This window comes from Lutjanus erythropterus, chromosome 20 (genome assembly GCF_056507025.1).
Source record: "Lutjanus erythropterus isolate fLutEry1 chromosome 20, fLutEry1.hap2, whole genome shotgun sequence".
Taxonomy (NCBI): domain Eukaryota; kingdom Metazoa; phylum Chordata; class Actinopteri; order Lutjaniformes; family Lutjanidae; genus Lutjanus; species Lutjanus erythropterus.
The window spans coordinates 15,585,338-15,706,059 of NC_139336.1; the positions used below are offsets into that span (position 1 = coordinate 15,585,338).

The following is a 120,722-nucleotide window of genomic DNA, read 5'->3' on the forward strand; positions in this document are numbered from 1 at the left end:
ATTCCAGTTTTGTGTGCGGGGAAGTTCTCAAGATCCTCAACGTTCCTCTTTGCATGAAGAACTCGTTTCCAACTTCCATGATAGCTTTGTCACGTAGAGAATCTTTAAAAACACTGGGTTTGAATGGTCTTAGCTGTACATCAGTGTACAAAAACATTCATGCATGCGTTTCAGCTGTATGTAGGCTTTGCGATTTGTATTTATAGATTCTAATGTATATTACTCAAATGACATATTGAGATGGTTTTAAGATGGATATATCGCAGATATTAGGAAATCACTTTTTATTGTAATGGTTTGGGTTATTTGCACAATACTAGACGTGGAGAAATGAGTCGTGCTGAACTTGACTGTGCTCTACTTGAGTTTTTAACTTTATTTTTTTTCCCCTTTAGGCCGATCACTGATCTATTTACTCTCTGATGAATTAGTCCTTTTGCAATGAGGACAACAGACTTGACACTTTGATTCATTGGTAATCCTGCAATACAACAGTGTTCTTCTGTTTTATTATTATTCTCATGTATACTTATCAACTGCTGTAAAACTGTGATCTAATGTGAGAGGGCCCATGCAGTCCCCTCCGAGACACCTGGTCGAAGAACAATATTAACCATATGTAAAAAGACGATCATTATTGATGACTAATGATGATTGTACATGCATTACTGAGGTTGTGGTTTCAGGTAAATAAAACAATATAGTATTTGAATTGTGTCCTTTTTTCACATTCCAGTGAAGTGAGTGATACAGTCTTAAAACAAATGGCATCAGGTTAAATACATATTTTTCTTGTAGCTGTCGTGCTGTTTATGCATGTGATTCGTTTTAGTGTGAGTTGGCGTGTTTGGGAGATATCAGCCAAATAGATGCCTGTCTTCTTTCAACTATAATGCAACTAGAAGGCACTCAGCTTGTTTTGCTTTGATTGCCAAGAAAATGCTTTTGGGAAAAAAAAACAAAACAGAAAAACATTGCTTTCCAGAAATCATGACCAGGTTACTAAAGATAATCCATAGACCTTGTTGCGAGCAGTTTCATGTAGGAACTATTTTATTTCTACCATGCACCAACCATTTCATGGCCCAGAATGAACCGTGCATCTGTTCACAGAAGAGAGGCTTGTGGTTGTGACAGTGCAGGATGTAATCATTAATGTCATCCTCCCTGGCTGAGCTGCAGCCTGTCCTCCAGGAGTAGATGCACGCTTCGAGTGTCCAGTACTATTATATTTAAAAGAAGGCAGACATCTACTCAGCTGATAGGGCTGGGTATCACTTCTCAATACTTTTAAGATATCGATTGAAATAAACCAGTACCAAGTAGAATCTAAATGAATGATACCTGCATTCAATCTTTTTGGTACCCAGATTAAGAAAGAGAACTATATTGTTGTTTGTAGCCACATTACCACAAGTGTTCTTCATAAAGAACTTTCAAAAAAGGTATGGAGTGAAAAACCCAGTTGTACTGGTATTGTAAGTTTTAAAACAATATCCAGCCCTAACGGCTGATATCTGCAAAACTCAGCAACTCACACCAAAACAGTCTAGACAGATAAATGGACCTACAGGTAAGAAAAAAAACATGTAGGCTGTTTTTAATTTTGGAGGTGAACTGTCCATTTAATAGTTAAGAACTCCACAGTGACATCTTTAAATATATTTTGGTCTGTAAAGTAGAAATAAAATCACATACATACGATATTAGTCCATCAGGTGGCAGTGTTGGGTTAAAGATACCAACAGCATTCCCCCTGCATGTTCTCCAGTACCTGCTCGACAGGTACAACCACTAGGTTTTCGAGGAACAATAAAGAAGTAATGTGCTGAAAATATCTTTATGAATAACTGGTGTCTTAGTGGAAATATTGGGAGGAGCGGTAGCTTTATATCTCTGGAGACATAATATGACGACCCTCATGATCATGAGTTAGTCTTTATGAATGTTATGAGTGTTGTCATTATGTTATTTTGTCAACTGTGTAATTTCTAATGCAACATTAACATTGTTTGAGATGTATTTGTTATTACAACTTGACATTAACCAAGACAACATAATTAGCCATCCTAATTATCAAACTTAAAGATCTGTTTAGCTTTATGTCTCACATTTAGGTGTCACATGTGGTTGGTTTTGACCTTGACTGTCATGAGACCATTATAACTGTGTCATGATTACAGTTATCGTAAGGATGTCAATAGGTGTTATTACACTGTCAAATTAATTTAAGGTGTTGTGAAGGTAAATAGTTTAGTTAATAGTCTTTAAGTGTATGTTTATGTCGTAACCTGTCATAAACATGCCACAGCAGGCCCATTTTTATCAACTTTAAAGAACCTATTTAGCTTGATGACACAGGTATAAAAGCATTTGACAGTGTAATAACATTTCATGACTGTCTTATGACAACTGTATTCACAACACAAACAGGACAATGTCAAAAGCAGCCATATGTGACCCTTTAATGTAACACACAAAGCTAAAAAGTTTACTTATGTTTGCTAATTAAGCTTGCCATGGAATATGTCAAGCTGTGATAACAAAGACATCTCCAACAATCAACTTTGCATCAAAATGACATAACTGACCAAATGACACTTAATGACAACATTCAGAAAGACTCATTCATGTTCATGCACATATCTTCAATGAATCTTAACACGCTATTAATCTAAAGAGCCAGGCCCATTAATGAAGGGTCATGCAGCTGTATTAATGTGTTGCATTATCAAATCATATAGTGTAAGACATCCTTCCAAATACTACCACTACTCCTAACATTTACACATACATCCCATTATTAACAATAAAGACTACTTCGTTTTGATTACAAAAGTGTCTACAAGATAATATATGAGCCTGGGCTTCTTGTGCAAAAGTTTCTTTTAAATGTCAATGTATGAAAATAAGTGTGAACAGTTAAATTGCACATAGCCAGAAAATAAACCAGACTAGTAATGAGGTGAGGGGTGACTGTCTGCATCCCTGCTCTGTCTCTTTAACCAGCAGGCTCGCTGTCACTCTGGTCCCTCCCACTCCTGCAGCCCTCCAGTGCTGCTGGCCTGAGATGGGAGCGCACACAGCAGCACCATCATCACGGCTGAAGAAGACACGGGATAAAGCTGGAAAAGAGCAGAAAAAACAACACCGCACAGGTGATGTGGGAAAAAACATGGGATAACGTAACGATTCATTGACTTTTCTTCCGGATCCCAAGCAGCTTGATCGCGTCCTGTGGAAAAGAAACTCAGATGTTGTCGTCGCTCGTGTTTTGCGCTTTTTATCCATTCTCCTTGAGCGCCGCTGGTACAAAGGCGCCCAGTCCGGAGCAGCAGCAGCAGCACCTGGGATTACTGCCGTATGAATGGGCAAGAGTGAACGGACCTACTAAACCTGGGATGGTATAGAGACAGACAGTGAGTAAAGCCAAACGGGATTAAAACACTTTCCTATTTTCTGTCTGTCGCTGGGAGCCAGAGTGACAGATGCTGTCATTGTGTCGAGATTTTAAGAGCAATTCTTCCTCTAAAAGTGGCCTTTTCTGGAATAATGCATGAGCAAGATCGCAGCTTTTTATTCCTTTTCATGCCTCACGCATTTCCAGCTCTTCCTCTGACTGAACAGTCGGTTCCTCTTGTTCAGAATGGGATGTATTGTTGCATCTGCGCAGCCCACGACAAGTGTCAGCAATTAGACAGTGTGTTTCTGAACGGGTTACCTCAAGGCCTGGTCTAAACACCGCTTTCTAACTGGAGGTCGCCATTGTTGTTGAGAAGTGGACTGAAAAAAAAATAAAGAACTACAAGTGCATCTTTGGCTTCATTCAGTGTGAACCAGGGTCGGTCACAGACATAATTTGGGTACAACATGGTGGAGCCGGTGGGTTTCATCGAAGCGTGGAAGGCACAGTTCCCGGAGTCTGAACCCCCCAAGATGGAGCTGCGCTCTGTCGGAGGCATTGAGCAGGAGCTGGAGAAGTGCAAAGCGTCCATCAGGCGCCTGGAGCAGGAGGTTAACAAGGAGCGCTTTCGCATGATCTACCTGCAGACCCTCCTAGCCAAGGAGAGAAAGAGCTATGACAAGCAGCGATGGGGTTTCAGGAAGACCCCCCTGAATGAGGGGGTGGACTCTGCAGCCACACAGGGAGCCGAGTGCCAGTCCCAGCAGCCACATGTGCAGGAGACAGGTGGAGTTGGAGTAGTAGTAGGAGGTGGAGGTGGTGGTGGAATGTATGGTGGTGGCGTTGGGGATAGGAGCCGTTACCAGCCTCTTGGTGATGGAGCCGGACGGTCCAAACCCAGGCCTCCACCTGCCAGGAAGTCCGCCTCACATGGAGATGGCCTAGAGTCTGCCTTCGAGGTGCCTCAGCAGGCTGAGTCAACGTCCTGTGACAACCTAGATGGCCTCTCACCGTCCAAGCAGAGAGGCGGCATCTCTGTTTCCCCCCGCAGGCCCAACCTCCCACCCCCAGACAAGGAGCTGCCCTCTGACCCCAAGGACAAGCTAGGGATGGGACTCGGCGTGGCAGCTCTTAGGTCCAACTTTGAGAGGATCAAACGGGCCAACTCTCATTCTGCGGGTGATGTAGCCAAGGGACAGGAGAAGCAGCTGCCGCCACCTCCGCCGCCGTTCTACTCTAACATGGAATTCCACCATGAGAGGGGTCTGGTCAGGGTCAACGACCGCGACGTCTCCGACAAGATCAGCACCCTGGGCAGCCAGGCCATGCAGATGGAGCGAAAGAGGTCCCTTCACTCCCTCCCAGGTAACCTGGCAACAGTGGCAGGGGAACTCCGTGCCAGGCCGGTGTACAGAGGGCGGTCCACTGAGAGCACCTGTGGCTATGATGCAGAGTATGAAGATGGGGAGCCCAACCAGCGACATTCAGGAAGGGCCAACGGTGGAAAACCTCCACCTCCTCCATGGCAGCCCTCCGAGTTCCAGGCCTACTCCAGCGTCTATGTCGGTGGAGTGATGATGGGTGAAGGTGGCGGTGGAGATGGGAGAGGTGGTGGTGGAGGTGGTAGTGGTGTCACAATGAGAGACCTTGGGGGCGGTGATGACCACCTCCTCACCTGGCCACGCCGTTCCTACTCCCCAGGCAGCTTTGAGGATGTTGGTGGAGGAGGTGGCTACACACCGGACTGCAGCTCCAACGAGAACCTGACGTCCAGTGAGGAGGACTTCTCCTCTGGCCAGTCCAGCCATGTCTCACCCAGTCCCACCACGGCGTTCCGCCGGCCCTTTAGAGAGAAGAGCCGCTCACCGTCCCAAAACTCCCAGAATTCCCAGCACTCCTTTGACAGCAGCAGCCCCCCAACGCCGCAGTCCCAGAAGCGTCACCACCGGCAGCAGGGAGGCCACGTGGTCATGTCTGAAGCCACTATTGTGAGCGTTCGCAAGACTGGTCAAATCTGGCCACCTGCTGCCCATCATGACCTTGTGCCCCATGGTAGAACATCCCACGACAACAGTTTCCATGGAGACCACTTAGGTGAGTGGTGGCTGCTGTTTCTAATCTTTGTTGTGGTGGAGAGCAGGTGGGCTGGAGTGCAAAGGACATTTCAGAGCTCACACTGAGAGTATGCTTGGCTGTGTGTGGAGGAAGGAGAGATGAATGAAAGCCTGAGTGAATGAGTGTAATTTAGTCATGCTGAAATTATTTTGGCATCCATTCTTTTACATTTATAGCCTCCCTTTCCTCTTAAAACCGCAAAGCAGCCAAATGTTGACGTGATTGATAGTGTGTGTGCGTGATGGTGTGTATGTACACGCAACCACGCAGGACTGCATGTCCTTTGGATGGCCTTGTGTGGGAGACAGATGAAAGATCCACCTCTGCTTATTCCTGGAATGTCAGTCGGGTGGGTGAACAATAAATGCGGTCAGTCTGGGTTGAAACTGCAGGTCTACCCTTTTTCAGACGACTCCTGCGGCTCTGAGTATGGAATTCCAATCACAGGTGTCTGTCTGCCTGCCTGAAACGTGACCGAGTAGAAGACAATTCCCTGAAACTCTTCACCAGCTTTTAGTGTAGACCAGGACAAAAGAAATCTCCTCCAATCTCCAAACAATTATCCGCAGTATCCCTATCCACTAAATTGCAGCCTTGGAGCCATGGCACCTGTAATAGAACAGCAGCAAGCAGATAGATGTGCAGCCTGGAGCTAAAGACATGGGCTCAGGCTAACTTGGCTGCCACACTCAAGCCAACAGCAGTTGAGTGTGTTGCTCAAAGAGGCGCATTAGGGGGGTTTAGTTTGCTGTAATTCCTCAGTAAAGTTTCCATTGTAGAGGCTGTGCCAGCTCTGAAGAAGTAAAACCAAACACTGCCCGGGTAGTTCAAATATTTGACATCATTTTTAGACATTAAGTGTTGTTTACCAAGGCGTGGTTAGCTGCAGTTGTACACATTTTGTGTGTTGTAGTGAGGAGTGTTTTAGTGCATACTGTACTGTAACAGATTTGGGACTGGTGCCCTGCCGGACCAGACAAGCTGCAGGGTGCAGCCATCACAGACTCTCTCCAGTGCCAGGATGAACTGGAAGGAGAGGATGAGGAAGTCAAATAGATCGTGAAAGAAAGAGAGTTGGAGTATTAGATGGAGGAATGAAATCCCTGAAAGAAAAAGAGAAGGGAGTAGTAGTTTTTCTGTGTAAGCTAGAGCTGCAATGACTAATCGATTATTTGTCAGCTGTTAAATTAATTGCCAAACTAATCTGACAATCAATTCAACCGTTTAAGTTAAAAAAAATCTAAATTCTCTGATTCCACCTTCTTAAATTGGACTTTACTCATCTATTTTTTATTTGTTAGGATCTCCATTAGCAATGCCTAAAGCAAAGCTGGTCTTCCTGGGGTCCACATTTAAAAATTTACATACATTTAAAAGAAAAATATATATTAAACCTTTTATTAAACCAAATCAACACATTTAAAACAGTTATTATTACAGTAGGACTGCAAAATTAGTCACAAATTCATTAAAATTGCAATATGGTCAAGTGCAATATCCAAATCCCACAACCAGAACCAAATCACAATTTTTTGAAAAGGTAAATATGAAGGAAAACAGTATTATAATTAAGTACTGTGGTTCTGCAGAGATGCTCAGGGCTACAAATATTGTCTTGTCATATCATCACTTTTTTTTTTATTATTTCAAGACAGAAATAGGAGGACTGTGTTTTGGCAAGAGCCATAAGCAAGGTGATATATTGCTATTTTGAAATCTAATTTTAGGAAAACTGTCATAGTTTAAAGAACACACCGCACTATGCATAAAATGTGAGATAAAAAGTTTTATTTTTTATGCAGTCACAGCAGTGAAGATAGATAACATAGCAATATTCAAGTGTATTGATATTTTCTTACACTCCTAATGAAGTTCTAGCTAATTTAAGGAATGTGGAGTCTTAATACCATCAATGTTTTGCTGCTGTGATGTGTGATTGAGTCCTGAAGACATTACTGTCATCATTCTGGGTAGCGTTACTGTCTGAAACCTGATCTTGCTCATTGCCTAAATATCCTGAACAGAGAACAGGTCTCTGTGCATCTATAATTCATTTATTTCAATAGAGCCACTGACACAGTGGCCCTGGTGGAGTCAACTAAAATGTTTTTCCAGACAGGATGCGCTCATCAAAGTACAGGATCGCATCCTGTCCGGAAAACCATCCAAGACATATTTGAAGTGAAAGTGAAAGACGTCTTCCCTTTTAATTACCATTCCCTCACCACCAACAAACAATGAAGCACAATGCTACCATTCTTAGCTCCAGCAGCAATTAAGATTGTGCACAGTTAGCATCAAACCGAGATAGCGAGTCCCTAGCAAATGGCTAGCTAATTCCCCAGCTGCTATGTTTAGGATTATCGCTGCACTGTCTGCTCTCTTTGTTTTAACATCTTTTCCACAACAGTGAGCCCTGTGGGGAGTTAGGCGAGCCGGAAGAGCAGGGACGGAGATGGAGGATAGAGGAGAGGGGGGGATGTGTTGCAGACAACGATGCATTTAGTGGGATAATCTGGAATTTGAGCATACGAAGTGAAATGTTGGTTAGACACCCTGCAGAGTGGTCTTGTTTTCTGGTTGGGGTTTAAGCTGAGGGCAGACAGGCATGATGTTAACGGTGAAGGTGATGATGAGGATGAATATTGCATCATTTTGGGTCCCCGGTGGCGTAGACGTTCAGCCAACCAGAGCACAGAGAGAGATGATAGTAAGGGGAGAAGAGTTTGAGAGTGTGTTTTTGGTGGGCGGCGGATGATAATAATGAAGAGTGGGACGGTTGTTGTGAGGAAGACTGAGGGAGGCAGAGTGCAAGGCAGAGCTGTCGTTTCTCGCTTCATTGGTCAGGGATGCGGGGGCTGCAGAGAGGCACAGATGGGAAGAACTCTCCCGTTGCGTAACAGAAACACATAGACTCCAGCTCACACACAAAGACACACAAGCTTGATGTTTACTCTCAAACCTTGAGGCTGCTTTGCCTTAAGCGATAGGTGTGCACGAATCTGTTGCCGCGTCGGAGCTTGAGATATGGTCGGACTGGGTCGTAGAGGGAGGATGCTTCCTGCCAGTGGTTGAACCGAGTCTGGAGGGGTCACACCATTTGCCAGAGCTCTTCTGATCTACAGTCTTCTCTTCTTTTCTCTTCAGTTAGTTCTTTTTCTCCTCTCTTTAAGGTCGGGTGCCAAAAGGGTACCGACTGAATTTCGTCTGTGCTACTGAGTTCAGATTCACATCAATTCATTGTGCCAGAAAAACTGGCGAGGGCAACACATCTAACCAAAACAAAATCTATCTAATAGCTGAAGAGTGTACTGTGTGCCACAGCTAATGTTAGCATGCCTTCAGCTAGTGCCTAAAAAGTTTAACTTAACCCTATGGACAACAAAACTTTAAGTAAAGCTTTCAGTAAAGCGTCAACAACTTCATCAACATCTTAAGTGATTAAATAGCTTATTGGATTAATTGTAATTGAAGATAACTGGGCTGTTTATTTTGTCTGATGTTACTTTAGCATTCCTACTAATGTTACCAAATATTCAACCACTGGCTATTTTGTAGAGTCATTGTTTTTTTACAGCTGAAATAACATTTCTCTTCTCTTCTCTTCTCTTCTCTTCTCTTCTCTTCTCTTCTCTTCTCTTCTCTTCTCTTCTCTTCATCTAATGTTAATTGTAGGGGGGTTTCTAGAGATGAGCAGGTCTTTGTGACAACGACAAAAACAGAATGACAAAATGACTGAAAGATTCAAATAGAGACATTTCCCTTGAGTGTCGTTTAGTGGGAAAGCAGAGACGCCTGGCAAGCGAAAAGTAGTCTCGTTAAAAAATAACAAAACATGTTTGGAAGCACATGCTTCAGCTGCCAACTTTTCAGTTTTTTTTTTCAGAACCGTGCTGAACAAACGTGAGCAATGTTACGTCAAACGTTTGATCATTCGTGCCAAGTTAGATGGCTGACGAGTCTCTTTCACATCGCCACGAGTCAGTTTTTCATCTTTTCCTGCAAGCAAAATTCTGCAAAAGTGAGGAAAATTCTCATTAAATGTAGAACATTGAAATGAAAATGCATTTAGAAATGGGCCAAAGTTCATAGTCAGGTCTATGATGGAATAAAATGAAATCAACAGAGCAATCAAAGGGTTTCTCAGGCGGGAGAGGTGTCAGGATTTGTGGAAAGGTGAATTAACCTCACACATATTGAAAGTTTGAGTGAGGTCTGCTTATTGAAGAAAGGGAGCTTTCACTACCTCCTCTAATGAAATGGGTGTTAACTGAAAATATTTCTCCATTCGCCTTTTCCGTTGATTCTTTTGGAGGGAAATCTGCCTGTAAACCAGGGAATACCTGTGGGTTTGTGTTTGTGAGGGCGGGGATGCCAAAGCAGGACAGGCCTGAGAAACCTTGAATGGTTGTATTGTCTACAACCTCCACCTCCCTCAGCTGGGTCCTGTCAGCGGCTATATTTTTAGGCAGGTACAAACTCTTGCTTTTTTTTCTTCAACCTCTTTCAAGCCGGTTCTTTAAATGTTGTGAACACCAATGAAATCCCAACCTGGACAACTCCCTAGCTCTATATAGCACCTAAAGGGTTATTAGGTGATATTAAGGGTAATACTGTGGGTGAACTCACCCTTTGGAAAGCCTGGGAGGAGAGAGGCTGTAACATTTTTGTGAGGGGAAAAGTTTATTTTTTAATTTGTAATAGCACTTCTTATTTTTAGGTGATTATACACCAGTGAAAACATACTTATAAATATTATATTCCATTTCTGACAAATTCTGCCAAGATCCCTGTAAATCTTACGCATTGAACCTTTAAAAGTCTAAAAAAAAAACTGTCACTTGTCAACCACATTCAACTTAGTGTTAACTGATGTGTCTTTCCACCTGCAAATCATCCAATCAAACCTTACTGGGGTGTCTGTGTGCTATTGTATGTGTTAGTATGTGAGTGTGTGTCACTGACAGAGCAAAGGGTTTGGTGTCCCTGAGGGACCTTTGCAGATTAAATTGGATGATGCCATCAGTGCCGCTGTGTGTCTTTCTGAGTATTTTGCTAAATATATTTGTTGCTTAACGTCATGATGTCAAACATACGCTCATGCTTACTTCCCAGGAAATCAGCTGAGTGTGATGCTTGTGTGAGTGACTGTTTGTCTCAGGGGATTTTGTGAACATAAATCCTGTAACAAACGGGCGATCAGTGGAGATGACGGTCTGTAGAGCCGAGGATCTGAGGCTGTGTATATTTCTTCCTCTCTGAGCCTTTGTGTGTGTGTGTGTTCAGTGGTTGGTTGCACCATGTGATTCAGCACATATTACCATGTGTGCAGAAGATGAAAAGGAATGATGGGTAGAGACGCTCACGAGACACAGAGAGATTTTGTCAGCGGTACCTCCGGCCAACCCTGCATGCTTTACAGTAGTCCGGCGTGGCACAATGACCCCCTTTTCACACAGAGGAAGGGGGGGGAGGGAGACTGTAGTTTTTAAAAAGACTTGCTCAGTCTGTGCTGTCAAGTGAGCTTGGCAGCGAAAGCCTCAGTTACCTCAGCCAGCACACAGAACAGGAGCTGCAGGCTCACAGTCAGGTCCTGAGTGGAGGAGAGGAGAGGAGAGGAGAGGAGAGGAGAAGAAGAAGAGGTGGAGCTGGGGGCTGAGCGGATCTGTCTTTCTTGCCAGCTGGGTGCTCAGCTCAGCCTTTCATTGGCCTGGTGCAACCTGCTCAAACCAATTATACAAGCACAAAACGGCCCCTTTGTTCTCTTTGCTGGGATCAGTTTTGGAGGAAGAAAACTTCCTTTCTGAGGAAAGAAAAAAAAAGTGAAAAGCCTGTTTATTCAAGATTTGAATAGCTGTTACTTGTCTGTAATGTTGTTGGTGAACTTTATGTTTTTACAAAAATATATTTAACTGCATTCAACTGTAATGGCAACAAATAGAAAACAATTAGAAACATGATATCCGAATGATTCGGTCAAATGCTCTCTATCTGTTTGCATAAACCACCTTAAGTTTCAAACTTAATTTTGTAGCAAAAGCGTATATCTAAGCTGATTGTTATTGTCACTTCTGCATTGCATTGTGGGATGTTTATGCTGTCATTGTGTGACTGCTGCATACTGTAATGTTTCCCCTGAAGTATTATGCACCTCGTGCACTATTAATTTCATACTAGGGTTTAGGATAAACTAAAAAACCTGTCATACTGTTTTAGCTCACTAAAAAGCACGCTGGTATGGAATTTCAGAGGCAGCTGTAGTCAGCCTGTGTTAGCCAGCGTCTCCAAAATGATAAACAAGGGGAAAACAAAAAGAAACAGAAAGCCAAATGAACAGAGGATGAGAATGCTGTTTTCCCTCAAAGAATATGGGAAGAGCAAGCAGATAATCTTAAGTAAATTTAACCCAGACATAACAAATTTGCACAAGCAGAGGATGTGGCAAGAACAAAACCAATGTGAGAAATGCTGTTGTGATACAAACCCTGGATGAAGTGATGAAGAAATATGAAAATATTACTGTGACAGCAGGAAATGAGACAAACATCAACACGAGTGGACAAAAACTGGTGTTTCAAAAAAGCAATATAGGGTCAGCTAACATAAATATACAAAACAGTTTAACTAGGTAGTCCTAATGTCAAATCTATGCACTAAGAAGGTGCTAGCTTCAGTGTCCAGTGGAGTTTCCTTGTCTTGGTATCTCCTCCTTCTCTTCAATCACCATAAATTCCATAAATTCAGTCTTTGTCTTTTCTTGTACAACTTATTTCACTTTTAAGAGACTGTTATCGGTCTCTTAAATTTTTCTGAGGCGTAACAGAATTTGCATTAAAAAAAAAAAATCACAGCTGAATGCTTCAAATGTAAAAACTCGTAAATGTAATGTGGATAGACGAAGGGTTTGCTTGCGAGTGTGTATTTCAAAAGCATGGCGTTCAGTCTGTCTGATGCTGCACCCCGTGTGTCTGTAGTAAGAAATCCAGTCTGAGCCTGGCACTGAGGCTGGCGTGGCGTTTCTCGGTTGGCAGTGAGCAGGAGGGTGGAGCAGCTCCAGCAGCTACCCAGAGAGAGTCAAACTGCCTGGCTCGGTTTGTGGGCTGCCAGTTTCTGCCCAGCACTCAGACGCGGACCTCTGCGCGTGTGTTTGATGTGTGTGGAAAGAACAGTCACAGGGATGGTGTGTGTGTGTGTGTGTCCTCTAGTCGTTAGTTTGAGGCTTGGGTAGAGTTTTTCGGACATTCAAGCTAACCTCTGGGTGAAGGGAAGCAGATTGGATGATCATGACCGGACCCTGCAGACAGACATGCAAATACAAACACACATAAACACAAACTCAGTGCCCTCCAAAGGGTAATTACTCTCCCCTGCTTCTGTTTATTTCTTCTCCTTTGTGTGTATGTGCTTGTGTACTTCTTTTGCCAAACATCCAGCCACAATCTTTCCTTTCGTGAAGGATAACTCTTGAAAAAAAAAAAAAAAAAACTTGGAAAATCCCTTGCATAAATTCTGATGACTTGTTTCTCCCCATGTGTAACTGCCTGCCCTTTTGAACAGCGGCCATCTTGGCTCTCCGTACATTGTCGCAGTCACTGAGCTTGTCCTCTGGAGTGGCCACAGTGCATGCAGGGAAACTGTGCTAGTTAGCGTCCACCGCTAACTGCTCACCGCAGGCCTTTGGCCATGTAGTGTAAGTGCTTGCCGGTGTGTGTTTTCTGGTTTTTCTGCGTATCCTAGCTTAGCTGCATGGGTCGTTAATCACCAGCGGCTCTCTGAGGGACTGCGTTAATGTTGGGGGGTGGGATGGAAAGAAAGACCTGGTTTATGGTCACAGTGGTTGAGACCACAAGGCAACGTGGCGTCTATGAAGATTAATATCAGAATGACCCATAAGGACCTCAGAGAGAATTCATCCAGATTTAGTGGTTCTCCAGTCTGGACATTAAAGGAGCATTCCGCCTATTATATATGTCAAATTTGCTCACAGTTAGTGCAGCACTGTGAAAATGCCTCTGAAAACTGATGTATAATGTCCTCTGTGGCTCTGGAGGAGCTCTGTCAGGTCCAATCCATAATGAAAATTATTTGAAGTTGCAGCCCTGTTTGAAAGACTTGGATATAAAAACATCAACCATTGCATCATGGGAAGTGTAGGATCCAGTGTTTTGCGTTCTTCATCCATATATGCAAGTGATTTCAGGATTTGACTGCTTGTCTTTGCTTAATCACTCTCTTGTGAGTCCCTCAACTTGTGCAACAGCAGTGTAATGATAAAGTGCTGTCCTGCCCTTTTTTAGTATGTTCAACAAAACAAGTCTTGCAAGTCTTTCAAAAGCCGCCATAATGTGAGTCCAGACATGTACTGTAGAAATGCATCAAAAGACACTTAACATATCTTTTGATGCATTATATTATATATAAATTTGAAATTGAGAATAAGGTTAGCATATAGTCTTGTGGCACACATGTACAGTTGAAAATCTGGTGATAGTCTTTCCTGGATTAGAGGGCAGCACAAACCTGTCTAGTCATGCAAACATGTAAACCCTAATCTGTACTCTTTAGTCTGGGAATTAGAAACTGGCTAACAATCAGATTACCACTTCCCTACATATAACACAGCTACGCTCATTACAGCACTAATGTATGATGTCCTATATATTACAGCTGGGATTATCATCACTCAGAACCTTCACTGGCATGTGTAAATAACAGGTTATAGAGAAATGATTGCTGCCTAACACAGTAAAAGGGATAAAGTACTAGTGATGTTTCCTCACTTTTAAAAAATTTAATAAGTCATTTCCCTCCACATTTCTTCCCCTAAAGTTCATCTCTCTTATCTTTCACTTTAGTAATCCTCTTTTCTCCATCCTGTCCTACCTTTTCCCATTTCCTTTCCTTTCTTTATCTCTTTCTCTCCATCTTTTCTCCATTCAAACAGCTGCTTCTAGTTTCCTTTTTTGCTTGGAGCCAATTAGAGGTGCATCACCTTTCCGCCTTTCTTTTCCACGGGTTTTCCACCAAGCAAGGGGAAAAGCAGGGAGAGATCAAAGTCACGACCCTCCCTGCAGGAGTGAGCAGGCTCTCTCTGTAATTGTCCAATAGGGGTTTAACTGACGAATGCCTATAAAACAACACAATCAATGCCAAATGTCAGCAGCCGGCCTGCTTGTTACAGAACGGTATGGACTGCCGAGTCTATTCCCCTGCGCCTGAACGGCTGATTCCCTCAGTCTTTTTGTCTTCTCTTCTTTTCCTCCAGCTATTTTATGTCTGCATGTCTGTGTTTCTCTCGTCTGTTTGTCCATCATGCACTTGCTCACATATGATCAATGTGTGTAGTTTAAGTTTGTGTGTGTTCGTGTGTGTGGACAGACAGTTAAAGGCCTGTGATTCTTGGGAAAATGGGTTTAGTTTACTTTAGGGGAGTTAACCTCATCTTACTGTGGAACTCAGTGTCCTTGAAATCCTAGATATCGAGAGCATCAGGGATGCATAATCATAAAACACAGAAGTGAGTTAACATATTAGCCCTTGTTCTTCTGTCATCTCAAAGATGAGTGGGTTTTCCATTATTTGCCTGATATAAGGTCTGCTGGTTAATACAAGCATAAAGTGTTTTTACGTTTTGTTTGTTAACCAACAAATGTTTAAATAAGACAACACTGTTTGTCGTGGACACTTAACATCATCATGCCAAACACTAATCACTTAGGGCTGGTGGTGACGGAAAGTCTCTTTATAGTCTAACATTAGCTTACCTCTTGTGATTACATTAAAATGCATAAAATATGCATTAAAGCAGTGTTCATTTATTAAGATTATTTTGCTGTATAAAGTGCAAGTACAAAGTTTTGTTCACCATGGAGGTCATTTTCTGGGCTAATCCATGTGTGTGCAACATCTTTTAGCCATTTTAAAAATTTTGTTTTCTTTTCAACATAGCTTAGCAAATAGCATATTCAAGTACAAGAAACTGGAAAGGAGATTGACTGACTGACTGAGGTTCAGCAAAAAGGGGCAGAACTTAAGAGGGGCAAATTGTTAGTGAAACTTGACATGTGTATCATCTTTGAATGTATCCTGGCTTCTAGAAGAGAGGCAGCAAAGGTTGGTTGTATTCACATCCAACCCCTTGCCGGGTTCAGATGATGAAGGAAGAAAACCCTTGATGGTCAAAACACTGCCTCATTAAATACTTAAAATCCAGCGCGGGGACTCCCACAAGAATAGAAGCACGGGAGTCATCAGCGCGGTCCTGTGAGGACACAAGAACACCTGAAGTTGTTTCCACAGCAGAGCTGAAAGGCTGCAGGAGAGGGAGGGAGCACTTCAGACCTTATTAGCTTTTTTGTAGTTGTACATGATGAAGAGCTACAGGATGAGACACCTTGTCCTCTTCTCCTCTGCCAGACAGAACACATGCACACACATAACTCTCCATCAGACTCTCTGTGTCTCTAACTCAATCCCACAAGCATGGATGCAGACATACTGTATTTATCTCTCTGCAGACATTATGCTTTGGCAACGTTTTGGGTTCAAGGGCATTTAATCGAATTCACTTTGGTTTCAACATTTGTTAGCAACTTAAGTTCAAAAATAACTAAAAGTCAAAGATTTAATTTAGACTTGTTGTTGCTGAATAGACACAAATAGAAGTGTTTTCATCATTGATTACTCTGTCGATCATTTTCTCAATTAATTGATTAGTTGTTTGGTCCATAAAATGTCGAAAAATGTGAATCACTGTTTTCCAGATTCCAAGGTAGCATCCTGAATTTTTTTTGTTCTGTCCACAACCCAAAGACAGTTTATTTTAGAGGCTGAAATCAAAAGCTGGTGATTAATTAATAGCTGACAACTAATTGATTAATTTACTAATCATTGCAGCTCTATACAGAAAATAACAACATAATCAGCTTTATAAACTCACAACATGTAGCTGTGACCTGACTTAAGCTCACCTTATTTTTCACCAGCTACTTCTCGAAAGTAATGGAGCTGTCAAGCTAATAAGTTAATTATTGCTAAGATGTGGATGAAACGTTAACTTGGTGATTCACAACACTTAAATTCACAGGACACAATCAGCCAAAGGTTTTAGTTTGGCCTTTTGGCAAGTTACATTTAGTGTTAATGTTAATTGGCTATAGCTGATAAATCATTTTAAGTGTCAAAAGCGACAGTCAGCACTGACTAAAACTGAGAACTGCCTCAAGACTTTGTTTATTCTCTTTTGCAGAAGATTCAATAAGAGATTCATCCGTCTTTAAACTGAAATCCAGGTGTTTTTACTGACCTGGAACCAAAATGGAACCAGCTCTCTGAACCTCCAAAGCTTCCACAGACACATTCATGCAACAAAACAAAAAAAGTCATTACTGCCAGCCAGTTCTTCATCTACCTTTACTGCTACACTCTGAACCTTCTGCCTCCTTTTGGCCCATCAACTCTCTCTTTCTTCTTTTTGTGAGTGTGTGGGTCTCTCTTTCTTCCCTCAGGCTCTTTGTTATTGGACTGTGTTTGCACTGGGCAGCTGGATGAGTTTGGTCAATAAATGCCACTTGTTTCAGGCTGCCAGGGCTATTAGAGGTGGAGGTATGTATGTGTGTGTTGTAAGTTTAAAGAGAGAGAGAGAGGCTGCAGAATAGGGCAGCTCCCCTATAAAAATAACACATTATCAGAGTAAAGTGACTGGCTGTGGATTAGCGTTGCAGATGGCTTCTTCTGTCTGGTGAGGGCTGTGGACCAGAGCCAGACTAAACGGCTGGAGTTGAGAAGAAGAACCACATTGTAAAAATGATTTAAACCTAATTTCTCAGTTCATCCATTTGTTTCGGACGGGATAAGGCATCTTTTGTCACTCCTCAGCACTTTTCCACACTTTCTGTTGGGTTGAAAGATGCACACAAGACGCCTTGTCCTGCACATAGAAGCACAGATGTGTTGAAAACTTACATTTGATCAGAGTGTGAATGAAGGCGTGAAAGTGATTGGGGTGGATCTTTGTGTTTCACAGAATATGTTACTTGCAGATGAGTAAGTAAGATAATATTAACTAGTTAATAGTAGTGTTAGCTAACAGTAGCTAATGATAGCATTAGCTAACTTTATAAACCCATATGGTTGTTTTTTTTTTTTATTGCTATCTGGTATCTTAGCCTACTCTGTTTCTTTTATCTTGCAAGTTAGCACTCATGTAAAATTCCCCAAAAGAAGATCATTGGTTTTCTCTTTCACACCAACACCTATATCTCATTTCTCTTGAAGTTAATTGTCCATAATTGTTTTTTTTTTTTTTTTTTTCAGTGGATGTTTCAGTGTTTCAGTGATTAAAAAACAACAGTTACAAAGTTGTTTAGCTTGGCAGTGTGAGAAAAGTAGCATCTTTGCTTCGTAACAGACATAAAAGTTTAGTATTGGTGTTGGATTGAGTATTTAGGATTTCCAGAGATAAGATATGCTCTTAAAAATGTACTGGATTAATGAATTTTGTGTTCTTGCACCTCAATGTCATAATAAGAACAAGAAAGTAGTAAATGTGATTCATGTCACAGTCCTGAAAATGACGGTAGGGGTTCATCAGTCATTCATGAGCATGGTAAAAATGACTCCATATGAAGGCACCAACAGATGCATATGGATTCAGGAGAGACACTGTAGATGCTGTTTGGAGGATGGGTGCACAGATGGAGGGAGGAGACAGGAGTGAGAGAGAAAGGAACCGACTGTGCTGTGGTCCGATCGATTTTGAGGAAGAGCAGAGTCTGTCTTGTCTGAACGGACATTTGTTAAATGTCAAAAAACATGAAGACAAAAAAAAAAAAAACATTTTACCAGATGTAAAGAGAAGTTTGATTTCCATTAAGGTTTTTTTTTCCGTCTCTGGCTCCTTTTATTGTCTGTTGTTTGTTGAGCCGCTTCAGTTGCAGAGGGACTGGATAACTGTAGGCTCCTGGGGAAGATCAGATTTCATGTTGCGATCTGCCTCCCTCCCCTTCCTCCATCTCCTCTCTGAATGCCCTTCGGTAACATCCCTCCTTCTGTGATATCTCTTTTATGTCACTTAATATCCCTTTCTCTATCCCCCTGACCATTTCTCTCCCTGCCTGCCTCTTTCACTCTGTGCTATTCAGCCTGGAGCACACTACACAACATAAAGGCTGATTTTAAGCCCAATTTGGCCATGACAACTGATTTTCAAGTTCGTGGAGAGGCTGCACTTGTCTGCAGAAACATGGCACACATCACCATGGACAGTCCACAAACGTTGTCTTTAGGATTGTAGTTCTGTGTCTCTGAGGTCAGAAGCAGTCGTGGTTATATCAAATCAAATATCAGAACTGAGTTTTAGATCAGTTTGAATGCGATCCTGAGCAGGTTGGCAGAAACGTGAATGGAAATTTCACTTATCTGCAAGAATCTGTCATTAAATGTGTGATGCCGAGTCTTTTCACAGCCAGTCAGAATTTTAAAACCCCCCTTTTCTCTGCAGCTGTATTGTCCCTGTCCCTGTCTTTCTGTTTCAGTCCATTGTTAGACCTCTTTTCTTCTGACAGGCGGCAGAATCCAAGCCAGTAGCTCTCTCGGCCCGATTCTCCCCCTACTACCTTACCTCAGAGCAAAATGCAGACAAGAAATCCAACTCTCTGACTTTTCCAGCTCCACCTGTGCCCCCAGTGAAGCACTTAAATCACATATTTTCAAGTTAATGATAATTTACATAACTTTAAAATGATGCAGAGACTCAAAATCACCTTAAAGGAATAGTTCGGAATATTTTAAGTGGGGTTGTATGAGGTACTTACCCACTGTCACCCACTGTCAGTTTATTACTAACCGTTGATGGCGGTTGACACGCCACAGTTTGGAGTAGCAGCAGGAGTACCTGTGTCAGAAAGAAAGCAATGTACTGCTGTGAAAATGTGGCTTAATTAACCGATCATGTGGAAGCAGCGATAGGCGAGCAAATCTCATGTTCAGACAGCCTTTTCCGATCGTAAACTGCTGTTATAAAAGCCAAATATCATTCTGTCCAAAGCAACCAGACTCCATTAGCAAAAAGTCATTTTACATCACAGGAATTGCTGGTCTACTGCTGCTTTGATCAGTTAGTTTGTGTTGTTGTGTGACTTTAGTCTTGTAAAGGGTCAGTTTGGATTCACCAAAGTCATAAAATAACACAAACTAAAGCTGCATTTCCACAGCAGGAACTTTGCCTAGGGACTAGGAACCTTTGAAGGAAGTCAGTAGATTGCCAAACCAGTAGCCAGGGTGTAAATTAAGTTTTGGGGACATTATTTTATGCCCCAAAAGTCCCTGCTAGAGGGTTGATAATTTCCAAAATACGGGTACTTTGGGGATAGAGCTTGCAACACTGATCATTTCAGATTTTATTTCAGACGCCATTTTAAAAATCTACATCTGCAAACCAGTTTCTGTTCACTGTGCTTCAATACATCAACATGGAGTTAGAGAAGAAAGCGTACAACAGATTGGACTGACAAGTACGTGGTGCTGAGGCTGAAATCCAGCGGGATTCTGCACACAAATAAGTCCTGTTGATTGCTTTATATGATACATTGTTGTAGTATACTTGCAAACAGATATGATGTCTAAAAACAGCCGTCGCTTTTTCAAACGTAAGTCTTTGTCTTAAGACCATGATGGAAGCACAGATAATGGGCTGAAGGAACCTTTTAGTTCCTTGAAAAGTAGTTCCTGGGACTAAAAGTTGCAGGTACTTTGGGTGGAAATGTAGCTAACTAATCAATCAAGTTTGTGTTCTGTGAGGTAGAATTAATGCTTTTACTTGACTACACTTATATTGATGTTGATTTTTGGGGGGTTTGCCTTTTTTATGTGGCTAAAATAGGTCTATTTTATGTGATATTCTGGTTAGACCAGCAATCTCTGAGTCCTTGTGCAGATATTCCCAACTGCAAGATAACAGAGTCAGACTCAAGGCGTGTGACGTTTGCTCTGGGCTGACACTTTGTCTGAGACGGCAATGAGCCAAATAGCCAATTTGACTCAAACATAAGCACTTGCTCATGTTACTATCCCATCACAAATCAGATCAGGAGCCCTGAGAAAAAGAAAAAAAAAAACATTTGACACTTCTGTGTAAAATGTCAAAATAAACTCACCAGCTGACTGGGAAACCTTTGACTTCACTGAAGATATTCTTCTGTTTAAAGCACTAATTTGAGTGACAGAGCTGTTTGTGAATGTAGGAGGAAGAGAATATGAAGCGATTCCGCATGTGCTGCTTTGTTGTGGGATGTGGAGCTTCCTCTGTAGCGTCCACATGGTGTCCACATGATCAAAACGGTCTCGTTTAACTAAGCTTTCTGCTCTTTCCTCCTCGTTCTTTGTCAGCTCTTTGGTCTCTCTGTTTTCTTTGCTCCAGTTTTACATATCTTCCTGTGTCATTGTCACTGCAGCTCTCTGTCGTTTGGCCCACTTTGTGGACCTATAAATGGCAGAGCCCACTCAGGGCAAAGCGGTTGTGATTGGCTTAGAGTGACAACTCAAGAAGTATTTTCCCTGTCACATCAGTAAGGAGAACATACAGTAGCGTGCGTGTCTTCTGTCCAGTAGCCTGAGGATGTTTCTGACACCAAAAGGATAGTTCAGATTATTTGAAGTGGGGTTGTATGAGGTACTTATCAATTGTCAGTGTATTTCCTACAGCTGATTGAGGTTGACACGCCCCCACTTTGGAGAAGCAGAAAGGAGTATCAGCACAGAAGTTAAGCAATTAACAGGGACAGAAACAAAAGGTAGTTTAACCACTTAAAAGATGATCTGACATAAAAAATCAATATCAGTTTAAGTTTATGCTGTGTTCAATATATTTTCATTTTACTTTGCTGCCAGAGTGCTTTTTCTGATGGGAAACTGACATTACATTACCCTTGTATTGCTCTCTCCAAACCAACCAAAGTCCATAGGTGAAATCAGTCATTTTGCCTCTCAGAGGATGGGAGTTGCTGGTATATCGCTGCCCTGATCTGTGGGTTTGCTTGTGTTATTATGTGACTTTGGTGTTATAAAAGACAAGTTCAGATTCACTGAGGTAATACAATAACACAAACAAACTAACAGATTGAGGCAGCGGTAGACCAGAAACTTATGTGTTCTGTGATTGACGATGACTGATTTTGCCCATGGAGTTTGGTTGGTTTTGGGAGAAAAATAAAAATCTGAAAAAAAAAATTAAAATTAAACCAATAAAATATGTTTTGCTGCTGACCCTGTCCACAGCAGATTATTAACTTAACGTGTATGCTGGTACTCATCTCTGCTTCTCCAAACTGGGGCCATGCAAACCATGTACTGTAGCTAAATATCCTGACTATAGATGACGACCTCATACGTACCCACCTCAAGTAATCCAGACTGTCCCTCTAAACTTCAAGCAGTCAGCCTCCCTGCCTATGCACATTAAAATATGTCGACATTTCCCCAAAGTAAACATTTCTAATTACCTCTGTGTGCTGTACATCTCTGTTGTACATCACTTCTCCTCCTTTGCTGCCCCACATGAATACACAAAAATGCAAATAAAGATATTTAGAAACAAGCTTGCTGAATACACATCCATTAATTGACTGCTGAATTTTGATAAAAGGACGTGTTAGCACACATGCATGCGCCACTCTGCCTAATCCCTTTCTCTGTCATCCATTATTGATGCCGGAGCCCACTTGTTGCAAAACTAGAAACTGACTGATGTGACGCAGGGTGTCGTGTTCCCTGCTCCCCACCCATTAGTCAGCCTACTATGTCCACATGCACTCCCTCATTCACACAAAGGACATGCACGCGCTCACGTCTACACTAATCTGATGGGTAAACCAATATCTACAGTATAATAGAAATGTAGGTCGTGATCTGTGAAATGCTGACTCTGCATGGTCTGATCCTATGGCAGGGCTTCAGCTTATGAGCATCGCTACTGATTCATCATTTGCCCAAAAAAGTGAACAAATAAACCAATACTGATTGCAGTTTTATTGGCTGCTCCCAATTTTCTTTCTTTCCAAAAACTTTAATTTTGACAGCATAGACAAACATTTTTGTAATTTCTATTTAAGAGAATATTCATTTGTATATTCATAATTAAGAAACTGACTATTAAATAACTCTGACATTTTCTTCAAAACTGCTCCAGGCCTTGTCCTCTTTTCCTCCTTTTCTCTCTCCCTCTCCACCTTTCCCTTTTTCCAGCCTTTCTTCTCACCTCGTCTCTCCCTCTGTCTTCTCTCACGTTTCCTTGCCCTCTCTGCTGTCCTCTCCTCTATTTTGCTATTTCTCCCTCTCCTCTTTCTCATTTGGCACACTTATTAACAGATTAGAGCAGCCACACAGACTGTGTGAGTAGTGCAACTGCAGCAACGTTGATCATGGCCAGTCAAGCTTATTGCATCTTTTTTTAAAAAGTGGCCTCCCCATTTTTTTAGTCTTAAATGTCTTAAATTTTTTTTGTTTTTTTTTCCTGGCCATCAGTAATTTACTTTCACATATTATGAAGAAAAGCAACAAATCCTCACACTTGAGAGGTAGAAACAGGAGAATATTTGGCATTTTTGCTTGTCCAAGATATTGTCAGATTAATTTTCTGTCATGTCAGCCACAAATGATGTTGTGTTGAGACTCTACATATGTTTTCCCAAAACAGTAGAGTAAGGCTTTATAAGTTATAAGCCAGAGATAAACTTGCTTTTAACTTCACATTTGCACATGCAAACACATGATACAGGAAGAATATCTCCAGCTTGTTGTCATCTCATTGGCAAAAAAAACATCTGCTCCCAGATCTAGAGATGATGAATTTATGATGTTCATCTTATTCCAAGGATTTTTCAGATTCAGTATGCGTTAATGACTCTTTCCTAACATTACAAAGCAGTGTTCCCCACTAGTTTAGCACAAGTTGTGTCTGAGTTTGGGTAAAAAGCTCTTTTATTGGACACTTGAGCCCAGAAACAGACCCCTTCCCAAGTAAACTTAAGATAAAAAGTAGTTTTGCCAGTTGCCCAGTGGTGCACCACCTCTGTTTCCACTGAATCTGCATTTTCAGCAACAGATTTTGAAAGGAAGAAATAATATAATAAATGCAAAAATGCAAAAGTAGATTAAGACAATTTTGTTGAAATACATACATACTATATATGCATCAGTTAAAGCCAGAGAGAAAGATGTGCCGCACATATGGAGTACATACGGACAAAGTGTCTATATGTTTAAATGTTATTCTGTCAGTGTTTGTACCACCACCATGTATGTTGTTAAGAGGTTATAATGGGATGTTTATCCATGCAATCAGGAGATCCTGTTCTTCCAGTGTTGTCCTGAAAACATGACATTTACAATGGAAGAACAAGACAAACACTGCAGAAGACGAGTCCTGCTGCAACTTGAGTCACATAAGCACTAATACCTGCAGCTAAGCAATTATTGTGCAACACGATGACTTTCCCACCACTGTGTAACTTCTTTGTGTTTGGGAAGCTTTGTTCTACCTTTGTGTTGACCACTGTTAGGTTTGATGTTGGATTTAGCGAGGGGAGCTCTGTTTTTTCATCTGTAAATACTCGCGTAGTTTACAACTCAACCTAAACAGTCAATTACAAGCAGTGTGTGGTAGCAGCAGATGATGAGCAGTATACACAGCAGTGTAAACAACACTACAGTAGGCCTGGATATATGCTCAGTCATGTGGCTCCATCTGCCAGGACAAATTTAGGTTAGTCACATATTATGTGAAATAGAGGCGGATGTAATTGACTATACACTGGATAATGCAGATTGTGCTGGAAAATGAATCGAAATCAATACAATAGTGCGCTGCTTTTGTCATTTTTTATTGTGCGCTCTGTAGTTTTATTGTCTTATTTGATTTGAGTGACAGAGGATTTTTTTTGGGGATACGTGCGAACATTAAATACTTTTTTTTCCTGGATTGAAAGGGAGTTTCTGATTCAGTTTATTATTGGACACCCACAGTGAGAGACTAATTTCTGACAGGACGTCCACAGAAGCATCACAGTCACCGAGAGCAGCCGCAGTGCTGTGACAAATGATTGACATGGCGATGTCCCCACCCCCCTCTCTGCAGTGGATTGGATGGTGGCCAGAGGACAAGGTATCTCAAGGAATCCCTGTGTCACCAGAGAAGCTTTGGCGTAGAGCACACAAACACACACACACACACACACACACTGCAGAAAACCTCTCACACCCAGCAGTGTTTACTCTAGACACACTTCCTCCTGCTCTAAGCCTCGTCATGGGATCTTGACTTGCGTTTCCTGGTAGTTGGAACAAGCTTCAGACAGGGTTTCACCTGCAAAGATAAATTTATTCAAAGTTTAGTTCTAAAAGAATAAAACTAGGTTTAAAACACAGAAATCCAGATTTAAAATAAAGGGGAGCTCTGTTGCACAACTTAAAACTAATCAGTTTAGTAAATTCATGTGTATTAATGTAAACAGAAATTATATAGAGTTGAATCAATGTATTAACTCTTGCTTACCTGAATTAAAATAAATAAAAAATACATTTGAGTGCTGTGGATCTAGTAAGTATAAAAGAGGGGAAACCATTAACTTTTTTAATTTTAAATTGGAGTTGAATGTTTTGGTGCAACAAAAATAAATTTGATCTAGGTTTAGAATAAAGCTACGTTTCAGTTTAAATTGAGTTTTTCTTTGTTTCAAATGCAGCATAAATTAAAGTTCAATCATGATTTGATCAGGTTTAAGAATTAATCCTCGTTGGTGCGGCCCAGTCTTAACAAAAACAACACAGCGGTCCCTCAGTGAACTGCTGTTCTTGTTTCTTGGAAAGCTTCTTCTCTCATGTGCACTGTCTTATTGGCCACAGAGGGGATGCCACTCCCTGCTGTTGATGTCTGTCTGTTAATGTGTGGGAGCAAATGTGTTCTTGTTTTTATTGTGTGTGCTTTTGCCTGTTCGCCTTGAGAGTGACCTTGCGTCGAAAACAGAGCAGTTGATCTATATGAGGACCTGTGGCGTCTGCTCTCTGGGCCAGAGGAAAGTGGAATAATTTTATTACTGCTGTGCCACGCCAAGAGATATTCATAACTCTATTGATTACTTAAGTGAATCCATGGTGAGGGCGCCCATCAGAAGACCTCTATAAATCTTTGCAGAACAGTTGTGTGTGAGATGAGCGTACTCTGGATGTGTGGCAGGCTGGTGGTGACTGAAACTACCCTTTACTCAGACAAGCTTTCACCTTGCTGAAGTCAAACTTCAAGCTACAATTTTCTGCAGCTGAACAAAACAAGTTTCATCAGCATCAGCAGTGCTGCAGCTGCAACCCATTCATTGTCAAGATTATGGAAATCAGCACTAAAATCTATGTTATTACAAAAAGCTTTCTTTCTAAAGACAGTTTTGTTTTGTTTTGGTCGATGAAAACTGAAGAAAAAGATCTACTCATTTCCTCCCAGGCTTGGTGCAATAATAACTTGCACGTGCGTTCAGTCTGGAGTTTGATCTTAATGCTGGTTGTCTAACATAAAAAAAAACATCCAGCTACCTGCCATCGTCGCTCTCTTTCCTGAAGAGAGAAGGCTTCCAGAAAACCAAACAGATGGCTCGACCGTGTGAAGAGACGCAGCACTCCACACGGTGGAAACTTCCAGTGTTTTACACCGACACAATTAGCTGTAATGAATTGAATTAGCCTGCCAGGGTAGAGATGTCTTCAGTGAAAAACACAACATGGAGAGAATCGGATTCTCCTCTGGCAAACTCATTGCGGCATCTTGCCTCACGGCCTTCGATCTTTCACAGGGAGAAACAGATGTGTTAGTTTTATGGAAGTGTGTGCGTTTGGGTGAGAGCTCAAGTGTGGTTTTTGGATTATGAGTGTGTGAGCATGTTTCAAAGAAGCTGGACGCACTGCTGATTCCACAGGGGTGTCCCCCTGTCTGTCCTACTCAGTGGAAACAGGAGCCTTGTCGCTGATAATTGTATAATTTGTCATGTATAAGTACTTATTTATAAGACTGTGGTGTGGAAATGATCTTATCAAGAACCAAAGTTTAGACTTGACGTAAGTGATTTTTCTGCTGGTAATGTCAGGGTTTTGCAGTTTTATTATTTATAGTTTTGATTTATATAGATTTTATTCACCAAACAAAGAGAAAAGGTTTTAACATAAATGAAAGGTGTTTTTTTTTATTGTGGAGACATGTATGCGCATCTCAGCCAAGCGCGAGACACACACACCCACACACTTTAAACTTCAATATTTACACTTTATGCTGAGAGAAAATATGCTCAGAAGACACTTTACTAATCCACACTCCTGCGTGGGGAGAAGACTGAACATAAATGCAGCTCTTAGGCAGAAATGTTTTTTTTTTTAATTCTGGGTTCCTTTTTTATCATTATAAAGCTCTGAATGTAAACATAATGACATTTATTGATCAGTAATTATAATCCCCTTATGATCAGGTTGTCCTCGAACAACAAAACCCAGTAAATAAAGTGTAGACGTGTTATAGGGGAGGCTGGTCAGCCACTGGAACAAGTAAAAGCACGTGAGGAGAAAAGAAAGGCTCTTGTTAGCTTTGATTAGCATGTACTGCCCTCCAGTCGATGCAGTTTGGCCTGCTGTCATTGGCCTGTCAGTCAGTCTGGTAATAGGCCAGTCACAGAAGAGCAACGCCGGTGCATTAGCTGTCAGTCACGTGAAAACAAGAACCGGAGAGGGTTAAAGAGACAAAATGCTTGTGTGTGCGCGGTTCTCCAATGTCATTAAGGTCACTGACACATTTACTGCACATAATATACACACATAAGCTGGAAACGATTGTGATGCACGTGAAGAAGAGGAAGTGCCAAACAGCCTGGCTCTGTCTGGACTCGAGATTAAAACTAAAGTGGCATGTTTCCAGAAATACTGCAGGAGAGTTACATCCCTTCCTCTGTCAGCGGAGTGTTGATCATAGTTACTAAATCTCCACCGCCTGCGAGCGTGTCTGTGTGTGTTAAAGAGTGCGAGATGATTTGTGGAAGAAGAAATCTTCACAGGGCGTCTGATGAATCCACTGCGATATAAAAAATGGCCCGAAGCTCAGAGTATATATGAGAATAATTGCAGTGTCGTTTTATGTGTGTAAGCTTGATGTCGTGTTAATATACTCTACTTCTTCTGGCTGAAACACAAAGGATAATTTAGAGCACGCAGACTTGTAATAGCCTATGAAACATGACATTCTTGTGACATTTTTCATGACATTTTTGTGTTGTTTCTCTGCCTCCTGCCTAGATGCTCCTCTCTGTTTATTCTTCGTATTTCTCTCCGTCACTGAACTTTCAAATTCACGTCTCAGCTGAGGCTCTTATGTAAGTGAATTAGCTGGCAGTGTGTTTCACTGTGTTTCATTTTTCATGTGCTGTGATGGCGATCAGAGACTAGCTGGCTTATGTCATCCCCCTCTGACTGAGGAGGAAGATTTAAACATGAATGCAGCTAAGTCTGTGATACATCTGAAAATCTTTCTTACTTTTATTACATCGATCTTCTCTTGTCCTACATGCATCATTATGCTTTATTTCTGAGTAGGTCTGGACTTTAAATTGAATTTATCAAATTACCCAAACCCTAAAGCATAGATACTATAATTGAACCAGATACAGGACATGAAAGGACACATTATACTCTTAGAAATAAGGGTTCCAAAAGTTTTCTTCCTGTAGGGCTGAGGTTCGACAAAGAACCATTTTGATTTTGATTCGTTTTTGGAAGAAAGAGTTCTTCAAAGACTGTTGAAATCCTTGAAGAACTCTTTTGTCATGGCTTTGTCAAGGCCTCTTTGTACCATAACATAAAAGGGTTCTCAGTAGACCCCCCCTGCATAGATGGGTTCTTGTTAGCACCCTTAGAGTAGGCTTGGGCTGATGGATGATGCTGTTGTCCATCACGATGCCTGACAGTCATCAACCACTGAGCCCTCTGCCATCATAACATCATGATTGTAAAGTACTTTTCTCTGAAAGGAAACAAAAAGGGTTCTCCTATAGGGACAAGCCAAAGAACGCTTTTTGGTTCTAGTTAGCACCTGTATTTCTGCAAATGTAAAGGTATTGCAGAGTCTGAAGGACAAAACCCCTGCAGTGGCTCTTGAGAATGTCTTACAGTAACAGCCGGTATATTTTAGAGCACCAGGTCCAGGTTAAATGGTGTTATCCTATTGAGGTGGATGGATTGGTATTGAGTGTGGGCCATTTCCTGTTGCTGTTTTAGTCTCAAGGCCAGACCTCTCGAGAAAAAGAGCTATCTGCCAGTAAAAAGCCATTATCTCCTTTTCCCTCCGCAAAACAAAAAGTGCCATCTCACTTATTTTTAACTCACTTTAAAGTGGAAGCAGGGCTGGGAGGGAAGATGATGAGCAGAAAGTGTGAAATGAGTCCTTAGCGAGAAAAGATTTTTAGTAAAATATGAGAGGAAACAAACTGTCTAACTTAGGGTGTTTTCACACCTGAAAGTCAAAACCAAGGATGGCATTTTTGCTGCATTGTATACATTGGAACAGGTTAGCTTTGGTTTCATGTTGTCATCACAGTTACCTGCGTCTCCAGTTGATTGGGTTTGATGTTGGTGTGTTGTCAGTTCAGTTCACTTCCTGTCCCTTTCTTCCTCTTGGAAAGTAATTGAGTTATGTGAGTTTTTGTTTTGTGGGAAACTGACTTTTTGTAACTCCACTGGACCAAATGTCAGCTAAACATTTATTCTCTCCCCATGTGCCACCACAGTTCATTTAGTTTTATTGTGTTATTGTTCCCTGTTCTGGTTCTGACAATGGCTTGCTAGAACTTCCTGTAAGTAGTCTGAAAGTCCAAACTATGCAACAAATGTTTGAACCATGGTTCAGTTTGAGCGGGCCGAGACCTCCTCTTTCGGACTAACTAAGGTTCGACCGTTTGGTCCGGACTGTGGTCTGAGGGAGGTTTCACACTTACAATAACCTTTAATTTTGGTTCAGATGAAACTGAAAAGATTGCAAGTCCAGACCAGACGAGGTAGGCATTAAAAGGACCCTTGGAAAAAAAAAGCACACTACATTTGCAGGCTACATGTTTCGTGTGCCATTTAGTCATTTTAAAGCTGCTGAAACAAGCTGTGAACACAACATTATCACCATCATCATCACCTTTTAAGTTGATTAGTTAGCAGACAGTTGCCTATTTACAGATCCAACAGATTTAGCAGTTAGCATTGCTTCATTTCATTCATTTTGAGTTATGTTTCTGTTCACCAGGTGAATGCCAATCCAGTATTTACTCATTTTAGCTCCATTTTGAGCTCCTTTAACTCCTGAATCTTTTCACAGCTATCTCAGTTAGCAAGTAGACACTAATGCAGCTAGCTACAGCAGCAAGCGCAGTGGGTTTCCTTTTGCGTTTATTTCAGTTTGTTTGAACTGAGAGTTTTATATTATTTATGCAACATTTAAGTTTATTTGGAGAGCTTTTGGCGGATGATGCTTCTTGTGCTGATAAATATTGTTTTGCTGGAGTTGTATGTCCTGAACCTCTAAAACCTATAAAACCCAGTCTGAAGAATATTAGAATTTCTCCTTTACAATATGGCTACTCTGCTAATGCATTTGGTAATTTTTATCATAAGACTTTGGGTAGTTTGTGGACCATGGATGTAAATGTTAATGTTTTAAAAAAGAAAAGCGGGATTGGTGCAGCAAACTCAAAATATGAGCATGACATCATTCTGAGGATTTAATAACTTCCATGGAGGTAATACCTTCTGTCTGGCCAATGTTCACTTTGTGCGTTAATGTGGATATTTTTACACGTGTTTATTTGTGGTCATGGCTGAACAACAGCAGAAATGCTCCTGTTAATGCTTTTAAGTCAGATGTAGGCAGCGCTGCTATATTTTGAGACTGATGTCAGAGTCACTCATCCCGTCTGTGCGAGGCTGATTCATGGATCTCAGGCGGAACATCTGACCGAGGGGACGACAGGGGTGGGCCATCACATATGAGTGTGTGCACATATGTGTGTGTACATGCATGTCTTCATCTGTGTTCGCTTGAATGAGAATCAGTCTATTTTCAATCTGGTAGGGTCATTTTAAGGCGTGGAACATCAACTAACAGACGAAAAAGAGGACAAAACGGATTTTTAAATAAACTCATTGGATGAGTAATGAAGAAAGGGACATAAAAGGCTTAAGAGCAACCGCCACAGGAACAAGTGCTGTGAAGTATTTTCAGACTGAGAGTTAATTTTGCTCTGGAGGCAAAGCCTGTTAAAACATATTTAAGACATGTGCCATTTGGTGACTCAAATGAAACAAGCCTGGGTCCCATATGGTTGTTAAAGAAACAATCTGGATACTGCAGGTACTAATTTGGATCTCAGTCACATCTGTTAGAGTGCAGTAGTGGACCTTTTCATGGTCCTCTTGAGTTAAATCTGGACTTGTCCTTTTAAAATGCTTTTGGGTGCACGTCTCTCATAGTAGTTCAGGATCAAGAGAGTTTTGTTTCATCATCTCAGACAGCAAAATAATGTAAAAAATATCAAATACAGTGGAAACCTCTTCAGTGATCATGTCTGTCCAGGGCAAATCACTATAATGTCATGATTTTTTATTTTCTGTCTTAGTATATTTATTATGTGAGTATAAAGTAATGAAGAAGACAGCTTCACTGAATTTTATTAACTTACAGAATACAATGCAGCTATTTCAAACACTTGAAAAATGACATTATTTTGTATAATTCAAATGAGTATGACGCAGTATAGTGCTGTCTATAAATTGTAATTGCTTACTGTAGTTTCCCTGCTGGTCCTCGATGGCTCTTTTTTTGGCAATATGTCATAATCCTCAAGGAGACGTCATTTTCCGTCATGATTTCAGTGTGCGTGCAGCACCAGTTTAAGGTAGTCAGCCGGGAGCAGACTGATTACACCACTGTGAGGCAAAGTACATAGGAATACATTTAAAAATTAAGAATTATTTAGACAGCATTTGATCCATATTGGCAGCTGATCACTGCAATGTGATTGCTATACCACTCAAATATTTAGCTTATGAGCTGTTAAACAGAGATAATACATACTCCAGGCTAAATGTATCATATCTTATAGAAATTTAAGGGCCAAATACAGCTGATAAAAGCTATCTCAGATGACAAAAAGGTTATCAAAGAGTTGACAAAGTTGTACATTTTTCAGGCCTCAGGCCGAGTGTGTGTGTGTGATAAGAGAGAATTTGTGGACCACAGATAGGTTGTCAGCCCCCTGCCCCCCTCATTTCACTGTGAGACCCGTGTGCTGCGTTATTGATGGCTTCAATTAGAGACTGAATTACCCCATGAAGACTCTCACACCCTGCTGTACCTGTTCTCCACACCGTCTTTTTCTCATGGGTAATATTTAAAGCTCTCAGGGTGCAATACAAAATGTTGCTGAAGGGGCAAAAAAAACCAACCAGTCTGGATTTGGCTGAAAGGCTGGTGTGGAAAAAAAAAGTACAGTACGTTTATGTGTTGGCTCTGAATTTTAGTTTTGACTGTTTGCTATTTTTACTTGATTGTTTCTGCTGCATTGTCTGTGCTGTATTATTATAAACTGAATATATTTGTCCTTTTTTATAAATTTTATAGATGTAACAATGAAATGATTAATCAAACAATATACAGCAGGTTACCACATAAAGAAAATAAACATTTGCAGCTGCAGATCATTCAGGACTGATGTTGTAATGATCAGAGAGATATAAACGTGGGAGAGAGGGCACAGCTGACAGAGATCCAGAGCGAGGTGAAGATGAACCGAGGCACATGCTGCTTTCCCACGCCCCTCCCTGTCTCTGCCGACACACGTCTTTCTCTCCTCTTTCTCACATACGCACACACCTACAGCCTCACACAGTTCTGCGTGACTAGCTGATCGTTTCGGGAGTATCAGTGGTCCACTAACGGTGAAAAAGTGGGTCACTCAAGGGTCTTGTCCCATTTCTTTTTTTTTTTTTGCAGGGGAGCTATTATTTGTTGTCAGTCGAGTGTGGCGAGGCCCCCGCCGTTCTTTGTCTCACTTCTCAATGGATAATGGTTTCCCTCCCTCTCAACCTCTCTGCCCCTGTCTCTCCCTGTCCGTCCGTCCTTGACCACTGGTTGACTCAGTATTGCCTCAGGCTCATTGCCAAGGGCTCACGACTCTGTGCTAAAAGGTTACTTACTTTGGCAAGCGCAACTGAAGAGGGTGTGAGATCGCTCAAATGTTTTTCTGAGTGCACTGACAGCAGTGTGTCAATTTGTGAATGTCTGTAGACTTACATGTGTTTATTTTCCTATTTTACTGCCAAGCAGCCATTGTGAGACAGGTGGAGGTTTCCTAATAAAGATGAATACCTTTATTTAATTAATTTACTCAGTATTTGTAAATGGGTAGTTCTGAGGTACATGTACTTGAGTAATTCCAACTTTTTAGTTCTACTCCACTCAGTTCATATGACAACATAGGGCTACTATATATTTAACTAAATGTATTTAACAAGTGTTTCTCAAATGGGTACTAGAACCCCTAGAGGTACTAGGAGCACTGCAGGGAGTACATGAGATTTTTTAAAATATCGGTCATACATAATTCCTAAAATAATTATACTATAATACGTTTAATAAAAAATGTAAACCACATTTTATATTCAGTATTCCAATTTTCGCTGCAGTCGTTAACAGCAAAAACTTTTCACTGCCGCAAAACTTCACAGAAGAAGAAAGCAACAAATGCAATCATGTTCGCTGTGAGCAGGGAGCCAGTTGACAGTATGGTGGATGGAAATCAAGAAAGAAAGAAAGAAAGTGCTCTGTTGTACCTCTGAAAATGTTTATCAGTGTATGCAGGTCCATCATGACTTGCTGCATCACAGAGTTGCCTACAATCTAATGTATTAGTAACCATATATAATATATAGTAATATGTAAAGTAAAATCATGGCAAACTTTCTCAAAGTTGTCATTGAATAATGACAAAGCTTCTTATTATTTTGAGATAAAGTCATTATTTTAAGGAAAGCTTTGTCATTATAATGACTTACAGGATCTTTTTTCATCACATTGGAGGTAATAGGCTTCCATAGAGCGAGACAGCACATCCGGCAGCACAGCGAAGAGGACAAGAGTGTAAATAACATCACTGCTGACAGAGACTCCAGTCTGCAGTGTAAACCACAGAACTGTAGAGCAACATTCAGGCTTCATGATCAAAGAAAGTTTATATCACATCAACATTTCTGTTGGTATCCATCTGCTCCATTTCCCATACTGGTCCGCATGAGCACTTTTCCACAGCAGCTACAGCCTTCATGGCTGCTGTGGATTTCCTGCCCTGCTAGGACTCGGTGTTAGTTGAAATGTTGTGTTACGTGCATAAATGTGACATAAGTAAAACTTCTTTACTCTCTGTCAGAAGTTGGACTAATCATTGTTTTGCATGTCACGTCTTTGCACTTGAGACTTGCAATTTCAAGTCAAGACTCACAAACAAATAAGATATATAACATACTTTTTAATCTTTGAGCTTGGTGTAAGGTATTGAGTATTTTCAAGTCAGAAGGCTCAAGTCTCATTGAGGTCACAAGTGTTAAAATCCAAGTCAAGTTATGAAATCAGATTTTGTCAAGTCTAAAGTTGTCAATTTGTGACTTGAGTCACATGACTCTGCTTCCTGTCACATGCCAGTAGCGAGTGTACAGTACTAACTGTGCTGTGCTGTGTGTGTTGTCATCCGGCAAAGTGTGTCAGACTGAGACACTGGGAGACAAGTTGTTGATATAACTCTGCACCAGTGTCCACAATGTAAATTAAGTCCATACTCAGATCAGCCTTGCTCTAATAGCAACTGTTTCTCAGATAAACTGTTTCGTTAATAGAAACAAAACAAAATTGATGCCTGGCGAGGTAGCTGGTCTAATGGAAGATATCATGGCTGTGCTGGTGATTTGTTACACTTTTAACCATCTTTTCCTGCTGTGTTGTAGTAGAGGTGTAGTGCAGACTGTTGTGCTCTTTGTAGTGCTCTGAGACAGGAGTGTTACTCAACAAAGCCACAAGTATAAATACTGCATGTCCTTACACTTCTGTGGCTAATTTGGGTTAATTGTTTCCATGCACACAGTTGAACTGGTGTGTGTATCTTTACACAGCCTGTCTGACAAGTCTAATCACACACACACTCAGACACACACCTCGTCTTCTACCCTTGCAGAGCAGGATTTGGGTCAGACACCTCCTCCCTCTCACACTGACTTGTGCATGTGAGTTTAGGGGCCCTGTCCTTTGTGTCCCACTGATATCCCAACAGTAGCTCTCTGCTATCTGTTTCTGCTTATTGTCAGTGAGACAGCTCTCCTGTAGTGTTATATGAAGGCTGCTTTTGTAGGCAGATAGGGGGTAATAGGGGCACAAACACAGATGACATGCTGAGGAATCAGTCATGTGGTTTTGGGTTTAAAAAAGGTCTTGGTGGATGAATACTCACCTGCAAACTGAACACAGAATTGTTTTTTTGGCTTTCCATCTTGAAATATTCATGTAGAGCAGAGACAGAGACTCTGTGTACGTCCTCCTCAGTCAGTCTGATTTAGTGATTCTGTGTCTGCTGATTAAGGTGTGTGTGTGTGTGTGTGTGTGTGTGTGTGTGTGTGTGTGTGTGTGTGTGTGTGTGTGTTTGTCTGTGTGTAGAACACACTTTATGCCTTCATTTTTCTACATTGTCATTTGATCATTTAGTCAGTTTAGAGATTTCAGTCAAACAGGTGCATTGTGGGATTACAGATCATTCACAGATTCATTTGTGACATTCATATGTACGCTCTCAGAAATAAGGGTTCTTCCAGAAGCGCTGAGGTTCTACTCACAACCATTAGCTTGTGAAGAACCCTTGAAGAAAGGGTTCATCAAGAGTTCTTTGTAAGAAGAAGGGTTCCATTAAGAACTCTTTTCACCCAAAATATCCTTTTTGGATGAAAGAATTCTTTAAAGATTTTCATCAAGGGTTTATTAAATGTTCTTTGTTACCATAATATAAAGGGGTTCTCAGTAGAGCCTCCTGGATGGGTTTTAGATGAAACCCTTGAAATATAAACATGGTTCTTGATAGAACCTCCTTGGGTGGGTTCTAGATAAAACCCCTGAAATATAACCATCTGTGGGTTCTTGTGAGCACACTTAATGTAGAAAGAGAAAGGTCCTGGATAGAACCCCCAGAGAGGGTTCTGGGTGAAACCATGACACCATAGAAGGATTTGCTGTAGAACCGTTCATAGTGAGTTCTGGATGAAATCTTTCACAGATGTTTCTAGGTCAGAGGTTGGGTCTCTGAAAGGGTTCAAAGTTGAACCTTTATAAAAAGCTCTGCCACGGACCAAAAAGGGTTCTCCAATGGGAACAAGATGAAGAACCCAAAATAAAGTTCCTTCTAGTTAGGACTTTTACAGCAATGACAGGACAAATAGAGACTCAGTTCCAGCCTTGATCCTAAAACCTCCAGGCAATGAGAGATTTTTAACCAGACCTTCATGAAACAAAGCAGATGATGTCAGATCTGTTTCTGTGGCTGTAGTTGTGGTTCTTGTTTGCCTGTATTTGTGTGTGTGTGTGTGTGTGTGTGTGTGTGTGTGTGTAGGAGTAATATTAACTCAGAGACTGTACATCTTATGACTCATTGTATCTGTCTGCTGAGGGTTTATCTTACTCACTTCAGCAGAGGTTAACAACGTGGTATACTCAGCTGCAGATGGAGGCTGTTGTTTATAATTTGGATATTTTTAAAGTTTTTTTTGTACTGTGTTCATATGTCTTGTCTGGTTGATTGATTTGATATGAGTGGCGTTCTCTCCCAAAAAACAACTATTTTTTTAGGAGTGGACCATGATGCTCTATAGTTAGCCTCATGTTTACTGTAAATTATCCAATCTCATTTTTTTGTTGTTGTTCTTGTGGTATCTACTACACAGTTGCTATGATTGTTATTGATTTTGTTTATGATCACAAACATCTAACTATAAAGGAAAGCCATGTTTATTACAGAAACTCATATCCCCTGAACACTTTGTGCCACTGCAACCACATTCAATCATTATGTGTAGATATGATGTCTGAGTGACCATGACCTGGTGCCATTTGGCCAATAATTAGCGCTGTAGCAGCATCGTCTAACTATATGTATGTATGTGTCTATGACTGTCCATTGCATATTAGACCCCACAGTGCTGCACACATGGTATAAACCAGCTGTTGTGACATATAAAGTAGGATGTTGTATTCATATTGCATTTTCGCTCCAGACTGTTTTGTTTTGTGTTTGCATGTTCCTTGACAGAGTAATGTGATTCATGACATAATAGATTCAGCACTATACCGTCTAAAGACACTCTGCTGCCCCACTCACCACACAGTGAGCCTCATCTGTGGGTGCGTGCGTGTGTGTCTGTGTGTGTGTGTGTGCTGACAGTGAGTTTTCCAGCAGCATGCTGATGTGAACGCTCATTTGAACACAGCAAAAGGTTGACAATATGACTGTTTAACACAGAGGACAGATATCCGTATTAACAAATACACACGCACATGAATAATCTCAACAGACATACAGTCGAACACAGAGGTATGGCTACACATGTATGTTGCAACAAAATAGAGACGTTATCTACCTTCTTTGTCTCCTTCCTTGTCCATCAGGTCAGACACTCTGGCCTGGCAGGCAGATTAGTGAACCGCACAACACCCACAGGGGAATATCTGTGTTTGTGGCTCTGCAGAGTGGAGCTGAGCACCTTTTGGGAGATGCACGCCAACTATTTGTGTTTATTTTGACTGAATAAACTCTCTGCATTCTGCTCCATGGTTTATAGATAGAACTTATTTTTTGAAGCAGACAGCTGCAAAACAGTGAAACGAAAATTCAACTTAGAAATATATCAAGATGGATGCCATCTTTTTTGTGTTTTTCAGTTTAAAATACACCCGCTATGTCAGCATCCATCAGAAAGGCCAAAATGTCAAAGTTGAGCAAATGTACACACAAAGGACTAAATGCAGTAGCACTGAACGTAATCTTGCTCTGTTGCAGTAAAAATATATTTAATATTTAAACTTTATGGTTACAGGCAAAATAAAATTGTGAAAAATTGTGTGCTACTTGTAGCCTCATGCAGAAGAGAAGCTAAAAATACACTTATGGTGTTGTGTCCTCTTCTCTCCCTCACTCTGCGCTGTTCCCCCGTGTGTTTGTGTATCTTGTTTGTTTACTTTTGTGCATCAGCCCATATTGATGTGTGGCTGTTATTTGTTTGCCTCTGTGTGTGCGTGTGTACTCAAAGCTTGGATGTGTTCCTGTGTGTCTGGATCTCATCATAGCTTATTAATGCACTGAGTATATTAACAACAGGAGTCGGTTGCTTGTAATTATAGAGTATGGTAATTATATTGACTGGAGCTACAATGATTGGTCTATCAATCGATGAGTTAATCAGAAAAAAAAATTTATAATCAGTTGTTTTAGTTCTTTTTCAAGTAAAAATGTCAAACATTTGCTGATTCCAGCCTCTCAAATTAAAGGATTTGCTTCTTTTCTTGAGTTGAATGAGAGAGTAAATTAATATTATTTGGGTTTTGGACTGTTTGTTGGACAAACTGGCAATTTGAAGACGTCACTTTGAGCTCTTAGAAATCATGATGAGTATTTTTTTTTTTTCATTTTATAGACTAAACCAGGGGTTAAAGACCTTCCAATAGATGTTCAGGGACCCCCAACTTAATTCTTCTTTTTTAAATTTTAAGATGATAAATACTTATTCCATGAATGATCAAACTATAAGTTTTAATCAGTTGACTCACATGCAGAGCTGCAAAGGGAGGCAAAAGGCATTATTGATTATGACGAAGATAGATGGAATTTAAAATGGCAAGAAGTTGGAGCATTTCATTTAATAGAATAGTAATTACTCATGAGGGTGAAGAAAATCAGACTTACTTTTTTTGTGTCATGCTCAAGTTTGGTGACCTTTGACACAGATATCTGTGTTTGACCAACAGTTAACCGTCCTGACAGTGCTGACCTTTGGAGGAACAGGGAGCTGAAGGAAGCTTTCGTAACTTATTAGCTCACCATGTACTTGGTGAAGAAGGCAGATGAATTTCGCTGCTTCACCTTGTGGTCAGACAGCCATTATATGGGTCAAATATGGCTCTTTCTAAATCAACCAAACTCCACAGGCGAAATCAGTAATTTTACCTGACTGAACATGGGAGTTACTCATCAACCACAACCACTGCCTCGATCTGTTAGTTTGATTGTGTTATTGTGTGACTTTGGTGTTTTAAAAGGGCAGTTCGGGTTCAACAAAGTCACACAATAACACAAACTAACAGATCGAGGCAGAGGTAGATCAGCTGATCCTGCGTTCTGCATGATAAAATTACTGATTTTACCTGTTGAGTTTGTTTGTTCTGAGAGAGAGCAATGTTTTGACAGGAAAAAATGGGCACGCCCTTTTAACCCCCCCACCAGTTAACCTCGCTTTTACTCCTAAACTGTACACAAGACGTCCAGCAGTTCATGCGTCTGTCCATCCATCCGTTCCTCATATGTAAACTAGTAATTTGCCCCTCTGTGTCCTCTCGCTCCAGTGCTGCTGAAAACAACATGAGGCTGAGCTGAGTCCAGCTTCTCTTTAATTAACAGCTGGCTGGTCTAATCATAGTGATGTGATGATGCTGTGCTTTGGTTGCATAATGACTTTTCCATCATCGTCATCCTCATCCTCATCATCATTCACTCTTATTTGTGCATTCACGCGCAAACACACACAGAGGAGACATGCAGGCCTGTCAGAAAACCCTGTACTTGGAAGATGTCTGGATTAATACTTAAGGAGTTTTCTCTCTCCTATTTAGTCCTAGTCACTCACTCTACCTCTCTACCTCTTTGTTTTCCTGCTTCTCTCGCTGTGTTACCCTGATTCTGTCACTTTGTTACGCTGTGCTCTCTGATGTACACGGGAACAGATGGTTCAGTGCTGATCAAGAGTTTCAGCTGAAAATTAAGTGTTTACCTGCTCTTGGGAACAGTTTGTTCAGGTGAGATTAAACATTCCAAACTACTTGAAAAAAACATTTTAATATCTTAAAATGTGATTGCATTTCAAGACAAAGGAAAAAACAGAGCTGGGCAATAGCTGAAATGTTTGATTTCAGTTGATGTTGATAATTATTGGTAATTTTTAACATTATATTTTAAATAAAGACTGTATAAAAAGTGCAAAGAAGAATTAAACTATTAAACCACCAATAATTGCTTAATTACAAAGTATTTTTTAATGTAAAAAATTGCAGAAAATGCTGTTTTCAGACTCAAATATGGAGATTTCCCACTTTTCTCAGTTTATTATCATATTAAACTGGTTATCTTTGGGTTTTAGACTGACAAAACAACTTGTACTTCAAAAAACAAAATTTCACTAAAACAATTTCACTATTTTCTGACATTTTACAGATGTTGCAGTCCTATATGAAACACAACAATTAGTCTTTGTTGTTATTTGATAACAGCGAACAAAATTAGCCAATTTGTACAGGGGGAAATAAAAAAAAATAGTTTAATTAAAACAATTTAATTGAAACGTTTTAGTTTGTGTCTATTGCAAGTAGATATGACTATTGCTTTATTGCCCAGGCCCAGGAGAAACCCAGGATAGGGCAAGGTGTCGTTTCACAGGCGCCCATTGCAGTGGAATGTGATCAGATCTGCCAGACCACCTCCAGAGCTGGTCTGGGTCACATTATGAACAGGATCTCAGTCTGATTCAGCCAGAAATAAATACAAACCATGTGTGTGTGTGTGTGTGTGTGTGTGTGTGTGTGTGTGTGTGTGTGTGTCACACCTCTGCCTGCTAAGATCAAGCACAAATACACTTAGTTGTCAGTCTTTAATCAAGTAGAAGTTACTTGTGTGAAAAAAAGAGAAGAATAGTAGAAGAGTAGAGATACTGATTCAACTTCTTTACTCAAGCAGTCATCTCTTTTACATTCTGTTAACTTTGAAAGGTACATAGAGGTTTTGGGCAACATATGCCGCCATTCAGACGTATTTTGCAGAGACATCCTTGCTTACGTCAGCAAGACACTGCTGAGACACATTCTGAATGTGTTACAACAGTGTGGCTTTGTATTAGAAGAGTTTGGCTACTAGACTGACCTGCCTGCAGTCCAGACCTGCCTGCCATTGAAAATGTGTGGTGCGTTATGAAGCGCAAAATACCCCAGACTCTTGAGCACCTGAGGTCGTATATCAAGCAACGATGGGTCTTTAAAATAAAAGGTGATGTGTCACTGTGGTAAACATGCTCCCGTCCCAACTTTTTTGGAAGGTATCATAGGCTTAATATTCGGAATGACTGTATATTTACAAAAAAAACAACAAAATGAATCAGTTGGAACATTAAGTATCTTGTTTTGTGCTGTAGTCAATTGAATATAGGTTTTGCTTTGTTTTTATTTCTATTTTACACAATGTTCCAACTATTTTTTTAAATTGGGATTATAAATATACAAATAAAGTACAGACACAAGTACAGTAACGAGGTATTTGTACTCTGTTACTTCCCACCTATGCAGTTAATTATAGGTACACCTAAAACTAATGCAGTCTAATGCAAAAGCCCTGCAGTAATGTCACTTTGAATCTGACTCACAGTCACAGTGTATTTTGTAGCTTCTCTGCAGTTTGGGGTATTAAAGCCACATCAAGGGTTTTCAGACAGGAAGTGTTTGGATTCAAGGGCAGCAGGACGTTGGAGCTTTAGTTGAAGAAGCAACATTTTCAGTTTTCTTCTACTGCATTGCTGCACAGTACAACGTGAGGGAACTTATACACCACATATCACACTTGTCGAATGGTGAGACACTCCTGATTCACTGTCACACAGTCACACACACACACACACACACACACACACACACACACACACACACACACACGCTTCCCAAGGGTGATGACAAAAATGACTCCTTTGTTCTTCTGCTGTAGTTCCACACAGTCTTTCTGTCTGCTGCCTTTTTTGGGTCATATGGAGTTTAATGTTCCTGCATGTCTGCGTGTTGATGAGGAAGTTGCCATTTGAAATTGTCATCGAGCTGCTACATAACATCTGGCCTGAGTGTGTATGTGTGTGTGTGTGTGTGTGTGTGTGTGTGTGTGTGTGTGTGTGTGTGTGTGTGTGTGTGTGTGAGGAGTACAATTGCACGTAAATACGCCTCAGTGTTGATAGATGGCATTCATGTGTCCTTGTGGTGCATTCTGCTCCATATGAGGTCATGTTTGCGCAGGCGTGTGTGTGCGTGCGTGCGTGTGTGTGTGTGTGTGTGTGCAGCTCCCCTGCCTTGTCCTTGGTATGTAATAAGCATGTGGGACTGCGGCTCTTTGCACATCTGTCTGGTGGTCGAGAGACTGTGCAGTGCTGCTGCTGCTGTGCACCATTTCCACCAGCAGCTGCCCCACCCCCCACCTGCTCTGCCCTCCCAGTCACTTTGCACACACACACACACACACACACACACACCAGAGGAGGTCGTTTCCAGAGAGTTTGAGGACGCCCACACTCCATGGGGAAATTTGCCTCTGTCTGGATGTATACAAGGACCTGCTGTGCTTTCATCATGTTTCTCCTCACTGTGTCATACTCTCCTGATGTATGTATTATGAGTTTAGCTCAGTTAATTTTTTTTTTCTTGCCTGTCGGCCCCTCACTGCGCAAAAACAGCAGTCTGATACAAAGGAGAGGGTCTTTTACATTTTTCAGACAGCAAAACTGGTACTTTACCTCCCTTGGTCAGCAGCAGATTTTCACTCAGGGTCCTGGTCTGTAAAAAGACATGTCAACATATTAACACATATCATGGCTTATGATGATATGTGTAGAAAGCTGAAGTCCTGATGCCAATTCTGGACTAGCCTTTATTCCACTTACCTCTGTTGGAATAAAACACTTCAAACTTAAATTATCATTAAAAACATATTTGATTACTCTGGCAGTAAATACTGTCCAGCATCAACCAAAGTTTACAACAGTCTTGTGTAATTTTGTGTCAGTGACAACATGGCAGAAGGCAGCACTGTCAGTAACTTGGTGAAATTATTTCACTGTCTGTGTCAGTACTTTTTCAGCAACAATACAAAGATAATAGTCATAACGCAATCATTTTAGTCACTATAATCATGATATGATGTTTTAATACTGTTTCAGCTCTACTTCTTTCACTCAATGATCATTTATTTCATCAGTCTTAAAAGAAGTATATTCATATAGTTTACAATCCATATTCTTGCATAAGTATAAAGTATCTACTTCATCACTCATTTGTTAGCAGTGAAAAAAATTTATCAGTTTTATTTTCAGCTTTTCCAACATTTTAATCTAGTAATCTAGTAAACAACTAAAAACTACATGTACCTGTCGACTCCCATTATTCACTTGTGTCTAAACTCTGTGATAGTTTCACAGAATCCAGTAGGTTGCAGCTTATCACAGAGTGCATGCTTGTTTTTGAATTGAGTCGAATCGTTTGGTACAATCGAGCAAAACCAATATTAGCTTTCTGATTGCCTGTAGGAACTGAAGCTTCAAAAGTGCTTATATGCTCTGCTGCTCTCTCATAATGCACCATAGTTAAATGACACCCGTGGGCGTACACCCATGCATATATATGAGCAGCTCTACAACCCGCGGTGCCACGCTCTCCTCTGCTTGTAGTGTCTTGTTACATAAGCGGGCTAATGTTACCCTAGCAGGCCGTGTAAGTGGCACCTCAATATCAGTCATCACCCCAGAGAGAAACGGGGGTGAGATGAAAGGGGAGCAGAGGCAGGGGAGAGCAATGAAATGATTAATAGAAAGTTTGAGAGAAGGAGGTCTGAGAAACAGAGAGGTGTGATTGAAAAGGTAGCAGGGACAAAGACGCGAGTGAAGATGAAGAAAATGGGAATGAGATGAAGCCAAGGAGGGAACATGGTCTCCTTCCTCCTCAGCAGAAGTGCACAGATTCACTGATACTCAAATAGAAGTACTGATACTTGTGTAAAAAAAAAATGACTCAAGTAAAACTAGAAGTACTGATTCAATTTGTTTATTCAAGTAAAAATGAAAAACCACAGGGTCTGAAATGTCCTCAAATGTTTCTCCGTCTGTTATGTCCTATTACATTTTTTACATCACTTTCATCTTGTTACCTCTTTTGTTATTTTTTTCTTGTTACGTATTTTTTCATTTTCATTTTCATGTTAAGTCTTGTATGAAATTTTCATCATCCTGTTTTGCAAAGGAAGGAGTAGAAAGTACAGATATTTGTGTTAAAATGTAGGAAGTAAAAGTAAAAAGTTGTAGTGCGGATACCTGAAAGCTCTACTAAAGTACCGTAAGAAAGTATTTGTACGTTACTTTCCACCTCTGCTCCTGAGTATGATGTTTTTTAGCAGAATTCTTTGCAGTTTTGAGTGACAGTCAGCTGCCCTCATGGCCATGTTTGTAGTTTTCAGTGACAGCTTGTAGCCTTGATCTGGCTCAGTGAAAGCTCCACTCCTGAATCTCTCAATTACCATCCAGCAGAGAAACACAGAAAAGGCATTAATCCTCCAATCCATGTCTTGCATGCACTCCGGGCCTGTCGCAGTGTTTCCTTTCTAAACGCATTCTTTTAACCCAAATTGAATATATCATTCCTCCCTCGAGGCGCCAGAGAAGAAAGACTCTAATTCACACTGCCTCCCTCACCGTCTCTCTCTGAGTAGTTAATGCTTCTGAGAGGCTCCTATCTCGTCTCATCTCTCCTCTCTCGGTTTTTCTCTCACTAACTTTCTGTCAACCCCCGTTCGTTTCTTGCCTGTCGCTTTTTCTGTCTCAAGTTGTGTTCACAATTTAACACAAGACAGATATAACTTTACAGATCTGCTAATGATTTCCACACAGACAGTGGATTTGTTGTGCCAGCAAAGCAAAACGCAACACTCTCTGGTGGAAAAAAAGTTCAAATAAATTCAACTTTGAACTCCCCTTCTCCAGTTTCTAACCTTTTAACACACTGACAGTACCTCTCCCGCTGTCTTTGTGAGTCTCATCACAGTTTTCAAAGAGGAGGAAAAGCTCAAACTGCATGTTTTAAATTTTTCAAAGAGGTGCAGCCGCTGTGTATATCAGAAAAGGCCACAAAAGAGCCACTCTATGCATGATTAAATGTCAGCCCTCTCATGTCTGCTCTCACTCACTGACTGCTATTTCAGACTGAGCAGGTAATTGCACAAAAGCTATATATACTCTTAGCAGAAGCAGATTCTTTAGGCTTGTACTGTTTTTTTCCTCACCATGCATTTACATATATGTCCTGCATATAAATCTAACAAACAGCAAATTACAACATTGGTTATAACAATGGTGCTATGAGAAAAAAAAATTGAAAGGGTATGTACTATAAAGGACAATGCCTTGCCTTATCTTTGATTGATGTTAGAATGATGTTAGAAATTTAATAGTAAAATAAAAATATAGATATTACCACATATGAATTATTGTTTTATAACCCCAAAAATTGTGTATTGTCTGCAGGTCTTTCTCTCAAGCTGCATTCAGCCCCAACAACCTCTGGCAGAAAATAATATGGTTGCCTGAAAGGCAAACCCCAGGGCAAAAAAAGTCCACAAAAACTTGATGATGCTAGCTAAGCTTACTGCTTGAGCCCAATGTGATAATTGAAGGACACTAAGGAACATATGAACATTTATATCAACATTTCTCCTCTCTCATCCGAAAGAGGGATGTTCCTAGTGGGTAATTTCCCTGTCATTTAAATTGAAATTTTAATTTAGACTAGTCCACTAGTCTGAAAGTAAGAAAACAGTCGAAACTCAGCACATTTATTAACTCAACATTTAAAACATTCTCCAAAAATATTGTGTGTATTTAAGAGCTAACTGAACCTGTTCTTCAGTAACCAAGTGGTATTTTAAATGCTGTGTCATTTTTTGATGCTCCAGTCCTGATCATTTCGTTCCCTGCACCATGTATTCTGGCACAATAATTTCCACTGACTTTCAGAAGCCTTTGCCTTCAACGGAGTTCAGTGGAGGAATATCTTTTGAAGTCATTGCCATGATGAGCTATGTTATCTTTTCAGGTTGAGCAGGATCACAGCGTCTGTAGGTAAACAATGTCATATTTGTTTGCCAAGTGTTGCTAATGTTAGCAGTGCTAACACCAGCAGCCTGATCACTTTGCAGGTTAACGTCCACATGCCAGTGGTGAAAGTGGTTACACATTTCTCAAGCAGCTCTTCTGACAGCCTGCATCCAACCTTACTTTCATTTTCCAGATCAAATACTGGTTTTACAAGATGCCATTTGTCGCACCTTCCACTTTGCTAGTTTACAACATCTGGGTCATCTGGACATTAGCACAGGGAGAGGGTGCTTACAGTTAACTGGTCCTGGACGAGCCCTCATCTTGTCACGACCTGGCTCAAAGGAAGGACAAAATATGGAGACCTCACATGACTCTTTAAAGTGAAATAAGTCTATTTAAGAAAACTAAATTAAGTATAAGTGTTTTAGTTTTTCTGGTGACAGCTGGTGAGGGTAGAGACATTCAAAAAATTATTTAATTGACTAATCACACACATTCTTAATCTGGAATATAGTGGCTGGACAGTCTAAAGACAGATTTTTATGAGGTTTCAGTAAGATAATTGGCCCAAAACTACAAAAATGAGGCAAACAAAAGTGGGACTTTGAAAAGTTAAGGGGACATGTCCACCTTATCCCAAATGGAAGTAACTCTTTTGTATATTTTACACTTCTTGTTTCACTGTCTGTATAGCTCAGTGTTCTCTGGAGTATAATAATGTTAATAATGACATGGATGGATGTTGGGAAAGCACTTACGCTTGCTTTTGTTTTCCTATTTTGAACATATATCCTAAGTTAGCCTGTGTTGACATGTAGGTATTAACTGTCAGTGTGACATTGGGTTATTATGAGTCGTGTCACTGCAGCAGAGCCGTGGAGGACAGTGTGCCTGCATACGTTTCCAGAGGGAAGCAGATGAAGAGCACACACACACACACAAACATATACAGGTCTACTCATAGCTTCCTGTGTCTCCCTGCTTGGTCCTGTTGCCAAGGAGACTGGGCCTGGGCTGTACGCATCCAGTAAATACCTGGGAGGATTTAGGAGTGGGAGTGAGGGGTGGAGAGAAGGTTGCTTCATTCAAACATCCCTGTTTATCATATCACAGTGCAGCCGTAAAGAGACCAGACATGCCATGCAATTGGCTCGGCTGCCAGCCATTGTTGGTCTTAACATCACAAGTATACCGTGGAATCTGTCAAAAAAAAATCCTTCATCCTAACCCAAGGATATGGAAGTCCCTTCCTGCCAATGTGATGAAAAAAAGGAAAGGTTCTGTAAGTCATTATAATGAGAAACCTTCTCAAAATAATGAATTAATATTTTAAAATATTGATTTTAGGACTATTCACACCAAGAACTATGATTATAACTTTAATTATTACTATACTGACTATAAATATATCCTTTTAAAAATCGCTGTAACTCAGGTGGATGGTCAGGGCCACGACTTTATAATTAGTCCTTTAGATAGTCCTTGGTGTGGATGGGATTGTTTTGAAAAAACTTCTCTGTATTTTGAGATAATAAGTCATTATTTTGAGAAGGTTTCTCGTTATTTTGAGTGAAATGCTAATTAATTATTTTGAGATACTACATCATTATTTTGAGAAAGTTTTTAATTATTTTAAAGTACTACATCATTAATTTGAGATACTACATCATTAATTTGGGAAAGTTTTTCATTTAGAGATAGTACATCATTATTTTGAGATATTATGTCAGTATTTTGAGATAAATAATTATTTTGAGATGCTCTGTCATTTTTTTGGGATACTATGTCATTATTTTTAGATATTAAGTCATTATTTGAGATAAGTACATCTTTATTCTAGAAAGTGTCTCATTATTTTGAGATACTAAGTAATTATTTTGAGAAGTGTTCTCATTATAATGAGTTACAGTATCTTGTTTTTCATCACACTACATTCATCCCTGTCAGCCAAGTATTTCTACTTTTTTTATACAGTGTGAATTGTTTTACCTGGTCCAGACAGCTGCCACTTATAGTGAGAAAGATGGGATGGGAACACAGCGGTTCTCTGGCACAGTGATGAGAGATCCAGCATGGGGATCCTGCGTGGACAGGAATCAAATAGCAAGCTGGCTCCTCATGACTAAGTCCCAGAGGAGACTGTGGTGAGCTGAGCCCATAACCTTCAAGAGACAGCAGCCAGACAGCCAGAGGAATAGAGATAATTGAAATGACTGTCTGTGTAGGCACCGACTCTTTTTTTCATCTGGCTAATTATTCAGTGTCCTCATTTTGTGAAAGTGTGCATGTGAGTACACATGAATAGAGAAAGGCTGAGGGGGTTTTTTGTAAGTGTGGATACGTTCTAGTATCTCATGAATGTGTATTTGATCAGCCACTGTGTGGGGGCGAGGCATGTATGTTGTACATGTATGTGTGTAGGTTTTAGAGCCATAATGGGAATATGTGAGTGCTGGGTTCAGGTAATTGATGCTGGGACGCTTGAAACTGGCAGACAGTCGGACTGGCCCAGTGCCAGTATAAAGAGGGGGGAGGAGAGAAAGGGGGAGGAGGAGAAGATTAGAGAAGAAGAGATAGAGGCCGCAGAAATTCCATGGCAACCATCGGATTGGGTGAGAAATGCATAAAAATGATGTTGAAATGACAGCTTACTTTATGGAGGAATGCAACTTTAAATTTTTTTCCCTGTTTTTTATTTCAAAGGTAGCACATTGGCGTGATGAGAGCTGCTTAGGTCTAGATGTCAAGAAACAAATGATAAGGCAGGTTAGATCTATGTGTGAATAAGCAGTGTCCATGAGCCAAATGTCAGTCTTTCAGGGTCGTTCACTGCTTGCTAATTTGAAATAAAAATAGCCTTCATTAGAGATTAACCTGGGATACTTCATCCCTTCTGGTTATTTTTCCTAAGTAGCATGAATAAAAGCCTCTTCTGTATCCTGACAGGTTACCTAATCAGAAATGAAATGCTCTTCCTGTTGGCTCTGGTAACCCAGGCAACAGTTCCCCTGGAGATGGGCTTTGGCAAATCTCTACGGTCCGTTTAGCAAAGTCCTAACGCGTGTCCCCTGAACAGCTCCGGCATAAAGCAGCAGTTTATTGCCCTGAGCAGCGATGATGCTGTGGCTTGTGTTTGACCAGAGATTAGGCAGATTGAGGCCTTTTGTGCTCGTTCTGCTGTTTGCCGATGATAAGCGCCGCTGCAGGCCGTGATGTCTGAGCCAGGAGCCGTGGGACAGGGGACAGGGTTAAGGTGAACTGAGTGGAGTCTTTTCACTTTTTCTGGTAGGGTTGGGCATATAATGATTTTCTTAATGCCTAAAAGTGTTACAGCGTTGCATTTCTAAAGTAGGGGCTGCTGCATATTCAGTTGCTTGTACAGGGAAATCAGGTGTTACTTTTTCAGATTGTTAGCTGTTTTTGCGTGTCACACACCTAATAAAAACAGAATGCAAAAAAGTACAAATTTCTTACATTTTTGTGTTTCTTCCCCATGACTCTAACAATAAGTGGTATAGGGGGTCAAAGTACATGACAGCTATGTCACGCTAACACTATTAGGTTAAGGTCAGCAATTCCACATCCTGCCCGCAGCCCACAAAAGCCAAAAGAAAGAATCTGCCCCTCTTCGCCAATTTAAGGACAGAGCCAGTTAGAACAGATTGTGTGGATGACTGGCGCTTTGTGTAACCAATGAAATCCTGAAAATGACAATATGATTGTGATTTGTACACAAAATTCCAGTAGCACTTACAATGATTCTGACTGTTAGGTTAAATAACGTCTTTCAAAAGATACATGTAACTGATATGCAGTTGGTTAACACCTCTGAATGGTCCCACTCCATAAATATTTTGTTCAAAATATGAATGAATCCTGATTTTTAATAATATCCTGCTGTGTTTCAAATAAGCTAATTAAATCATTAGCTTGTATGAAATGATGCATACATACATGCCACAATAATGATTGCATGTCATATTTGAATATTAAAATGGCTTTCAGTGACTGTAAGACAGTTGTATTGGCTATAGGAAGCTAACTGCAAAAGTTCAGTTGTTTGGCAGAAAAGGATAGCAGGGGTTCTGAGGGTTTGATCTGGTTTCTTAGAGACGACGTCAGGAGCAACAGCAGCACGAGTGCAGCATTACCTGCTTTACAGGACTCTGGAGATTGTAATGGGGATGATGTGATGTGCCCTAGAGATGAAATAAAGGCAGGAACACACACTCATTGAATATCAGCCTGCTGTATGAAGTACATAAAACGATTGGATGCCGTTTCAAGCAGCATGGTTGAAAGAACATATGAGCCATTTGCACTTGACTTCATGGCCGAGGATTTTATAGCTACTGGAAAGAAAGCCCTAGCACTTTGTGCTCAGGTGGGCGCACAGTAGGGCTTTACACCACTGGGAAACTTCTCAAAGCTTCTCACATTATGTGGATGAAGCCACAGCCTCCAGCTGACGGATGCTAGTCTGACGTCTGATGTGCTGCCAGAATTTATTTCCATTATGCAGTACTCTGGCAGCTCTGCACCACCTAAACAGTACATATACCATAATCCTATAACCATAAAACTCACAACCACTGCACTTTGTAGAAAGTGTGACTCATGAGCACAAAAACCAGCACAGCTCTTGAAGAATCACTTCTCCTGGGAAACTAACAAAGCTTTTTTAATGACTTGGTTTCCGCTTGTTGTTTCATGGTGAAACCAACCGCTAGTGGTAGAAGTACTAAAAGTAAGTGATTCTTGAGAGAGAGAGAGAGTTGACTGTTGAGTCTCATTCAGGTCATCAAATACTTACATTTTACCAAGGAGACTCAACAATCAACAATCTTACCAACCTGTGACCGACCTGCTCAAAGTTCCCCATCACAGGCTAAATTGTCTAAAGCCTGAAAACAGAGCCAAGAGGAGGAGCAAAAGTCTAGTTTTCTCTCAAAGCACATGCATTACATTATCTTTAAAGGTTATTATGGAACTTTTACCCCATGAAACCTAAAAATAAACTGCTGACCACAACATTTAGTAAACGTAGCAGTACCACAGTGAAATAAAGGTCTTTCACTCCATATTTTTATTTTAAGTACAGAAGTGTTAGCATCACAATGCACTGAAGAAACCAAAGGTAAAAGTCCAGAATAATATTAATGATATTGCTGGATTATCATTATCTTTGCATTAAACAATGCAACAGCTATAGACAGCAGTTACTGCTGCTGGATAGCTTCATCTATAATCCCTCCATCCATACATCAGTCCATCCATCCAAAGATACATCTATCCATCACCATCCAGGGTCGTGGGGGGCTGCAGCCCATTCCAGCTGACATTGGCCGAGAGGTGAGGCACAAGAGGGACAGGTCGCTGTCAATCACACGGCTTCTCATAGAGACAGATAATTCATTCCTGCTCAAATTCACACCTACAGGCAATTTATAGTCACCAAAATAACTATGGATGGGTATCATTTTGGATTTTATTGCATGAGTAAATATGCTTCATTTCCACCGCTCATCCCCATAAATGGTGCAGTCATTGAATTGTTTTATCATACATTACATTGTATTAGTTGTTGGGTGCTTGTGTAGTATCACATCAGGCCTGTTTTCTAAGAAACCAAACAGAAATACAATAGTATGCTCGGTAATTGTTGTAACATTAGGCGTAATAGTAGCAATACATTTGTCTGTTTATCTGAAAACAATGTGGTACAAATAGAACTACACGATAATCATTTTTTGAAGAAAATTTGGTCAATATTAATTAGACCCCTGTTGAAGATCAGCATGTCAGACAAATAATCTACCTTTATTTGCAAAATATTGTGGCCTGTCATAGATTATTGCTCAATCATTCTGTCAGTGTAATGTCTCAGATCAGATCCAAATGGCAAGTTGTGGCAGTGCACTCACCAATGATAACTTTAAAGTGTCAAATTCCCTTTCAAACATCAGACGTTTACATGAAACAATCACTGCTTCCATTTACTTCTGTTTTCACATCATGGGCCTCTGTCAAACTGGATAAAATGAAACAGAAGCAAAACCTTCTTGTGTTTCTTTTCTGCAAAAGGCTAAAACAAAGCCAGATGAAATGTGGATAGCTATCCTGATGTTGTGAGCCATATTTCCTCCACAGCAACATGACAACCACATTTGATTACACTATCTGACTGATACAGACAGGCGGTTTTATATTTTTGTGTACATACTCACCTATATCAGTTTGTAAGTGATCGGGGGGTCAGTCAGATGTTTTAATCCACTTTGGTCCAGTTGAGACCAGAGGTTTGTGTTGCCAGTAGCTGGTAAGGGCCAGTGTGCATTTCATAGCTAGTGATTTTATTGATTGAAGTAGTAATACCGTTTGTTAATTGGATTTCAGCTCCCCTGCTCGAGGCACACATGGATACACACACACACACACACACACGACACAGAGTAACACAAAACCCATGTGACCTTTGTCCCCACTCCTCCAATGCGTTAACCTCTAACCTCCAACCTTTGCTCTGCTCGGGGCTGTGAGTGCCTCCACCCTCCAGCAACAGACACATGAAAACACTTAACACCTGTGATTGTGTGCAAACATTTTGTTACACCGTATGTTCATTTGTTGTCTTTTTATTAGCCTTTTCCTCTAGCGCCACTGTGAGGTTGATATTTGCTATTTTAGGTGAAATGTCTCTGGATTGTCATGAATTGGAACAGATGGTCTCCATATCCCCCTCAGGATGAGTTTTCAAGACTTTAATGATACCTTAACTTTTCATAATTTTTTTAAATTATCACCTAAGTTCTTGAGTAAAAATTTGCAAAACAACTGATGTTTCCATCAGCCTCCGTTGTACTTTGTATTAGTGCTAATTGACAAAGCTTAGCATGCTGACACAGTAAAGCCATAATATGCAACATTTCCACATAAAATGTATAAAAACAGTAGACATATACATTTTGTTAAGTTAAATACTTACATTACCCCAAATTTTTCAACGCAAATGCAGGGAAATCCATGATTTATTCATGGTAACAGCGCGTGTCCTGCTAGCCGTTGCTAGCTAGTCACTACTTGCTATAATCTCCAGGACAACAGACAGTTAAACAACATTGTCATTACCTTTCAGGGTTCTGGCTTGTCCAATAAGAAAACTTTGAGAAAAATTTGCTGAAACCCAAGTGAAGAGATATGTGTCCTTGATGCAGAGCATCCTAACTCCTGCCCCTTTTTGTTCTGTGCTCCAAGAACAGTTAAGCAAGCCTGATACCCAGCAGTAATGTTAGTAAAATGCTAGATAAATAGCAAGCTAATCTGCATCAACTGTTAGCTCTTAGATAGATATTAGCTAATTACTGATGTAGATTAGTTAGCTAATTATCTAGCCTTTTGCTAACACTTAACATATGACTATATGTGTCGCTTTCACAGGTCCCCTGTCAGCATCTTTTAGCATCCTCAAAATGTAGTTTTCTTTTCAACATAGATGAGCCAAGCACATAGCACATCTAAGAACAGGAAACAGGAAAAGGGAAAGTCGCCTGAGGTTCTGCTGGATACCAAGCTTGCTCAACTATTCTTTGAGCAGACCGAAAAGGGACAACATGGGGAACTTTTTACCACCCTGTTTTATACATCGTGATGAGCCCAACAACATCTGCAGTTTGTTTAGTTAAACATTTCTTGCTTCTTCTACAAAGTTGAACCAGACTTCACCACATGTATAAGGAGTTGTTCATTGTCATTGTGATCTTTTGTTGTGGTTTTCGCAGGAGGATTTTCATTCTGCATACAGTGGCCTTATGACATTGAATTCAGTCTGAATAAACTGTTTGTAAGCACCTTTAAACCAAATTTAACTATTGTTGCATCTCTCTCAGTCCCATTCATTCTATTTTTATGGAGCACATTAGGGCATTTAAAGCCCACACGTTACTTTTGATGGGCCACAGAGTGTTTTGCAGATAGCCATGGAGATTTAAGTGCCAGCTTCAGTGTAGATAAATTAATGAGGCTGCTCTCCGCCCACGCCAAAACACACGCAATCGCTGCGGTGCTCATGATGCATTAAAGAGAGTGTCAGAGGGCTGAGGTCTGCCCTCAAGATTTACCGCCGTGGTGAGATCGCAGACTGGCTCCTCCAGAGGCCGACATGGAGAGGAGACACAACACAAGAGAAACAACAAAGAAAGTTAGAGACAGAAAGAAAGACAGAAAGCTCTCCTGTTGTGTGATATGATTTGGAAGTAATGAGTGCAGTGGAAATAAAAAGTTTAGTTTTTGTTTCAGTTTAGTTTATTTACATATCCAAAGCATTCATACCAACCTGGAGACCTCAAAATTAGGTCTTCAAGATTCAAAACTAAAAGACTGTACATTCAGAGACTCTTTTTCTTGCATTTTGATGACTTTTAACAAATAAAAAATAAATAAGTACACTGCAACAGCATTTTTATGCTTGATACTTTTTATTCTTGGGAAGAGTACAGAAAAAGTTGCCCCTCTGTTGTGAACTTGGCATAAACTAGTCATCAGTTTTCTTTCATTCATTTATTTTTTTCATGTTAATTTTTCAGCTACTTTGACTCGTAGAAATTTAATGTGGGGAAACTGAATTATTCTAAAATTTTTAATGCATATATTTTATGCATATATTGCCTTTTTCTTTTGTATACTTTTAATTTTTCTTAAACTGTATGCTAAAGTTTGCATGTGAAGCAATAAGATGTGTCATCAGCAGATAAAAAGAGGCTGTGCATTATTGCCGACCCTCAGTAGATCATTCATGTATATCAAAAACATGAGAGGTCCAAAGATGGAGCCCTGAGGAGCTCCATAAAATAGCTTTGCTCTATTTGAATTTTGCCATTTATAGACACATGCTCTTCTCCGTCCCTTGAATTATCAAGCAACCATTTTAGAGCAACATCATGAAAACCATACTTTTGCAATTTTGCAATAAGGATAATGTGTTTACCTTCATCAGATGCAGAGAGCAGGACAGTGCACGTACTGTAAATACGACTAAAGACCCATCATTGCCTCTCCAAGCTAAAATTCCCATAGTCTACCATTTGCTGACTTAACAATCTAAAAGCAAAGCATCCTCTATTTTTCATCACATATTACCATCTTTGCCTGTAGAAACCGCAGTCTAATGAGCGCCGTCCATGTTCCAGAGTGGAGCTGGTAATTTAGCATGCTGTATTATTAATCAGAGTCTCTGTGTGATTTTGCAGCAATTTGAACGCTTATTTCCCCCATAATGCTTCGGGGGTCGGGGTAATGAGTCTCTTTCCTAATGACTTTAGCAGTTGACAGAGAAGACACGACAGGCGCTTGTGGAATCAAAGGTTCGTCTGGCAGGATGATGGTGGAGTGGTGTGTGTGTGTTTTGAGCGCGTGTCCACTGAGACAGGAGACAGCGCTCTCCTTGAAAGTCTGGTGTGATCAAAGGAAGCAGCGGCAGGATGGAGAAAGCCAGAATACAAAAGATGTAGACTAAAACGGAGAGAGAGAAAAACGGATGTAAAACACACAGCACCAAGGGAAACTGACAAAACACACATGATACAACATATGGCTGTTTGTCATTCACAGACTGCGTGGCTGTCTCTATGATTGGTTGTGTCCATGTCTTTATTTCTACTGTAACTATGTCTATTTTTGTGTTTGGACCATTTTCTTCTACCTGCCTGGCCGTCTGTCAACTTCTGTCCTCCTCTCACTGTCTCTTTTCATCTGTCTTCTCCCCATGAGTCTACCTTTACATATTTTATTCACGTGTGACAGAGATGCAGTTTCCCCCTGGTAGCAAACTCTGTAAGGATGTGGCTGATGAAAAACAGAATTCAAATGTCTTAACTGCTGAAACAGTCAATTAATGGATTAGTCAAACCACTGACTCAAAATTGATGCCAATACCTCTAATTAGTGGTCGACTTATGTGGGTTTTTCAATGGCTGATGCCATATTTAAAGAGCAGGGTGGCTCTTTAATACCAAAATCTAAATAAAGAAAAGTCATGTGTAATAACAGTAACAGTCTACATGGTTATCTAAGCCAGTAACATGTAGTCTTAGATGGAACTATTATTATTTAATGAAAAAGAAAAATTAACTGGGTTATGCTAGTGTTTAAGGGGGGAGAGCGGGGTACAGTATGTCAGTAGTAACATCATTCAACTGCATTTTTCTACACATTATAACATGGTATATATATTCAACACTAGACAGTAATGGTTTTAGATTAGATTCACTGTCATTTAGGATGGTAAAAAAATGTTAACATTTATGACAATGCAGCAAATTCAGAAATGCTCTTTTTTATTCCACACATTCTTCTTTCCTCGTCAGAACCTGCAGCCTACATTACCCACAGTGCACTGGTAAGCTGTCTAACTCCACGCCCACAGATTTTTTTCATTTTCAAACCTGTATTCTTCAGCCCCAAGTGACGCTGACTCATGTAACATCACTTCAGGCAACGAATCAGATGTCATGCAGCTCCCTTTGGAGGAACAAAAGTCTTTATACAACTTTTTTTTTAAATAGGCAAGACCTGTAAACACACTCTGATGTGTAAAATCATTGGAGTTCCCTTTTAGGTTTCTTTCATTGATCATATAGCCTAATATTTCTCTGGCTTTATCCGTGTGCCACCTGCAGACAACCCTAAGCAGACCCATTGTTAAAGATGTTATTCAAAGAGCTGAAACTTGTCAGTATCAAAGGAAAATCCAACTGCAGCAGGTTGTGATACTTAAGAACTTGTTCAGTGGCGGCATGTTAAGCAGCTACAGGCGACGCTGCAGGTGGAACTAAGTCATCAGTGCCAGCAGTCTGGATGCCATATCTGACATTGTTTCTTCCTCTGTGCCTGAGGTGTGTGTGACAGGGAGAAACCGTTTCCATCTGTCGCCATGAGTAGTTCAGGAAAACACACAAACCCACACAAACATTTAAACATATAAAAAAAAAACTCAGCTCACTAACTGTAGCATTGTGAAGCCACACGATAAACACACACCGCCGCACACACATACGAATATCCTCTTTCTTCCTCCAGTAGTGTGATTCCAGGCCATGCCCTTTCCTATGTTGATTGTTCTGCCTCTCATCTCTCCATCCCGAGACAAAGGGACAACTACACCACTATAGAGGGCGCTGTTTGTTTTTAAAGGGGCAGCGTCTCTGACTTGGCGATCATCCCAGCTGTATAACTGAAACCGGCTGCTGCTGCTGCTGCTGGGTTATTTCCACAGAGATTATCAACGCTGAGGCAAAGAGATTACCTCCAGGAAACAAATTGGTTTATTATGATTTCTCAACTCAAGTAACAGTAATAATGCCAGGAAGTGGGAAGAAGGAGTTCACCTGCAGATTTCACTATGATTCGTGAAATGATATTCATGATCATTTGACTACAATTGAAGGACAGGATGAGCAGATTCCTTGCCTTTATATAGGGGATCATCTCAAAGGAGCAGTAGAGATACAAAAATAAATTCATACAATAAAGCAAGCTTCCAGGGACACTGGAGAGACGGTGATTTGTGCAGCCAAACACGCACTTCGCTTGTTACATGCAATCCAGGGCAGTCATATCTTTTACAGCAATTCAGTGAAGAATGCCTTTAGGATTCATCTTTATCTTGTGAGAGTCATTTTGCTTCCAAATCTTGTTACACTGAATGGTTGCTATGAGGGATCCAAAGTGCCCCCTGTGACCTCAAGAGAAGGCAAAGAATTCCTATCTAAAGTGTCTCCATCATCTTCTGAGGAGAAACAGAGGCCGTTCTGCATCACAAAAGGCTGTTTGATGGCAAGGTAAAGCAGTGAAAATGTTCTAAATATAGCATACACTTAAACCGAAAGTGATTTTCAAGGTGGAACTTTTTTAGAGGTCTGTGCTTGTACATCTCGCTTGCTTCTGTAACTGTAGGTGCTATACTACTTATATACCCACTTTAAATAATCCGAAGTATCCCTTTAAGAATATACCTGCCAGTCTGTGTGCCCTCAAATGACAAGACAGCGACGTCTATCAAATTAACTGCTGTCAAGTGCCTGTGCTGTCGCAGGAGGATTATGGGAGTAACGCTGTGTTCAAGTTCATTTGATGGCACGTCTGTCCCCCCCAGCGATGTTGTAGCTGAGGCTTCACTTTAATTTCCACAGCTTCCCTCTTCCACTCATCTACCAGCCCCCTTCTCTCTGTGTTAAATTGTCTCTAAATTGGATATTTAGAGGATGGAGGAACTCAGGGGAAGGGGTGCCCTCTCTCCTTGCGGCGACTCCCACCCCACTTTCCTTTCCATCATAGTTACTGTACTGTTCTTGAGTCTTTTCTTTTCGTGCCACTTTCTACTTCTACTCCACGATATCTCGGTAGGAAATAAAGCTCTACATTTATCTGACAGCTTTAATTTCTAGTTTCTTTAAACCAACAGTTGTTCTCAATGAGACAAACAATCAAGTTGGTCTCGCTTTCCATTTCTTAGTTGATGGCGCTGTTGTTGAACTTTGAGGTGGCCCATCTGAATACATAGTCTCCATTTCCTGTCCTGTCTTCTGCTGGAATACTTTTTATGAGAAGCCATTGCTCCATCTTAGTCATTCCATGTAATCACTACCAAAAGTGTCTGAATTCACTTGGTAGAGCACAATAATGAGACACAAAAATGTTTTTGTCTGTGTGTGTGTGTGTGTGTGTGTGTGTGTGTGTGTGTGTGTGTGTGTGTGTGTGTGTGTTTGTGTGCGTGTGTGTGTGTGTGTGTGTGTGTGGCTGCAGCTCAAAATATAAAGTTATAGACCGGTATTCATTGCACTATAGGTGGTTTCTAAAATTCAAATCTTCAAGTTTATCTAAGGAAGAAAAGTACATTATCTCAACAAAACATTATTGACTGGTAATTTATTTTGGGTTTTAGTCAGGGACAAAACTCAAATAACTATTGAAGTAAACTGCCTCGAAATATTGAGTATTTTCAACTGTTTTGTTTGTGTCCAAATCAGAACTCATGTGCATGCATACTCTGACTCTCACAAACGCACAAAATAATATCTATTATAAGGCAAATTATATTGCTGGTACAGGCGATGCACTGTAGAAACCATTCCCCAGTCTTAAATACAGAACTCATTTCCCTCCATGCCTACTTTACTGGACTGTTTTATTTTAAAGATGTCTTTTGTTTTGTGCTGGTTTATAGTTTTAACCATCAGTGAGGCGGCTCTTACATTGCTTGACACCAGCTGTATTTGCATGTATTTGAGTACTTATGCCTAATGTTGAATATTATGAAGGGCTTGATGTCCCTAAGAGCTGCATTCTGGCTCTTATTCTATGCTGCTTGCCACAATTTTACTACCCCGGCCCCCAGGTTGAGAGCCACTGCTTTACAGTACAGTGCTGCATATTTGACGCCATTTTTCAGGGGAAGTAATGAAAATTGCAGAGACCGGGGTGCATCTTATTTATCTCCAGTATCCAGACTTGCCCTCTTCAATAAGCTTAGCCCTCCCAAATCCACTGTGCCCTCCTTGCACCCTGTATATGAATCAGATTTACGAGTTTGAGGCAGGGGGGCTGGAGGAAGCCATTAAAACACGCCATTCGATCTCTGATTACATTCAAATCAAATAGCCTGATTTAGAAAGAGGAGCTCTGAGTGTTGTAGCGTAACATTAGCATCCTGCGGGACTGGGTGGGGCTTTAAGGTAAGAGTGTGTGAATGTATTTGTCGGGGTTATATTGGCAGTGTTGGGATGACAGGCCTTTTCCTCCCAGAGGCCAATAAAGGCGTCGGCAGCCGGGGCAGATTTATGACGACCACGCTGAGTGGAAAGGGCGATGGGGGGATGGAGAGGCAGCTCTCACTATCGAGGATATCTTATGCCTCCACTGAGAGTCGCTCCCTCTCTCCGTCTCTCCAATTTCATGGCTCTCAGTCAGTTGCATTGTCTCCGTCTTGTCTCTCTTTATTGTCATTTATCATTTTCTTTGTTATTATTATAGTTTCCATAATTATTTCTGTCAAAACAGCGGTTTGTTTCCTTGTTTTTTTTACTTTCTCCCCTCCTGCCCTGCAGCACCACACAGAGCTTTGAAGGGCTTTCGGCAACAATTGTTTCCTTTGTCTGCTGGCCAAAGCTCTCTTTATTGTAATTAAACTCAGAGAGGCCTTTTAAAAGGCTGTGTTTGTGAGAATGAGTGAGGCAAATAGAGGGTTAGCTCATTCATCTTTTGAAGCTATTGCACTTTTAGCACTGCAAAAGAATGCATGGATGTTGTGTCCATTATGACTGAGAGTCACAGTCAAAGAGAAGAGGTATGAGAATACAGAGACGATAAACGAAGGATAGCATGAGACAAAGAAGGCACGGCGTGTTGTCTCCAAAATATGTCTCATTACAGTAAGGCACCTACTGTATGATCATGCTCAAAACATGTTGTGCACTTAAAACAGCTAACAAGTAAACAAGATTCTGAACCTAATCAGATTTTCAGTGGCAACTTTTGGTAGCTGACGGGTTTCAGTACTCAGTACTATCGATACCAAGCCCTGGTCTGCTCAGGTTCTTTGAGAGTTGTTCATGAAACACACAATGAGATGCATAATCCATTCGGAGTCTATCAGGCCCCTGATTGTGTACCATACAGCACACAGACATGTCAATGATTTAACAGCCTCCATGTACGGTATCTGAAGCCCAAGTCTTCTGTTCTATGGGACATCCCATCAACAGATCAGCGTCACATGACACCCTGATACCCTGATACCCCTGCCCTGTCTGTGATATTGTTTTGGAAAGACCCATGTGTTACCATGGCAGCGGGGCTGCAGCTATTCCCTGTGTGATCGTAGTTTTCCACCTGCAGCAGGAAAAAGACCTGTTCCCCTCCCAAACACTGTTTCCATGTAAACATTTTACAGGAATGTGTGTGCGTATGAGCTTGTGTGTGTTTTTATTTCTGCGGTTTGAAGCAGAGTTCGGTTGTTTTATTTTGCCAGTAGCTCTAGGAAGAAATCAATATGTGGTTATGTTGTTTTGCTGTTTTTTTGGAGAATGATGTATAAATGTTTATGTGTGTGTATTTGCACCTGCTCTGAAGGCACATGTGTTAGCATCTCTGTCATATTTGCAGTTTATTCTTTTCCTGAGGGGGGGGATCGTTTGGGAAACAAGAGAGCAGGAAGAGGAAGATGGTGATCTGTGAGAAGCATGAGGATGAAGAGGCCAGCTGTGGAGGCCGCAAATCAGCAGAAACATGAGCGATGTGTACACAAGGCAGAGAGAAAAAAAGACAGCAAAGGAGGCAGTTAGATATATACAGAGATGCAGGGGTATATAAACAAAGAGCGTGAGAGGACAGACGGAGAGAAACTGACTCAAGGCGTCGTTAGGAGCAGTGTCTGGGCCAAGATGAGGTCAGACGTGGACAGACTGAAGCCCAGTGTTCGACGACCACAGGCTATAGTGACCTATTAACCAACTTGTAAAGCTCAGTCCATCCCCCCATTGGAAACTGCTGGTCATGCACGCACACATGTTCTGCTGTGATCCATTACAGGTAACATGCTAAGCTGGTTTGAGCTGGTTTTCCAAGCCTACTGGCAGATATAAAGCTTGCTTGGAAAATATAAGTTAAAAAAGAGAACACAACACCCTCAACCCAGCAGCACAATGTGTTTCTTTCTCCACCTAAGAGGTGAAATCGTGACCTCATCATAAAAGTAACTCTAACACACAATACAGACACATGGAGAAATGACATTTGTAGTTTTTCAGTTCCTCCTGGGAGGGTATGAAGAACCATTTGTGAATATTTGGTTTCTATGGTAAATTTACATCCAAATACATTAAATTAAACTATTTTAGCATCAACAGTGGTGTGCATTTTACATGTAAGTAAATTTCCAAACCCACTTTACTTGAATCTGATTAATTGAACATCTTGTAGATGTATAATTTCTTCTAAAGGTGTTTGATAACAGCATTCCTCTGTAAAACCTTTAATGAAAACCTCTGTAAAATTATTGTTTTGACTTTTATTTGAATTGATATATTTTATTTAATTTGACAGTTTTTGTTTGGCAGTCTTTGCTGCCAGGCATTTGTTTTTACGTTTGTTTGTGTTTTTTACAGTGCAGTAGTGGTCTAAACAGTTTTGATGAATTGGTAATTCTTTTATGAATCCTTAATTTGTTTGTAAAATAAAACTTCTGTTTCGTCTTGTTTAGTTTGTAAGAAGCAGATAAACTGGAGCTGTTTGCCTTGTAGCACTTGTGTGCTTTTGTACCTTGGAGACATACATTCCCCAGAAGACAATCTGTTTAGTCAGAGCTGCGTGGTTCATTTGGAATTTCACGTATCCTCTTCTTCTTCTTTTTTTTTTTAAATACCATTTAACATTATTATTCATGATTGTGGTTTTATGTCTGTGGCTGTGCCCTCCTTTAGCCACGAGGTGGTTACGGCCTAAAAATGGTTGTTTGGATGCCTAATATTTCTGGCCTCGGGGCTGTGTGGGCACTAAAGACATTCCACACACACATATGCATACACACACCCTCAGAGTGTTTCTAGCGACAGTATTTTTCCAAAGCAAGGTGGTGGGAAGATTAAAACATTTCAGCTTCTTAACATGAACACACAGAGGTGGGGTTGGGAAACAAAAACATGCCAGGATGCCACTCACTCATTTCCCTCTCTGTGTTTTTCACATCCACACCCTGTATTTTTACACAAGCAGTGAATCACTTCTAAAACTGTGCATTTGTTTTTGTTAGTATGTTAAGTATTTAGTTGTTAACAAGCTCTTTAGTTACATCTAGTCATGCTAATGGCGGAGATATACGTTTTCAATCATGCATTTGTGTTTGTGCATGCGCAGTGCTAATTTGTGAGAGGTAGCCATGTTGCATTTGGATGCATATGTGAACAAGTAGTTAAAAGCAAGTACATCTCCAGCCTAACAGGGATGAATACAGATCGCTCCACCCTGCTATAGGCTGAATGTGTCTGTGCTTTGTAAACACATAAAATCTAACCTACAGTGACATTTGGGTACACCTTACATCACTTACAAAAAATAGCCACTTCAACACAATCAATTTGACCCAGAACGAAGCAGAGTTCAAGGAGTTTACTAATACTAACCCTCCTTCTGTGGTTGCACTATCTTTATCAGCATTGTCCTCAACATCATATATAACTACATCTTCATCAAAACAGCATGACAGTACAGTACACCCAACCTCACTCTGTAGGGCTCACAACTCATACCTGTCCCTCCTAAACAATGGCAGGAAAGTGCTGTAAATTGGTGGTATTGCAAAAGAAAAGAACTATATCGAAACATCTCTAACTGCAAGTTAGTGAAGAATACAACAAAGAAAAAACTGAAGGAGAAGATGAAGGAAGGTGTTAATGAACACAAAAACATATTAAGCAGGAGTCTGTGGAAAGTATGAAATATATTAATAACAGCATATGTGCAGGAGTTTCAAAATAACAGCAGTGGCACAAACTAAAATGAATGGAGAATGTGTAGTACACTACTCAGTTTGGTTTGCTGCGAGGTTTGGCATTGTGGGAAGAGACTGTTTGCACACACACACAAACACACGTAGATATACACACACACACACACACAGAGCCTCTATGTTGGTCTTTGCCTGGCAGGACGCCGTTGGTCGAAGCAGGCACGGTGGGCAGCACCCACCCACAGGCAAGCAGCGAGTACGCAGAGCGAGCGGAGCGGTGGGTGGGCTGAAGGTCAGACGGGCCCTGGACACACTGGCATTGTTCTCTCTGTCATTTCTCTCTTTTTTTCTTTGGGAGCATATGTCTTCTAAGTAGATTTGTTGTAAAGCTACAGAATGCATGTAACCGGTGTGATCTGGAGTGCGTTGTGTGTGTTTGTGTTTGACTCTGGAAAGTGCCATGGCATGTTATTAGTGTGAGTCAGCACAGAGGAGCCCCGGCCAGCTCTCTCTGAGAAGCGCGGCTCTGTTGAATGTAGGAGTGGGAGGAGATGAGCAAAAGGTCTTCAGTGACATTCAGAGAAGCATGATGTTGTCTTCCCCTCAGCTGTTACACACCAGATTCCCCGAACCGCTGACTGTACACTCCCCCCCGGACGCTGAACAATTTCAACCCATGTTTAGTGGAAGCCACAACTTGCACGTCAATGAAATGCATCACCTCGCTGAGTGTGATGTTGCAAAGCAAGTCATTTGTAGTCAAATATTACTTTCTGACCTTTGTTTCCCGTTCTGTCCATCTCGTCCCACCTCTCCTTGTAAAGGGCAGCGCTCATAAACGTAGGCAAAACCACTTTGTGCCGGCAGAGCTGTTATTTTCCCTCCGAGAAAGTGATAGAGCCCACCACAGAAGCAGGTCAGAGGGAGGTTGCTGAAAATTTCCCTGGAGATGCCGCACTGTGTGTTCAAATTATTTGAACCTTGACCCAGTTTGTAGTCAGCTTCTTCAAGTGCCTCCTCTCTGAGCTTTGTGTTTTTCTGTGAATGCATGAACAAAGATGCAGGGGGGGGGGGTTTGGGGCTCATTTTGTGTGCCCCAGTTTTTAGACCTGCATTAATTAGTGTTGGAAATTAACTCTGCAATACACACGACAACCTCGTGTGAGCATGAGGCCAACCAGCAAAACAACACATGAATCTACCCATTGTGTGTAAAGGCACGGGCAACGTGAGTGGATTTTGGTTGGATTGAAGCTCACTAAAATTGTACTCTATAAAAGATGTGAAATGATGGTTATGAGACTTTGGCATTGCCAAATTCCAGTTCTGTATCTCCCCACCTGTGTTCCTCTTAAAACTGCGTGCAGTGCAGAAAGCTTCACAGTAAGCATGAATCATGTGTGGATTGTGAGACAGTGGGCCCCTGGGGAGAAACATGTAAAAGGCCCCCCAAAGAGAGACACCTCTTTGTGATAGTTTCATGTCTCCTCATAGTGTTTTTGTCTCCTTGTGGTAGTTTTGTGTCTCTTTGTAGTCATGTGATTGACTTTGGCAAATAAATGTTAACAGTCACTTCAAGCAGACACTCTGGGGCCAAGGGGCCCTTGGCCCTGTGCCTAGTGGGCCATTCAGAAATACATCCATGGCATGAATTTGTTGATTTGCAGGTCATCAAACATCTGCATTAAAAGTGGTTAAATTTAGTTAAAAAGTGATTTTTTTTTAAATATCACATTGTACATGTACATTGTGTCAACAGCATTTACATATCTTTTTCTATATAGCACATCCTAACTATGTGTATGAAATATAGTAATCAAGATGTTGAAACAGTGACTGTAATTAACCTCGACTTTGAGTTTTCAACCAGGTTTAGCTCAGTTTTAAATTAGACATCCAGAGATCTTTTGACCTGCAAATTAGAGCAAGACTGATAAATCGTCAGGCCAGCATATCGGCCAATATTTGCTTACTGCAGATATATTATAAAATATGTATATTTAATGGATGATAAGTAAAAAATGCAGGAGAGAAGCGCAAAACTTGTGCATGCAGCCATCACAGCTCTAATGTGACACACACTCTTTATCTCTGAACTGCACACTTTTAGGTTAAAAACATCTGGGGCTGGGCCACCAGGCTTGCAGCTCCCCAAGTGCTTCTCATAACGCAGAAACATCAATAAAGTTGAAAAACTGTTGAAGATACTAATTCTTTTTTTTTTTTTTTTTTGCTTCTCTCCCATCACAGATGGTCATTTCACAGGGACCCCTCCCACGTATGGTTACGATGCAGACCGCGCAGAGGAGCAGCGGCGGCACCATGACATCCTGCCGTACATCGATGACTCTCCGTCGTCTTCACCGCACCTCAGCTCCAAGAGCCGCAGCAGTCGGGACACACTCTCCTCTGGATCATTAGAGTCCTCCAAGTCGGTCAGTGTGCCATCCAGTCCATTCAACCATCTCCTACTGCATCAGCCAATTTTCAGTTTGTTCAGCTGCAGAAATTAACTCAAAACAAACCAAAGCTACTTAATATTACATATTTTTCTTTTGCTATCAGTACAAACCATTAATACCATATGAATATATGATTCTACAAACACAGGTGCCAATACTTCCATCCTTTGACCTCAATTCAGAGCAGTAAGTGGGGTAATCTATTCTTAGAGCAATCCCGCTCCGTCAAAAATCTGTCAATTGATGAGAAATCAAATCCGCCATTTGAGAGGATTGATAAAGGACAATATCACCGTGCCTCATAACCCCAGAAGCAGTCATCCAGCGCAGAAACTCATCCCCCTTAAGAGTCAGGCTTTTTCTCATCCAGGGTATTAGGCAGAATTACCTATCACCTCCATCACCCCATCACTGCCTTCATCCTCTTACCCTCCCTCCTCTGTTTTTTCTTGTCTGCGGAGAGAAAACCAGTGATCTATGACGTCTGGTGCTCTTCAAAGGTTACCATGGAGAGGACAGACACACACACACACACACACACACACAAAACCCCACCATCAGCAAAGCTGAAAATGAATGTGGATATATTTTTGTAGTATTTATATTTTTTCTTTTTGTTATTTACAAGACATTAATAATAAACTTGTTAGCAATTTATAGACTGCTTAATAATGTTAATAAAAGCCTTTTGAGGTTTCTACAAGTATTTATGTCATTGTTAAACCTTAACTAAGGTTTAACTAATTAGAAGCAATCATGGGTAACTGTTAACAAATGCATAATAAAGGATTAATTAACCTTATTAAACCTGTTCATACTTTAGATCCGCAACCCTAAATCATTGTTAACTGTAAATAAGTGCATAATAAAGGATTAATTAATTTTAATAAGTATTGTTCACACTTTAAAGCCAATGGCCCCAAAAATGCATTGTCAACTGTTAATATGTCAATAGTTAACTGCTAATAAATGCATAATGACATATGTAGAAGTCTTAAAAAAGCACAACTAAGGCTTAATTAAAGTTTAACAATCAAACAATACGTAAGTTAGTTGACCTAAATAAATGTGTTTGTAAGTTTATAGTGTAAGATTGCTTATAAATGTCTTAAAATACAACTATCAAAATGTTTATTATGCTATTATTATCATTTATGTGTCTTATTAACACATATTGATGTTAATAAGCAGGGTATTATTACACTTAAACCAAGGCTTAATAAAAAATATTACCAGCCATTTTTTGCATGAAGTATTTGCAGGTACATAGCAGATGAACACACTAGAGCCATTTGATTGATCAGGATAGTGAGGTATTGTGGTAGTGTGTCATACTAAGCTAATACTGCCTTTCTCCACTGTGCCCTTGGAGGAAGTAATCGCATCAGTGGTCATGAAGCGGGATCGGTTACTCCGCCCCCGCAATCTTTGCTCACTGTCTGAGCTGGTGAGGCAGCGAGTGCCTGTCAATCTGATTGATGGCCTGAATCTGCCAATAAATGATGAGTCCCCTGACTGTGTGCAACCTTTGACCTGTGAGCTTGGAACTCTTGCTGATTTTAATTTATACACACATCATGTCATCTCTGCTTGAGGCTGCACAAGCCAGTGCGCCTTGTTTTCTTTTTTTCCCCCCTTGTTTTAAGGACACACTCTAGCAGCAGAACAATAAATTTATTGCAGAGGATATTGAAGACAATTTGTTCAGCAAACTCTTGTTTCTTGCAGACAGAATCCATGAACAAACCCATCATTGTGGGGGAGTGTTTAAAGGGATAGTTTGGATTATTTGTTGGAGAGGTTTCCTGTCGGAAGAGACAAGGTAAAGTAGCAATAATATTCTAAATATAATTTACACTTAAACTGATACTGATTTTTTTCATATGGACCTGTCAAGTGGATAAATTACCTTTTGTTACTGACCGTGTCCACAGGAGAACTTTGCTTAGCTTGCATACTGGTGCCCCACTCTGCTTCTACATACTGGGGGTGTGTTGTCCAGTATCTAGTGTGGGTTTTATTGATAAGTGCCTCAAACAACCCTACATTAAATAATGTGAACTATCCTTTTACGGTTGGTAAAAGCAGTGTCTGATGTTCAGGTGAATATATTAAACAGCCAAACAACCCCAGACCTGCTTTTACTAACTGCCATGATAAAGGAGGTACCATAGTCCTTGATTCACCCTTGGACAGCCCCTTTTCAAACATCAGTCTGCTTCACTAATTGATGAGTCAGAGCCCAGGCATGCTCTGATTGGCTCAGCGGAAGCTGATGGTTTTGTGATGTCACTGTGATGAGTCATCACCATCAGCTATATTGCTGATTTAATTTTCCACAGTGGCTCTTGTTCCCTCATAATCTGACTCTGCACTGAAGAGGGAAGAGAGAGCAGGGGGGGGTCACTGATTGAAAGTCTGCTGAAGTGTGATGACTGTGCTTTAATATTTTTTAACAATTCTGCAAAAACACTGATCATTCTTATATCTTATAATCCTATAGGTTTATAGGATGGCACATACTCATGACTCAGTCAAGGACAGCCAGAGCCCACTTTATTATTTTATTCTCACCAAGTTAAAAATCTTGTTGAATATCTTTTATTGGATTATTTATTTTATTGTATCATTTATTGTAGTAAATGAGTCTTTGGGTTTTGGACTGTTGGTTGGACAAAAGAGACATGACTTTGGGCTCTGGGAAACTGTGATGAGCATTTTTAAGATTTTTTGACATTTTATAGACTAAATGATGAATTGATTAATTGTGAATAGAATCAGCAGATTAATTAAAAATAAACATTAGTTGCAGTCCAAGTTAATAGAACAAATGATGACAAGCAATGAGGGAGGGAGGGATGAGAAATGACATACAGTAATGCTCCTTGGCCGGACTCAATCCTGGGATTGTTGCATTTTATGATTGATGATGCCACTACCAGAATTTTACTTTTACGTTGCAAGCTGGTCCTCATTTTCTTTGCTCCTTCATCCTGTCTGACATCACACCTCGAGGCCACGACCTGATGATGGGGGTCATTTCTTTTCCTACTTATCCAGTGTTAAATCTCTACATGACCAACTTCAGTGGATTAGGATGCTAGGAAAGATTGAAATTTCCTTTACTATGATCTGTCCCATCTGTAACAAACCTTCACTAATTGCTGATTGTTACTCTTTTTTTCCCAGTTGTTTAAAAATGTTGTTACATTTTTATTAGTTTCAGTATTAATTTTATTTTTATTATTTTGTCAGGAGCAAAATTCAGCATAATTATCAGGGTCCAGTGTTAACAAAAAGTTTTTGGTTTTTTTTGGTTTTTTACACCTAGTTTTAGTTTTTGGTTTAGCTTTAGTCAACTATAGTAACCTTGGTTGCACCACCATGCTTCTACCGTAGTCTAGAATGGGCAAACTAAACACTGGCTCTGGATACGGCCTTATGTGTTTTGCATGAGTTTCGTGGCTGCTGTAGGTTCTCCTACACGCTTGGAAGGGGAATGTAAGATGAGGTGTTTGCAACCTTCAATCTCACTGCTAAATGCCACTAAATCCTACACACCGGTACTCAGAAGTCATGGCGTGATGCGGCATTGCAAACATCCCATGCAGAAAACCCCCACAGACACCAACTCTGTCAGCATTTGTCACATGTGGCTGAAGTGCGGCTTAAATAAGCAGAAGTAATGCTGCCTCCTCTCCTGCAGCACAGGATCATTCTGAGACAGCTCCATTACGTCGCAGACGTGTGGAGATAGGAAGCAATCACATTAGGCGTTTCAGAAAGTGAGGGATGGCAGAACAGGACGCTAAACAGATTAGAATATGAAAAATGAAAATTGAAAAGGGTTAATAAAGTGTGGAGCAAGGCATACATTGCTGCTCACTTCTCTCCTCTCCAAACCTGGCTCTGAATGTTTATACGAGGCTCCTCCACTCCATGTGAAAGAGACAGACAGAGGTGGAGAATAATGTTATTACAGTCGCTGCCGCTCAGTTTCCATCTGCGCCTCCTGAGCAACATCGGCCGGCTTGTCAAATAAACACTGTTTGTATTGATTCTCGTGTATCTCCCACAACATTATCCGTGCATAAACAAATCAGAAGCAAATCTGAATTTCTAAATCATGTTAGGTGGAGCCACCGCTAAGGGTTGTTGTGTGATCTGAAAGGGTTTAAGTGTGGGTTCAAATGTGAAATATTTGCTTTTGTTAACGTAAAAATGTAGACACACAAACCGTAATTCCCCCAAAAGCAGGGAGTTTTACTTTTACTTTTTTATTACCAAAAATACAGGCAGACACCCCTTCAGTCTGAACCCTGAAAGAGATGGGCTCATTAGTTGCCACGGCGATGAATAAAAGATGATATGTCTGGAGATGTGGGTACTTCCTCGGGGAGTCGTCTGGGCTCTGTAACGATGAATAAACACTTTATGGCTCTCATCTCCCGTCTGCTCAGTTCAGTAACACGTGGTTGAATGTTAAAGTTTTCCTGCTTCGAATCATCCTTGACGCTTCAAATGGACCCTCATGTTTCGCTTGTTCTTTCACCAGCGGGCATATCCTGCGAGGCTAAAGTCGCTCGACTCATGCTGATACTTGTAGCTCGGCAATGATTCATTCATTTTTCATTAATTCAGCAACATTCAGGGGGCTCCGTTGCCGCCCCAGGCTTTCCCTTTTAAGTCACTGGAGAGAGACGGATTCAATGCCGCTGCGATGCAATGTAATCCATTTAAGAGCGATCATAAATCATAATTACATTACTTATTTACTTTCAATATCCCTTTATTTGCACTCTTAATATGAAAAGAGAAAACTTTTTTGGCTGTCTAAGAGTCTGTACATAATGAGGCACGTACAGCTTTTTCAAGGGAAACTGATATTGCTATGTACTGAACAGATCCCTAGACAGCTCAGTGTGATGAATAATACATGTCTGTCAGAATCATTTCCTTCATCCTTCACCTAAGAAACAGAGACAAAGAGAGAAAAACAGAGAAAATATACAGTAGAAGTATTTTTTCTTATTTCTAATTTTTATTTTCCAAAGGACATAAAAAACAATGGCAACTACATAACCCACATGACAGCTTGAAAAACATACACCACAATGACACACTTTCTACATCTACTTTATTACATCGCAGAGGAAAATATTGTACTTTTTACTCCACTACATTTATCTGACAGCTTTAGTTTCTAGTTAATGACCATAAAATAACATAAAACATAACATAAAATAACATAAAATGACCATAATATGTCATCAGCGATTAAGGAAACAAGGCTTCTCTGACAACAACAGACATGGTATCATGGTGGAGTAACTTTTGTTATTGTTTCGTTTCATGTTAATTAGAGTTCAAATTAATGCCAAATGTTCACCAAGTTGAGTCTGGTGGGCAATAACTGAACTTCAATGCCAGAGTGTGCATTTTTAGAGCAGTGGGCTTTTATTTTCAGGATAATGGGCTGAGCTTTACATTGACAGATGTCTGACAGTTATCGCTGGTTGTTACTACAATATTGTGCTTGTCTTGTGCTCGTGCAGTGTTTCTGCAGCCTGTCACTTCAGCTACAGACTGTATATAAAAAGGGACTTCAGCCTATTTAATGTTCTGTCAGTGGCTTCATCTTAAAACAGGGAAAGAAGGCTTTGTTCTCCCATGGGGCACATAGCACACTGAGTGCCCAGTGCCAAGGCAGCTTTCCAGTCACCACTAATCTGCCAGTCTAACGTCATGACCCCTGTCAAAACCATAGGCTATACCTTACATCAGCTCACGTCCTTCTCACAATCATGGAGCACATCCGCACACATGCATACACTTCAGAGTCAAGTTTTTATTCTATTATTCATGCATTCTTTGATGAGTCCATGGGGCAACTAGCCCATCATCATCAGTCATTTTTTGGTTGAGGCTGTAGATAGTCAGTGTATTAACTATTGAACATATGATCAAAATTCAGATGTAGAAGAGGAGAAAATGCATATAAGTTAAACATTGTACCTTTGTACTTGTACACTTGTGTTTAATTTCTCCAAAATATATTCATAAAAAGTAGGGCTACAACAATTAGCCAGTTAGTTTTTCCACAGAAAAATGATTTAAATTGTGTTATTTTTTTCAAGCAAAACATTCCCTGGTTCCAAAAAGTGTTTGAGTAGGAGCACTGCCTGGACTCAAAATGAGTGTGTTTGAGGTGCTCTTTGATTAGGGACACGTGTGTACACAAAAATCACAAAAAACTCAAAGGCAGTCTTCAAGTGAAATGCCTTTATTGGCAAGGTAGGGTCTTGTTAGACCTTAAAACAACATCGCTGTTGCATTTCAGTATCAAGCCTTTGTCAGGGAGTTTTTGAAAAATCCATCTTGTCAGATCTTGTCAGTGAATATTTGTTGCTTTTCTCAGTTTTTATGAGCTTTTAGACTGTAAGTTGGACAAAACAGGACATCTGAAGATAAAAAAAACTCTTTATAGACAAAATTATTAATTGATTAATCAAGAAAATAATCAGCAATCAGAATTAGGATCACATTTATTGGCAAGTAGGTTTACATATATGAGGAATTTGCCTCAGTGATTTTGGTGACTAACAGTAAACATAGTATAGGATACTAGCAGGTACTTCCAGTCAAGAAGCACAAATAGAAAATACAAATTTGACTGTAACATATGGAAAAATATTGTAAAACATAAAAATATAAAAATGCATGCAATATTTTATTTACATGAAAAGGCTGTACAGTTACTAAATAACATAATGCCATCTTTAAATCCTGCACACATCTGTCTTCTTTAAAGCTGATTTGTGTAAATGTTGATTCTCTTTTAAATTGTGTGCAGTAATTCCAAGTCAACTTGTTGAAATGAAATCTAAATTTATGGTGTGCAGGATCTATTTGATGCCTTTAAATCATGTTTTTGACTAACAGGCTGATCAATAGTCTAGCCCTGCAGTAATAGTGCTGATTATAGACTTCTATGTAACTGAGTCCATAATAATCCTGGACCATTTCATAATCTTCTGGGTTGTTACAGTCCCCTCAGACCTGTGCTAACATCTGCTAGTGCTCTGGCCTTAGAAACAGGTTTCAGGCCCAATTTACCCTGTCATTTAAATAAATGCATGTACACCCACAGACATCCAAATTTTCTGCCACATCTACTCTGTCACTCATTCACACATGACACGGATGTCTGTGTCAAGCTACACGTGTTAAAGAGATAGTTCTGATTATGTAATGTGTGGGACTTAAGCAATGTACTGCTGTGGACAGGGTCAGCAACAAAACATATTTTAGCAACTTAAAAAGGGCCACTGAAAAACATTAAGATCAGTTGAAATGCATTCTTGCGGTGGACCAGCAGCTCATGTGTTCTGCAGGGTAAAATGATTGATTTTGATTAAGGAGTTTGATTGGTTTGGAGAGAGTGATATTTAACATATATAAAAGCAATTTCCCATTGGAAAAGGCTGCCTGACAGACAGGTAAAGCAGTGAATATTCTAAATACAGTGTACACTTATAATAATATTGATTTTTTTTTTAGGGTGGTCCTTTTTGCTAAAATACATTTTGCTCCTGACCGTCCCCTCTCTACACTGTCAAATATATAAAAGTTGTAGTCCTACTCTCTATCTTTGTCTCCTCTGCCAGATACTTTGCCGTTTCTTCCCTCTCCCCTCTCTTAATTATACTGATTCTGCAGTGTCTCCTTCTCCATCTCTTCTTCTCCTCTTCTTTTTTTGTCTTTCTCTCTCACCCTTCCTTCCTGTTTTCTCTCCTTCCTCCTCCTCATAGCCTGAGGGACCTGATGCTTCCACGTCCCAACCTGGGCTCACTGTGCTTGTGTGTGTGTGCGTGCGTGTGCGCATTCTCTCACAGGCACATATTTATACGCCAACCTTTCTCCCACGGGAGACCCTGCCTGTTTGAGTTATTTCAGAGTTCGTGGTTAAACAAGACAGCCCGAGGAATCTCTCTGTCTCTCTGTTTTCTTTCATGTCCATGCTCCTCGGTGAGCTTTGACTGGGCTGAGGGGAACTGGGAGGCAACCAGGGAGGATTTCTAGAAGGTGCAATTGTTGCTGTTTGATTTTGCAGGCTGTGGTGCTCACGAACAGCAAAGCTGCAAGAGTTTAAAGCACTCCTAAGAACTAGGAACATTTCAGTCTGACACTTACAAGCAAGTCATATTAGAGGCCTTTGTTACCAGCTGATCTAAGGAATCATCTGATGCTTTGAATGTTATTGTGTGCCTTCTGGTGTGGAAAGCAAGATAGTGTTTTATTATCATATGCATCTGTGTGTGTTTGTTACAGACTGAATGTGACCTGGAAAAAGGTTTGGAGATGAGGAAGTGGGTCCTGTCTGGGATCTTGGCCACCGAGGAAACATACCTCAGTCACCTGGAGGCACTGCTGCTGGTGAGAACACACACACGCAATCACTGCATATACCTTTACTATACCGTCATTGAGGTAGGCTGATGTATTAGGCAAATTATGGACGTTCTGACATAAGTGTGCAATTATTCAATGACACACTATTCACACTACCTTATGCTACATGTGGGTTAGCCTCAACCCCTAATTATTGCAGCCAATGTTTTGTTCCTTGTTCAATAATATGGTTGAGCGTACTTGGCAGCATCTAATTGATTGGTTGATGGAGAAAAAAGATTCTACATGTTATCTCTAGATAAACTAAATCAGCGTTGTCTAAAAAGGTGCTAATCAAAGTTGCACAATGTTGCTAAGCAAATAAATTTCTGATGATTGACCATTTTCTTTTTCTTTAATTACCCTCAGGGTGTCTGTCAAGTAAATTTACATACAGCAGCAACACACACACCAGGTTCACAGAGCAGAACCGGACACCAGCTTCCATATGGCAACAAAGCTAATGCTAACTGAGAGCTAGTGCTGCAGTATCAACTTGTCATTACTTAGTTTGCTTCAAATGAGGCTTAATGTTCACACAGTTTCTCTCGACTGTGCCTTAATATTACAACATTAATCCACATAGCCCCAGTGGGAATTAGCCACATAAACAGTGAGGTCATGCCTGACTAAACAAAAACAAACAAACAAAGAAACGAAATAAACACTAAATCAGCATTAAAACATGACAAAACTTACTGTACAGCTTTCAAGTTTACTGACATTATCAATCCATTATTGAGCATATTAATAATTAATTAATAATGTTGAGTTACCAGCCAGCCCTCATTGATAAAGCTACTGGTATAGTAAAATCCACACACACGTCGTCATGAAAAATAAACTTTTTTCCACTTATCTCTTCTGTCCTCTGATTACAGGGCCAAAGTAGTGATTTGTGCTGGTACTTTGGCATGGTGTCAGGTAGTCTGGAGAAAGTGTTCAGTAAATAAAGTTAACCTGTCACTCGAAAATAAACTATATATCAGGTCTGCACATGTCTCTCCCACCTACAAAAATGAAGGATTAAGAAGCACTTCCTCCCTATGAAAGTAACATCAGGGATTAATTGATTAACAGACCAGAAAGTGTCAGCCCTACTTTACAGATGCAGTTAGATTTTTGTATCAGCAGAACAGGACAAATGTGTTTTTTTAATTTATGTACAAGAACAGATATCCTGCATAAGCACTTCTTAACCTGTCATCTCCACTGTTTGCTCCTCTCAGCCCATGAAGCCTCTGAAGGCTGCAGCGACGACGTCACAGCCTGTGCTCACTGTGGCCCAGATAGAAACCATCTTCTTCAAAGTGCCTGAACTCTATGAAATCCACAGGGAGTTCTACGATGGACTTCTGCCCCGCGTTCAGCAGTGGAGCCACCACCAGAGAGTCGGGGACCTCTTCCAGAAACTGGTGAGGAAAATAAGAAATAGATAGGTGAAGGGGCTTGTTGGGGCAGTTGGAGTATGTAGTTTCTGTCTGTACCCGTGACAGCAGAAACGTCCCTGGGTGTAACCGCCTAACGTTTCCCTTAATCGAAGTGACAACGCTGGGCACCCAAAAGGGTTTACAGTATCAGAAAGACATCCAGCTGCAGCTACTTTTTCTGACCTTGTGGACGCAAAGCAAACCCGCTGTGCTGGAGTGACATTACTCACAGTAATGTCGTTTCTTGAATTAGGAGGCTCTCAGAAGCGGAATCTGTCAGCATAATTTAATAAACCAATAAAACAAAATGTAGATTAGATTTTTGAAGCGATGCTCTTCTTTATCATTTTAAAAGTCGACAAATTGAATCTGAATCATGCTTTTCTTCCTGTTTCCTCCTCAACAGACGCTCGCTCTTACTCTCTCTTGGCCCTCCAGTAGTTTCTGCCAAGGATGTTGGGGCCAAATGTACACTGGGTCTATTTAATCATTTTCACAATGGGTCAATTAACCCACAATGAATCGTTTGTTAATTCTCTCCCAAATACTGCTCCTCTCCCACTACTGTCTCCCTCACTCTCCCTGTCTCTCCGTCTCACACTTAGACTCACTCTTGCTCTAACACACACACATATGCACGCACACACACACACACGCACACACACACAGAGGGAGGTGCAGCCATGTTTCACAATGCCGTCTTTCTGCCTCAGGCAGCTGAGGCCATCACTGCTCTGTGTGCTTTGTGTCTCGAAGAAGCTGCTATAAATAGGAGTCTCTCTCTCTCTCTCTCTCTCTCTCTCTCTCTCTCTCTCTCTCTCTCTCTCTCTCTCTCTCTCTCTCTCTCTCTCACACACACACACACACACACTCACACTCCTATTAACGTATCTCAGGAGGCTCCTCTTGGGGCTAAGATAAGAAATTAGGTTTTAATTTGTATCTTTTATTGTCAAGGAGGCACACGACAGTTTTTATCAAATGGTTTCTCATTTGACTTACATATTTTTCCTGCCTAGAAACTGCTCTCAGTGACATTCGCCTCCCATCCAAGTCATACTCACCCTCGAAAAAAGATGACATCATTGCTCTGATGTGAAGTTAAAAAATAAATACCGAGCAGAGCGATTGTATACTGTTTACAGTGTTTGGTTCTCCACCTCTGAAGAGTGAGATTCAAAGCTGGTTAATCACGCTGTCTGTGTTCACGGTGTAAAACCATGAACACAGACAGACAGAATACAGACTATTATGTTATGTCAGGAGGCTCCAAGCTAAGAAATTAGGTTTGTAATTTGTAACTTTTACTGTCAAGAAGGCACATGCCAAAATCCAGTTTCTTTAAAAGCCTGCTTAAATGATTTTATCCTTCCTAAAAAACATTCGCCTCTCATCCAACAGAACTACCTCACTCAGCCTCAACAAAAAGATGACATCATGGCTCTGATGCGGGGTAGAAACTGAACAGGCCTACAGAGTTTGAGTTAGTAGCCTGACACTGAGGCTTGGGGAGTAACAGATTACAGGTTATGCAATTACATAATTAGGACACAAAAAAGATAACTATATTCCATTAGAGTAACTGAAAAAGATGTAATCAGATTACAGATATATTTGGTAAAAAATGGGCGTTATTAGCAGGATTGAAATTTTAAAATACATTTAATGAAAATTGATATAAAGAATGATATATACATGTGCACCGTTCAGACAATAGTTCATAAGTCTCACAACACCACTCTGGTCTTAGTGAAAAAATGCTTCCTGGGTTGAAATTTCAATATTTTCTGTCTTTAAATAAGAAAAGAAAAGCAACATTACAGCACAATGACCGTCCTGCCTTCAGCTGTTAAAATATCTCATCAGGACATAACATTTGCTAACACAGTATGTTAGCAACATTCACCAACTGCTATTATTGGCTACACAGATAAAACCACTGATTTATAATAAAACTAGAAAGGGCATTGCCACTCAGCCTCGCCACCAATTTTCCCAGTGGCCGTGGTAATACAGCAAAAAATTCCTCACCCGCCCAAAAAGCCTTTTCCCCAAAGCCCACCACTATAAAAGAGATGTCTTCAAAACTTATGACAGGACACCTCAAACTGCAAACAACGTCAGTTATGACTTTCTATCAGGATTTTTTAATACAGGGGGTTTTTAAATTTGTAAAACCTTCCTTGAGCCGGAATAAGCTATTTAAAAGTCTGTTATCTCATCACAATGTGAGGTCCACAGGCTGGGTTGGGAACTTGTAGGTGGGGGCAAAGGGGGGGAAACCCTACTGCGCATGTTCAGTGGGTCATTTAACCAGGAAGTGACCGGGACAGTGTGTGGGTGAAAACACAAGCCCCAGAATAAATTTATGTCAGTTAACATAAAACAAAACATAAATTAACATACATAATTACCATTAAACTAAATGTTCATTCACATATAACAAAGGAAGGAATGTCTGGACCAACAATTAATAAACCTAACAACAAACATAAAACACTGAGACTCATTAAATTTACATTACTTTAATATTGTGACACTTGGATCAGGTTACTGACTACATTCTTTTAAATTAGTGACTGTTTCGGACCTGCCGACACTACAAGTCCACCAGGAGACATCAAAACAGGAAACTTCAATCTTGAGCTTGTCTTATGCGCTTGAGTTTTAAGATGGAGAGAATATTTGCAAAGACTGGACAGACATTTACCTGTTTTCTTTGTTAGGCCTCAAACATTACGTCAGCCTGAGAGAGACAGTTTTTTCACACACTGCGTTGATAATCTGCTGTCTTTGTCACTCCATAACATGTACACACACACGTTTACACTGTACACATACACTAGTGCATTTACACACACACAAACACACACACACACACACACACACACACACACACACACACACACACACACACACACTGGCCCGTCCCCTCCCTCTCTCCAGACAGTAGTTAATAGAAGTCAGGAGGAGGAGAAGACGCTGAGCCTCCAAAAAGGGAAAAAAAAGGGAAAATGCTACATGACAGCCATTCCGTTAGGAGGGGGAGAGGAGAGGGAGGGAGAGATTAGATGAGAGCAGAGGAGGTGATACAGGCTGGGAATGGGGGAGGGAGGATGATAGTCGGGTTGGAAAGTAGATTTAGGCGGCTGCAACTCTGATAGAGCTGTCTCACCATGACTCTGAAATGTGTGCGGGGAGCAGACGGGCTTAGGAATCATGAAACATCAGAACAAGGAAGGAGAGAGACCGGGAGAAAAGAGGAAGAGGCAAAGCGTCACTGACAGGTTATGAGCATGAGTGTCAAAGAGAAGTGTTTGAAGGCTGGAAATAGGGCTAAATCACACTCGTGCTTCTGCTCTTCCTGAACACGCACTTCATACGCTGCCGTGAAGTGAAGGTTTTACACCATAAAGACAGACAGGCGAACTGATAAACTGGCTTTGAATGTTGCTCTTCAGAGGTTGACGGCCAAAAAAGCCTGATTCTGTGAATTTATAGAAGGAGAACAAGAATACCTCCTGATCTTTCATTTGGTCCCGCACAGCCAACCTACAAATCGTTCTTCACTCTGTTGAAGAATTCATAAGTGATGTGTCTCTGAGGTGGAAACTGTGAATGAGTGTATTCAGTCAGTGTCAAAGAATGGTTCATGTCTGCTATGTATATGTATTACACTTCTTAGGTAGTGTGATTTTACAAGTACTGTGATTCAGTATTATGATTTACTGCGATTTTTGGTTGCTTTAAACACTGTACAATATGAGTCATATTTCTGAAAACAAAGCACACTGAGTTTTGCTTTGAGTTTTATTTCAGCAACATCATTTTTATACTGTATATAAAAGTAGTAAATGAAATAAGTTTTGAAGTAAACTTTAACTGTTCCTGCTCATCAAGCCAGTGCCAAAGTAAAAAAAGAGAAATTAAATAAAATGTTAAGCCAAAATGAATAGAACCCTTGAAAACTGCACACAGTGCAAAAAGCCTTTGAATTATCTTTTTTTCACATAGGAAACTGAACTTTAAAACTGTGAATTTTTAGTTTTAAGTTTAAGAGTGAGTTAGTGATGTGTGACGTGATGGTAAGCATGTAAAGTCAAGTGGATCCGTTTGGTAAGATTCTGTTATCGCAATCGTGATGCTAATTTCCGTCAGTGTGTCAGTGTAAATTCCTACTATGTGTTAGCATTGAGCTAATGGACTAAGTGCCAAGTATCGCAAAAAAAAAAAAAAAAAGAATCACAATAATCTTTTTTCTTCCACTCCAACAATACCCTAATTAGTTTATTATTATTTATTATTTATTAAATATGTTTTTTCTTCAATAATGGGCAATTTTTCTGCAACAAATATATTGGCTGTCAGCGACTGGCCATTGCAAAGCATAAATTTTGAGCCATTCCTATTTAAATTCTGGCACACAACAACACAGCAAGATGACAGTTTTGCTTGGTTACATGGTCTACTACTTTTCCCCAGTTTCTCCTTTGTTTTGCCTCCAGATAACACTGTGACATAATCATGCCTTCTGCACTAAAACGGTGTATATCATCTAAACAGACTATATTGTGGTTATAAGGGTGTTTGTTTGACTCACTGACAGTTGCTCTCCTTTGCTGAAATGTGATTGATTAGGAAAAGTATCAGTAGTCCAGGGGACCTCGTGATCTAAAAATTACCCTCCAGTGTCATGTGTTTCATGTGGCACATTCAAAGTCTGTATTTCACATGAATTTACCGACTTTGTCCCCCAGATATGATGTCCAGGCTCCGTGTAGCATCAGTGTTTTGAAGCTGAGCATCTGTTCTTCAGCACCCACATTAATAATACAGTTTAGAGTTGTTTTGCCCACTTTCTGCATGTGTTACGAGCATAAATACACATTTGCTGCTCATTTAGAACAACAGTAACAGATGCTTTGTGGTGCTACTTGAGTATGACAACCTTTTGTTGCAACTAACTGTCTCTGTCGTCATCAGTCATTTTAAACATCAATATAGTCAAACTCACAGCACAGCTGTTGACTGTTGTTCAATATATCATCAACAGCGATCAAATTTCAGACTTGTTTAGTGGTTGACAACAGGAAACAGATGTAAAAGAAAATGACTCTAAATCACAAAGATGCTGATTCGCACAAGACTAATATTATCACAGGATCTTTTGTGAAATATGGGATGTAATTTGCGATTGATTTTTTTACTTAAAAATTACAGACATGGCAGATTCACACAGGATTAAGATTGTAGACGACCTCAGGAAATCTAACAAATTAATGGAGATCCCCAACTTTGAAAGATGGACAACATGACGGCTCCCCAAAGTGAAGCCAAAACATATCTGGGTCACTTCCTGGTTGCTGCCTGCAGTATCTTTAGTTCATTAACCCCGCCCCCTCCATGTTAGCAGATTGGACCTGGGCCAAACTAAAACATCAAAGTAAACATCAACTAAATGTGATTTCTGTCATGTATGATGTATGTTCAAGTGTTCATTTTTCTTTCTTTCTCTTTTGCTATAAAAGGAGGTTTTATGTAAAGATTGACAGCTCGCGATTGAGTCGGCTGGGTGTATGGGCGGGACCTCGATACTGCAACTCCAGCCCTGATCACTACTGCGCAGACTCTGGCTCCAAATGATGTCAACCAGCATAAGATGGCTGCCCTTGCATCCGCGATATTTTGACTTAAATTTTGTCCAGTGGGTGGAAGTGGAGACGCGGTGTCTATCTTTATTTACAGTCCCCAGCTGATACTAGTTTAATTAGGCGTGTTCAAGATGAACTGCGCCTCGCTTGGAAGGTAGACGAGACCAGACGGCAGCAGCAGGAGTTGGAGACAAAAAGCTGTAGTCAAGTCAGACAGTTTCTAGCCGCTCTCAAAGAATATACAGGAAGTGACACTAACATCTTGTGAGATCACCTGTAGTTTGCAGACCAAGTTCATAGCTGATGAAATAAAGCCCATTCTTGACGATGAAATAGAAGAAATCCTGCTTCTGTTTCATGAAGCTCTGTTCTTTTATCTGCCTTGTAAAGCACTTTGTAACTGTTTGATAAGTCATAAATATATAACCTGTATTATTATCAGCCACAAAATATATGCTCATTAACAGATTAAAACTTAATTGCACAACATATAGCAATAGTAACTTATATTTAGCGTGCGTGTTAGCATGCTGGTGTTAGCGTTGACCTCAAAGCACTGCACTGCTGACATGGCTGCTCTTTAATTTACTGCCAAATGAAGGGTCTTAACCTTTCAGTGTCTATTCATATCAACATGACACTGTAGACAAAGCAGTGCTTCTTTCCCGTGTAAGAAAATATTTCAGTCTGTTAGAACTCCCTCACAAACCAAGTGGCTAAATCCAGCCTTCTGGTGTAATGGCCGTAGTCTGTCATGAGGCTGTTTTCTTAATGTTGTTTTCCGCTGTGGATTACACACAGACTCTCACACACGCGACAAATCCCAAACTGAGAAATCCAAACACACAAGCAGTTTCTTTCATCACCCAAAGCCATTTTCTGCTATGATGGTGTAGCTGCAGCCGTACGCTCGGTAAGCCTTCACGGCGTAGTGTGGATGTGGCTGGCAGACATTCAGGCTCTCTGTTCTCTCCACAGTCAAACTGTCACGCTCTGAATGGCCTCCGCTGTGGTGCAGATTGTGTGGCCCAGGGCAGGACACAGGATTGCAGGATTGTGAAAATTACTTTACTCCTCGCCTTCCTCCTTTTCACTTCTTCCTAGTGTGCAGATGTACTGTATCTGCAAAACATTATATATATCCACTTTAGGAACAATTTTACTGCCTGAAATTCATCTGTGACTATTTGAAAAACACAGCTCAGAACAATTATTTGTGAACAAAAGAGGTACTAATTTCACTTGTGTGTTTGCTGTGGTTTTTCATGGTGGCATGCAGCCCTGCATTATTTTTAAACTTTTTTTTAAGATCTACCACCAAACATGAGCTGTATCTTCCAGCGATAACATGATCAGACCCGCTCATGACCGCAAAGATCAGGGCATGTCAGAGGATCATGCCTGAATATAGGATGTGAGGGGGGAGTGAATGAGGTCAGTTTTAGGCTAAAAGGTCTGAAATATATATGTGAAGTCATGAGAAGCCTGAAAGGTAATAATTCATGTTCATTGCACTCAGGTAAGAATTTCTGGGGTTTTTGGTATTCTTTTTAGAAGTGTGTAAGAGCATGTGTGTGTGTGTAAGGCTCTCGACATCACACACAAAGCGCGTCTCCACTGTACTCTCTCCTCCTCCTTTGGCTTTTGTTCAGGAGAATTGATTGTCCTTTTGTTCGCCGTCGAGATGGATCGCAGCGCTGGCAGGCAGCGTTTGGTGTGAGTTTTATTCAGCCATCCAGCTTCCTAAATGTGCTTTCATAGCCTCCGTTACACCAATCATTAATTACTCAACCCCGGCACAGTGCAGGTCTCGCTGGTTGCCACGGCAACGGGCCCGGCTGCGAGGAAGGAGCGCGGCGGTTACACGCTGTTGTTGTGACCGTGAGCCGTGTCTTCCCTCTGCGAGTCACACACAGTTTCCGAGACACAGCTGACTGGGCTGAATCGTCCGTCTCATCATTATTCAACCCACTGTTGCAATTATATTTTTGAAAGTTACACTGAAATGCTTGAGCTTTTTGTTGCTTTTACTATCTTTACAATGAACTCTTCTGTCAGAGAGCAGTGAATGTTGTTTGCTCCTCCTAGACGCTAACCTAAGTCTTTACTGTCACTGTGTTAACATCTTTATTTGGGTTTAAGGGGTGGATTGTGAGCAAATCACAGCCACTGACAAATGCTCCAATATGTCTAATCTGTTCATTAAAATGTCCCTCCTCTGTTTCTTTGTCTTTCTGTCCATCAGGCCAGCCAGCTAGGAGTTTACAGAGCATTTGTGGACAACTATGAGCTGGCTGTGGAGACGGCAGAGAAATGCTGCCAGGCCAACACGCAGTTTGCTGAAATCTCTGAGGTAAGAAAGAGAGAAGAGAGAATGGATCAGGAATCGAAAAATACATGTTTTATTAAAAGCTGTACCATCAATGTAGGGAGAGTAATTGGACAAAAAGCAGTTACTGGTTCAGCTTCTATCTCAAAGCCGTTGTAGAAGTTGAAGTTGTGATCCCTCATTTTACCACCATGTAAAATCAGTCAGTCAGACACTTAACCCCCTGCATACCGAGGCAATTATCCAATTGAGTTTCACAAGTTGTTCTTTTTTGATGTGTGGAGCAATGCTGCATCTAATTTAGATAAAAGCAAGTCCAGGCTCAGTTAAACATTCATCACAGTGATTTTCAACAACAATACACTAACTTGAACTCCCATAATTCCTGCCTATACTGAGTGTAAGGTTGGTGATATTGTCCTTGTACACGCTGTTTTGTTAGAATACAGGATAGAGTATAAACTCTGTGAACTAAAAATACAACGTGTTACTACTACAGCACATTTAGTGTGTAGTGGTACTGAAAGTCACTAAACAGTGTGGCAATGATTCATTTATTTCAGGATGATCTTAAAGGCATTGTTTGGACTTTTTGAAGTGGGATTGTATGAAGTACTTATTACTCCAGCTCTTAGCTGGCCATAAGATTTTACACATCGGACTTGTTGATCAGCCAAGGCCACCCCTTTGCTGAGTAAAACCTGTTTTTAATCACAAAAAAAAGAGAATCTCTGTTTTATAATAATAATAATAATTATTATTATTATTATTGTTATAATAGTAACTTATCAATTACAAGCTCCTTTGACAGACAAAGGAAGAGTAGGATACCCAGGAGGCACTATAACAACAGAAACAGTGGGGCCAAACAACAGCAAGGAAGTTGAGCTATAATTGAGGTAAAATTGCAACACAAAGCAAATGACGCAAAAACATATTAGAAATAAGACAGAACAATAAAGGAGATAAGAACATAAGAACAAGAAAAAAGCTTACCAATATTAATACACTGACTATGGATATGTACCTCATACAACCCCTCTTCAAAAAATCTGAACCATCCCTTTATTCTTATGTAGCTGTATAATCCGTCCATCTTGCTGCCACAGCAGCAGGACAGTTTGTGAGAGAAAGGTAGTGTTACTTTTTTAAACATGAATGACAAAGAAAATAACTGACTTACAACAGAGAGTGTTAATTACTTGTTATTTATTAAGGAAAGGAACTGTTTCAGGAAGATGTCGTATAGAAAGAAGTCTACTTCGCGGCTGCTTAACAGTTTTGTCCCTGATGTACTGTACTTGCAAAATGCTCTCCCATTATTCACCCACGCAGCTTTCATCATTCCCCTGCATTTAAATTTGAATGTCCTGCTGAATATTTCTGTACAAATGCAGCCAGAGGCAATTTTGTGTGTGTGTGTGTGTGTGTGTCTGTGTGTGTCTGTGTGTGTGTGCCCTTGTGTAGATTTTTTGTCTGTGCACGTGTGGGTACATCACTTAAATGGGGCAATGCAGAGCGTGGTTGTTCATACTTTCTGTAGTTTTAGCTCGGTCTCATTCTCTTCGCTGACCAGGAAAATTTGAGCTCAGTACACAGACTGCAGATGAGCCTTGACAGCGTAATAAATTTGTACATTTATCTATTCCCCAAACACAAGTTTCCTGTAGTGTCGAGGGCTCAGGACAGTTCCTTTTTTCACAGACAAACTAGATTTGAAAACACTTACTCTCAAGCCCAGAATCTAGTTTCAGAGGCTGATACAACCAAATTTACTCTGGTTTAAACTTGTAATCTGCTTTCCCAACAGTCCTGTATTTTATAAGGCTGAAATTGTGAACGTTCAAACACTATTACAGCTCTTGTCATGCATTTTAGGATTTTTCAGTTTGTCCAGTAGCCACAAACAGATGCAGCCTTTAAAAAGCATGTTTCATCAGTCCAGTGTTGACCAGCGATGTAGCAGCTGATGGATCTTTGAGCCCTTTTTTTGTACGTTTTCTTCCTTTATTTTTTCAAGCACGTGGCAGTTTCTGACACACCATCAGTCTTCGTCTATGTTTTATGAGGTCTACCAGTTAGCGTTGAGGCTGGTGTCTACATGTGGGATGGGGAATTCATCATTGAGGGTTGTTAATGGCCTAAGTAATGATGCATGACTCTGAGCCATCTGAGCAAGATGGTGGGGGGAAAAGCTGCTGAGGATGGCATAATTAATTTGGAAGTGGATGACCTCAGTACTAGGGCAAGGATAATAACATCACTATGTTTTCACATTATTTAATCATACTGAACTGGTATTTAAAGGTCTCTTTTTAAAAAAAAAAAAAGGGTTGAACACTTTGAACCTGTATTTGTCTCCAAACAGAACCTGAAGGTGAGGAGCCCCAAAGACTCCAAGGACCAGACGGCCAAGAACTCTCTAGAGGGTCAGTCACAGCATACTGGTTTTTACTTAAGTCTACTTAAATATTAAAATGAAACTCAAATTAAAACATTTACATAAAGCATGTTATAGTATTTCAGTCTTACACTCACTTCATTCTCCTTTTTCATGTGCAGCTTTGTTATATAAACCAGTGGACAGAGTGACACGCAGCACTTTGGTACTTCATGTAAGTAAGAGTGAGCGCTGAAGCATCGACACATCTGGATATTGAAGCTCAACCCAAGTCTCTAGAAAGAAGGAAATACAGATTGACAGATTATAGACTTTTTATGTAATCAATTACCATTTACTGTTCAGCATTCAGAATTTAGTTTATTGATTGATTGATAATGTGTGCATTTTAGACAGGAGTTTGAGGGTCGCAGTTCATTTGAAGTGCGGTGTATAAGACTGTTATTACACTTTCCTAACCATGTCATGGACAGAGAGCCCCTAGCTGGTTTATTGATGATGTCCATCAGCTAAAATAAGTCACCTCAGTACTGTACTCTGTCACCAAACTTGGCCTTATAACATTTAATGACATCTTTATGACAAGTCCAAATGGTATGGTGATTAATGTCGAGTTGTCATAAGAAAGACATTTCCAACAACCTCAGATCAACTTTGCATTAAAAATGACATCACTGACCAAATGATACCTTATAACAATAATCATAAACATTCATAAAGACTCCTTCATGTTCATGTCAGGTGTCATGACATGGTTATGACAGTGTAATGACAGTAAAGTGTTACAGTTTTGAGTTATCAGATGACTGAACTGTTTATCCATCAAAGAGTTAAAAAGGAAAGGAGAAAAAGAATGTACATGAATAATAATAATATGCTTGTGGCCAAACAAAGAACATATAGCTGTGTTGTTTTAATCTTTTGTAAGTTAATACTTCTCATCTACTCCAGGACTTGCTCAAACACACACCCACCAGCCACCCAGACCACCCACTTCTGCAGGACGCCCTGCGGATCTCCCAGAACTTCCTGTCCAGCATCAACGAGGAGTCAACGCCCCGACGCCAGTCAATGACTGTCAAGAAGGGCGAGGTGAGCGTTTTATGACCCATTTACACTGCTCTTCTTCAAACAGCTGATATGTTACGTGGATCTGACGGTTACTGATTGATGAAAACAAAGTAGTTTTGCATTACTAAAAGATCTGACATGAAGGTTAAGCAGCAGACATAAATTACAGTTGTTGTACTGTGTTGTTGTGGATTCCAAAGGCTTAATTACATGTTGTGTTGTGGCTTAAAATGTTTGTGTTTTAATGTAGGGGAGAGAAGGCACTAAGATAACGCAGTTATGTTTATTGTTTCATATGTCAGGAAATCTGATGATTCAACAGTTTATCAGTATACAGGCAAGTTGGGTTTAACTGTCAGGAGTCATTGCTGGGATGGAAGTAACATTTCTTTCTGTTGTTACTCACTAAAGCGGTCACACACTGTGTATTATAGCATTTGTTAAAGCAGGCGTGTGTGTCGTATTTCATCTTCAAAACATGCTTAGATTTGTTTTATTTTAACTTGTACAACTAAATCAACAAATGAAAATAAAAATGGGATAATTAATATTGAATGAAGTACTAAGTTACTTTTACATTGTTATACTGTTTATATTTTCTGTTAATTTTCTGTCTTACTGTTGGTGTGATATGTTTGATGAAGATAAAAATTGAAACTGAAAAATCTTTTTTTTCATTAAAAGAAAAGAATAGTGAAAACAATCTAAGTTTAAACCATTACTTTTGACCCATCCTTGTGTTACTTCCATCCCAACTGACTAGGTCGAAAGTGGCAATACACAACTTGTGTTCAAAGCCAAATTATACCGAAGTCATTACACATTTGTATAAAATAGCACCTGGCATTGATAGAGAACATGTGTGAGCTGTGGATTACAAAAAATAACTTTCTGTTTGTACCGTTATCTTTTAAAAGATAAGCTTTATCTGAAAAGTGTTACTTTCGTTCAAGCTCTCCCCTACTTTTGACAATGTCACAGTTAAGAAAAGGAGCAAATAACCATACAACACATTAATATCTGATTTATGGAGACTTATGTATTAAAATTGGGACTGTCCCAAATTAAGACCTAAAAGTGATACAATGCAACCATCAGTTTAACTTCCAGCTCCGACATTGAGCACAGTTACGTCATGACCCCACCCTCTAAGTGACCTTGAAGTCACTGCTAAATGAGTGTACCGGGGCCGCCAATCTGCAGCCTAAAGCAGAGCCCATGCCCTTATATGGTCATAACAGGGTTGCCTGGTTGAGGGTGATTCTCTGTTTGCTCTGTGCCTCTCTGGTGGCTTCCCATCCCGCTGTCTCCCGTAACGCAAACACACACACAGTCACAGTCTACCCCCCACTGTCGCTCTCATCCCCGGAGATGACTTGACGCACTTGAATGGATGCCTCTTGATTGATAGCTTGCGTGACACTGCCGTACATAATGCCTTGTAATGAGGCGCTGGTCCGCTCTGACTGGCAGATTCCGAGTTAATTATTCATAAATAGAGGGTGGGAGCGAAGGAGCGAAAAGGCTGTGCCGGCTCCTCCCTCGGCTCACAGGGGGGTCATTACCGCACCCTTTCCACACACACACACACACTTACCTAGTCTCTGTTTCCATTCATTCTTTCTCTTGTTTGCCTTTGAACGTATACACACACCCAGACGCACACACACACCCGGCCCCTCCTATCCCCGCAGGCCCCAGTTCCTTCCCAGTCTGTCCAGACCTCCACACCACAGCATCAAATATTTATTATGGATACATGAAAGCAGCATGTGGAAATCGATGGGGCTCATTATATTGTACCTTACCATAGACAGAGTGTATATGATACGCCAGAGGTTTTTGTCTGCATTTCACTGACTGAGCTGCAACATATAAGTCGCTTCAGTCATCAAAAGACTGTCGTAACTTGGACAGGAGGACAATGCCTGGAGGCCTAATAAATCTTAAATCAGTTCTAGTAGAGAAGATGTAGTTGTAATGCTGTTTTAATATTAATAATTATGTAAAATGTAAAATGCTCAAGTAACTTGAGCTTGCAGGTCTAATCTACCGTCAGCACTGGGGTTGTCGCCGTGATGGAATTTCCCCAGCGTTTATTTAATTTGGCTTAACTGTTGTTTTTGCAAAGTATCTAATTTATGAAAAAAAGTAATAAAGATAGTTAAGATAAATGAAGTAATTTGTTGCAGAAACACTAAGTGTAAGATGATCTGTGGAGCTCACCTCACTGCACAGTGGAGCAAGTGAGCTGCTTGTTGCTAGTCATAGTTACACAACATTGCTTAAGGATTCCTGCAGTTTGACCATTTCTTTTTCACATGTAGTGTTTTCTTTACATTCAGGGGATGTCTGTCTAATAAAATTAATATTTCATACAGTAACAACACACACACATGTATCAGCATGGAGCATCTGTATAACAACAAAGCTAACAGTAGCTAAGCTAACATTAGTGCTATAGTATAAAGTTCCACAAAAAGCAACATGAAAAAGAAGTTATCAGCATTCAAAGAAAACATGAACATAGCGGTTGTTGTGGTGGTTTGCTATGTGATTGGTTTGTCAGTGGAGCACTATTTCAGAATTGCGGCTTTGATTTCTCCGTGCTTAGTGAAACACTTACCCCGATTATCCTTCTGCCATGTGATGTCAACACAAATTAAATAACTGCAAGATGTGTGCAGGCAAAATGGCGTTCATTGCATATATACAGTAGGTATAATAATAACAATAATAATAATAATAATAATGTTACATTTTATTTATGCTTATATGCTTTATGTTTATGTTTATAGAATGCTTCATAAAAAGATAAAATACAATAAAATGATAACATTCAAATATAAAGAAATAAAATGAAATAGAATAAAATTCACAGAGATTAAAAAAGAAGGTAAAAATGCTGCTTTGTTTGCTCAGACAGAGGGCAGGAGAGGTAGGGAGTGAATGAAGTGAGGAGAACAAAGCAGTGACTCAGAGAAATGAAAAGTTAATTTTTGATTGTTTCACCGCCATTACTTTCTAAATAAACAGGCCCTCACCTTCACACAATGCCAAAATTTGTGTGAATACAGCCAAAGCAATTCTCAGTCTTATCCACCTGTTTGTTTCTGTTTGTATGTCTGAAAAACTCTTTCTCCAACTCTCACAGACAGAGATTATATCTCATACATATATATAAAAGATATAACCATTGGTCACTATGTTTTTTTAAAGTCCCAGCCTCAAATCCTGGTAGTGTATTTGGCTGGGATCTACACACCACTGCCAAACAGGCTGAGGCACAGGAACATCCTGAAGACAGCAAAATGTGAGAAAATAAGAAAATACAGGCAGAAGGCAGGATCTGGGTTGATACAGACGCCACCACACACTTCTAGTAGGTCAGAAGAGATGATTGAGAGGCATTATTTTTATATCTATGCAGTGTACATATCTTTACTTTTTTTTCTTTAAGAAAATCTTGCATCATATGCCTTTCAGAAGAGATAGCCACCATCAGCTGATCTGTATAGTGACACTGGGCTGGACACATTTTAGTGAATTGATAAGTGTTGATTTTGCACCTGCTTTCTGTTCATTTTCATGTGTTGAAGGGTGCTGAAGAGGCTGCACACAGTGCTCTGTAGTTGCTGTGCAAACAATCGGAAATGTCAAAGGAACTCTTAGTCCGTAAACATTAGAGATAACACTGATAATTTAAGGGTGTGGACAGAGGTGGCAAAAGTACACACATTATTTACTAAAGTAGAAGTACAGATATTTGTGTAAAAAAAAGGACTAGATGTACTGATAAAACTTCAAATTAAAACTTAGAGGGACATTTCTACCAGCTGTTTCTGTGCAAAGCTAACTGATCCTCACCTTTCCTCCATGGCATCATGGGAGTTGTTGTCTTCAGCTTATCTTCACATTATGTTAAGTCACATTTGCCTGATGTATCCGACATATCCCAGGTTTTCCCTGAAGTGATAGCAGCTAGCTAGCCGTGGCTAGCAGGAAATGCATGTTGAATAATCTCACAGGTAACAGAACAGGAAACAGGCCAGAGTGCTCATCTATGAACTGACCTGATATGTCGAGGACTGAGGGAGCACTTGCCCTCCATGTGTATACGCTAGCGGGTAACCTGTGGTTTGTTCAGTGGAGGCATGCAGGAGCAGACCAGCACAAGTGGCCCCCAGAGGCCCTGGTCCAAGCAGATGAGGGGAGGGGACAAACAGAAGCTGCTTAATTAAAATGCAAATGATGGTGCTGCTAAATCTCAATTCACCTCCTCGCTCTGCTTTGTTTGCCTGTGGGAAAGATATGTGACTGTGTGTGTGTATTTCAAGTAGAAATGCACACACTCATCTACACCACTTTCATCTGTCTGTCTGCACGTCTTTCTTACGCTCTGTCATTGCACGAGCACATCCTTCACACATACACTACTGCAGAACACACAGGCGCAGAGATGCCCCTTGAAGCGTGTATTCTAAATATAAACACGGATCTTTTGTAGATTCATGCCATTACTCTCGTACACGCTCTCAGCTAGGAGATGGTCAATATTTAATCTGCATTCTGTGCTGCTGACAGCGTACTCTGCCTTGCGTCGCTCTCCCTTCAACATCGGTGTTGCCGATGTTCCGGTCAGCTATTATGAGAAATGGAGAAAGTCGCATTTCTCTTACTGGCAGTTCGATATTATGAAAATGTCATCTGATGCGCTGAGACAGCTGGTTTTGTTAAGGATGTGTTTTCCCCCAGTAGCAGAGCGAAGCAGCAGTGTAAGCACATTTTTAAATTCATCAGATTACTGATGTAGGAATGAACCCCAACAGGAATATGTGTCTGCACGATAAAACAAAGAACCTTTATTAAATAAGAAAGACGTTGAGTGAGTGTTTTGAACGTGCAGGTTAAACAGATGCTTTATCCCTCCGCATGATTCCCATTCACTCCAACACAGTTAGAGGCCTGTAAATCCCTAATCTAGCTGTTATCCCTGCCTTTATTTTATCTCTTTATCATGAGATCAATGGAGGAGAGGATTATCACTGAGGCTTGATGGGCAGCGTAGTTTCTCAGTGGGTCATTTCAAATACCTTACCTGAACATTAGGACAAATCTAATAGCTCTGAATTCTGCTGACCCTTCAGTTTAATCTGCGTGAGTCAATGCTGGTAGTTCATCAGTTACTTTCTGTACAATAATCCAACTTAATCTGCTGTTGTACTTTGTTTGATAATCCAATCAGTAATTGAGTCCAGTTTCAGAATTTGCTGCTGACTCGTCATGATTATCACAGGAGATTTTAGCTTGTTGGATAACAATGTAGCTATCACAGCTAATGCTCAAGTTTTAAAGCTACATTGTGATTTAAACTGAGAAAACAATGATAATAACTCCACAATAGATTTTGGAAGGATGATTAGACCAGGCGAAGATCCTCTTTGAAAAGGTAAAAAGAAAGTTAGAAGAGGAGAAAACAAAGAGAGAAGCAAGTAATGAATAAGTATAAAAATAAAACTGTACAAAAAGAGATGATGAAGGTGATTCCAGCTAAAAAAGACTGTACATCCTGGTTTTTGACATGAGTATGAAGTGAATAAGGTGCAGCAGTAATTTAAATCTGTAACTAAGGTAGAGGATCTAACTTATTTGTTTTCCGCTCATTAAAATTTAGTACAGACATCAATGGAATCCTAATGAAAGAATCCTAATGACTTTGATGATCCCCAAAACTTTTCATCTTGCATCTCCAGCAAATCGAAGTTTTCAGTCATCCGGTGAAATATCTCAGCATCTACCTGTTCCAAATTTCTATTTTTCCAATACTGTGCTTTGGTTTATGACTGAGTGCTAACCCACTGTGACCCAGTGGTTGGTCAGCTACTGTTCTGGCACTCTGACTGTCACCATTTTGTTTTTTTTGTTTTTTTGAGCCAGAAGTGACCATATTTGGATGAGAGTGTGGAGCTGGGGAGGTTATGCATTGCTACGCCTCTATCCTGATTGGATCTGTGAGAACTGTGCCAAAGTACTTCTAACCATTGGCATATAGAAAGAAGAACAACATGAGTGCTCTCAAAACTTGAAGCCAAAACATCTCGATCATACCCTGGTGGCAGGCTGCAGTATAGGTCATAACAACATCCCCTCCATTTTAGGAGAGAGGACATGGTACAAACTAAAACATTACAGTAGAAGTCAAATGCAGTTTTTCCAAAGATTATGTCAGTCATTTTACACAGTTGTCATCATGCTGATGCATGTTCAAGTGTTCATTTTTTGGTTTTAATTAGTTATTTGATATATTTTCTTCACTTTTGTACAGTGACAGTGAGAAGCGTTGCCCATAGTTCCACAGCAGAGCAGCTATGGCTGTGAACTCTTGGTTTTCAGTTGTTTTTTTTTTTACATATTTTATGTATGAACGTTTAATCCTTATATATACTCTATGTAATTGGCTTTGGATTAAATGCCCTTCAGACCTCAAATCCATGATCATATTACAGCACCAAGATCCAACTGATGGCGTGCTGCACACCGATGGTGCAGCGGTGCTTTAAATATGCATGTATGACTTCACAGTATATCTTAAGCTCTAGTATTCCTCATTGCTTCAGTTGTAATGTTGTATTTTAGTATAAAGCCAGAACTAAGTGGAGCAGTGTGACCAGTGTCTCTCTCTAACTACTGTACAGTCCACGTCCTAAATATAGACTGACATGACAGCATGTAGATTGACAGAAGTAAGGCAAGATGGAGTCTTGTTTTATATTCAAGTTAGAACATATCCTCGGGGGGATTACATTACATGTGCACTGACTTCATAGATGTGCCATTCTCGTGGAATCAAAGTCTTAAAATCTAAAGACGGAGGCCGAATGATGAACGTGTGCAGTAAATACTTAACCGAGACTCGCTCAAACTGGATCAGGAAATTATATCAGAACCCGTAGGCAAGAGGAAGGAGTGAGCTGTTTTGTGTGTTCTGACAGATGTAGCATCTAGAGAAAAACGCCAGACAGACAGCGAGCAACTCATCTGGAAGTTATCTATCACAGGCCGTCATCATTGCAGGCTTCATTATCTAGCTGGTAATGAGTAATTACATCGACTAGTGGGAATTAGAGTTCTATTACATCCTTATTTCAGGGATCAGAATTTGATTGCAATTTGACATAGAGTAGGATCTTCATGTGTGCATGTGCATGAGGAAATGTCTTAAGAATGGATCACTGCAGTGGAGCAGCTTTGGTGACGTGTCACATGGTTTGGTATCTACAGTAAGAAACTGCAGCGTGAGATGTAATCCATCGGGAGCTACTCTGTCTTTCTCATTTCTTCTTCTTGCTATGTGTTTCTTTCCATCATTCCTTTCACTTTCTCAGTTTCATGCTCTCATCTGTCTCTGTCTCTGTCACCCTCCCCTCGACCCTCTCCATCATGCACGTGCGTCGGTGCCGAGTGACACAGCATGATCCTCCTCTTTGCCGGCAGATGTCCAGTCAGGTTTTGTAAGCACACGAACCTCTCCTGCAGAGGCATCGGCTCCACTTCAGTGTGTGATGGCGGTGATAGTGACTATGTGGTCATGATGTCGGAGAGGGGGAAGGAGGAAGGGGATGAGAGGGGAGTGCACAAAGACTGAGGATTGGGACATGATTGGCTCTAAACAAGTGTGATGTCATGCTTCATGGCCTTGCTGCCAGGGTAAGGTTGGATAGGTTTGGAGGGGTGGGGGTTCACCGGTGAGGCCCCTTAAACAGCAGGGAAGAGAGTAGGAAGGAAGAGGAAGAATAGATGTTGTTTATAATATAAGTTTTTTGCAGATTATGGAGGACAAACCTATTTTCTGATTTCCCTGGAGAGCAGCAGTTGATATACTTTATGTCTGGTAATTGTTTTAAGTGCATTAGCTGCCAACCCTCTTGTCAGTGTGTCTTTCTAATTCCAATATTGATATATTGGGTGATATTGCAATGATTCTTCAATTGTGGTTATCAAACACTATTGACAATGATAGGCAATGGAGGCATATGTAATGCAGGCACTTTTAAAGTTTAACATTAAAATTTAATGTCCAAAATGACTCCAGGGCACTGGAACAGTAAGCTTTCACTGATATATATATATATATATATATATATATATATGTATATATATATATATATATATATATATATATATATATATGTATATATATATATATATATATATATATATATATATATATATATATATATATATACATATATATATATATATATATATATATATAATTAAATCCACTGTTGTCCCTTATATCTTTGCAAAAGTTTTACCCCATCAAATGTATTTGAAATTAAAACAAAATATCAGGCAATTACCTCAAATGAATTGGTGCAATATTCAAGGTGAAGTGGCTGAAATCAGCTTGAAACTAGCAAACACCTCGTTCTCGACTCACTCACGCAAAAGAACGCAAAAATTAACTTCAATATAACCTTCTCTACTCAGTCCTACCAGCTCTGTTGCTGAGTTCAATACAAAATCCTCTTTTCTCTCAGTTTTTCACAGTAAACCTGACTGTTTGATACCCTGCACCACAAATAAAACCAAGGTTATGTGCATGTGAAAGTAAAGTATTTACTATTGAGTTGTGGTTTGACATTTGTCTGCTCCCTGTTTTTGTTCCAAGTCCATTCTTGTAAACGTGTTGTCTTATTTGTACAATGACATCACTGCCCCCTTTTGGCAAACGGATGTATTACATATCTCATTACATAGTCTGACATCAGTGATAATTCCCACAGCTCCAAATAGCACTCTTCCCTTTCCTCTGCTATACGTCATTCATTCCTCCGTGTCCCGGAAACTGATGATTATGCCAAAATATGACAAAAGAATTCATCACTTCAATCAGTGCAATTCAGTGCAGACCCCTCCATGCTTTTGGTTAGTAATTTGATCAATTTTGAGCACACGAGCTTTGTCACTGATGATCAAGTGAAGCGGACATTTTTGATGATGAAGCAGCAAATAAAACTAAAGTCCAGTCTCCCTTGTTCCCTCTCTTTCCTCTGCTCTGTTCTTAACTTCGTCCATATATCTTGCTGGTAAAAATGAACTGTATTATTTGGCCATATTGCTCCAATGATTCCGCCAACAGAGGAAATTAAGAGTTAACTGAGCTACCAAACTTTTTAGGGAGCTATCCAAAGGTGTAAAGTTTTTTTCATGTTTTGATTAGCAAGCGAACAATGTTTATTGTGTTTACATTTTAGCTAACTAGCAAACAGTACAACCTTTTAACTTTTTAGCTGGTTAGCAACAATGTAACGTTTTGTTAACTTTTCAGCCAGCAAGTAAACAATGTAATGTCTTGTTAAGTAGTACAGAGAGCTGATAGTTAACACTTTTCTTCTCTATTTTATACTTTGCAGCACTCAGTATTATATATTTATTTTTTATTTTATCAATTTATTAATTTCAATTTGGCTAAGCAAGCATCTCAATATTGATTAAACTGTTTTATTTTATTTTTTTTAGTTTAAATGAGTAAACGGATTTACTAAAGTGAGATTAGTTTTTAACAGAGCTCTGCTTCATTTTTAATTGGGATTTACTCATTTTCAACCCAGTTTTACTAAACTGATCATAACTAGTCTTAGACTGAATAAATTTTTGTTGGTGCAGCCCAGTCTTATGAGGATCATATGTTCTAGTTTCATTGATAAGTATTGATTTCAGTGCTTATTCCATCAGCCAACCTAATGTAAATACTAACACCAATGGTTTTTGTGTAACAGCTTGGTAAAATGCTTCTTTAATGCCAGCTGCTGAGTTATCAACGCTAAAAGCTTTGTGTTACTGACCCACTGCTGCTGTCTGTTGTTGTTGTTGCTACAGAACCGCCAGCTTCTGAGGGACAGTTTCATGGTGGAGTTGGTGGAGGGAGCGAGGAAGCTGCGGCATGTCTTCCTCTTCACTGATCTGCTGCTCTGCGCCAAGCTGAAGAAACAAATAGGAGGGTAAGAACTGCTCATTTTCATTCATGTCACTCAAATTAACATTCGTTCCTCTTGTTAAAATCCCACTACTAATGACATCTCTGATTCTAAACTGAGTTCATTTGGAACATGAAGCGCAGTATTCAAGATGTAAACACCCCTGAATTTGGAGACTCTCTGTTTTGTTTTTGAAAAAGAGGAGGGATACAAAGCTGCTGCAGGCCCTTTGGCAGCAAATAAAAAAATCAATCACTAGAAATTGGCTGAATCCAGCAACACCTGTATTGGAAGATTGGTATGGAATAGTTTTGGAAATATTTAAAATGGAAAAGTTGAACTATTCGTTGAGGATCCAGAAAGACAAATCCTACCCAGTTTGTAATTTATGGATTGAATTAACTCTTTAAGACTTCAGTAACATTTCATGCTCTTTTCCTCTTCTTGATGGGATTAGTTAAAATGTAAGCGCTCCTGAAAAAGGGTTTTATGTAGGGTTTTTTTTGTGGTATTGCCTTTTCCAAGTAAAGTTTTTTTTAAAAATTAGATCTCTAAGACCTGAGTTATATAACATTTCTTAAAATATCCATAAAAGTAATCTAAATATTATATTAAAACTAGGGAAGCCCATTTCCACTAAAAGAAAAAAATATTTCCATGGTCTTAACTGGGACAAATCAGAATTATGAGCTAAACAAAAATGAGTTCAGATGTTCTAAGTATGAGATAAAATTTTGAGATAAAAAAGTTGAAATTATGAGATATAAAGTCATAATTATGACACAGAAATGATGACTTTTTATCTCATAATTATGACTTATCATGGGGATATTTGTTTCTTTGACTGGCAGAAATTGGCTTCCATATAAAACATAATCAGAAATGGACATGAAAAACACACGCTATTCAACGCTTGCTTAAGTTTTGAAGTTCAAGTTTTTCCTTAAAGTCTGTTGATGCTTTTTCATAAACACAGATAACTTGTTTCTCTTTCTGCTGTCTCGTTTTCCCCATTCATCCACATCTTTTATCATCTCCTCTTCCTCTCCTCTCCCACTGCAGTAAAAACCAGCAGTATGACAGTAAGTGGTACATCCCCCTGACTGAGCTGACCTTCCAGGGCCCCGAGGAGACCGAGCCGCTTACCATCCCCCAGGTCCCCGATGAAGAGCTCGACGCCATGAAGGTCAAGATCTCACACCTCCGCAGCGAGATGCAGAGAGAGAAGGTAGCATGGATACACACTGTTTCGTAAAAATATGGGGGGAAAACAGTCTGGTTTTCACATTGACAACAGTGCATTTTTTTAAGTTGTCCTGTGGGATTTTAAAAGATTTTCATACAACTCATTGGATCTACAAAAACACACAGTCAAACGTTTTCTCCTCTGTGATTTCAGAGAGCCAATAAGGGTTCAAAAGTCATTGACCGTCTCAGGAAGAAGCTGGCCGAGCAGGAGTCTCTGCTCTTGTTGACGTCTCCCAGCATGCCCCTCAGAGTCTACAACAAAAATGGCAAGGTGATGACACTCTCCAACTTAAAGTACCCCGTTTCTTCATTCTGCTTTTTCATCATCATTTCTGCTCCATCATCCTCCTCCTACTGCTCCCAGTACATTCCTCTCCTCCATATTTCATCTGTTTTTTCTCATTTTACTGCTTTTTTTGTCGCCCTCTACTTCTCTTCCAGCACAATATCCCCTCACTGATCTTCTTTAAGATTCATTCTCCTTTATCTGTCTCATACTGAGACTTTCTTGTATCAGCATGCAGAAATTGCTCTAGGATATCTTACATCTGTTAAAGCTGGCTGGATGAGAATACATTTACATGTTGAAGTTGTATATTAGCACAGATGACATGTCTCCTTTTCATGTCTGCCTCTCCCCCAGATCAATGATGAAATAACAGATGTTTTTTTTTTTTCCTGTGTGTCTCTGTGTTCAGAGTTACAGTTTCCTGATTTCTTCAGACTATGAGCGTGCAGAGTGGAGGGAGATGATCAAGGAACAGCAGAAGAAATGTAAGTGTCCCAGAAATGTCCTGACAGATGATGTCTGATCCAGATCAGAACAGTCGGATTTTCCCATTTACAAAACATCAAAAGCCCTGGAAACATTTTGATCAAGATTTAGAGACATGCAGTGATGGAATGTAACTAAGTACATTTACCAAAGTTCAGTACTTGAGTACAAATTTGAGGTACTTGAACTTTATACATATATAGACATTCGCCCGACAGCTATACTTATTTTTCAGTTTTCAGTTTTTCAAATTTCTTCAGCAGTGTTCTTTTTTTATGTTTGTGATAAACCAAAGGATTCAATGCTCCTTTATTGGTTGTGAAAATTCTGCTACTTCTTAAGCTAAATAAGCTCTTTAAACACCCTCTTGGATCATCTGAAAAATGCAAATCCTTTACAAACCTGACAACAGAGCTATTTTCTTGAGCTTATGAAAAGTTGACTTTTTAGAGATATGTGGTTCTCACAATTGTCTTATAGATTTTGATCCATTGCTGAAGACTCATTTAACCAACAGTATATAAAGCAGTGCAGCAATAATATTATGTAAATGTAAAAACATCATATGTAATAATAAAACACTGACAGGCACACACACTGCACAAAGTGTTGTTTTACTTGTTACTGTAGACCATTAAATTAGGAAAATAAAAAGACTGAAATCTCATAGCTCATATTTTCTTTAGCCATTGTTAAGAAACAAGCCAACAAAACCTACTAGCTAGTTCACATGGTTCAGGAATTGTTTTGCCTCCACCTAAGCTCCACCAAAAACCAAACGTCACCACTTGATACATTTACATGAGCAACACCGTGTGATGGAGAAACAGAAAACAGAATATAAAGTCTTTCACAGACTACATTTATTGTCTTCCCTCAAGGTTTGAAAACATCCTCCTTGACTTCCATGGAGCTGCAGATGTTGACCAACTCCTGCGTCAAACTGCAGACTGTCCACCACATTCCACTTAGCATCAATAAAGAAGGTAACGTACTAGTGTTTGTGTTTTAAAGTTGCACTCACATGCTTCAGCTGTAGTGCGTTTCTGACGCCGTCACATGATGGATTTAGCAGAAATTCCCCAGTGAAATTATAAGGGCTCTATGTATAGATGTGTGGTTACACTTTCACACTTGCTTGATTATGATTAATAACTGTGATGAAGATGAGGATAAAAAGTACGCAGAGGTTTAAGCCACATGTTTTATGCTGTACAGGGCTGGTTTTATCCCTTCCTTCCATGTCTGATTCTGCTCCAAAACAAACAGAGATCTGCATGCTTTTCTAACCCCTCCTTGCTGTGTGTTTTTTTCTCTTCTCTCTGCTTGCTGACTGTTTTTCCAGAGGATGAATCCTCCGGTCTCTACGGGTTCCTGAATGTAATCGTCCACTCTGCCTCCGGCCTCAAACAGAGCTTGAGTGAGTCACACATCCTTAGCCTCCTTGCGAACAACAGAAAGTACAGATAATCAGATGAAATTAGTTTGATGCAACCGCAGAGAATCAGAAGTGTTTCTCTCTTAGGGTCAGTCAAGGCATAATTATGAGATAAAAAGTCAAAATTATGAGATAAAAATCTGAATTATGAGTTAGAAAGTCAGAATTCTGAGATAAGTTCAAATTCTGAGATTAAAAAGTCAGACTTTTTGAGTTAAAAGTCGTAATTCTGAAATAAAATGTTGAAATTATTGAAATTCAAGTTTTCTATTTTAATGCAGCATAATACAGTACATTACAGAAAGTCAATGAAGAACAACTGGCAAAGCAAAAAAAAAACAAATCAAAAGAGATCTTGGCACTAGACTGTCTAAAATAGGAGAAAAAAGGAGTTCACAAAGTGCTTTTACAAATAAAATGGGATACAATGTAAATGGAGTGGCATGCTTAAAAAGGTAGGAAAATTAGACCAAACTTCATAAAACTTCTCTTGATAATTATTTGTCCTTGCGAGTACTAATTCAAAAGAGGCAATGTCTGTCATTAACTTCAGCAATTTAACAGGCTTTGTCTGACTTTGTCTGACAATGGTGAAGAACAATACCTGAAGCAACAAAAAAGCCTGCCAAATCAAGTCCTAAGTTTTGCATGGACACCTTGTGGTAGAAGAGTCCTAATAAACACAGATGGATAGATTCTGGCAACCAAACTCCAATACATTTGACTGCTTGTTTCCAAAAAGGGGAAACAAATGAACAATCCAACAATAAATGTATCTGCTTCCTTCCAGTACCTCCAGCAGTAACTATCCTCCATTTTTTTGAATTTTAACCTGTGTATGATCTTATAGTGTGTAAATGTGGTTTGAGAGCTTTTTTGCAGATTTTTCTTCAGCTTATGGTTTGGTATATTTACTGAGTTGCATAATACTTGCCTGGAAATAAGTGTTTGACAAATGTGACTCATTCTTTATTAGCTTTCTGGAGATCACATCTAACTTTATGCCAGTTCATCTGCTAATATAAAGCATTCGCAAATAACACTTTTGTAGCCATAAACATGTAATATATTCTCAACCCTCTCTCCATTATCAGATCTCTACTGCACATTGGAGGTGGATTCCTTTGGCTTCTTTTCAAATAAAGCTAAGACGAGAGTGTATCGATACACCACTGAACCCAAATGGAATGAGGTAAGAGGCTGCTATAAAATAATTGTGCAACATATCACATTATTCAGAAGAGTCTGTATTAATAGAGGGGTCACATGTCATATTTTAAAGGGACAGTTCACCCCCAAATTTTCCTCTGATCTGTAGTGCTGTTTATTCATCTATATTGTTTTTGTGAGTTGCTGAATTTTTGAGATATCAGTCATATCACTGCTCAGAAAGAAGCGTGCATCTACTCATGGATGAGAGGCTTGTGACAGGACAGCTAGGTCAAACCCACGGCTGCTGCAGAGGAATCACAGCCTTGGTACGTGGGGCGCACTCTCTTTCAACTGAGCTACCAAGACACTTTAAAACAAGTTACTATTAAAAGTAAGGTTCCCCAATGCTGAACGTTTGCACCACTGAGCTAGGTAACCTGGTGATACTGTTGGCAGGTGTAGTTTGGATTAAAGAAAATAGTTCCTACACGAAACTGCTCACAATAAGGTCTGTTGATTATCTTGAGTAACCCAGTCATGTTATTGCAAAAGATACATTGCTGTTGAGTTTTTCAAATGTGTTTTTTGGTGCTTTTAGCACCACAGGACCAGTGCATCTTAGTCCTATTATATTGACAAGAAGAAAGACATCTACTCTGCAACTCGCACCAGAACAATCTAGATGGATAAACAGCACCACATGCATAGGAAAAAAAAAGTATGTTTTTTTTATTGGGGGTAACTGTCCATTTAGTTAAAAGTTTGATTTGCTGTCTGCACAGATTTGCAAGATGTCATTTCTATGTCATTGCTATTTTATTATCTATTCATCATCAGTTATGCTCAACATCCTTTACTGGAACATCATCAACCAACAAAGACATACATGCAAATACACTGTATCTGACATCTGGTCCTGTAACGGTCCATATTAGAATAAAGATGTCCAACAAAACCTGCACAGAGCATCTGCAGCCCCTGCAAACATACAGCAAACACATACATATATGCATACTCTATATGCATGCAAGCAGGCATACATATGTGTAAATATATACATACAAACATGAATTCTTTAATGACACAGCTGGATGCTGAAGGTTAGCAATGCAGAGTAAGAAGAGCTGTGATACAATCAGTGGCTCAGTTCATCTGTGGCACAGTTTTTCCATCCTGGACCCAAAGACTCTTTGAGGATTTTGCTCAGTAAAGTGGAAATAATATCAGCTAATGAGGGGCTGCTGGTGATGACTCACATCTGTCCAAATGCTAAGTGAACCAACACAGTGTGGGCCTCACAGCGATGTGCAAACCATATGCAGAGTTCTGTACTGTACATAATTATAGGGTGTTTTGGTCAGCTGTGGTGGGATGTATTAACATGCAGAGTGGATGCTGATTTTTCTGGATGTTTATAATCTCATTATCGTTGTCACTCTTGTTGTTATTCATCCTGTCTCTGTTGATGTCATTTTAGTCAAAGTTTGGACATTTTTGCACCTTAACGAAAACTTTTTTTTCTTCATTTAAAAGCACAGTTCAATCCAAAATCACAAATTAATCATTTTTCTCTGGCCTGCAGTGCTATTTATTGATCTGGATTGTTTTAGTGTGAGTTAGAGATGTCTGTATCTCTCCAAACAACAAAATGATCTGTCTCTGTATCTGTATTCAAATAGAAGACCAGAGGTGGGTGTGGTATATACTGGGAGTCAGAGTAAATCAGGCAGTGCAATTGTGGTACCTTAAAACAAGCAAATAGATTTAATACTGGCATTTCATTCATGTATGTATTTATTTATTTGAACAAAACTAAGTTTTATTACCTGAACCACAGCACCACTGCCCCTTTAACTGTCCAAAGTGCCAAAAAAATAAATCTCAACAGTATGTCTTTTTGCAGAAGTCATGACCCAGTTTCTCAAGATAATCCACACAGCTTGTAGGAACTATTTCCTTTCTACTTGATTATACTCACCAACTGTATCACCGTGCAGAAGGATGCCTGCATCTACTCATGGAGGAGAGGCTTGTGCTCATGACAGTGTGAGATGTAAACATTAACGGTGTTGTAGTCATCTGAGCTGTCACCTTATTTAGACCTGAGTAGATGCACTTCCTTCTGCACTGTGATACGATTGGCAGATGTAGTTTGGTAGAAAAAGTTCCAACATGAAACTTCTCACAACAAAGTGTTTGGATTATCTTGAGTAATCTTGAGTTGGTCATGATTTCTGTAAGTAGACATTGCTGTTGAGTTTTTCAAACTTTTGTTTTGTTTGGTACTTTGAGCACCATTATATTAATGAGAAGACAGACATCTCTGTGGCTGATATCTTCAAAAACTCAGCAACTCACACCAACACAATCTAGATGGATAAATAGCACTACAGGTAACAGGAAAAAATGTAATTCTGGATTGATTCTGGGGTGAACTGACCCTTTAAAATATTTTTTGATACTTTCAGGACATAAATTACTTTTTCACTGAATACATCATAGGCCTAAACAACAACTTGCATGCATGTGCAGTGCATCTGTCATCTTTTTATGCAGTGTTTCTGGCTCATACTGTTGGCTTTCCTTGCACTAGGTTTTTGCAAAAGAGAAAAACATCTACCTTCAGCAATTTTTGTGTTGTTTTTTTTCTTCCCCTCAGGAGTTTGAGATTGAGCTGGAGGGCTCTCAGACCCTGAGGCTGCTCTGCTATGAGAAGTGTTACAACAAGACCAAGCAGAACAAAGAGGATGGAGAGAGCACCGACCGCATCATGGGAAAAGGACAGATCCCGGTAAGACATGACGTAACCCCCCCCCCCCCCTTTTTCAGCAGGCCCACCACCACGACTGATCGCTGATAGGCAGTTATGTCACCACCACTGCCATGGAGCATGAAATGCATATTATTGCTCAATGAATGACTTAAACTGAGCACGATGTCAAAATTGGCTGATTAGATTAATCACCCTCTTATGTAATGGATGGGTTGGGGGTTTGTTAAGTGGAGGGAAATTGCTGTAAGTGGTGATGTGTCACTCTGTGCAGTTAAGATCACAAGATTCACAATGTAGTTAAAATGACACAGCCTTTAATTGTAATATAATCGATCATTGTGCTGTCAGTTTTAGCTGTTTAGAATGTGTCACAGTTCAGGAGCTAGAACAACTATTAAGTAACAGCAATGATAGCAATACTATGAAGTGCTCTGCCTGTAAAATGTCAAAATCCTGATGATACTCCTAGAATAAAAACAAAACAGGTGCTGCCCTGAGCAGTCTGACCATGAGACTGACCGATAGCCTGTTGATAGCAGATCTACAGTCGCAGGTGATTAGGTTGCCAAGACGACGCCAGCTTGCAGGATAATGCCAAGTGTCACTGAGTGGATCAACAGGGAGACAGCAAAGACACGGGAAAATAAAAGATTTAGACTGAAACATGTTTCTCCACTGATCCACTGCCATCAAAAACCTCCTTCGCTTACTCCTCCATTCACAGCAGGGCAGGCGTGTGTGTCTTCATGCTTCACCTTGCAGAAAGACACACAAACTGATGTTCTGAGAAGTAAGAAAAACAGAAAACACAAACGCATTAAAAGAATACTAATGACTGTACTCTTATATGTGTAAAAAAAGGTTGTAACATTATCTTCGTGTTGTGTCATACGGACACTGAAATCACAGAAGCATTTTCCAGAACAGTTTGTTCAAATTGCAGCAGACAAGTGTCTTTGTTGCTTGTTTTCTGCCTATGAATCACAATCACAAAGCTCCACCTAGTGGCTCCTCTGGTAACCATGGTCCATGATCACTTCTTGACAGATGATGTCATTCAAAACAAACCGCCGAGAGTGGTGAGAAAGTCGCTCTGCAGGATTTTCATGAATCCAGCAAACTGCCGCTGCTGCCTTCAGTAGAAAACACAGTGGCTCGTGAATCCCACCGATTACTTTTGAGTTTCACTGATTTTAAAGCAGAATAGAATAACCAGAGTGGCTGTGGTGGAAAAACACAGAGTTCCTCGGGTTCCTAGTTCCTGGACAGTATAAATTGTTGTCTTCTTTCATCTGTTTACACAATGTTTCTATAGTGTCCCAGCTTATACTGTTGGCTTCATGTCATCATTTATTACAGTTTAGTTTAACAGATCTGATTTATTAGAGGAGTATATTTTTAAACAGCACAGGGCTCTGTAAACCATCGAACAGTAAAGGCTGTAGAAGATATAATCTATTCGTTAGCCAAAAATTTGAGCTTTTAAAACATTTTATCAGGAAGCAAAGGGAGCTCGTATGGCTTTGCAGTTTTTAGTGGAACATAATTCTTTGTAGATAAACGGCTCAAAGCAAAGAGCACTCTCAGCAGCGAAAGATTCAGTTCTGAGAAACATGATCCAGCTTTGCACGCAACCAGATGGGCCTTAGCCTGGGTAAACATACACCATAAAGTATACTGTGTGTGTTTGTTTCCATGTGTCAGATGTGTGTGTGTACCCAGGTTTTATTGCCCCAGATGGCATGTCTCTTCAGATTGAAGTGTGTGTTTGTGCATGTTTGGCTGTGAATTTAGTGTCTTTAAACACATTTGTTGATAATATTTATGAAAATACAGTAAAGGGATGTAACATAACAACAAAACCACCTTTGAAAACATTCCAGTACGATAAAGGGAAGATTTGTACTGTTGACGCAATGATAACTTGATGCACTGCTATGTTGACATAACTGAGCGGTAGGACAACAGTATGGAAAGATAATTTAATCATAGTTCATGAGAAAATATTGAGGAGATAAAGTATATAACTTTTTTTTTTACATATGTTGCTAACTAAGTAACCAAAGGGCAGTGGTGGACAAAGTATTTAGATCTGTTTCTTAAGTAAATGTACCAAAAAAAATTTAATTACAGAAATATAATGTATCAAAGTCAAAATAGTGGTTCTGCAGTAAAATGTGTGCTGTAACTGATACGTACTAATGCACATAAACATACATATATTAACAGCATTTCGCTGTTGTAGCTGGTTGATGTGGAGCTGACTTTAACTACTTCACATGCAATGAAATATGTCTTTAGCTCAATTGAAATATCACTTTAACATTAAAGGAGATCATTATACTAACATGTATTGTCTCTGTCCTCCACCCAGCTTGACCCTCAGACTCTCCAAGGCAAAGACTGGCAGAGAACAGTTATTCCCATGAATGGGGTGAGTAGATCACATTAATTCTACTTTTTATTAGAGTACATTTTCTCTTTTTTGTATTTCCTCCCCTCACATTTAAGGGTTTTCCAGTTATCTGTTGTCTCATAGCTCCAGTACAGCCATATGTTTATATTATAATATCACACAGAAGTGAAGAGTATTAGAACAGTTTCTCCAGGATGTGGTTCGGTTGCAGTTGATTTCTCTGTGGAGTCTACATCTGGTTTTAACATGGCAGGATTTCCTCGAGATCATGGAGACCTGTTGCAGATGGATTGCACGCTTGTAGATCAGCTTCTCGCTCTGTAAACCTGTTTTAACACTGAGCCCCTTTTTTCCTGTGTCAGATCGAGGTTAAACTTTCCATGAAGTTCACCAGTCGAGAGTTCAGCCTGAAGAGGATGCCCTCGCGGAAACCCATGGGTGTGTTTGGAGTCAAGATCTCCACAGTGACAAAGTGAGTCAACATCATCTGGTCACCTGTGTTATTAACCTCTCAGACACTTATCCTGGCCTCTGGCGATCTATCAAGGTTCAAAGGTACATTTATATTCTCCAGTGGCGTTCCTCAGGGCTCCATTTTAGGCCTCCTCTTCTTTTGTGCTGTTTCTTTACTTACATTCCACTATTTTATGCTGATGATTCTCTTTTTGTAAAGGAAATATTGTCACTTTCTCATCACTGTGCAGAATAACAAGTGTCTCATTCTTATCCTAGACTTTAACAAACCCTCTGTAAACCACTCATACAGAACACTGTATGTTTTAAACCAAATAATTAAGAAGACTAAGAGCCTACAGCACATAGTCCTAACATGCTGATGTATGGCAAAGATCATTTTTACCATCTTAGTAACATTTGCAAATAAGCACTCAACACAAAGTATAGTTGAGGATGATGGGAATGTCATTTGTTTTGCAGGTAGTGGTGAAATATTTCAGTGAAAAAAAAACGAAACGTCAACCTTATGGTGGTGTAAAATAAAAAGTCATTAGAATTATTAGTTATTAGGATTCACCAATGTCTGTACCAAATTTCATGCTAATTCATTCAGTAGTTTTTGAGATATTTCAGTCTGGAACAAAGTGGTGGACTGCAATGAAAATCAACTTGCAGAAACTTTCAGACTTGAATATTGTTCCCTGTCAACACTCAGTCACCTTAATATGTTTGGTTAAAGTAGAAGAAAGAAAGAAAGAAAGAGGGAGACAGCTGGGAGGTAAAGGGGGAGAGAGCGTGTAGTAGAAGCATCAGCGTGTTTGTGCCCATTGTTGTTGCTGATGAGTGACAGTAATGAGGATTAAAGATAACAAGTGAGCTAACTAGATTTACCAGCAAAAATCAATTGGTGTTGTAGATAAAACGTTTCAACAGGAACACAAACAAAGACCTAGAGGCATTACCAGGCCTTCCAGTAAACAAAACAAAGCAAAGCACGACTGTTTGTTTATTTCGCCCTTTTGTCTCAATAAAAACTATTTAGTTCCTCATCATGCATTCTGTATTTATGCTGGTAAGTGTCTTATTCAGTTTAAACTGCTTTTTGGTGATCAATGATATTTGTCTTCGTCCAGGCGAGAGCGCTCTAAGGTGCCCTACATTGTCCGGCAGTGCCTAGAGGAGATAGAAAGGAGGGGTATGGAGGAAGTGGGCATCTACCGAGTATCAGGCGTCGCCACTGACATTCAGGCTTTGAAGACCGCCTTTGATACGAGTGAGTACAGTTTTCATCTACAAGTGTATATGGCTCTGCACAAGTTTTAATTTGTAATGATTTTCAGTAAAAAGCTGCTTATTTTATTTAGATTGTGCTGCCATCAGTATGACCGATTTATGGTTAACAATATTTTGGTTCTAATAGTTTAATTGCCATGAATTTCTAGGGAAGAAGGCTGATGTGAAATGATTAACCAGATTTATGAACTTAATTCTGTGTGCATTTAACTGTAATTCTCTATCACATACTTAAAAATAAGATGCATGGTGACTGCAGCTTGTGCCAAGGTGTTCCCCATCCTGTCATCCCCACTGCACAACCGCCAGTCTTCATGTTGTTCTTGTCATTTTCCTGCAGATCATAAAGATGTGTCAGTGATGATGAGCGAGATGGATGTTAACGCCATCGCTGGGACCTTGAAGCTGTACTTCAGAGAGCTGCCAGAACCGCTGTTCACTGATGAGCTCTACCCCAACTTTGCAGGCGGCATCAGTAAGTCACTATTGAAACAGCTAATTATCAGTGAATTAATCAATCAAGTTAACTATAAAAGATGTAGTTGATCACGGTAGTTGCAACTTCTAAATATCAAGAAGTTCAAGAAAAAGTCCTTTATTTGCAGGATATGTACAAACTCTGTTTCTTTGCTTCTGTGCAGCCCTGTCCGATAGTGTTGCCAAAGAGAGCTGTATGTTGAACTTACTGCTGTCGCTGCCAGAGCCCAACCTGGTCACATTCCTTTTCCTTTTGGATCACCTGAAGAGGTAGGAACAAGTAAACACACATGCTTGCATAATACGGTATGTAGACATGAATGTTCAGTAACATTACAGTGTCATAACCATGTCATGACACCTGTCATGAACACAAGGGAGTCTTAATGAATGTTATGTGAAGTTTGTGTTTGCAAAGTTTGTTTGACAACTCGACAACATCACTGTCATATGTGGTTGGTTTTGGCACAGGCCATCATGAGACCATTATAAATGTGTTGTGAATATTTTCCTTGACCTCAAATTAAAGGGTATCATTTAGATTTGTCACAAAGACATCATTAAATGTTGTATATAGCCAGTTTGACCACAGAGTTACAATACCAAGGTGATTTAGCTTTTAAAGTTACCTGAAGGACAGATTTTGGTTATTTAGTGAGTTTATTTGTTGCTAAATTAGACTAATCCCTGTCTGCTGGTATCTGTAGCTGGCGTTAGTTGCTTTTCCTAGTTTTCCAGGGAGCTCGTTGCCTAATGAGCTGACTTAGTCCTGGGGTGCCAGGAGACAAACTCAGCAAGAAAATTACTTGGAACTGTCTCTCCAGTTGTTATACATCGGCCATTGTTGGTCTCAGATTCTGCACACACTGGCTGTGTCCACTGAGATATCTCAGTCCAGCTAGAGTCAGCTTGCTGGCTACAAGCTTTCAAGACCAATGCTGGCCAGTTTGATGACAAGGAATACCATACCAGGATGGTTTTCTTTCTAAGTTTGACTCTTGGTACACTGGGGCTGATTTGCTCAGCAAATTAGATGGCAAGCTCCGTGGCTAAGTGAGCTAACGAGCCAACACCAGCCACAGATACCAGCAGACAGCAACAAGTAAATTAAAAAACTGCTATCTATCCATCAGGTAACTCCAACCACATATGATAGTATACTGTAATGTTAAATCATGTTAAACAGTTTCTTTAAGTTCGATAATGTCAAGTTGTCGTGACAAAGACATTTTTGTCCTGCTTAATGTCAAGTTGTCATAACATCTCAAACAATGTCATTTTTGCAACACCAAATGACACTTCAGGACTACAGCCATAAACACGCAAAAAGACTCATTCATATTCATGATAGGTGTCATGAATGGTTATGACAGTGTAATGACAGTCTTATGCACACCCCTTCAAATAAAGTCTTGGCCACATCCACAGAAAGAACAAATAAAACTCATGCACATACATTAATATTAATAATGTTTACATGATATATGATGTTTACTACTTACAAATAGGGACATAATGTTTTCAGAATGGAGAGTTGTTGTGTGCAGTATTCACCTTGGTCATTTCTGTTGGATGTCATTCAACTGCAACAGCAAAATGTCTCCTGGTTACCATGGTGATCTTGAATAACATGAGGCTCAAACATTATGTGAGCACTAACAATGCAGATACGTCCATTTAAATGCATTGCATGAGTGTGTATTGTAATGGATGCTGCAAGGTTATAGCTTGACTTGATTATCAAGAAAATCTGAATTTTAAATTTACAGTTAAGCAAGACAGATAGAAAATAGTTTCTCTTTCACTTATTTAATATATTGTTAAAGGCGAAAGAGTGAAAAGTTCTCTTTTTGGGGGGGAGAACAGTAGATGCTGGAGGTGAAATGATTATTTCCATCATCAATTAATTGGTGGTGTCAGCTGTCATAGCAGGGGAGACATGATACTGTTTGAATATGTGAATAATGCCAGTTGTAATGTAATGTAATGCCAGTTGTAATTGTAATAATGCCAATGGCAATGCCAACAATTTCTCCTGGAAGACATTCATAGTGTTGCATTCAGTTATTCGCATGAAAAGTTAAAGAAATAGCTCTGCCAAGAAGAAAAAAAAAGATAATTAATAACCTCTGCACAGCTTTCCATGCACAGTGTGAAGGGGGCATGAAAGTCAGATTGTCAGTTTTGAAAGGTTACAGAAATGGTCAGACACAGGCCCCCTTTTAAAATGGTTTGAATAGAAATAAATTAATGTGAAGAAGCAGATGGTTGTCTGCTTAATGAATGACTTAAATGATTAATCAAACATCAGCAGTGTTCTCTCAACCGGCTAATCAATTAATCATCTTACCACTAGTAATTCTAGGTCCACTCTCAACACACAGGTCCATCAGTGCACATTAAACTCACCTGTATGTGGTCTTGCCATCTATCTGTGTCACAAATAGACTTGTCTGTCTTTCTCTCCTCAGGGTGGCAGAGAAGGAGAGCATCAACAAGATGTCTCTCCACAACCTGGCGACGGTGTTCGGACCGACCTTGCTGAGGCCTTCTGAGAAGGACAGCAAGATCCCTGCTAACCCCACCCAACCCATCAGCATGGGGGACAGCTGGTCCCTGGAAGTTATGGCACAAGTGAGCCACACAGATTCTTCTCCTGGCATTTTATCTTTGAATTTCGTGAAGCTCTGCTAATTGCGGACTTGAAAATCACCAACTTTTCTCTCTAATGCTTTTCTGTTTCCTTGCAGGTCCAGGTGTTACTTTATTTCTTGCAGTTGGAGACGATCCCCACCCCGGACAGTAAACGACAGAGCATCCTCTTCTCCACTGAAGTATAGAGCTAACACTGACTCTGCCGAGCTGAGACTTTAACCATGAAGGAGAGAAAAGGAGATGGACCTTGGCTCAAAGTGAGCCTCTAGTAGTGTGTTTTTGAATTGACTGGCCAGATGCCTGAAAAGGATTGTCTCTGGTGATGCCTGCTCCCCTCAAACACAAGAGGGTGCCATTGGGCCTCTGAAACTCAGAGGAGAAAGTGAGGTCCTTGTCATTCATATCTCTCATTACCTGATATTTAGTGTGATTCCTTGTACCTTCAGTGATGGTGTGGGTACATCTGCCATCCACATTTCTCCACCTTGCTCTTTGTTGGTCTTAACGTTGAACCTTTACAGCTTGTAGACAGTTGTGGTTCACCATAAGTCAAGAAACTGTCAAAAATCAGTCCATAATACGTCTTTCTTGATTCTTGAATTAGGTTGCCAACAAATCAGAATCTTCACGTATCTTTGTGTTTGGGCATTGTTCTCTATCTGTGTTTATTTTGGACAATCATCAGCTCAAGACTGCAAAATATGTTAATCCATCTCAAACACTGCTTCGTGTCCTGTTGAGGAAATTTCAAACCGTGTCTTACATAATCTCAGCACACTGCTTCTGAGAGAAAAAGAGGAGACATTTGTGCCGTTTGTGGGAGTTAAAAATGAACATCCAGAGCTGCCACAATGTCAGGAAGCCAACACCTGTACGTTACCCGTAGTGTTTACAACGTAAACAATACCCCCGGTTGGAGTCTGAGACAAATGCCACAGCTTGAAGAGCGACTGTAAGAAAAGAAAAAAAACATGTAACCCGATGATTAGTAATACACTGCAATCTGACTGCCGATCATAAAAGCAAATTTCCTCTATTTGTGTTGTCGGTGTCTCAAGGTAGTCTTCAGCTTAAATATCCAGGAAGCAATATATTTTCTAACATAGGAATTGTCTGTGTTCATATCTTTGCTGACGACGTGTCCTTCTTCTTGTAACATAGGACATCTTGCCAAATTAATATGTTGTTTGTTTGTTTCTAGGAGGAAAGGAAGCAGTTGTATTTACAGATACAGTATGTACATAATCTTAAAGTTGTATTTTTTTCTTTTGGTTTAACGGTATAATCATTGTTGCTATTGTAATTTATTTTGGGGGGCCTGAGGGGAGAAATCGGTTTGTTTTTCTATGTGAACTTTTTTTCTGTTTGTTTAAGAAAGTGGTAGGTCTTAGCCTTGACTTCAAGTCTTGCAGTAAATAAAGCAGGATTTAGCCTTGTTCTTATAGAAACTACTCTGCTGTTCTGTCCAGCCTATCGGTTCTTATTATTCATTTAGATAATATTATGAAGGTAACACACAACATTGTAGTTACATACTGTATGCTGCTGTGGAAAAGGCACAAGCTCTTTAACTGCTGGGTGTGATCCTCAGCAGACCGTCTCACATCCAGAGACCATCGCCTGTCTAGTGTAGACATTATGCAATGTCATAATACAGCACACACACATGTGTACACACACACACACGCACACACACACACACACACACACACACACACACACACACACACACACACACGCACATATGACATTGTCTCTTTTTGTACCATTTAATCTGTGGCTGCAGAAGTGCACTCATGCAATGTTAGAACTACTGTATTACAATTTAAGTGACCTGAGCACTCAGCGTTTATGTCCATCGAAGAGCGTATTTGTTGTTGGTTTTAATGAAGGAATATTATTTTGTTTCGTCTTTTTTTTTTTTAACTTATCTCATGCAAATGGCAAAATGTCCGAATAATTCTTTGTCCCTTTAACTGTTCTTTATCCCGTTAAGCCTGAAGGTGTTCACCCTAATGGCCAATTTAAAGGAAAGCTCTTAAGATGTTCTGTTGATACTAAAATGACATTATTTCTGATTTTGATTTCTGTGTCCTTGATTTAACATGCAGGCATGTTTTATTGATATTTTTCCTTCCTTCTTGGTCTTGTTATTGCTGTCTTGCTCACAAATATGTCATCATAGACTTTGGGATGTTGGTGACTCATGAGTATCTGGTTTACAATATTAGCGTTTCCTCTTCTGGTCAGTTTTAAAGGCTAGTTTTACAGTTTATCAAATCTGTCTCAAAGTAATTGTCGGATTTCCATATGAGCATTGAAACAGGCTTAACTTCCTCATGTTCACACTGGCCTAAAGATCCCTTTTTAATGCATTTTGGTGTAACCCCTGTCTTAACTGCAAGGGCGTCAGCCATGCTTTTTGTACACAACAGAAATGCATTTTAATTCATGCAGCGGTCTGCACCAGCTCCATGCATCTCATGTCCCAGCTGTGTCTGATGGGCATAAACTGCCCATGTTCTGAAATGTTCATTTAGACTTCAAGGCTCTTTTTTCAACAATGTGCGCATAAATATGAGGCTTGTGCCCAGAAAAAGTCAATGAAAATGTATTTTATCCACATGCTTGCTTGCTTGCTCCACGCAAGGTGGAGCAGTGTGCCCTCCACAGCCAGCCAGCAGATCACTCTGCTCCGGTTTAATCCTGCAGACTCTCCCATCACCCAGCAGCTGAGTAGCCACAGGATATTAATCTGTATGCTGTACATTTACTGGCAAATCAGTTTCTCAAATGAGATCTTTAAGACAGACTGTCCATACTGTTATTTGCACATAATTACATTGGATTCGTGCATCCAGACATCACAAACCTATCTGTATGGGTTTCTGTGGTAACAATGTAGGTGTCAGTAACACTGGTGACACAGCATACCAACACGAAACATGAAAAATGGAGGAACATGGAGACACTTTGAAATCAAATTTAAGCTGCCAGAGTGTCCAGACTGAGATGTACCTGCAGAAATCTGATTAGACTCATTTTTGAAAACACCTTCAAATGTGGCTTGGATCAGATTTAAAAAAAAAAATTATATGTTGTTTTTTTTGCTGTCCCAACTTTGTCCCCATCATTTACATTGGAAGGGCTCTTTGAATGACCAGTATGACCAGGAGACATGATTACATATGGGAACCTGACTATTGTTTTAAGCCAGTCTTGAAAATATGTAGACCTATCCTTTGAGGGCAAATATCATGATTGGTTTCCCTTAAATATTTGTCATAAGCATAAAGCTATAACCAATTGACCAGTTTAGTGGTTTTGAAAAGGGCTTGTGTGTGGTTGTGTCCATGTTTAAGATAACATCGGGGGGCATAATTGTTACTAATAACAATGTTAAGTTTTTAACATAAATGTATTTAGACTTTGAAAAGTAAGAGGTGTCTTTCCTTTTGATACATATCAACTCCTTAAACGTCAACACATTTACACTCTTTGCACATGATAATATAGATAACACACCATTATCATTTGTATCAACCCCATAAAGAATAATGTTGACACTTTATTCAGAAAGTGGTCATGCCTTCAGTTTTTTTTTTTACTGTACTTCCACTAATTTTGGCCCACTGTAGCATGCACACATTGTTCCATCTTCATTGTTTTAGGATGTGAGACAGAATGAATCCATCGTTCACTGACCCATTCATCCAGCCGTCACCTTGATAAGAAGTCCCAATTGCCTACACTACTCTACCCTATCGTGCCTCAACACTTTTTTTGTTCAGCGCCTGTGGTACTGTAAACGTCTGACAGTGGAAACGTTGTTCAGTCTCCTGTTGCCTTCGCTGAGGACGGCCACACATCTTTCATCTCTTAAAAACTAAGACAGGACCTTAAACTTAAGCATGGTCTTAGCTCATACCATTCATGCCCTTTCTACTCGCCACCTTCATCTGACTGTGATGCTGTAATTCAAACTGTCAGTCTTAATGGGGCAAAGGACAGATGTTCTCGCCCATGTGCTTGTTTTAACTCTTGAAGTTTCAGCTCCTTTAATGCCTTTTATTCTTATTTATTAATGCTTTGCCCCTGTTTGGTATAAGAAGGTCTACTGGAGCTATTTATTTATGATAGATAGTATCATCTAAAGCTGAATTAATGTTAGAAAAATGGTCTTTATATGGTGTGCTTTCTTTTAAGGTTATGTTTTATCGGACATCCTGTTAAGTTTCAACTGTCTGTCACTATTTTGTCCCAAAATCACAACCACAGTGTACAACTGCAGACATCTTTTGACCACCTCCTCCTGCCATCATCGGCTCATCTCTGTAGTTACTTGTGTTGTACAACAGACTGGCCACTGTGATTGTTTAGCTATCTGAAGATAACTGAATAGCAGGTGCAGGTTCTTGTCGGTTCAAAACGGTAGATTTTGTGAGTTTACAGAACTCACACTTCTCTTACTTTTCCATGGAGTTGTATAATATGTATTATACTAGAGAGTACATTATTTGGTTTTGTTTTTATTTATTGTGGCGTCCACTGATGTACGATCGTTACGGATCGAGCCGGTACGCCTCTAGTCTCTTTGAAAAGCCAAGCTGTCAGTATGTGGTAGAGGAGAAAAGAGTCTTATATTGCTCTGAAATCTGCATTGTTTTGGTCTGTTGATTGTCAGTGTAACTGCATGTACCCTTCATAACCTCAGTCCCTTAGTTCTGTACATTAAGAAGTAAATACAACAAAAAAGGTTTAATTTTTCTGTGGAATAGCCTAAAGATATGGAACATATTGCTCTATATGAAAGTTACAAATCTCTTCCATTTATTGTACATGGCCCTGGTAGTTATCACTACATTTCCATACTACAGTTAAAACTTTCAGTAACATGTAAACTGAAGGGGTGTGCATAAGACTGTTAGTACAATGACATAACAGTGTCATAACACTTGTCATGAACATGAAGGAGTCTTTATGAATGTTTATTACTGTCATTAAGTGTTATTTAGTCAATGTCATCTTTAATGCAAAGTTGACATTGTTTGACATGTCTTTGTTATGACACCTTGGCATTAATCAAGCCAATAATATCTTTGTTATGACAACTTGACATTAACTGTCACAAAAAATGTTTGTTATGATAAATTGACATGATCAAACTCAGAGAAACTGTTTAGCTTTATGTTTTAACATAACATTAGAGTGTCATTTGTGTTTGGTTTTGACACTGACCGTCACATGACCATTAAAATTGTGGTTTGAATATTTTCCTTGGCCTCTAGTAAAGTGGTACATTTTGGACATCTTGTCATAAAGATGTCATCAAGTTTTATTACACTGTCAAATGCTTTTGTAGCGGCATCATGGATTATTTCCTGGACTTCCACTGAAATAGTACATTTAGGATATTTCATAAAGATGTCATTAAATGTTATAAGGCCAGTTTGATGACCGATTACAGTACAGGCTAACCACTGTCTGCTGTTATCTGTAGCTGATGGTAGCTTGTTAACTCAGTTAGCCGTCTAATTAGCTGACTCAGCCCTGGGCAACTCTCAAGAGAGATGAGAAGGAAACAAAATGTCTTACTCATAGATATTTCCGTCGTTAGCTCTGGAAAAAAAACGATGCGTTAAACCCAGAATGTTATTGATTAAAACAAGGTGTCATGACATGTTATGGCAGTGTAATGACAGTCTTAATCACATCCCTCCAAATAAAGTGTTACCATACTTTCTAACGACCCTCTGTTGCCACTTCTATGACATCAAGCTGACATGTGATTCAACTGCTTTACCCTTTTGGAAATGTACTGCTTTTGTTTTATTTCGACACGTTAACGTAAAGCTGAGGATGAGACTTGCTGACCAACCACAAACACTCTTTTTACCTTCCTCAACTTTTTGACTCTTGTTCCTGTTCAATATTCAATGTTCTGCTTGTAGAACTGTAAAAAGGAATACTGTATTCTGAGGGCAAACATGTTTGGAAGGCATTTGCAGCCTATGTTTGTACACAAAAATGTTAAATAAAATCTCCTTGTATCTACATAGAATGATATGTTTGATTTTCTTTATTAATTTCAGCAGTAAGTGTGCAGTTTACAGGTCACTGTACATTGTCCTGTGCCCTCTGTCCCTTACGTACTTGAATACAATGACTTGCTCAAGACTGGTGGAACCGTGGGCTGGTTCACTAGATAGCACCGAGGTTCCAAGAACTTGAAAGGAAATGATTCAAGAACCAAAGATAATTTGGTGGGAAAAGGTCTCCAGAGGACAAATTACAACATCCACACTCCTACACAACATGACAAAGATGATGACGTGATGGATTCAGTAAAAATACAATCTGTTGTTTGCACAGTAAAGGCCAGAAACTGGTTCTATATCACATAAATACAGCATCCCAGCCAGCCTGGACCACATTCAGTACCACACTCTGGGACAGGATATTGGACTTCCTCACAAACAGACCCCAGACAGTTTGAATCGACAGTCTCACCTCCTCCGCTCTAGTGTTCAATACCACTGTAGTGTTCGTTACCAGATAGCTAATTTTCACAAAAAGGAGGCAAAGAGGCACACACTCCTGTGTACATCAGTGGAGTTGAGGTGGAGCAGATGAACACTTTAAGCCTCTAATGTCACAGAAAACCTACAAAGGAGCAATGTAAAACATCCTGACAGGAAACATCACAAACTGCCATGGGATTTGCACAGACCTGGACAGGAAGAGTCTGCAGCGGGTGATTAAAACCTTCAAGAGCATCATTGGTGACCACGTACCCAGCAAAATAGTTTGTTTCATTTTTATTTCTATTTCTTATCATTTACTCAACTAATCTCTTGTACATTGTATATACATTTTGTATTTAACATTTGTTTTTTCTTTTGAGGAGGAAAAAGAGAATTACAACTCAATCTTGTTATACAACCTTGTCTTGCAAAATGATAAATAAATCTACCTTGTACCTCATTAGTGTGATTCTTCATCTGTATCCATCATAAACAGAGCAAAATTATATTAAGTGACAGATATGTCTATTGGGGCATTTGAAAGAAAATGAATAACAACAGAAATGACTAACTAAAATTATTCAATTAATTTCTTTCATTTGATAGTGTCACAGTAGTTTTCTTTAACTTTTTTTTTTTTATCAATATCCCACATGCATGATATTATCAATATAACTGGGAATTAACTAATATTTATATGAGCATTCCTCTTGCATGACTCAGCATTGGATACAATGAATGACGGACAGATAATGTAGTCATTTTTCTAAACAATTTAAGAGCCATTGCAGTCTGCACTTACAATCACAGCTTAAAGTTACTTGTAGCCTATTTGTACAGGGCCTATGAGACCTACTTTTTACTAAGAACTTTTTGTTTCATAACTCAAAATTTAGGACCATTCATATGACCATTTAATTTATATACATAGAGGTGTAGTGCCTCAATTGACTGACATGTATTTGTGTTTTTCACTGAAACTGGAGACAAACAACACAAAGCGTTTCATAGGGTGCATAAATTGCATGATTTCACTGCAAAGTGTAAAATTTGTCAGGTTGTGGAGGACAGCAGGGAGAAGACTAACAGTGACTCCCTCTGGTTCACTGTAGGTGTTACAGGTTTCAGCTCATCACTGAAGACTGACTCAGAAACATGTTTGCACTCACTTGATATCTCAGGGTTGTCTCTGGGTGTTGAAGATGTTGGTGGTGATGATGTTCATTATTTCATATCTTCATTTGTGAAGGATTAGTTGAAATTCTTAACTCGTTAATGGTAAACTCTGCAGGATTTCCCCCAAAACTGTGCATAGACTCATAAAAAATAACCCCCCTCTCACCCAGTATTTATTTACAATTTCTTCAATTACTGCTGTTGAGTGAAAGTTTGCTTTTGCCCACCATATTTCTGTCAGAAAGCCTCCAACAGTGTCAGTTTCATCCTGCAGAGAGCAGATCAGGTAGGATGTAGCTCTTCCACAAGAAGTGATCAGAGCATTAGCCAGCTGAACATTTAAACAGTCCAAGCTGATGCCAGACCAGTACAGTCTCACTGCTTTTATCCTGGCAGCCATCTGGTAGGACATGGTGGGGGTCTGGGTGTGCTGCAAGATCCGTGGTCACACTTGGCAAAATATCCTTGAGGATGAAGTTGTGTTTGACAGGCTGGATAAATGGTAAGCCGTGCCTACGAACAGGAAATCTTCACGGGGAACAAGATTGCAAACACTGACACATCTTCAGTCCCATCTGTGATGCAGTATTGGTCAGTTCTGCACAAGAAAAAACACTTTAACTTGGTTCTGCCTGACCTTAACTATTTCTGAACTTTACATTTGTATGTTACCTCCACTGTACACATGCTTTACAGTTCTGTTGAGGAAAGATCATATTTCCTTCATCAATTATACAGCATCACTGTTGTCACTGTGTAGTGATAATTCTCTTGTTTTGTTTATCATTTATTAGCAGTGCACAGCTTAAACTTGTGTAAATGGGTCTTAACCAATCAGACAGAGCTGAAGCTGAGAGAGTTGAGATCTGAACACTACAAGGATCTCTGTGGTTGTGAGTAGGCCTGGGCCATTGGAAATGTGAGGTGAATTAGAATTAGTTGAATTGCATTAAGTGTTTAATTGCAGAGTTATGTTAGGCTTTTTCTAAGAGCAAGAAAGATAAAGACAAAGAAAGAGAAAAACAAAAAGAGATGAAAAGAGAGAAGTAAAACTGCATGAGTTTAACTTTAATAAAACATTATTTGTTGAAGAGTTGATACAAAATTACATATATGATGTTCTAACCACATGTAACACTGTTAACTCGATTTTCATTTCCAACCAAAATTCGATGTCTGTCCAAGGCTGGAGGATGATGTCAAGACGGGGATAAATTTTGATATTAACCTGACATTATTTTCCAACCAAAATTCAACACCTGTCCAACATTGGAGACTGATGTCAACCAAACACTGGG

At 40.0% G+C, this 120,722-nt stretch overlaps 1 protein-coding gene across 1 annotated transcript; it reads left to right on the forward strand.

Annotated features, from left to right (window-relative positions):
- Positions 1-3,016: 3,016 nt before the first annotated feature.
- bcr (BCR activator of RhoGEF and GTPase) lies at positions 3,017-113,802 on the forward strand. Its single transcript, XM_084745503.1, has 23 exons — positions 3,017-5,497; positions 65,514-65,698; positions 74,057-74,161; positions 75,406-75,591; positions 83,503-83,610; positions 85,955-86,015; positions 86,149-86,201; positions 86,939-87,079; positions 96,944-97,065; positions 98,104-98,269; positions 98,441-98,560; positions 98,988-99,063; positions 99,946-100,050; positions 100,410-100,484; positions 101,597-101,694; positions 104,314-104,445; positions 106,802-106,861; positions 107,206-107,315; positions 108,433-108,572; positions 108,933-109,067; positions 109,234-109,339; positions 111,541-111,703; positions 111,820-113,802. The coding sequence occupies exons 1-23, from the start codon at positions 3,871-3,873 to the stop codon at positions 111,907-111,909; spliced, it is 4,164 nt and encodes a 1,387-aa protein (XP_084601629.1). The 5' UTR covers positions 3,017-3,870; the 3' UTR covers positions 111,910-113,802.
- Positions 113,803-120,722: the final 6,920 nt, after the last annotated feature.

Coding starts and splice junctions, on each gene's coding strand:
- bcr (XM_084745503.1), top strand. CDS start 3,871: ATGGTGGAGCCGGTGGGTTTCATCGAAGCGTGGAAGGCACAGTTCCCG. Junction 74,162..75,405: donor ACCTGGAGGCACTGCTGCTG/GTGAGAACACAC, acceptor TGCTCCTCTCAG/CCCATGAAGCCTCTGAAGGC. Junction 86,016..86,148: donor GGCCAAGAACTCTCTAGAGG/GTCAGTCACAGC, acceptor TTTCATGTGCAG/CTTTGTTATATAAACCAGTG.